General features: G+C 38.1%; 1 protein-coding gene across 2 annotated transcripts; it reads right to left on the bottom strand.

Annotated features, from left to right (window-relative positions):
• Positions 1–59,528: 59,528 nt before the first annotated feature.
• LOC127661342 (G protein-activated inward rectifier potassium channel 4-like) lies at positions 59,529–113,265 on the bottom strand. Of its 2 annotated transcripts, none has more exons than XM_052151990.1 (4): positions 113,137–113,265; positions 91,100–91,182; positions 84,919–85,795; positions 59,529–61,216 (listed from the first exon to the last, which is right to left on the bottom strand). In XM_052151990.1, the coding sequence occupies exons 2-4, from the start codon at positions 91,160–91,162 to the stop codon at positions 60,876–60,878; spliced, it is 1,281 nt and encodes a 426-aa protein (XP_052007950.1). In that variant the 5' UTR covers positions 91,163–91,182; positions 113,137–113,265; the 3' UTR covers positions 59,529–60,875. The 2 variants fall into 2 exon arrangements, with proteins under 2 accessions (XP_052007950.1, XP_052007951.1); XM_052151991.1 differs by having other exon boundaries at positions 84,919–85,792.
• Between the last annotated feature and the right edge of the window lie 26,316 nt (positions 113,266–139,581).

The following is a 139,581-nucleotide window of genomic DNA, read 5'->3' as shown; positions in this document are numbered from 1 at the left end:
CAACAGAGCAGTGCCATTCACAAATGCGCTGGCATTGATAAAATGCAAATGAGTCATATTAACTACTTTATTGGTGTTTTTATGGTTCTTTTATGTCATTTTTGGAGCTTGACAATAAGAACATGACTAACACACAGTATCGGATTTGATCGGGCTCGTCGGACCGATACCCGATCCATCTAAAACTTCAGTATCGGAGCCGCATCCTTCATTCTAATTGTGTGAAAATGAGTCAGAAATATCATCATGGCATGGGTGATAAGGAAAACCTTTTATACTTAAATTAAGCAAACAGTATTTTTATGCTTAACTGTTGTTATGTAAAATGTTTGTTTGTTTTTAGATTTTCACTTCAAGAAATATATAAAAATGGTCCATTATGGTCCAAAAGACTTTTACATTTTTATGAATTTTCTGAGGGGACACAGTTGAACCCCCATAAAGTATTTTGTATCTGTCAAAAGGCCTCCCATGCTATGTCCCATACATATTCTGAATGTAAAAATATTTAAACACAAAAACTGGACTGCTGTCATGTAGCTTCAAAAACGAACTATTGATCTTATTCTGAAGTTTTGAAGAGACAATGTTTAGGATTTATTTTAAATTTGTTTACAAAGTACAATTGCTGCCAATGTGGCAAGTTATAAAAACTATTCAAAAATATATATAAGGTGAATTCTCATGGCCAGCAAAGCCTTCTCTGCTGGTCTAACATGCCAAGTAAATAAACCATTTTCATTCTCAATCACCTTTTCCTCATCATGTAATTTGAATCGCTTTCCACTCTATTTTTATTTTCTATTATACTATAATTAATCTACAAACAAATAGAGAAAAACGAAAAGTTTATCCAGTCAGAATTTATACCTTGATGCTTACAAGCAAAGTGAGACAACTTCTTCACAAATCAAATACCCGAAGCTCCACCCCCTCAGGCCTTCAGAATTTCTTCAGAATCCCTCAACAGTGCAAATGAATGAGAAACTAATGTCAGATTGTCAGATTCATCTGCCAATCAGATTGATTTATTTGTTCTTGGTGGGTGTGATCTTTAGTATATGTCCCAGTCCAGGCCTTCTAGCTGGCTTTAAGTGATGTATGTAATTCAAGAGAGAAAAGCGTAAGATCAAACTGTTTGACGAGTCGGCTGTCATCACTGCTGTTATTGCTGTTGAGAAAGAGATCATTATGTGTTTAAAAACATTGATGCAGATGTTCTGCATCACTGTGTGATTGCTTAATTTATTAAACAGGAAAGGAGGACTGATTTTCACTTCAAGCAAATTGGTAAGTGTTTTTTGCATTGTTATAGCAACATCAGGATTTTTCTAAGATTAATAATTCGGTGCAGAATCAAGTTTTGAAAAGTAGTACTTCGTTCCGTTCAGCTTGGAAAGTCGCAACTTCCTACTAGCATCTTTAAGTCAGAATTACAACCTGTAGGCTCATGCAGAAATTCTCAACTCCAATTTCGCAGAGATGCAGGGGCATGATGTCACACAAACATGTCGATACTCAGGGAGATATACAAAGTAAGTGATAAACATTCACTTTATTAAGTAATATCGATAAATGAGTTTGTTTCCACATTACATGATATTAAAACTTGTTTAACAAACGCCTGCAGAAACAGGTGTATAAAACATTACAATCTCTCTTGTTAATCGTTCACCTGAAGCACAAATGCTAGCGCTGCAGCATTGTTTATCAGTTGGGTTGCTAGGAGACATCTCTAATGAGAGTCAAACCCTTGCTAAGCTAACGGGAGCATTGCAGTTCTGAATATCAGGGAACGGAATACATTTATGGTCAGAGATATCAAATAGGAATATCCCTCATCCAACTTGAATGGAACGCAGTACTACTGTGTACCCTGACGAAACGAAATGTATTGCAAGCTATATGTAAATTGTAAATATTATTAGATAGATTTTTCCAGGTATTATAGACCTCCTTGGTAGATTTATATGAAAAATTAAGATTTTTGAATGTCTGTTCAGGAGACGTTGCGTTACTCCTTAAAAGATGGAACTAAATTAAAATAGTAAAACATTATACTTTTTTCTCACAGCCACTTCCTCTTCTACTATGCTATGCATTCCACACAAATAAGCCATGCATTGCATACAAGAGACAATACAGGTCATGTTAGCTACTGTACAACACTCATGTCAAAACAGCATAGTAAACAAACAGATATTTAGAAAGTACGTCTTCACATAATTTTTATAATAAAGAAAAATGAATATGTGTGATTTGTTGTTCCATCGGTATGCCAGCATTTTTGAATAATGAAGAATAACCACTGTCTTACATAAAGCAGCAAAGTACAGCAATTGAACTTGCACCATATACGTCATCATGTGCTGTGCTGGTCGACAATGCCAGAGACCACTTGAGATGTTTTTCAAAAGTCAGGATAAAATTACGTTGGTAATGCCAGTCTAACATGTTCAAGGAATGTGTCTGATATTAAAATAAAATTTTTCTCTTAAGTCATCTCAGTGCATGCTTGTTTTGGTTTGATCCTCGGTGCATACATACGCCACATAGCCTACTGGTTGATCGCATAAACCTTCAAACGCCCATATTGATACAACTTGAATGGAATCGTGTTTAATGGTACCAAAATGTCATAAAAAAGGTTTGTTTCAGGAATCAAACTACTTGTTTATTATAAAACACAAATGTAGAATCTTTTTAGAAACGAAGACGTTTTCTCTGCGTTCACAAACAATGTATGTAACAATGTACATACATACAATGTAACACAAACAATGTTTTTCGCAGCCACTGATCCAGAGTCAGCTTTTCTCATTTCTCATCAAGACTAGTCTTATAATCCCTCGGAATAAACGTGTTTACTGATTTTTTTAAGGCAGTGTGTATTTACACATGAATCAATAATGTTTCTCTCAACCGAAGGTTGAATGTTAAATTCTTTAAAGCGGAGCAGTTTAGATGCAAACTGATCCTAGGTTAGTGGGATATGGCAGCTTTAAAACTAAGCAAAAACTGTCAGCAATCATTCCACGGGAAGACTTCTTGAGAGAATGCTTATGCATTTGCTATATTATACCACAAATGTGTTTACACAATTTCAAATGCAGCATACATTAATTAATCACGAAAAAACCAAGTTTCAATTACCACTTTCATGTATGAGGACCCTACTTAACTCTCGGTTTGATTGTCATGATGAAGGCAAAGTTTATGATGGCTGCTGTCGAAAGCTCCAGCGTTCCGATTTACATTCCTTTACCAGCAATATTTTGCAGTTATTAAAACATAAATCTTAGGGTGGGCTAAAAGAAGACTTGTTGTGCTCTGCCCATTGCTGATAAGTATGGCTCGTACTCTCATGAACTACAATACCATCATGCGCACACACTACAACTTCATTGTCTATGCATCTCTGTTAGGCAAGCCTCACACTCTCTAGAACTACAATGCCATCATGCACTTCATCTCATCAAAGTTTGCAAATTTGTTCTCACAATACATGGAAAGAAGTGTGCAAAAGCAATGCGTTACTTTATTTAAAACGTAACAGATATTATGGTCTAAAAAATATGTTGCGTTAATAAACTCGTTACTCAAAAAAGTAATCTGATAACGTAACACACATTACTTTTAACGCGTTATTTCATGTGACACTATGTAAGATAAATTTAATAATCCGGATCTTTGATGGAAGGAAATGTAGAGACTGGACCTCTTGGAACTTTATTTGAGTACCCTTGCCCTAGACCATATCTCAAAGAACATTTAATATTTAAATATCAGGTTGATACCTCATGACTTTTCTTATGAGAACTGATCATTATCAAACTTCATAACATGAAACAAACGTCATCCATGCATTTTTTTTATCCAAAGCGACTTACAGTGCAATTATTACAGGGACAATCCCCCTGGAGCAACCTGGAGTTAAGTGCCTTGCTCAAGGACACAATGGTGACCATCTGATTAACAGCCCTGTGCTTTAGCCACTACGCCACCACCACTCACATGCTAAGATTTTCTGATTGGAGTACCCACTGTAGCAATATACTCCAACCAATTGTCAAATTTTCTACAATGTGTTTTTGCTGGGGTCAAATTTCCCAAATGGAAATATTTCTCTAGTAACATACATGTACACATTTTGAGAAAGTGTAAAAAGTACCCTACTGTTGTTATGATGCAGGAGGAGGCAGACAAGAGGTTGGATCTAATCGCGGCTTTTATTGCTCAAAACACTGAATCAACAAAACACTGAATCAACAAAACACTGGGAACAAATTAAAACATCCACGAGGGGATAAACAAGACTGTAAACATTAGAAATACGGAACACGAACTGGGGAACCAAGGCATAAACAGGAACAGCGAAACACGGGAGAAACATCCATAACAACATTCATGAACATGAAACGACAATGATCGACAACGGAGAGAGGAAACGACAGGGTTTAAATAGACAGACACAGTGATAACAAAATAGGCGACAGGTGCGGATAATAACGCTGTGACAGCGGTGATGAGGAGTGAGGAAGAAGGGAAGTGTAGTTTTAACAGAGACAGTGAAACACAGGCGGACAACAAGGAAGACATGACAGGGAGCGTGTTCGGTGAAACAGAAAACACGGGACGGACAACAAGGAAGAGTGACATGGAACGTGACTGGCGAGGGTAAAACGGAAAACACGGGGCAGACCACAATGAAAGGTGACATAAACGTGACTAGTGAAAACAGAGAACACAGGGCAGACAACACGGGAACGTAACAACTGTAATCTCAAATTTAGCTTTTTTGAAGAAATGGAGGGACAAGTCTTAATAAATATATGTGTGGTAATCTTACTGTAACTGTACTGTAACTATGTTCAGCACACATACTACACATCAGCTCCCAGATGAGTTGCACAAATTGCAGTAATGCAGTAATTTCACATGAGAAATTAGAGTGATCACTGGATTTTTCAATCACAATCAGTAACAATCAGCTCCCTGTCCAAAAATTGTCTGTGTACTGATTTTGTCTGAAAAACAAAAGAGGAGATGAAAAAAGAAAATATGACAGAAATATTGATTGGGAAGATGTGGACATGTTGTCTGTGTTCGTTAAAAAAAAAAAAAAAAAAAAAGAGTTGGAAAGAAATCAAACATATCACAATGTCAAGTAAAGTGCTCAGTCCATTTATTTATTTGTTTTAAATTCATTCTTGATAGTTTATTACAATAAAACACAATTATGATCAAATTTGAGGCTTTCCATTTTTGTACAATGATGGACGACAAGATGTGATTGGCTGGAGCAGTTTTCCGTTGTTTCTGCATTGCTCACAAAACATCAAACATGCTTGAAAATATCACAGAATCTGTGACAATTCAAGACTGGCTCAGATCATGTCGCTTAACCACTTATACTTCACGAGGATCGGCAACTCAGCCCCAATTTGGCTACGATCCGGGGTTTTTGTCACAGACCTCGGAAATGTGTCCGAGACAGCAACATCCGACCAAAAATCGTGAGGGCATGGCTTAAGGGGGACCAAGGGTCTTCAGCAATTCCCATCTCAAAAATGGAGGCAGTGACAATATAAAAAAGTCAGAAATGTAAATACAGACAGTTCTCATAAGCATATGATCCATAACAAGTTCCTTAAGCTCTTTGTGTGTGGCCAAACAAAGTGACCAGGGTGCAATCTATTTACAGTAAATTGATTGCCTCTGCTGATGCCAGGCTCTCAGTGCACTGTGAAGTTTCACTGTCATGGCACTGCCAACAACCTGTTGCAACACTGCACTTGTGATTGAGAAAGTATTCAGCAGGTGATGGTTATCCCATAACAAAACAGATGTCCTTTATGAAAACAAATGCTGTTCAATGAGTTCAGTGAGTGTAGAATGAGGAGTTTTGTAATACTTTTTAGAGGGCTCTGAACTAAAACCATGGTTCTTTAATGGGTTATTTGGACTAAGTAGCATGGTAAAAATTATATCACGGTATTCTTTGAAGGAAACTGATGTATACACATCAGTATGGTAATCGTTCAGTACCATAGTATATATACAGCTCTGGAAAGAATTAAGAGACCACTCCAAATGTTCAGTCTCTCTGGATTTACTATTTATAGGTATGCGTTTGAGGAAAAAAAAAAAATGTTTTATTCTATAAACTACTGACAACATTTCTCCCAAATTCCAAATAAAAATATTGTCATTTAGAGCATTTATTTGCAGAAAATGACAACTGGTCAAAATAACAAAAAAGATGCCATGTTTTCAGACCTTGAATAATGCAAAGAAAGCAAGTTCATATTCTTAACTAAGGGAGATTTAAGAAAATCAATATTTGGTGGAATAACCCCAATTTCCAGTCACAGCTTTCATACGTCTTTGCATGATTTCCACCAGTCTTTCACATTGTTGTTGGGTGATAAATTCACCCAACAGACATTGGAATGGAATGGCTGCCATACATGTAGAGATGCTGATTTAAGAAACATTTGGAGTGGCCCCTTACATTTTTTCCCAGAGCTTATTATAGTTTTCAGTAGTGGACTCTACTGTAGTTCAAAATTGCTAATTTTCCACATTCTCACTTATTTTAGTTTTCAGATTACCGTAATTTCCAGACTATTGAGCGCACCTGAATATAAGCTGCACCCACTGATTTTTAAATAAAATATTATTTTGAACATAAATAAGCCGCACCTGTCTATAAGCCGCAGGTGCTTACCGGTACATTGAAACAAATGAACTTTACTCAGGCTTTAACGAAACACGGCTTGTAACAAAAATAAATAGGCTTTAACGAAACCCGGTGTGGCAGCGGGGGCGTGGTCAAGCGCCCGTCCGGGAGAGAAAAGCGGTAAGGGCACTTACACCTGAGCTAAATTATGTCTAACACCGGTGTCTAATTTCAGTAAGCATGGGGAGAGCGGCATAAAAAGGCAGCAGACACTGAGCTTAGAGAGTGACACACGTCAGTCTAGTGTTGGCGCATAGAAGAATTGAGAAACTTTATAAAATTGATTGTAAACATTGCTGTGGCCATTAAAAGCCTTACCTGGAACGTCAAGTGCCCTGCTGAAAACTACTTTTCCCAAGAAGGACACGTGAAGCAGGGCACTTGAAATGTGACACTGGTGTTAGACATAATTTAGCGCAGGTGTAAGCGCCCTTACAGCTTTTCTCTCCCGGACGGGCGCTTGACCACGCCCCCGCTGCCACACACGGCTTGTAATAAAACATTTGCAGTAAACAGTAGCCTACCAAGAAAGTCATTGGTCACTATCTTCCTCCTCTTGTGCACATGAAACCACTGAAGTCATCTCCTTCGGTGTCGGAGTTGAATAGCCTCAGCTTTATTTGTCTTTTTGCACTGAGTCAATTCATCACGCTGCTGTTTCCAACGTCTCCCGTGCAGCAGCTCTATTTCCTTTTCCAACAGCCAGATCAATCGCCTTCAACTTGAAAGCTGCATCATATGCATTTCTCCGTGTCTTGAGGGTGACAAAATGACTACCGTAATCAGAATGATGGGAAGTTTGAGCGCGCTCGATTTAATCTAAACAGTAAACAAAAAAAGCTGTTTTGACCTTAACCCATTCGGCAATTTCATTGGTCTAATGAAAGCTTCACACCGCCAAAAAACTGAGCACGTCACAGAATGTTTTTTTTTTTTTTTTTATTTGAAAGCGGGAAAAATCCATATATTAGCCGCGTCATTGTATAAGCCGCGAGGTTCAAAGCGTGGGAAAAAAGTTGCGGCTTATAGTCCGGAAATTACGGTACTATAGAACGTTATAATTTGCAGGTCACATTGTCTCAATTGGTCCAGATGATTGAGCTCTGAATGCATTTTCAAAGGACCATGCTTGACACTGGAGAATAGATTTAGATTCGGTCCTAATAAAGATAAATTATTTATTTCTGAATTAGTCCTATTATGTAAACCATGATTACTTGATACAAGCTCTTGATATTTGAGTGTTTGAGAGTGGCAGAGGTCTTTGCTTTTGATCCAGGAGTACAAAAGTCTACGACTTACATTTCTGCGTCAGAGCCTGACATTAGAATGATGAAATGAAACCAATGTGACTGATCTCAGTACCTCATAATGTACTGCCGTTAAAAACTCAGAAAGAGAAAAGGAATGAATGAGCACATGTCTCAGAGGACAGAATGTTCACTCAGTAGGACATGACATTACATTTAGTATAAAATCAAACACAATGTCTCAAATGAGTTTCAGAAGCAGAGGATGCACATACTGTGCTCTAATTTGGGATATTACAAACAGTAATGGTTTGTTTTGTTCATTAAAGTACAGCTTATTTTTATAGAATGTATTCTTTTTTTTACCAAAGTCATTTTAATATAACACTGAGTTCCCAAAAGGAATAACTCATCAAAAAAAATGTGTCATTATTTACTTATACCCTAATGTTGTTCCAAACCTGCACACAGCAATTTTTCAGTGGAACACAAAGGAAACATTATTAAAGAATCTGTACAAAGCTCTTGCCATACAATGGCAGTTCATAGTTACATGGTTGTCCAGCTCCAAAAGGGACAAAACTATCCACCAATGAATCACTATCGTAAAACCATCAATAGGTTTATGTGAGGAATATACTGAAAATTAGTAATGTGGACTGGAATGTATATTTTATAAATTTGTCCCAATTATGCCCCCTTTGTGTGCTGGTGGCTACCCCGTTAATATGGTGCCCCATGCATTGCATATATTGCATATATGTTTTTTGCATCTCTGCCAAAACCCCAACCATAAACCTTACTGTCAGTGGAAAAAAAGTCATCTTAGAGCAAACATTTAACATCAAATATCACGCTCACTATTGTTTATGTTAACATTGGACCAGAACTCGTGTCTAGGAGGTTGGTGACGCAACACGCTATCAGTAGCGAAAGAGGGAAATGTGTTACTTAAATTGTGTTACATACTTAAATTAATGCTAAGATATTTGATGAGGGATGACACTAAATGGAGTTGATTTTAGGGTATGGTACATGAACTTTCGGAAGCAAAATGTAAATTTCTCTTGTGATCATGTTGTTGGAACGATACGAGATACGAATCAATAATTACAGAATTCTCTTTTTTGGGTGAACAGTGATTTAATCATTTTCCAGTTCCTTTATTCCTCTTTTCTTCTCTCATATGACTGGATTTCCAGGCATAATTGCCCTAGAGGTTTGCTGTAGACTAAAAAGGAGAGAGTGACAGAAGCTCTTAGGACAGAAGGATGACCCTGGGGTAAAATACATTGAGGTACAGCTGCAATAACCAAGTCCCTGAGCTCCTGGTCTAATTTACACACAAATAAATCCACACACTCTCCGTCCAACTCTCACAAGCACATTATGACTCACACCGTTACGCACAAGTGCTATTTATTGTGAAAGTCTGCCCCTTAATGATAGATTCCAAGCTATTGATTCGGAACGATCCCATCCTATTGAAGTCCACTCTATTGTGACAATACATAAGATGCTGAAGGACTCATCCATTCCCCTGTCTGAATTGTAAATAATAATTGACGCTTCCAATCTGCACTAACATGGTCTGATGTTGTGTCATCCAATCACAGACAGCATCTACTATCCCATGGGATGATTATGACGTTGTTATTTTTTTATTTTTTCAGTTTACTTTCTAGGTGGCCATGAAAGGAATGTAAATAGAGGAGTGAATACTTATATCACAACTGATGTAAGCATGGAGGCAGCCCGAACAATAAACAAGAACAGTACAGACCCGTGGCCTCTGTTGACCTGAATATGTGTCAGTAGAATTTTTTATTTTCTTAAAGCTGTTCCTCCTACTGATGTCTACAGTGTGAAGTATATGGCTACAGGCTACCTGTGTACCTCTCCTACTCATTCTACAGTTGTCATTTAGGTTTGTCTTAAAAAACAGAATTTTAAATTAAAAGCATGAATCTTTTTTTGAGTTTTTTTGGGGAACTATTTACCCCCTGAAATAGATTTTTTGCCAGCACTTTGTTTTAATTTTTTATAAGCCCATAAAAAGCATGCTATCCATTTATTTAAAGTACTTTAAATGGATGCCTATACAATACAACCAACCTTAAATACAAAAGTAGCTGTAAATTATGCTCATAATAATATAAATCAGTAAATGCACTGCCAGAACACATTTTTAAGGGTCATATCAGGTATACATATTTCTTTAAGTAAACAATTGCAGGTTACCACTTTTTATTGTGTACAAACCCACATACTATTTGTACTTGATAAAACATTTTGTATTTCACTAATGATACATAAAATACCCTGCTCACTTTTAGAACACTCAGCAAAGGGAGTTATTCGGCTGGGAGAGACGGAAAAAGATTAATGTGGATCAGCAGAATATTGTAGCAATTGTATATTCCAGACTGTGGCTGGCAGAGAGGGATAGATCAAGCCTGTGTGAGCTTTATCCCCTGGCCATGGGCACAGTTCATCTTACATCCAATCACCCGCCTTCTGAGAAGTGCAATGAAAGATTCTGCTGTTTTCTGTGTGAAACAGCATTAAAGAGTGAGAGAGAATACAGACAACGCTAGTTGTCTTGGGAGTCTTTTCTGGAGAAAATAAGAAAGCAATTCTGCACTTTCAATCTTAGATTTAAGAGCTATTTCTTTTTAATACTGTGTTGCAAAGCAGCACTGTATTCGTATTCCTCAGATATTCCGGTTAGTGTTTAATCTAAACCTCTAACCCTGTCTGCAATGAATTAAACAGACTCCATTCAAACTTTGTTATGTGCAGGGTTCCCATGCAGCGACAATTTGGCCACCGGGAGCAACGGGTATTTTCCAGGTGGGCCACTGGATACCCTGTAAAGTAAATCTATTAAAATAGCTTTTATTCTGAAATAATGTGAAATTTGAAATTACTTTCACATCGGAGCATATATCATTTGAAAGCATAAACTTTATACCTTGCGTGGACCTCATTATTTGACATACAAATCACAATAATGGTGACAACCAAAAACAACATATAAAGTATAAGATGTGCTCTGAATAATTACAAAATGACAAATAACTGCAAGTTACAACAACTAAAATTACAGCAGTGTAAATAAAATTGGGAAACATTAAAGCTATGAGCAGTACATAGTCATTAAAAAGGGGGTGGTTGGAATGCATACACATCCAACACTTCTACAACAGGTGCTGGATCAAGACAAAAAGCATTAAAATTTATTAATTTATTAATTAAAAAATCACAGCAATGTTTCGATCAGAATGATCTTTGTGAAAACGATCATTCTGATCAAAACGTTGCTGTGGTTTTTAAATTAATGAAAGGGAATAATTAAATAGTGTGCAAATCCACTTCAGTTACAATATGTAGTCATTTGAATAATTTATTCATACTGTAAAGCATTACTGGGAGCTGAAGTGCGGCTTGATGAATAATGCTCACGCCTGACAAAAATGCAGAAAATAAGACATGAAAAATATTACTTTGTGGCTATTTGAGTTTTTGAGGCTTACTTTGTTTAAAGCATAGCAGAAACAGCACTTGTCAAAACATAGGGCTTTTATCTATTTCTCAAGAATAATTTTGGGAAGGAATTAAAACATTACAGATATAAAGACGGAACAAACTCACATAGGGTAAATTTATGAGTAAATAATCTGCAAAGATCTACACATTAAGAGGAATGCATATTTGTTTATATTTAAATATGTACATATTCTGGCCAACTTTGTTTTAATTTTTTTTATAAATATTTACACATTGTTATGAGGGAAATTTATATTACATCATAAGTGTCCTGCTGTGTGAAACTTTCTTCATCTAACTATTCTAAACAACATTTTATCATCTTGTATAGCTATATATTCATATATAATATATTATTATTATAGTTGTTGTTTAGTGATTAAACTGTAAAATTTTTGAAGAAATGCTGAGCTAGAAATTTTTATTTTTAGTGCTTCTCGCTAAAAAAAAAATCCACTCATGACATTTATAGTGGTTTAATATGTATAAAAGATATGATAATTTTCGAAGTGGTGGGGCCCGTAAAAAACAGATTTTTTTTTTCCCAACACAAAAATATGAAATTGTGCTGGAAAATAAAATCAATAAGCCAGTGTGTTATGGTGTGGGGTGTCTGTGGTTCAGGTGGTAGAGCGGGTAGGCCACTAATCGCAAGGTTGGCGGTTCGATTCCTGGCCCACATGTCTCCACCTGCCGAAGTGTCCTTGGGACACACCAAGTTGCTCCCAGTGGCAGGCTAGCACCTTGCATGGCAGCTCTGCCATCATTGGTGTGTGAGTGCGTGTTTGAATGGGTGAATGAGTCAAGCGCAAGCAAAGTAAAGCACTTTGAAAACCGCTAAGGTTAAAAAAGTGTATATATATATATATATATACAGTGGGTACGGAAAATATTCAGACCCCCTTACATTTTTCACTCTTTGTTATATTGCAGCCATTTGCTAAAATCATTTAAGTTCATTTTTTTTCCTCATTATTGTACACACAGCACCCCATATTGACAGAAAAACACAGAATTGTTGACATTTTTGCACATTTATTAAAAAAGAAAAACTGAAATATCACATGGTCCTAAGTATTCAGACCCTTTGCTGTGACACTCATATATTTAACTCAGGTGCTGTCCATTTCTTCTGATCATCCTTGAGATGGTTCTACACCTTCAGTTGAGTCCAGCTGTGTTTGATTATACTGATTGGACTTGATTAGGAAAGCCACACACCTGTCTATATAAGACCTTACAGCTCACAGTGCATGTCAGAGCAAATGAGAATCATGAGGTCAAAGGAACTGCCTGAAGAGCTCAGAGACAGAATTGTGGCAAGGCACAGATCTGGCCAAGGTTACAAAAAAATTTCTGCTGCCCTTAAGGTTCATAAGAGCACAGTGGCCTCCATAATCCTTAAATGGAAGACGTTTGGGACGACCAGAACCCTTCCTAGAGCTGGCCGTCCGGCCAAACTGAGCTATTGGGGGAGAAGAGCCCAAAGATCACTGTGGCTGAGCTCCAGAGATGCAGTCGGGAGATGGGAGAAAGTTGTAGAAAGTCAACCATCACTGCAGCCATCCACCAGTCGGGGCTTTATGGCAGAGTGGCCCGACGGAAGACTCTCCTCAGTGCAAGACACATGAAAGCCTGCATGGAGTTTGCTAAAAAACACCTGAAGGACTCCAAGATGGTGATAAATAAGATTCTCTGGTCTGATGAGACTAAGATAGAACTTTTTGGCCTTAATTCTAAGCGGTATGTGTGGAGAAAACCAGGCACTGCTCATCACCTGTCCAATACAGTCTCAACAGTGAAGCATGGTGGTGGCAGCATCATGCTGTGGGGGTGTTTTTCAGCTGCAGGGACAGGATGACTGGTTGCAATCGAGGGAAAGATGAATGCGGCCAAGTACAGGGTGCTCTGGACCTCAGACTGGGCCGAAGGTTCACCTTCCAACAAGACAATGACCCTAAGCACACCGCTAAAATAACGAAGGACTGGCTTCACAACAACTCCGTGACTGTTCTTGAATGGCCCAGCCAGAGCCCTGACTTAAACCCAATTGAGCATCTCTGGAGAGACCTGAAAATGGCTGTCCACCAACGTTTACCATACAACCTGACAGAACTGGAGAGGATCTGCAAGGAGGAATGGCAGAGGATACCCAAATCCAGATGTGAAAAACTTGTTGCATCTTTCCCAAAAAGACTCATGGCTGTATTAGATCAAAAGGGTGCTTCTACTAAATACTGAACAAAGGGTCTGAATACTTAGGACCATGTGATATTTCAGTTTTTCTTTTTTAATAAATGTGCAAAAATGTCAACAATTCTGTGTTTTTCTGTCAATATGGGGTGCTGTGTGTACAATAATGAGGAAAAAAAATGAACTTAAATGATTTTAGCAAATGGCTGCAATATAACAAAAAGTGAAAAATTTAAGGGGGTCTGAATACTTTCCGTACCCACTGTATATGTGTATGTGCAGACAATTTACCATTAGTGCAGTTTGAATGATTCTTAAAAATCCTAGTAAAATCACAAAAGACCAGAAATGTCATGGCAAAATCAAATAAATTAATTGAAAAAAGTATGGTAAGCTGTTTGTAATGAATTTATACCTCAGTTGATGTAGTATATTTGAGATTTTTGTGAACATTCTACAAGAAATGTTTTATTTCATATCCCATTTAAACTAACAGAATTTCCAGCATTCAAAATGCAACCAAAAGTCATTGTCATAGCAATCTTTGCCTAATGAATTTCAATTAGGTCTTATTGAACATATTCATTTGCATACTGATTTGATTGCTCATCTTTGCATGTATTTAACCATGTAAATGCTTTGATGCAGCATTTAATTTACACAAATAAGCTTACCTAAAATCATCACTATCCTTTTGTTGACATTTTAAGCAGGTGTAGACTAGGAAAAGAAATCGGCCCTGGATTTTACAGAAACATTTGTGAACACAAAGTTTTGTGGCCCTCTTCAGCCAGTTGCGGCCCATTCAGCATAACGTGGTGGCTCGTTTCATCTTACCCCACCCGTTCTGCCACGTTTCACAGCCGGCCCACTGGGAAAAGTCTTGGTTCTCCCCATGGCCAGTCCACCACTGCTTGGTTTGGATTCACATCCTTGTGTTGCAATTCAACTTTTACTACACTCACCTTGACTGCTGAGTGAAAGATTTCATGATCGAGAAGAGGTAAAGGAAATAATAAAAAAAACGTCATCTCCCTCTCTCTCAGTGTGGCATTGACACTCTAATTAGAATCCAGGCAAAATACAATACATTTATTACAAAATTTGATCTAGATGTGTGTATGAGGTCTTGATAATTTTGTGATGAGTTGTGACTACTTATGGTTATTTTGAGCACAATTATGATTTTCCAAAAGGTTCCTGACACCTGTAAAGCAAATACATAAAGAGTATGAGATAGAACATATGTTAATATTCATATGAATAGAAGAAATTGTAATGCTAAATATGGTGGCTGTAGACAACATTATCAAGTTTTGATACTGTTGTCATATTTCATTTTCAATTTGAACTGTTTTATTTAATTGTAATTTTGACCAACGATTTCAGTCAATTTCAGTCTTTCGACATTTGTGTATTTTTCAACAATAAATGGTGAATATTGAATTAGTAAAACAGTTTTTTTTTTTTATTATTATTAATATTATTATTTTGTTTACTTTATCTGAATTCTCTTTCAGCGTATGCAACTGTGACTCCTTGGGAGATTGGATCCGTAGATGCTAGAGCAAGCTAATTAATTCAGAATAAATCAGGCAATGTTCCTGTTGCAACCACACTTATGTCGTTCAAACAGGTTAAACAAGTGGAAATGAAAATAGAGGAAATCTCCTAAAATAAACAAGAAACAAAATACAACTCTTGAAATAGGTGTTAAAGGCACGCAAACCCCACTGAAGACCCCGGAAATGACACAAATTTAGTCAAAAAACATTACAACAAAACCCATAAGAAGTGGGAGATCAAGAGGGAGTAAAACCACCTTATATTTGTAATGAATCTTTTCACAGTGGCCAGCCACTGTTGTGTCCTGGCCACCTGAGAGTCAGCTCTCACACTGATCTACTACAGTACATGAGCTTTTGAGACCTTCTCTACACCAATGCAACTGCAAACAAATAGTGCTCAGGTGTTTTCAGTGGTTTGAATGGAATAGGAGACTGGGCCATTCAAGAGATCAGAGATTTATCTGGGTTGCATTACATTCCAAAGTGCTTTGATCCCTCTCTCCAGAGTAAGAGCTTTGGGGGGTTGAAGGTGTATGGCTTACAAACTTGCACCCTCACGGCCCAGTCACACCCTCCTTCTCGTCATACTCCTCCCCTGCCCGATTCAGGCCGGGGTGCCAACTGGACAGACCTACCTCCCCATCTCTGGAGGGGAGACGCTGCCCTTCTGGCCATTCTGTCTGCCGGTGGTCCACCCCACCTCCTGGAAACCTGGGGGAGAGACAAGGGAAGGTGTGGGGAGAGGGAAAGGGCGAGCGTGAGACACAGAGAGAGAGAGAGAGATGAGAGAGAAAGAGAAAAAATTGCTCGTTGGACACTCTGTCGCCCGGTCCTCAACCACTCCCCACCATCTGGTGGATGACAGCTCACTCCTCCCTTGGCAGACGGCAGTGAGCCCGCTGACCCCTAGCAGACAGAACCGCTCCTCCCCTTCTCGGCAGATGGCCACGGCTTCTCCTCTTGCGGACAACAGCGGTGAGGACTCTCTCTCCCCTTGTGGCCCGGTCATGCCCTCCTCCTTTTCACAGTGGTCTTCTGCTGTTATACCTCATCTGCCTCAAGGTTTGAAATGTTGTGCATTCTGAGATGCTATTCTGCTCACTACAATTGAACAGAGTGGTTATCCGAGTTACTGTGGCTTTCCCTCAGCTCAAACTAGTCTAGCCATTCTATGTTCACCTCTGTCATTAACAAGGCATTTCAGTTGCAAAACTGCCGCTCACTGTTTTTTTTTAACCATTCTGAAACAGGTATGCGCGAAAATCCCAGGACATCAGCAGTTACAGAAATCCTCAACTCATCCAACATCAACAGTCATGCCATGGTCGAAATCACTGAGGTAAAAATGTTCCCTATTCTGATGGTTGATGTGAAAATTAACTGAAGCTCCTGACTCCTATCTGCATGATTTTATGCATTGCGTTGCTGCCACACGATTGGCTGATTAGATAATCGCATGAATGAGAGGTGTACACCTACATGTGTTCCTAATAAAGTGCTCAGTGAGGTAAAGAATACTTACAGAAATAAATTTGGTTGCAAACAGTGTTACATGTTGACTTTAAAAATATGTGAAATGTGCGGTCTGTCTTATTTAGTTGCGCCATATCTAGCTGTTTTTGAAAGCAAACATCCTGTTTATGCCCTTCTATTAGAGTTCTGAGCGCTGTTGCTTTCCCAGACTGAATTCACCATGTACAGTGTTGATACAAAGAACTAATCAGATGGCAAGGTACCACCGAACAATTGATGGTAGGATTTAAACAAAGGACGTTATATCTGGGTTTTAATGACGGTCCCACCTGTGATTTGGGAGATGGCTGATTTCTCTTCTTTCCATAATCGCAGAATGATTATTTAATGGAGCCTCTTGTTAGATATATTTCAGCATCCGTTGTATCATCTGATTCTTCTTCTGTCTCTTTGGTTGCTCCCTGCTGACTTCTCTGTCTTTTCCACCCTCAGCTGCCTTATTGCCAGCTGCAATCTCAGCAGGTGTCTGTGTTAAGCTACATAGCTTCCCTTCCCTTGGTACAACTAGATACTGTTTTTGATGCTATGAAAATCACATAAAACAAAATCTCAGTTCTGATTTTACCTACACTGTGGATACATACAGATGTTTCTACTTGACTTAACCCTTCTGTTAATGTAACTTAATGTATTTAGGTTGACTCAGTGATGTTAAATAATATTTCTGACTTGATTACAACCTTTTAATTTAGAATACATTTGAACAGTGTATGATTAGCTCTAGTTTTTAAAAAGGTATTTAGCCTTATGAAACATGAAAACTATACAGTTATTCTACTGACAAATTGTATTGTTATTTTTGGCATGCAAAAAAAAACTTGTGCAACCCAATTTGTATTTTTGCACCCTTAGACAAAAAGTAATTATGGCACCACTTTTTTTGTTGATCACAAAGGGTACCATCCGGCACTGATCCCAATGGAAAGCACTCAAAGCAGCTTAATGTTGCTATGGTTACTTCCTAAAGCAAATTCTACTTTTGCTCACTATGATCCATCTGGCTCAGGTGAAAATACAACCTCAGAGTAACTGTTACTGAGTCTCTCTTAAAACCGCTGTCTCTCTTAAAACTGCTGTCAAAATGTCCTTTGCTATATAATGCATTCATTGCTGACAGCTTTAATTGGTGCAAACTTCCATTTCTCGCTTTAACAGGAAACTGTGGGAGTAACTATGATAAGATGCTGCTGTGTTAGTGTATAGCCCAGAGGGCCACCATACCAACCATCACATGATGATCTTTACAGAAGTCTTTTTAAAATGTTACCTAATACTTAAAGTTGCTAAACCCATATGTTGTACTAACAGCAATCCTAAAAGGTAATTTTAAAGGTGGACAATTTACTCACTTTGTTCTTGTGTCTTTTTTGTATCATTTCAGTTCAGTGCTGATAGTAGTCAAGCCAGAGAAAGCTTATGTTCTTTAATCGCTCTCTTGGATAAAGCATATGGTGTTGCATAATTCAGAAGTCATGGAGGAGATTAGATCATGCTATAAAAAGTTTGAAAAGAGAGAAACAGAGACTAAAGGGTTGGCAGCACTTCAAAACAGTATAATAATAATAAATAATCTTTCTGTTTCCTTTTTTTCTTTCATATATCAAAATATAAAAATATAAGGTGTTCATTACCATAAATAAGTAACCTCTACTTTGTTTTAAAAATAGCTGTGGTCTGTAGATCCATCTGAATAGCTGAAGGGAGGATAATGAGTGTGAAGCACAGATGTGGTTTTCACGCTCCGCTCTGACAGCAGAGATAGCCTACTCATTTACATGTAATTGCTTTCTGTCAATGGGGATAAGGATAAAAGTAATGCTGTCTTTGAGAGTGAGGTCAAAGATAGTCATAGGTGAAGATTTTTAATGGTTTAAACAGTTTAAAGGTCTAACAAGGATTCAATTAATGTTGTGTTTACATTTAGTCCATACCTGTTAACTTTGATGCTATATTTTACCAGTTCAAATTTGAAAAACAAAAACAAACCAACAACAACAACAACAATTATTTTAGGAAATGTATAGATATAAATTAACAGTCTTTTTGTTGTGGCAAAACAGACAAAAATATTGATGACTCACAGGTGTATCTATTTTTTCCCCAAAAGTTTGCTCTCTAGAATAAGAACATCCCTCCACCTAATACCTGACTAACAATTGCAAAGAGTAAAAATCATGGCTCACAGCTGTGACATAAACTTAAGCCTATTGTCTATTTAAAAATAAATAATAAAATAAATGGGTGGGGATGAGCCCTTTTGATATGCCCAGCCACAACTTCCAGTTTCAACAGGAAATACTACTCGTCAAGCCATTTCATGAGTTCTATATTGAATTCTGTCATTACGCTAATGTCACTACAAACCCATATGACTTTCTTTCTTCTGTGGGACAAAAAAGGTGAAAAAAAAAAAAAGTCTTCTCATGGGGTGTTTCTCAATTCTAAGAACGCAAAGAACAGACTTGCATTCTTGCGGAGGCCGGTCTTGTCAAGACACCAACGAACACGGGAAGGACAGGAAGACGTAGCACATGTTGATTGCAAGTTTTGAAATGTGTGATCTTCCTGTTGCGCAATTAACCGTCACAGCACATTTGAAGGCAGTGAGAAAACTTACCACACCATTGGGGGACTAGTGACACATTAAAAGAGTAAAGTCTGTAAACACTTGTTTCCTTGAAGTATTTATTACTATTTTAAAATTACGCTAAAAAGGGACCTATTATGCAAATTTCACTTTTACATGGTGTTTGAACATAAATGTGTGGTGGCAGTGTGTGTACACAACCACACTATAATGATAAAAATCCACCCAGTCCTTTTTTTTTTTTTATCCATTAATCATGAGCACTGTCTCAGAACAAGCCATTCGCAGATTCTGTACAAAGTGTTCCCATGACTGCTGATGGACACTGCTGATGGACATGTTTGTTTGTGTTGTTTCATTATAGCGCATAGTGAACGTTGTAACAGTATTTGTGTGCAAAACTTCTGAAAAAGCTCAATAATAAATAAATTGATCAAATAACCATTGGGAAACTTCCTGGTTCATTCTCAAAGTTGTTACTTCTGACGGAGTCTCTCCCTCATCAGTGTATAACTCCGGTTCAAACATTTAGGGCTGAAATCCACTGTTTTCGCTGTCAGTCATATTACTTATGATATCTAGTTATCCGAAGTAGAGTTGTCAAAACTCCGCCCTATTCGGGGAGAACCAGCTCATTTGCATTTAAACACACAAAAACAGTTTGTTTTTATTCCCACCCAAAAATTGGCATTTTCAACATAGTACAATAAATTATCTGTAGGGTATTTTGAGCTGAAACTTCACAGACACATTCTGGGGACACAAAAGATTTAAATTACATCTTGTGAAAAAGGGCATAATAGGTACCGTTTAACAAAACAGCAAATGTTGATGCAGTATAAGGACTCTCACCATGTGTTCAGACCAGAGGCCGCGAGAGCGTCAAAATTCGCTCTGGCTGCCCTGCCAACAACGCTATCGAAAATTTGTGGACGCTTTGACGTATTTTAAATAGGCGGAAACGTTCGTTGAGAATGCTTGGTTTTGTGAACTATATTTAAAGGGGCCACAAAATATCCAGACATATCGACCGGTATCTTTTTGACGACATATCACAAGTAGCGTATATCCTCATGAAATATTTGAATATATTATTATATAATATTATATAAACCATAAAATCCACTTTATCAACTCACCTGGGACACTAACAATTTCATACACCTTTGTCCACTCATCATTTTTTTATTTTATTTATATCCCTGTAAGCAAACAGGGACAGATCAAATATTACGGGAAAAGCTGCCATGGCAATAATCAGTCTTTGGAACTAATGTTTGGTGGGAACCAAAGTTTACACGATTGTGTTCTCTAGACTTCACTAGAGCGGAGCACTTCTGTATTCCAATAGGTTGCCGCCGAACCGCGTCAAAGCTCATTACCATAATGTTGGCTGCACTTGAACTTTCCTCTGACGCCCACACCGCCCAAGACTCGTCGCGCCGCGCTGCTTCTCTCCGCAGAGAGACGCTGACTGTCATAGAAAATGAATGACTTCCGGTCAATTTGACGCTCTCGATGCCTCTGGTCTGAACGCACGGTCACAAGCCGTCAGACTTTCGCGAGCTTACAGCGGGAAACTCTTCAGGTAAAACCACTGATATGTCAGTAGGTAAAACACAATGATAAATGTCTTTTGTCTGCTACCGCAGTACCTTGTTCTTGCTCACAAGTCACCATCTGATGCATCATTGATATTCTGTATAATCAAGAACACATCCAGGAAATGTTATGCATTCCCTGTACTTACATTATTGAGTAGTGGAATTGAACTTCAGCAGTAGATAATGATGTCGAACGAGTTCACGAGAATGTAAGAACACAAAAGAACGCACATTGAGAAACAGCCTTCGTTTATTTGCCATATAACAAAAGTGACTAGTGGCTATGGTTTTTCGAGTTCAAAAAGGACAAAAAATAAACACTCTAAAATCAAAGTAAAATAAATCAATTTGATTCAAAGTCTTCTGAAGTGATACAAGCAGAATAAAATTTAAGTCGTTGTTCACTTTCAAATCAAGTCATTAATATTTATGAAATCAAATATGGTGTTTATGTCAATAAAATCAAACATCATTGGTTCTCATCACTTCTTATGAGGAAATGTCATGTTGCAAGAACGCATTAGGTTTTATGTGATAGATCTTTGTTATGTAATCTGACATATTTGATTTCTGATTTAATTTGATTTGAGAGTGAATAACAACATGAATTTCATTCTGACAAGTCTGCATATATTAAAATATGGCATTTATAAAATCTGGTGCAACACATATTGACATCTTGTCTTATTTGAATATAAGCAAAAACTAATCAGAATTTTTTTTTTTTTTTTTTGGAGCTTGTCAGCCTCAGTCCTTATTCACTATTATTGCATGGAAAAGAGCAGCACAGATATTCTGCTAAACAACTGTGTGTGTGTGTGTGTGTGTGTGCGTGTGCGCGTGTGCGTGTGTGTGCATGTGCATGTGTGTTTGTGAAAGAATGGGGTAATAATAATCCTTGAATATTTTCCAGAAACATCTTTACACAGTTTGAATACAGTATGAGTAGGGCAGTTCACAGAATCATGGTACTTAATCTAGCAAACTATTATGCCATCAAGTATGATTATGAATAAAATTGTGTAGCTATGGGTAATTAAAATTGTAATTAACATTTCAAGAATCTTATTTCCTTTTCGTTTATTGTGAAATTGCATGGTTTATGAAATACTCGATAATGCAAGGATGCTTAATCGTTAGGCAATGACCATCTGTAAATATCACTCTGCTCCTCTGAGATTCAGCATTTTCAGAAATACTAATATACTATATAAGTACAGGAAATGAGGGACCACTCAATGAGAGAGGCCTTTTAAAGAGATATTTTTATTCATAAAATAAGGCTCTTAGTCCCCTTAGCCTAGCTGTACAGGTCTGCCTAACCCACTCCCACATATTCTCCAGAACAACTTTCACAATATACTCACAGTGCTGAACTATGTACAATGACGCACATACACACACAAACACCCACACACACTTATAAACAGTGTGACTCATTATCTGGACCTAAAGTGCATATGGCAGACCACAACATTTGTGTTTATAACACACACACACACACACAAACACACACAAACACACAGGCGTTTTTGTGCTTTGTAAGGACTTTGATGGCCAAACCAGTAGGGTGGAGGTTTAATGAGGTCCTATTATGCTTTTTTGGATTTTACCTTTCCTTTAGTGTGTAACATAGCTCTTTGTGCATCTAAAAGGTCTACAAAGTTACAAAGCACAAAATAAATTATAGTCTCCCACAGACAACAATGCTCAAGAACTAAAAGAAACTGCTGGTTTGTAGTCCAGCCATTTCTTCTTTAATGTATCTACGTCACTATGTATTACATTTGCATAATGCCCACCTAAGGGCTACTTTGGCCCGCCCCCAAACAAATGTAGTTATAGCAGAGGCCAAGATGGATTAGTGTTGTCACCATGTCGAGAAGATGCTGTTTTCTCCACTGAAAAAGCAAAAGCTGTTTGTTTGGACTTCCAAAGGCAGATGAATGTAAGTATCAATGGTTAAAATGTATTTTTACTACTACTACTACTCAGCAGTACAACCACAACCAATACCGGATTTTGAAGAAAGTTACTCCTGAAAGATGGTACAGTTCCCACTTTGTAGGGACAATCTGGCACTTTAGGATCACAATCTGTAAGTATGTTTGATTATTTGTGGATTTATCTGCTACTGAGAGTTCAAATGCAGAGTTTTGTGTTGTAGCTACGGTGTACACCCAGTGCAAAGATGTGTAGAGAATTGTGTTATTTTAGGAACGGTGCATATAGATTTTTGCAACTGGTGTTTTTTTACTTGCTAGGACCCCACTGAATACAAAACAACCTGTTTCCAATTTTTTTCTTCATTTTTAGTGCCAAAATTCAAGATGGCAGACAATATATGCAGAAAATAAAATATATAGTCTTTTCACTTCTGTAAAGGCTTTAAAATGGTAAACTTTTTGATGAATGTATTCCTAATAAGGCAGACAAGTGAGACACAGACTATTTTCAAAATATTTATTGGATCATTTGCCAAAAAATTGGAAAAAATGAAAAAAAAAATCTGCATTTTGTTTCATTATTGAAGAGTTCAACAAAACAGTCAGTCATTGTCACTCAAGTGTTTATCCTCATCACTGTCACTGTCACTGTCTGACTTTTCAATATTGGTGCATGTCTCCTCAGAGCCCTCACACCTGCAAAGTTGCGTGCATGGTAAGTTGTTGCTCTTGCAAGAACACCTTCTACTGCATTGGCTGGCAAGACAAGAGCACTTCACAAGCTCCACAACAGCCTCTGGTGCTGGTGGAAGTTTTGACAGGACAGGAGCCCATTGCCCATCATCAATTTGCCTCCATCCCAGTGATAGTGCGTCAAGAATCTTTGGAGCAGGCACTGTATCTTGTGCCCAAACATTTGCTTGCCAGTGTGCTCTCAGAATGTGCTCTGTAACTGCTCCTGAAGTGGGACATAGTTTTTCCACTCCCTGGTTGGGTTTTAGATTTTTAAACATGTTCCACCGAAGGGCTTTAGCTGTTTTATAACCAGGTTTGAAGAGCTGGCACATGTGAGAATTTCTCACATCCAGCTAACACGTCTGGAGATGGATGAGGACCTACACCAAGCCTACAAAGTGCATTAATAACATCATTATCTGTCTCCATGAATGACTTGAAACAAGAAACCTTTCCCACGGATATGGCCTGTGGTATCGCAACCTGTGAGTGCATGGAACCCTGGTAATGCTGCTGCACGCTCTGGGCCAAGAGCCACGTAAATAGGTTGGAGTTGTATCTTTCGTCGACGATCTCCAGTGCCCATGATAATGAGACTGTCTGTGTTGAGGTCTGGTACCCTGCGTAGGGCAAGCACCAAGACATCTGTGTCACATGTGTAGATATGTGGGGTTTTGCCAAAATGACTTACTGCTACTGCGTACATGATCAATAGAGTGTCCGCTTCTTCTTGTGAGCTCCTCATGCTCACCATGTTAACTTTTGAGGCCATAACACCTTTGTGTGTGTGAACTGTGATTGGCAGTTTACATAGTTCAACAGCTTTATGAGCAAGGTAGAGAACGAGGTTGGCTTTGGTTTCCTTAGATCCCTGAAAAGCTTTAAAGTCTTTGATTGGTGTAGAATCTTGTATTTTGTATCCCTTATCCTGTGCTTTTCCCGCTGTACGCATCTGTCTTGTTTTGTCTGTCATGGACTTTGTGATTGTATAGTTGTCAAATAATAAGTATATGTCATTGTAGCCTTGTGCCTTACTTTCAACACTTTGAATGAAGCATTCTGCCAAATCTTGGCAACAGTTTATGTCAATTTTCCTGACAACCATCTCCTGCACAACAGCCATGCCATCTATTAAGATGCTATCCAATGTCTGTGTTGATTGCACAGAGCTACTCTCTGTAGATTGTTCAGAGGATGTTGTTTCTGAAACCAGTCCCTCCTGTTCATGGATGAGGGCAGACTTGGCTGTAGTGGGCAGCAAAGAACCATCAGGCACCATTAGGCTTGCGTTATAATCAGCAAATTCATATGTTCCCACAATGTCCTGCAAGTCCAGTTCTCTTGAGGACTTTGCAATGAGGAGCAAGCGAACAAACAGGGAGTTGGTTGCTTTCATCTGAACAACCTCAGAAGACGACTTAAGCTTGATAGTTTTGCATCCATCTTTCCATGTCAAATACTTCAGCTTTGACATTTTGTCCCACATATTCTTTTCTCCTCTGACCCTTTCATTAACATAAGTTTCAAGTGCTTTTGCACCTCGTAACTCTGTGTCCAAAATATCATGCTGCACTGCTGTTGGCATTATTTGCTTGGTGACAAAGTTAACCAATTTCATTTCAGATGCATCATCATTCTCTGGTGGGCTGAAAGGGTTTGTGATGCTCAACACATGTTTCACATTTTTTACTGCTTTTTCCTGAAGTGTATTTCTGTATAAAGAATGTTGATGATGTTTGTTTCTTGTGGGACCGGTTATATTAAGCATTCGCTCTGTCTCACCAGCCAGTCTAGCCAGCACCGGGGAACTCAGGCAGTACTTCAACAGGCCCTGATTGTCAGTGGTTAATGGGACCCTCTCCTTTGTGAATCTTGTTCACATGCTCTTGAGCATGATCAGGTCCAATGGATGTGAAGGGAATAGGGTTCGTACTAACAACAAAGTCACCACTCTTGAGATCTTGCCAAATTGAAGGCTGTCTTCTTTCCAGGTGATACATATGTGCAATGTACTCAGGAATATTCTGGCCATAATCATGCCTGTTGTAGGCAAAAAAGTAAATGCACATCCTTTCCAGTGAAGCCAGGTGCAAGAGCCAGTTCTGACTGCGAATACTTCGTATGAAGTGGAGTAGGTTGCTGATCTGTCTCATGTACATACGAGCCCACTGGTACACTGGTACCAGTGGGCTCGTATGATTGTTAACAGAATTATTGTGGTGAGCGCAGAACATTATTTTAATAAAAATTATTATTAGGTTATATGAAGGAAACTTTTAATCAGTCAATGTGATTTTCCGGGTATGCCAATAAATAGCATAATGGTGGTTATACACCCATCATTGGTTGATAATCATGATAATTCATGTTACCCATGGTCATATTTATTACCTAAGTCATTCAATTAATTAGAAAATGTATGTATATAATGATATACCTAACATATACCCAGATAGCAAAAAATATCCGCACGGCTTCTTTTTGCCGCCGTCCCTAAGCTGTCGGCTATAGGTGCGTCCAACTGGCGGGGATGAAACGTTTGCCGCCGAATTTGTCACTCCCATTTCTTGCGAGATGCCGCCGGCGATCAGACTGGCGGCAAGCCGCTTTGAAATACACGGATTTCTACTCTCAAAATCGACCAGCCATGTTGGCTATTATTATTTTTTGCTCCAAAGCCATTAGGGTTTATAACAAAGTCTTGACTCTTGATTCCATGATAAGGTAAGGTTTAGGAAATGACATTTAAATTACTTTGAAACTCTGAAGCGATTATACAGTAATATATGTAAAATATATTGAATTATTTTATGCACTTGAAAATTGTTTACATTTCTATGATTGCTGCGCATTTGAGACATGCACCAATAAACCAAAAAGAATTCCTTTTGTAAAACTTACTTGGCAATAAATATCTTTATGATTCTGATTAGGTTTTAAAATAGATATTTAATTCATGGTATGAACAATTTAGCAGAATAAATTGATGAAGTTAGACTTTTCACGAATGCCTGACTATCAGTGAACAGTGAAAGACATCTGCAACATGGCCAAAATCTCGGGTATACTTTAATTTGTTTTATTAATTTGCAACCATGGTGATATCTGTCATAAACATGAAAATCCCTGTTTTGACGTGAAGGATAAACTCAATGAAAAAGCGAAATTATCCTCTGGTTTCGCAGTTGCGCAGAAATTTCGTTTATGTCTACATTTTTTCCAACCTCGATTTTTTGTTATTTTACCTTTTACAGGTTTTGCAATTATGACCTGTACAAATGTTTAAGAAAGTGTTAAAGTCCCTGTAAAGGCAATAAAAAAAAAATCTAAACGCATTATAAATGTTAAAAATGTATTGCTAAAACACATTACAAAGACTGAACTGTGAAGTTCCGCTGTCGCCATATCTGTTTCCGGTTTACTTGCGCGTCGCCCAAAATGTCTGTTTTTACTCGATGTCTCCAGAATCTTCCTAAAATACGCGTCAGCGATGTTCATTGCATTGTTGATGCCTGGTCCCCTGCTCCGACAAGCAAGAGGGACAAGCGCTTTAAACTCTACATATTGAGTTATCTGCACAACTACAAGGGTAAGTATTTTAATCTAATGTGGTGTGCCGGCAGATAGCGGCTAAGCTAGTTTGCCACGTGTTCATTTTTTATGTAAGGTTAGTATAGAAGCTTGTTTTTTCTTAGTTATAAAGCAGACTGTGTGTTAATTTTTGTGATAATTGTAATATAAATTATATTAACTTGCTCTCCTCTCAGTTTCTAATAAAGATCAGGGCACAGGTGAAGTCACTGTCAGGGCATTGTGCTACAGGTCCACGAGGAAAACAGATAAACCTCACAGTTTGAGTGTATGGTGAAGCTAGAATTGATAAGACCGCAGTTACAGGCTTGTTACTTTAATAGCCCGATGTTCCAGGGGACTCGGCTAAGGTTATTCATGTTTAATGTAACTCAAATCAAATGAAAACAGTTATTGTAGGCAGGTAAGTTTCCCTAGCTGGTCCCCTCTGTGTAAAATGTGTTCTTATTCAAGTTTTCAACTCAGTCATTCGTTTAAGATGCAATCTTGTGTTATAATTATTAGGCTATCACGATTATACAGTGAGCAAGCTATATAAATACGTATTTAATATAATAAGAGTGTAGAGCAACAACCGAGGGTGTAAGGTAAAGGCTGAATATTGTAGATTTATTACAATATGTTGCATGTTTGAATTAAAATACCTGTGGATATGCAGGAGCACACACTCTACAAAGGCCTGACTGGAGATTTGCCTGATCTATCCGTCCTTCAGGTGAGTAGGGATACGACAATAGCAAATTTCACTGTACAGTATGATATATCAACCAAAATCTGTATACCAATATTTCATTATTTTCTTTTTCCTCCCTTTTACAAACAAATATTCTGCTTCAAAGAAAAAAAATGAAATTGATGTTATCATAAGGGTTCTTCATTATGAACTTGTATGCCATGCATAACATACTGTGGATAGAAATTACAGGGAAAGTTACTGGTATGATAATTGTGGTTATATTATATTACTATTATATTTAGTGTATTGCTAATCAATATATTGTTACTTCCCAGGTGACAGCGGCTCACTTCAAGAGCAGGTGAAGCAAGTTGGGACAATGTTGAAGACATTTGCTCGCACTGGGCAATCGGGTACAACTTGCAAACAACACCTGTGGTTGTTGGTTTAATTCCCACTGGGGCCACCTGTACATGTAGTAGACCTAGATATAAATGTCATAGTTTAGTAGTTGAAGGACCAGCACTGACTACTTTATTCTTTTATTCTGGGAACCCCTGTAGGTGCAGATCAAACCCTAATGCTGCGACATCTTGGAGTTTGGTGATGTTGTGCGTAGCATGGACAACAAAATGCTATGCTGCAACATTTCAGTGCCAATGTGTCTGTTGGAGAGTTATCCCTGCCAGGGGATCTGTTACTCCCCCCTAGACACCCAGGAAGATTTGGCGTTGCTTGACAACAGTTTGAGGCAGGATAAAGAGCTCCAGCAACGATTTGTAAGTGTGCTGATTTCGTTTATAACGCCATAGGGTAATCTAAAAAGTAAAATTAAGATTGTACACTGCATATTCTACAGTCTGAATCCACAGCCTGTCACATTTTAAATTTATGAGAAGCTTCAGAGAAATGTAATTTGTAACATGTTTTTTTTGTATTTTCAGCTTCGGTTTTTGGCAATCAAATGTGGGAGGGACCTAAAGACAACCGTGTGGCGAATGCTTCAGAGTATCTTCTCTAATCACCTTTCCATCAATACAACCTGGACTGGTGTAGGGGATAAAGCATGTTTTAGAGACATGTTCCTGAAGACCATTGTTCAAAGTAAGTTGGATATTTTTTTATATTTAAGTAGATGTGTATGACCTTATGCCATTCAAATGGAATGACAGATCTTTATTTTCTACAGGAGCCATCCGGAAGAACCCGGCAACCCAGGATGCCACTGATGAGGCGATCCAGGTTAACGTTACGCGTTACCTGAAAGGAGCATCTGAACATGAAGGTGGAAAAAGGCGCCGCACAGCTGAGAGGGACCCACAGCTGACCCCTTAAACCTAGGCTGACTACTGACACCCCAGCATCACTGACAACTGGAACCCTTTCTTTATCCTGCAGTCAGTAACATCAAGACCCCTAAAAAAGCCTGCTAAAAGTGTCAGACTACACTTACCCAATCCACACTGTTCACTGTGGAAATTGCTTTTTCTTTTTTTTTTTTCTTTTCTCTCGTGACCCTGCTTTGAGGGCAGCTCCTTGGATGAATATGGGATGGTTTGTCCTTTTATATAGGTGCACGAGGAATCACTGAAGATATGCCAATTTGCACTGCCTCATTCTGGAGGTCGGGGAAAACCGGTGATTCTTAGCCCAATACGCCACGCAGTCCCCAACCTCTCCAGACATTCTGATTGGCTGTGTTCTCTACAGCCAGATTTTCTGCTGTTAATTATATTTATTCCCACTTGTTGTCATGTGTAAGTTGAATGTCAAAATGTATATTATACCTGTTATCCTGCACATTCCTTGATACCAAAGATCTCAATTATTTCATATACAATTTGCTGCTTATTTCATTGTTACAGTGCTTAACTATTCTATTTTTAAATATAGCTTGTAAATCCTAGATTATACATCTAATACTTGATATTTGCACATTATCTGGTATCAAGTATTGTACTTACCATGACTTTAGTATTGGCTTATTTCATTCCGTCAGTGATTAACGATTCTATTATAGTTTGTAAATCCTATTTCATACCTCTGATACTTGATATTGCACATTAACTAGTACCAAAAATTCTACTTTCATTCCGTCACAGTGCTTAACTGTTATTCTATTGTTAAATATAGCTTGTAAATCCTTGTGCCACAGGTCAGCATTGCAGATATAATGGTATATTCTACTCCAGAGCTTTACTCTAAATTATTACCACTTAACCTATTGTTAGAAATGACTTGTAAATATGATGTTATACCTCAATTTATTTGGTATCCTGCACTTTATTTGGTACCAAATATCCTCATTGCTTATGTTTACTGGTAATTCTTTTTATCCCAGAGCTGACCTCTTTATATTATTAACAAGTGTTACAATAGTGTTTTTTAAAAAAAAAAAAAATTTTTTTACCAAAATTGAATTGGAAACCTGCATGTTCTTTAGTGTGTGTGTGTGTGTGTATATATAATGTTTGTATTATTCTGAAATTTATATTTCAGTGATCTGACATCTTGTTTCAATGACAGTTACTGTACTTTGAAATGTGGAATTAAAACGCCAAATGGAAATTTGTCTGGTTTGATCAATCATTATTCTTGATAAACTGCATGCTATAAATATATATATATATATATATATATATATATATATATACATACAATAAGCGGCGGCAGATCACTCGGAAAAAGCGTTTGCCTCCGACGGTCCGACGGAACGGCGGATAGCCAGCGGGCCGGCCATGGAACGAAGGCGATAGGAAGGCGGCTGCCGCTTTTAAAAAGCGGCTGCCGCCGGCGGTGCGCCGTCAAACATGTTTGCGATATCGCTATTCTGCCGCTTCTACTGCCGCCGGAGCACCGCCAGCGGCCCGCCGACTTATTGCTATCTGGGTATCCATTTGAAATGTTTAAAAGGCGATTATTTGCAATTTTGGGTAATGTATCCGCCATCTTGGATTTTGGGCCTGTGCAGCCTGGGAAAAAATCGGAAACAGGTAGTTTTGCAAACTATAGGGTCTGAAGAAGTCAAAAAACATCATTTGCAAAAATCTATATGAAATGTTCCAAACACTTTATTTTGCTACATATGGCCCTGCACTAGTAGGCCTCTGCTAATCTGCCAGCTAATGTTATTGTTTTGAAAAGGTTTTGCTAATCTGCTGCAGGCCCACTTTTACCACAATTGTGTAGAATTATGCAGTTTGTTTGTCTTTCTTACTATCATGAATAGTGATCAAGTGTGGTGATGGATATATTTTTACAAATTATAATTTTACGTCTGCAATCCACAGTAATGTTATGCAATGTAATTTTATAGTTTTTGCGAGGGTTTACTATTCAGTTCTGGGCCTAAAATTGTGTAACCAAATGGTTGATCTCAAGAGTCTTATATAATTATAATTATATAATTACAAGCTGTAATGATACTGCTGCTATCTGTAGCCCACGAAGACTGGGGAGCTGAAACTCGGTTATGTTAAGGGGCATTACATTTCTGACACAAGCTCTAAGCAGTTGACCAGTCACAACAGACTAGTCTAGCTGACAAATCAGAGCAGACTGGGCTTTTCAGAAGGGGGGTTAAAGGGACATGAGTTACATTTAAGAGAGAGGATGAAGAGAGGGGAAAAGAAATGTACAGTATGAGAAAAATAATGTGTTTTTTGAACATTAAAATCTATATGTAGATGTATTCTAGATTACCCCCAAAATAAAATTATCAAACTGTAAATTACCATAATATGTGCTCTGTAGGGCACTGGGAAAGGTGGGTCCTCTTAAAGAGATGATTAAGCTATTAAAACATTTATTTTGATTTGCAGAAGAGGAATCTGGCTTAGAATTTTGTTTACACACAACATAACTGAAAATATTAAAATAGCATTATAACAATTATGGAAAGGAGGAAGCTGGGGCCGGCTTGACAAAACACGTAGACATTTATTGTTGCCCTTTTCAATCACACACAATAAGGCCTGTGAACTGGCCACATGCAAAGCAAAGGACAGTAAATCACTCCATTCCCCCATAGGAAAGACACAAAAAACATAAAAATACTTTTATTCATTAATAACATGTTCATTCTATAAATGAACATGCTTATCCCCAGGACATTGTGTATGATTATTACTGTCTCGTATAGTGTCTTTTGTACTGTATACCGTTTTATGCATGCTTTATGACAGAACCACTAGATAATGTAAAATTATTGGTAAAATGCTTCCTGTCAAATTAATCCTTTTGCGTCACCCTGCGCATTGGTGTATATCACCTCCTTATAGCATGTATTGTATGCTTGTTATATTAGTCAGAGCGTAAAGGGTCACAAACTGCCAGCTTACCCCAATCATGCAAATGAGTCAGCTTCCAAACAAAGGAACTTTTCCCGCTGGAAAATTGCTCCTTTCTCATAGGTCAAGCCGTACTCGAGAGGAGTGACCTCCCTCAGGAGTTAAAGGGCACTGTCGGAGTGACCTCCCTCTCTTCTTCCTTCTCTTCTTCCCTCTCTTCTCTTGGTTAATGTTCATGTGGGACTGGAAAAACCTGGTCCGACTGTGAGGTTGCGGGCCAGCAGGCATCAACACATGTGTAACTACCTCGACCATAACAGAGTCAATCTAACACCGCAAGTTCATCATAATTTCTTCATTCAGTCTGTAAGAAATTGATTGCAACTTCAACACCACTGACTCAAAGAACCATCAAGACTTTCTCCTGAGACTTCATCCAGGCACTCTCTCAACAGCCAAGGCATTGCAAGTATCATACAATTAACTAACTAAACAGAGGTATAGTATAAGCTGTGAACCCCTTTGATAATAAAGAGCTTTGAAGTAAGAAACTGATGGTTCTTTAAGTTGGTAAAATGACTCTTTTCATAGCTTCATTCCCCTGTTCAGTTCCAGTTTCATTCACTTTCACTTTTAAAAAGATTTCTCTTCAAAGCTGTACCTAAATATGTGTACTATTATTTTCAATAAGCCTTGAGAATAATATTACTCCAATAAGTGAACTAACACCTCATTAAAGCGAATTCCTTAAAATAGAAATTGTGAGCAGATACAACTACGTTGTATTACGATTTTAATGGAGGATAATTTTATTTAGACAAATAATCTAGTTATTTGTCATTTATATAATTTATAATGGTGGTCAAACATGACTAATTCAATTATACATTTTCATACATAAAAATAAGGACAGTTTAATTTAATTCACACAAATACTATTCCTACATATAATGGTGGGAGATTTGTGGCACTTTAATCCATACCGTGTACATCTACATCAACTGAAATTCGCTACACCGTGTACATTTATACTACCAAATTCACTACACAAAACGACTCCAACTTTCTTTATGACACATACCTAGAATGTAGTCAAGTTAGCTGGTTATACACTTTATATCTTAACAACTTTTTAATATTCAAAAGGGCTCTCATCTGGAGATAAAATAATAAACTTATCTTGTTTACAGTTCAGATAATATTTAAAAGCACAGCATTTGAACAATATAAAAGGTCCCCACCCTTTTTGACCAATGTATTTCCATTAATTTTTATAGTTGTTCAAGAATACTGCATAATAGTGATTTCAAAAGTATTGGTACTTTGGTACCAAGTCAATACTAAACTTAAAACAATTTAATGATACCAGTCTTTCGGCAGTACCGGTAGTACAGAATAAATTTGAAAACAGCATTTTCGCAGTGCAGTGTGCACATAGAAAATGAAGTTATTCGAAAACAATAACTTCATGCAGTGCTGCGCAGACTGATCAGCTTCTGACTTGAAGCAGTAAATGTCGGTCAGAAATTTTGTCTGACTTGAACAGCGCCGCATCACTGTGACGTATGCCATAAAAGTACCGTGAGTGTCGTAGGTTCAGCATACTCTTGAGCACACTACAGGAAGCAGGAAGTTAACGTTGTCATAGCCTGTGTAAGGTATGGCGGAGGATCAGTGGCTTTAACAGATTCACGAACAAACAAGAACTTACTGTTAAAAACTCCCCTAATTACTGAAATAGCGCCAACCAGTCTCCACAAGCACAATAAATGTATTGACAAAGAGACAATGAACTATTGACAGAGAACCGCATGTGACATCCGCATGCTCACCACGTGCTTATCGTGTGGACAGGAAGGGGGAAACTTTGAACGTAAAAATGTGTGTGTGTGTGTTTTTCAGTTAAACACAGAACTGCATATTGCTAATGAAATACGTGTAATCCCTGTATGTTGTGTATTTCTGAGGTATATCAAACTCGTTAGAACTGTTTCGTTGTGTGTTTTAAACTCTGAGGCCTCATATTTAATAGCCTCAGTGTATATTCCCTTTTAAGTGCACTAAACACACGTTTCTTGGTATCAAATTAAACCTGACGATTTGTCCGAGCTGAATTTGAATATAAGATCTCTGTAGAATGATATTACGCGATGTTTTACTATCTTTTGAGTCATTCAGCCCAAAATCTCTCACCGTCATAAAACCCAGCCAGAAACATGCAAATGAGCTTGAGACGGGACAAAGGCATCATTCTCCTGCCCAAAGGAAGGAGAATTTTACGACCTCCAAAGGAATGTTCAGAGAAGTGCTGACCCTCACTTCATTCTCTTACTGAGAAAGAGAAATGAACCCTGTTAATCCTATATATATATTCTATATATCCATGTGATAAATATTGACATGTATCTAATGTGCCATCTCACATTTTCCCTTAAATGTGCTTGATCTATGTTTTCTTGCAAACTAATGGGTTAATGTTTCAGACTTTGCATACTATGGTTAACCAAAATCATATGTGTGGCATATTTGGTCTCTATAACTTGGTATTCTGAAGATTGAAATGACTGTGTACATGATATGTCGATAACAACAACATATTAGTATTACAAGTATGTTTCCTATTTTCTTTCTTGCACATGCAATGGGCAATTTTACAACAAAGAGCAATAAACCAAATTCCCGCCTAGAACTCAAACCCTTCATATTGGTCGAGCCAATGAGAGGTGGGACCTGTTTCCTGAGGGTATAAAATTGCTGCGCCCACTTTCTCTCTCTCTCTCTCTCTCCTCTCTCTTGTCGCTTATCTCTTGCTTTCTGGTTCTCTGAGCCTTGTGCTCTCTCACTCTCTCGCTGAATGATGCCAAACTAGAAGGCCCCAAGGACTCCCAAGCATGTGCCAGGCTCTCTCATCAAGACAACATCATCAAAGATCAACTGGAGCCTCAACAAATTGCATCAGGACAGTTTAATTCAAATGGGACATGCAAGTATCAAACTTAGTCTCATTATTTGATACGTTAAGTATCCTTAACCCCTTTCTAAAAAGGGCGTGTCAGAACTAATATGATGGTTTGCTCAGGCTGTTGATCTGCTGAACTTCAAACAATGCTATAACTTCTTGCCTTCCTGTATTCTGCTTCAGCCCTCTTTCCCTTGGTAAACTGTATGAATGTATGTATATGTATGTTAGAGTAGTTTAAATGTTTAGTCTAGTTAATAAAGTCTTGTTCATGTCACATGTAAAGTTGTCTGTGTCTCAAGCTCATATCTAAAGTCACTAATCATAGATTTTGACTACTTGCTCTTAATACTTAGTAAGAAAGACATTTCCCTTGCCCCGAAATGTACATTTCTATTAATTAATTAATTAATAACCAAAATTGAGTGTTCACGGGATGAACCGAGTATTTGGTTGTAATGTTAATGTAGCTACATCAAGTTAACCCGATTAACTGATCCAAATATTCATAATCGATTATAACAAGTTATGATTGATTATTAATATTTCATAGAGCTGATTCGCTACCTAATGGTGGAAGAATATAGAGCTCATTCAGCTACATAATGGTGGAGAATGACGCGGGCATGATTAAACAAAGGTTATGAGCTTTAACCACTGTCAACTTAAAAGTGTGCATTGAATAATTCCGGTCAGAATAGGACATGACATGCGAAACGGCATTTGCTTCACTAGTTGCTGGCTTGTTTGGATGCGGATAAGGTGATGGCTTGAATTGACATCTCTACTGTAATTGAAAGAGTCTTAACACATTTAAGCATATTTTCAAAAGGCATCAGTGTACGAGTAATATGATTTTAGCGGAGAAACCCTAATTTCAGTATTAAAGTGTAAGTCTGTTTTGATGAAGGAATCTCAGCTCAGCGGCATGTAAACTGTACCAGAATTGATTGCTTAACCTGTTTCTGAGGAAGAATTCTCAGTACAGTGTTATATAAATGTAGATTTGGGCGATGCTCCCCTTTTCACAGTATAAAGGCCTTACAAATTATAGTTAGATTGATGTCCTTCATCTAAACCTTATGTGTGCGTCTAAAAGCTTAGCTTCCTGGTGATCAAAACTGTGTTTCACTCACTGAAACTCTGAAGTGCATTGGTTCCCATGACAACACTTGTCACAGGAAGTGCTCACTCCAGATAGCGCATGTGTTTCCTTCCGACGCCATTTTGTAAACAGACCAGCCTAGGTGGCTAAGCTAACCCAACTTAGCAGCCCCTTAGCTTAGGCTAAGCTAACTAATAGCTTCAACAGTTAGCTGCTAGCATAATTTACATGAAGCCTTTATCTACAGCTTGTGTGCATGCAGAGTGAAGTGATCTAAACCATTTTCCTTTAACCCCATTTCTGGTTTCTGAATTTTCACTTTCTCTTTCCTTAACTTTAATTCTTCTCATCTAACTTCACCTGCACCTTTCAGGTGCATTCCTTACTGAACGCTGTTCAGCTAAATTTGCAGTTACTTTGTTAATTAAATCTAAAAACTTAATTACATGTAAACTGTTTAGATAGAGAATAATTTTTATAGTTATTGGGAACTTTCAATGGCACGTTGACTAAACTTTATAGAGGGACAAACACATTGTGTGGTCTTGAACACGCAACAGCTGTGACCAACTATAGAATGATGTCCAAAGCAAATCTAATTGGTAATCATCAGTGCTATTGATTATTCCCAATACAAGGTTATTCTGCTATTTTAATCACTTCTTCAAGTCTTTTTATTATTTTTACTAATAATAGAAGTCAGCTATTCATTTTCCCATTTAACCCTCTTGGTCTAATGTAGTTTTATTTCCCCATAAAACTGCAAAAGTAACTAGACATACTTTTCTTCTCGATTTTGTGTTTATTTGCAACAAATTGCTTAAATTTTATGAGCCAGCTACACTAGTAATCTAGACGATTTCTATGGCATAATTTTGAGCACCACTAATAGACACAATCTAATAGGAAAGCTCTTTTCTTCCTCTTTCTTTCTCTTCTTCATGTGTTCAAAGATCAAGCCTGTTGTATGCTATCAGTAAGTGCTGATAAATAATTTGACCCAAAGAAACATCTTAAGTCATTTATTAAATCTAGGCTTACGCTCTTTTAGCAAAGCCACTCAGATCCACATAAATCTGAGCATCCTGCTATTTGCAGCTAAGATAGTAATAATCAGGAACACATTTCAATTGTTAACCACACCTAGCAAAACCTAGCTGTACATTATACACCTTGCTGTCTCACTTTGCCTTTAGCTCCAAATTCTGTTTGATCTTGCATTAGTCTCTTGCCCTTACTCTCACCAGAAGTGTGCCAAAATGTTGCAGATGCTCAGCCTAACTGCCCAGATGGAAGGCCAAAAGTACTGGCTAGGTGTTTTGAGGAACACCCTTTTATCCATGGCTGCTGACGACCTTCAGCAACAGAACAAAAAGCAACTGGAAAACGAGGGAAAAGAACTAATGACAGACGACTCAAACCAGAGGTATGAGCACAAATATCTGACTGAGGTTATCGTCCTGGCCCACAACCTCACAGGTTTGAAACAGGAGGTAAACAACCTCAAACGCCAGATCACTGAGTCCCAAACGGAGCTGACACATGCTAAAAACCGCATAGACCAGCTAGAGATGGAGGCTCAGGACAGACACAAGGACCCTGGCAGAAGGGAGTCACAGGAGGTAATCCACAGACTTCAAACGGCTCTGACAGCTGCTAAACAACAAGAGCAGTTGGAAAAGACAGCTAGAGAGCACCTGGAAAAGGTACTCTTTCACAAAGATTCAATGTTAAAAACAGCAAATTCTGAACTCTTGGACAAAGATGCCAGAATCATGGCCTGTGAAGGTCAACTGAATGTGTCCAGAGCTGAAGTTAAAGTGCTGACTCAGCAGCTGGACAACACCAAAGATGAACTTGACATGGTCCAACGAGAACTGAGACACTCTTACCTGCTGCAAAAGGAACCACAGCAGGAGAGACATCTCACTCCCCCACTTGCAATCAGCAGAGAAACCTCCCCAGCCAAGCACAGATTTACAAAGGGGAGACAAACCCCTATGCTTAACACATCATCGGACAGTTTCCTTAAAGCTTCTGCAGCCGCGGAAGGAAAAGGATTGATTCAGACGAATCTTGAAACGACACGTGTAGCGACACTCAAAGACCTCAACCGAATGGCCAGACATATCCCTGCATTTACACCAGAGCTTGCAGGAGACCACGACGTCCACGCTTACCTGCGAGACATTGACTTTCACCTGCAGTCTTTGATGAGTGTGAACCATCAAGATAGACTTCATCTGATCTGGATCACATCCAGCCCAGAGTTGCAACGCTTTCTGGCTCGACAGCCAGAAAACATCCAGTCTAACTACCAGCAGCTGAAACAAGCCATCATAAGGGAATTCTCAGAGTCTAAAAACGGACTGATCGCTGCCCTAGACACCAAACAGGGTCGGCATGAATCTCCCTATGTTTACTACCACAGACTCAGACGAGCTTACTTCGGAGCTCGCAACAAACCTGGGATGGAGGAGGACACCAGCTTCAAGAGCCTTTTCCTCCGAAACCTCCATCCTATGGTAAGTCACCATTTAGGCATTATGGCCTGCCCCCACACAATGCCTATCCAACAACTGCGTGACCTGACACAGAAGGCCTTTAACAAACACAAGGCCTCACCCAGCAAACACCACAGGACGTCCCACAGCAGTCTACAACAACATCCTCCTGTACACCTTTCAAACAGGTGCCAAACAGAGGCTGCACAAAGACAGCTAGAAACGCCTGTTTCTGAGTTACAAGAGCTGCTAGCATTAGCAAAAGAGCTCCTGGAACAGAACTCCCCTGAGGAGTACTGGGAAGAACAAACCTCTGACTCTTGCCCAACACCACTCAGGCAAGCTCAAGTCAGCACTGCTGCCAGAGCAGCGTAACACTGCAGACTTCAGACACCTGGTGACTAGGTGCCGAACCAAGGGCGAACGGCCACCTGCTGCCCTTTTGCTACCAGTACTAGGTCAGTCTGAAACTCTCTCCACACTACACAATGCCCATAACCACTCCCTGCAGCCACAAACAAGCACCTGCCTCAAACGAACTGACTTCATAATGACAGGTGACACACTGTCAAGGTACCTGCTGCCTCTGCACCTGCTGCAGAGACCTGGATGTGGCTACTGTCTACATCACCCACCGTGGAACAACCACCTTCTACAAAACCCTCATGATTCACCTGCCATCCGCCATTGTGATGATTGTCGTCCGATGATGTCTCCAACAGGGACACCACCTGGCGAAAAAGGGGACTGTAAGGTATGGCGGAGGATCAGTGGCTTTAACAGATTCACGAACAAACAAGAACTTACTGTTAAAAACTCCCTAATTACTGAAATAGCGCCAACCAGTCTCCACAAGCACAATAAATGTATTAACAAAGAGACAATGAACTATTGACAGAGAACCGCATGTGACATCCGCATGCTCACCACGTGCTTATCGTGTGGACAGGAAGGGGGAAACTTTGAACGTAAAAATGTGTGTGTGTGTGTTTTTCAGTTAAACACAGAACTGCATATTGCTAATGAAATACGTGTAATCCCTGTATGTTGTGTATTTCTGAGGTATATCAAACTCGTTAGAACTGTTTCGTTGTGTGTTTTAAACTCTGAGGCCTCATATTTAATAGCCTCAGTGTATATTCCCTTTTAAGTGCACTAAACACACGTTTCTTGGTATCAAATTAAACCTGACGATTTGTCCGAGCTGAATTTGAATATAAGATCTCTGTAGAATGATATTACGCGATGTTTTACTATCTTTTGAGTCATTCAGCCCAAAATCTCTCACCGTCATAAAACCCAGCCAGAAACATGCAAATGAGCTTGAGACGGGACAAAGGCATCATTCTCCTGCCCAAAGGAAGGAGAATTTTACGACCTCCAAAGGAATGTTCAGAGAAGTGCTGACCCTCACTTCATTCTCTTACTGAGAAAGAGAAATGAACCCTGTTAATCCTATATATATATTCTATATATCCATGTGATAAATATTGACATGTATCTAATGTGCCATCTCACATTTTCCCTTAAATGTGCTTGATCTATGTTTTCTTGCAAACTAATGGGTTAATGTTTCAGACTTTGCATACTATGGTTAACCAAAATCATATGTGTGGCATATTTGGTCTCTATAACTTGGTATTCTGAAGATTGAAATGACTGTGTACATGATATGTCGATAACAACAACATATTAGTATTACAAGTATGTTTCCTATTTTCTTTCTTGCACATGCAATGGGCAATTTTACAACAAAGAGCAATAAACCAAATTCCCGCCTAGAACTCAAACCCTTCTTATTGGTCGAGCCAATGAGAGGTGGGACCTGTTTCCTGAGGGTATAAAATTGCTGCGCCCACTTTCTCTCTCTCTCTCTCTCTCTCTCCTCTCTCTTGTCGCTTATCTCTTGCTTTCTGGTTCTCTGAGCCTTGTGCTGTCTCACTCTCTCGCTGAATGATGCCAAACTAGAAGGCCCCAAGGACTCCCAAGCATGTGCCAGGCTCCGGCCTTGTCTCTGACTCTCACTGGTTCTCTCTCATCAAGACAACATCATCAAAGATCAACTGGAGCCTCAACAAATTGCATCAGGACAGTTTAATTCAAATGGGACATGCAAGTATCAAACTTAGTCTCATTATTTGATACGTTAAGTATCCTTAACCCCTTTCTAAAAAGGGCGTGTCAGAACTAATATGATGGTTTGCTCAGGCTGTTGATCTGCTGAACTTCAAACAATGCTATAACTTCTTGCCTTCCTGTATTCTGCTTCAGCCCTCTTTCCCTTGGTAAACTGTATGAATGTATGTATATGTATGTTAGAGTAGTTTAAATGTTTAGTCTAGTTAATAAAGTCTTGTTCATGTCACATGTAAAGTTGTCTGTGTCTCAAGCTCATATCTAAAGTCACTAATCATAGATTTTGACTACTTGCTCTTAATACTTAGTAAGAAAGACATTTCCCTTGCCCCGGAAATGTACATTTCTATTAATTAATTAATTAATAACCAAAATTGAGTGTTCACGGGATGAACCGAGTATTTGGTTGTAATGTTAATGTAGCTACATCAAGTTAACCCGATTAACTGATCCAAATATTCATAATCGATTATAACAAGTTATGACTGATTATTAATATTTCATAGAGCTGATTCGCTACCTAATGGTGGAAGAATATAGAGCTGATTCGCTACACCTGAATTTACTGTAAACAGATGGAACAAAAATCTAACATTTGTGCATTAAGTCTTGCAGTGTGAATGCAGTTTAACAGAGCAGTTGTTCTTTATTGTGTCATTCATAATAATCAAACAGCAATATTGACAAGATTAAGATGAAATCGCTCACTGATCATGTATGGATAAGTTTAGTAACTTTATTAAACATCAACAGTTGGATACTGAAAAACTCTTGTGTTCTGTTGCTTGTAATGTGTTTCTTTGTTCTTTATTATATTACTGACTGTTAAAGCAATATTTACAAGGCTTAGTGCTATTGTTTTCATTTATTAATTATTAGAATTAATGTTAAACTTTAAATAGTAAGTAAAATTGTTAAAAGTTTAAAACAGTTAAATTGTTAAAATCATGAAATTTCACTGGTTTTGGTACAGACTACTCAAATGTTGGTATCATGACAACACTATGCATACACATATTTAAAATGATTTTATAGAGATTGCTGGAGAGGATTTCCATTTTTATGTCAGGTACCAATCTTTGGAATTAAGAGGTTTAAGCAATTATACTTCATATAATTAAAAAAAAGTTTTTTTTTTTTTTTTTTAAATCAACTCAAAGGAGGAATTGATTTACTGAGCTTACATGCACAGTATAACCATAAAAATGTACATACACTGCTAAATTTTCCATGACTTTTCCATGATTGTGGGAACATGAATATAACTGTAATTAAACGCTTCCTATAGCCATGGAAGTTTTTTAAAACAAGCTGAATTAATGCAGTTTCAGAAACTAACCAGCATCCTGAGGTCCCTCCTCTATTATCATGAGCACTTATTTTTTTCATATTCAAACAGGATACTTTTTTCTATAGCAGATTTTAAAAGGAATATGTATTTCATTTAATCTTTTATACAGTAGATTATCATGTTGCGATGCCTAAATTCCTTTGTAGCATTCTATACATACTTCTATACAAAGGATTCCTACTTTTTTAACAATGTAGTATAGAATTATAATCGGCCATTTTACTGTTATCAGCCATAACATGAAAATAATGAATGGTTTATCAGTATCAGCCAGAATTACTATATAGGTACATCCCTAATATCAGAAATATTCTGGTAGACATGTTGCACTGTCTAAGTTACACAAAACAAACAAACCAAAAAAATCAATGGTGCCAACATTTTGGGCTAGAATTGTATAAAACTATGGTGTTTTATCTATAGCAAATAATTTAATAAATACAAATATGGGTTAAAATAATAATACACAAACATGTTCATAAACTTAGACATATCAACATTACTGGAGGCACCTGCAGCTCCAGCAGTAGCACCATCCTCAGGATTGCTTTCATCAGGATCACTGGCATCAGAATCTGTCATACTGATTTCATCTTAAAATAAAAGTGAAATTTAGAATATCAGAAACATCTAAGTCTATTTGACCTGTATTCAAGTCATTGAGCTACACCATTACATATGATATGTGTCATATTAGATTACACCCTACAGTGTAACTCAGTTGAAGCATGGCACATCCCTTTATTCAGAGATGAGTTTCCTTAAACCTCCCTATGAGTATAAAAGATCCACTTTACTACTTGCACTAGCATGGACATACCTTCAATCTCAATATCATCAGCCGATTTGCCTTGAATATTAGGAAGACAGCTCTTTTCCATGGCTATAAGTAATTTTGATCTTTTAGCCAGCTGAGTTGTGGCTAATAATCGTGATGGACACAAATATCATGTCCTGAGAACATTCTTCCCCTTTTACCCCTGATCTCAACTCGACTAAAATGGCTCCAGAGTTTCTGTTCAAACCTGATAAGGCCCATTGTAACATCATCATTGAGAGAAGTGCTGTCCCTTTCTATAAAGCCTTAAAGTGGCATGTTTGAGACCTCTCCAGCATGTCTACAATTAAAAACAATGCAAGTGTTGCTTTGGCTAGTTCTGAAAGCTTTCAGGTGATGTTGTCTCTTTTAGTTTCTGACATGCCGACAGTCTTCTCATGGAACTGATGAAGACACTGTATATTCTGGGTGAAAAGTAGTATTGATGGTTTGTTCAATTTTGCCTCATTCAGTGTGATTAAAGCAGAGTGTGAGATCAGCTCAGACCACTTTGAGGAGTAGAGCTTTTTGAAGGTCTCTGTTGACGTGATCAATTCCTTGTCTTCAGACATTAGCGCTTGCCAGTGAATGATTTCACAAATCTTATTCAACAAATCCCCCAGTTTTAGTGCAAGGCTTGGGATTTGGTAGCAGTGACTTTTGTCATCATAGACAGACACCCTCTGGACCGCTTGAAAAAGTCTATGAAAATTGGCAGGTTTCACAGCTTTTTCAAGACAGACTCTCTATGCATTGTCAACAACAATCTTCCAACTTCCCTGATGTACTGAAATTGTATAGGGTCATGTCCATGCTTGTTAAAAGAAAGTATTTTTTTACAACATCGGAACTTCATTGCACCTAATACTTCCAAACTCCTTGAGACATCTGCTGACTGAATGAAGACTCTGCCATATTTGCCAGACCCAAAACCCGGGTCCTCCCTTGCTCTTCACCAGCAACCCCTGGTTTTGAGGGTCATCTTCCCAAATGATGTCATAGATCTCTCCTTACAAACATCCCTTTTCAGTACATGCAGTGCGCAAACTGTTTTGAATAACATTTATTTTTTGGCACCCATTTTATTTTAAGTACTCCCTCTCCACTGCGTGAAACATCTGTGTGGATATTATGTGGATATTTGCCCTTGAAGCTGAGTTTTTGGGAGTGACAATGCCTGTCCGACTTCAACTTGAGCCATATGAGTTTTCAAATGGCATGCTATCTTTGACTGGGGTTTCCCACAGATGTAAAAGTAGTTTTTTATTTTATTTGCCGAGCAGGAAATTTTAGATGATTGCACACATTGATCTGCTTCAGCCATGCTGGTTGCCCTCCCTTCCTCTTTCAACTTACTTCCATCTACTGGCCTTACTTCATTCAAAGTCTTCACCTTTATCTTCATTGAGGGAGCAGGGTGATGATATAACACATCTATTGACCTATGTAGTTTGGAGCAAACTATATCAGAGAAATCTTGAACGGAGCACACGATTCTACGTATGCCTAAAAATAAAATTTCGCCCCTATTCTAACTAATGGTTTTACATATCTGGCCATAAATAACAGTCTGGTATTCACCTACTTCAATAATTAAACAATCTAGTGATACAAAAATGTATTATGACATTTGTAATGTTGCAAAAAAATAACAAGACATCATACTAACATTTACAACTCAGTCCAATCCACTTAAGTGATACAACAGGTCCCACACAAGCAGCACATTTGTCTGTGCTTGATATTGCTGAAGTGACCACATCATGCTTGCAGACCATTTTAAACCTACCATGTAAAACCACATTATGAGCTAGATTATCCTTCAATCAGTATTTCATTGTTTTGTGGAAGGGAAATTGAAGTCATATCATAATCAAGAAAATGTACATCACAGAGCTTAAGTGGTACTGGTTGATATACTGTAAAACAAATCTTTATTAAGACATTATGATCTAAAATTTCAGAAAGCAACCCATTAATTAAATACATAATTTTGTTAATAGCTTTTTGAAAAGTATACAGATGTGCATAGACTGAGGTGAACCTAACAGCTCATTGTATATGGATATCTTGAAAAATAATGCACAGAAACTATTTTAGAGAGTATGAGTACAAATCCGATAACTGTTTTTAAGTAATGTTGTAATTTTCAGGTACAATACAGTGTGACTGATAATTTGAGGGTGCACTAAATACAGTTGCTCATCTCTGACTCTGTGAGCACTCAAGTAGTAGTCTGCCCGTACAATGCTGCATTGCATCGTTTTTGGTATTGGAGCCTTTTAAGGAGTACGAGTACATAAAGCACAGTATCAGACCCCATACTGATACTGTGAATCCCTATCTTGATTCATAAAAGGTTAAAACACTGTGGAAGGTCTAACAAACCTTTGTAGATACTCCAATCAAAACATTTGAATACCTCCTTGACTCCTTCATTGGGTGCACAAAAGCTCTGCTCCTCATTTAACAACCGGTCTTTGACATGTGACATCTGAAAACATTATGATAAGAAAGCAAGACTCATGTGTAGAAGAATTCTCACTATACCACAAACTGTCTACCAGTAAGCATAATCTAAAACTATGCAATACTCTTTGTATTACCTTCTCCAAACCCTTCTCAACACAATCTTGCTTCTCCAATGATAATTGGGACTTCTTAAGGACCACCTGAAATTAAGTAATAGAACAAATGATATGTTCTACTACAGATAAAGGCTTTGAAGATTAACCAAATGAAACAGCATCACTGAAATACCATTTCCAGTCCTTCAGTAAGCACACAGATATTTGACTGCATGAACATTCATTGATACATGACAACTGTCAAAAAATAAATTAGAAACAACAATAATAAATAAATCAGGTTATGAATTAAATACTTAATCAAAAAAGGCTGAAGATACCAGAAACAATTTAGGTATGATGTCACATTAAAAGTGACAGTCATCAATGGATTACAGCAGTGACCTTAATCCTTAAAACAAGGTGGCATTTATGTTAATGTTGCAATAAATGTAATGTGTAATGCATACAGTCTAAACCCTACAAATAAATATATGGGAAAACATTTTCCATAAAAATATTTGTTTCTTAGAAAAGAGAAAGTACCTTCTCTACATTTCTGACTTCTGACTGGAATAGAGTGTCATAAAACATACTGTTCCTACATAAAATGGTGGAGGTACACAGGGACTTTAATCCGTTCCATGTACATCTACATCAACCAAATATCCTACACAGCAGCCATCAGTAAAACACTTTATCCTTGAGCAATCAAGCTAAATTGCTAATTTTGTACTAGAAAATCACTTGCCATTGTATCAAACACAGCTGAAAGCTATTTGGGCCATTAAACGAAGCGTAACATTTCTTTGTGTTTGTTTTTGAGTTGCCACAGTATGCAATAGACTGGCATGTCTTAAGGTCAATAGTAGGTCAAAAATGGCAAAAAATAAACTGCTTTATCTTGAAACTCGTCAGTCAATTATTGTTTTGAGGAATGAAGGCTATACAATGCTTGACATTGCCAAAAAACTGAAGAACTCATACAAAGGTGTACACTACAGTCTTCAAAGGACAACTGGCTCTAACAAGGACAGAAAGAGGCATGGAAGGTCCAGATGTACAACTAAACAAGAGGATAAGTACACCAGAGTCTCTAGTTTGAAAAATAGATCCTTCACATGTCCTCAGCTGACAGCTTCATTGAATTCTACCCGCTCAACACCAGTTTCATGTACAACAGTTAAAAGAAGACTCAGGGGTTCAGGCATTTTGGGAAGAATTGCAAAGAAAAAGCCACTTTTTAAACAGAAAAACAAAAAGAAAAGGTTAGAGTGGGCAAAGATACACAGACATTGGACAACATTTAATTGGAAAACTGAGCTTTTGTGGGATCAGCTTAACTGTAAGGTGTGTGAGAATTGCCCAACAAGACTAGCAAGTGCTACAGGAAGTGTGGGGTGAAATGTCACCTGAGTATCTGGGCAAACTGACAGCTAGAATTTCAAGGAATGACATTGCTGCATGTTTTTTTGATGAGAACTCCTTGAAGTAGTTTAAGAAGTTCTTAACATTTACATTTTTCATGTTATTAATGTCCTGACTATTCATAGTGTCCAGATGAATGCCACTTTGGTGAATAAAAGTGGCAATTTCATTCCATAAGAGCAACATCTGTACATTAATCCAAACTTCTGGCCACCAGTGTATATGCTTTGTTAAGGCAACCTTAAGTTATGATACTCCAAAAACAGGTTTACAAGTTCTTAGGACATCCTCACAAAACTTTACAGCATCATTTGAGAGAGGGGACATTCTAGGAATGAGCTCTTGATATGCTCATGCTTCAATCCACTCAGCATGCTCACTCAGTTATCAGCTCACACAAAAGTGGCTATAATATGCACACGTGAACATTTAATTGTTAAATTAATTTGATAAATTCAATGATTTCACATCATAGACATCCTTAATCTTGATATCTCTATTCTGCTCACTGTTTGTTCAGCTGTTGTGATTCTTTGTGTGCCAACGTCTATGCAGCAAGCATTGTACACAATCTGCATGGTATAAGTACATAAGCACGCTATTAGACCAAATACTGATGCCAGTATTGGTGCATCCTTACCAGTAATGTTCTGCCCTGTGGATGCTTTTCAATGACCAGATTTGTTAATAATACAAATTCTGATTTAGATACAGAATTTGTGATAATCGATCCAGAACCACTGATCCAAATAATAAATTTTTTCTCCCACCTACATGCCCCATTAATAGTTAGTGTGCTCATAGACATAGACGTTTGTCAAACTAACAACACCGAGATTCTTCAGTCAAGTCAAACATCATGTTCTTAAGACATCCTCATAAAACAGTGTTTTCTCAAATGCATGTCAAACATCAAGAACACGTTCTTAGGTCGTCTTCATAAAGCAGGGTTCCCATAAAACAGGTCTAAGCTACACAAAACCTGACATAAACAGAAAGCATAAAAGTAACGAACATTGCCTTGGTCTACAGACTGTAGTCATGACAATGAATTATCATGATGGCTAGCCTCTTTTTGAGTGTTCAAAGGGGTATATAATTACAATTATATCAAAAACAATGGTGCCCGCAGCTGTACAGGCATATGCACTGTGCGTACCATGAGCGCTCCAACTGACCTGAGAAATATATACTCTCCGAATATTTCATCAATCATGAAATGTGTCCCGTATTTCTGTTGGCTGTTTAAAAGAACTAGCAATGCCCAATTTGCGAATGAATAATTTGGTTGGTTCTTTTTTAACCTATTTCTTTTTGGTTATTGACCAAACAGGATTGCAAAACAGTCTGAATCGATTCGTGATTCAGTACAATTCGTTCGGACAGCTCTCTCACTGAATCATTTGGAACAGTTTCTCACACAGTAATACAGTATCGGGATATTTACGAATACAGAGTACAAACAGCGCTGGACACAGTGGAAACGTACCAACAACTGAATCAAAAGTCTGTCTTTTTAAAAGGTAACTTTGAGAAAATTTGAAAAGCTAGCACTGTGTCATGTGAACAAGGGGCTGTTCAAACAGTGTTTTTACGTCCGCTCACAAAAAATATTTTTTTTATCGTTTTCCATATAAACATATTTTGACAACTGCATCACGCTTTGCTGTGTTTTTAGCATCTCTCATGTGAGCGCATTTTTAGACACTGCGTCTCGAGATACCAGTGTTCTGCTCGATTCATTGTGGTGCGTTTTGCTTTTTTAGCATGAAATCACGTCTGTCTGAACGGTACTGGATGAAATGCTTTAGCTAATAGTTACATGAATGCTACTATTTCTCAAGAAAATAAAACAAATTCTTATCTCAAAGTCACCAGAATTGAACACTTTGGTGTTGTTTTTTTGCTAAAGAAAATAAATAAAAAAATCTCCCGGGGGAGCATGCCCCCGGACCCCCTATATATAAAGTTTATTAGACAGATTTCTGTGCGTACCCTCAGATTAAATCCTGCAGGTGCCGCAGATCAAAAACAATTTCAAACTGACGAGAATCTCAGATTCTCTCCTGACAAATGATTAATACCATGGAAAACTCCCTGCAGCCCCCTGATCACTTTTATTGGTCTGCTAGTGACGTTAGCATCACACGCTAGCTGCTCTCAAATTGTTCTCTGTTAAAATTACAAAACAAAGCCAACTGACCCACAGTCTCCTAGAAAAACGATTAAACATAATTATAACTTACCTCTCAAATAATAGTGGCTTCCACAGGACCACATCACACATGTCTTATCATATAGGTGCAGAGTTTCTATCCAGTCCGAACAGGAAGTTAAAAATGACACCTTAAGCTAATGTTAGCAAGTAGGCTAACATGCTAACTGGCTGTATATGTAGTGTTTCTCTATCAAGGTCCTCTAAAATCACACAAACATGATTAATAACAGCTTACACATTATTTTCTTACTTTATTATATAATATTTAAGAAAATTAAATATTAATTGCAAGATCACTATGCATTCCTATACTTGATCTATATTCAATATTAAGTTAATTATAGATAACTAAATAATTATTATCTATAGATAATGGACTTGTTGTTAAATCAGCATGTGTAGGGTTTTTTCTTCTTCTTTTTTCTTCAATTCAAATATTTGAATCCTGTCACTATTTATTTATTCATTTTTATTATCAATGCCAAAAATGTTTAACATTACAGATTATGGCATGAATCACAGAAAAAAACAACAACAACAAATTTGAACACTGACAAAAAACAAAACAAAAAAACAAGCCAGAGAGACACAATTACATAAGATTGTATAATGTTAGTAGTTCTTGAAATTGGATTATCCTTCCAATTTGGATTATCCTTGAATAAGTATTTTTTTTGTTATTTGTGCCCAACATAAATGTAATATAAGAAAGAAAATATATATATGCATTTATGTATAAAGAATTATTAACATTCTGATTCTGAATTCTGAATGCGGTTTTGCGTTATGATAGAAAAATATAATATTAAAAGAGTTAATACATATGTTAATTAGGGCTGTCAATCGATTACAATTTTTAATCGAATTAATTACATGGTGTCCCGATTAATTAATTCATCGCATATACAAATATTTGCTAAGAAAGCCCCTCATATAATAATAACTCCATATATAAGGATTATACATATTTATATCAATATATAATTATCTTTAAATATAAATATATATATATATATATATATATATATATATATATATATATATATATATATATATATATATAATAAATAAAAAATATTCAGATAATTAAAATGCATTCTTGTGGCAGAAGAGTTACATTGATAAGGCCATACAACAAGCGGCTTTAGAATACAATGTATTGTTTACTACCATATTATTGATCATAAGTCAATCATTAGCAGTTCACAGCAATCCATTTCATAAGTGAATCTGTCAATCAGTTGGAGATTTATTATGAGGACTAATTTAAGGGCCCGTCAATTTACACCTGCGTCAGACGTCTCGGGTGCATTGTGTCATATATAAAATCTAAAATGTTTAGGTCACTGTGTCAAGTTAAATATAGCTTAATACTCAATCTTTAAACACATCTTTAGATCCCTTAGATCGCATTTGCGCTCCTTCGAGTGTTTTGAACGTAAGAACGTGACGCATGTTTGTTGTTCTGCCTACTGAAGTGTTTTCTTCACTCTATAAACTGTGCTTTGCTCATACAGCTGAAATTTCACTTACTGCCCTCTGGAGTAAACAAGTGGTACTACAAACTTGCATTTCTCAGGAATTTTCCTTATTATGGTCCATGGGCATGCGATTAATTGCGTAAATTTTTTTAACGCGTTATTTTTTTGTAAAATGAATCGCACTGAATTAAATCTACAGCCCTAATGTTACTATTTGGTTTTTTATGAGAGGCGAGTACATAACTCATTCCAAAATGTTTTAAAACAAAAACATTCACAAAATAATTTCAACAATTTCTTCTTGATCACAGAAATAAAAAAGATTTCTCTCCACAGTTTGAATATATTTTGAAAGTTTACTAATACAGGGATAACATTTGTGCAATATTTTAAATGTTACTTCATTAATCTTATTAGTTAATAAATATTTAAGAGGCCAGGCTAGAGTCCAATTTATATCAAATATTGCCATCCATTGAAAGGAAGATGCTGGAATAAACATTCTATTGAGAAGATTGCGATCAAATTGTTAAACTTGTTATCAGTAATACAAATTCCTTCTAGTAAACAGTATTGTTTAAAGACATGGATTAATCCTGTCACTACTTAACATGCTCGTGGCTATGCTGTACCTTGGTGAAACACTGCCTACAGGTGCCATCTTGTTGGCACGATTTCCTGCCCACCGACATGCTCCTACCCAATCACTGATTGGCAATCTTGTGACCAGCAAATCAGATGGCTTGAAACATACAATTGAGTGATTTATGCAAATATTTTATGATGTAGGTGTTGTTCCACGACCTAGCTACAGAGGCGTACTTTCGAGGCCAGAGAGTTGCATCCTGATCTCACAGTGAAATCGGAAAGAGTAGACCGACTTTTCTTTCATCAAAATTGAGTACACAGTGTGTAGTATGTTTTCAGGGTTTTGTGGTCTATAATTACATGGTGGGAAAAAGTGGGAGGGTTCTTCCTGCACTTGGGTAATCGCATCTACATTGCCGGAATTATAAGGACACAGTCTCTGTCCTTATAAACCCAAATGTCCCTGTAATATCGGTGCATAGTCAGGTCAAAAGTCTTTTTATACCACATAAACTAACACCCACACTTGCGAATACAATCATATTTTAAGTCTTTGCCATTGGTTCTCTTTATCCAGCCTGCATGTGAAGAAATTAGAGTCTCGCCCCTAATAACAAAAACACATAACTACCAGTCAGAAATTTTGACACACATACTCATTTTTATTCCTAATATTTTTCAAATTAGAAAATGAAAGTGAAGTCACCAAATCTATGAAGTACTATGGAATATATAACACAAATGTAAGTATGGGAATTGTGTATTGACCAAAAAACATTTCTGATTTTCCTTCACTATACAATCCAACTCATCCAGTAAAATAACAACAATGGTACATTTGAGATTTTCAAAGAAATTGATATAGGAACAATTTATATTTGTCTTAGTGGTGTGCAGCGAAGACATTATATGTAGCTGTTACTATGACAATATTATCTTTATCTGTTTTTGGATAGAACCGGATGTGGGCGTGGCTTAAACAGGAAGTGTATCTCTCTTACATTTAGGCTATAACTTCTGTATATAAAGTATGTTCGGTTTTGGGCACATCCATAATTTGTTTATAATAATTTCTGTCATTTACGTAAGCATAAGGCTTTACATTAAAAGGTTTTTACGATTATGAGAATCATAGTCATTTCAGTCAAACTTTAACTTGTAGTATAATTAGAAAACACACAAAAGTCAACAAGTCTGAAATATATTTGTGTGGAAAAATGAACAAATGAGATTTAGATTTATACTTCATATCTGCTTTTGTAGACACTAGAATTCATTGAAAGCTCTTAAGCTGAATGTTTTGAATTTTTTTGAGTTTTTTTTTTCTTTCTCCACTCACTGTATCCCCTCAGCTCGGCATAGATCCTGGGCTCTGTTTGGGCTCTGTGCTCTAATCTTTCATCCATAGCAAGTTCTCTCTCTCCCCTTCTAGTCATGTACCATCAGCTTCAGATCCTCACTGAGCTTCTTCTCTTCTCCTCCTCACACTGTTTTGGAGGAAATTCAAGAGGTCTATACCACCAAACACATTCTGAGGAGGTATATACAGAATCCAAAATGAACACTTGCTAAGCACCAAATGTGAGTAAAAGCTGGCTTTGCCAAGTAAATAAAACAGGATTTGTTGCCAGTTGCACAGTAACTTTATTAGAAACTGCAGCATGGTTTACATTTATTTGTAAAGGCCGTTTCACATGATAGTCTACGTATATCTTGCTGATTTAAGTGTTATGTGATGCAAATTGACCAAAACTGTCTACATAAGAAATAATCTCTCTTGACTTGTGTTCTTTTTCCATCTTTTCATGATTGGAAAATGAAAATCAGTTTATTCAGGATGCTTGAAGTTTTTTTTTCTTTCAGAATTCCATGTGTGCAGAACTCCAGTCCTTACATTTAGCCATTGCAATGAAAATATGAGGAACAAAATCACAATAAGTTTTATTCATATTTTGGTGGCAGGTGCATTTTCACTGAAAAATCAAGACGTGCTTATCTTGTTTTTGACACAATGACTTTTCCACCAGGTATTAAGATGGATTTCAGGTGATCCGATCAGCCTTAAATACAGGTCTAAACGGGGTCTAAAAAGTTTTGTGATCAGGTTACAAAAACCACATTCGAATGATGTCAAAAACGCATCTGACCACATCGCATTTGAGGTGTAAACGCTAATCCATCCTGTATGCATCCCGGTAGCAGTGAACCACCGCCCCTCACCTGTCAATCAACCGCTGCGCTGAAAAAAGAGTTTAATCTTTGCCATTTATAAGTGGTTTAAAAAGGAAATAACCATCTGATCGGAAAATTTGAAAAAGTGGAAACATACACAATCACAAGTTTCACAGATCTTCTTTAATGTGTCTGATATCAACACAGATGACAAGCACAAACACCTGAAGCTCCTTTAATACAGGTAATCCACTAAAATAACAGATTATTCTGCTGTTGGATTAGTGCTTAGATTAAATTGAAACCCTAACTGGTAGAAACAGCGCACCATCTTTTTGTGTGTGTGTGTGTGTGTGTTATTTCTTTGTCTTTTCTGATTTTGTTGCGCTTTATTATCATGGAGTAACACACTGACATAGTGATTGATGTATGTTGTCATGACACAGAGACCCTCCCCTTCAAATCCAATCACAAGTGGTCACAGGACATAGGTCACAGGACATTTAAATGACTAGGTGGAAACAGCGATGTGTCTCACCTATAACCACATGTGATCAGATCACCTGAGATGCATTGTAATACCAGGTGGAAATGGGGTCGATGATCTGTGCTGTTTGCGGACAAAAAACAGCCAGATCCCATTGCTGTGTGGATAAAAATATGTTTTTAATAAAAATAATGTAAAATACAGTTTCATGGCTGGCGAGTTATATTTATGGCTAGTACATTTGATCAATATGCCCTTCATGTCCTGCCCAGAATTTGTCTTTAAGGAAATATGTCAACACAGGAAAGAATACTGTGCTCGTCAAGTGATTTGGGCACATCCATAATTTGTTTATAATAATTTCTGTCATTTACGTAAGCATAAGGCTTTACATTAAAAGGTTTTTACGATTATGAGAATCATAGTCATTTCAGTCAAACTTTAACTTGTAGTATAATTAGAAAACACACAAAAGTTTCATAGGGTCTTTACCCTGCCATTGTCAGGTGTGGCAAAAAAGTTAATTTTGGACCCTGGGTATAAGATCCTGCCCCCCTCTCTAATTGCTTTGGTTACTTTTTAGTGATCATTGATTTGCTACTGATGAAGATTTTGGTTTAGCTTAGCCATACAGAATGTTTTTGTCCCAAGATTGATGAAGCTGCAAGAACAATCCTGAAAATATTCTGAAGCTTCTATGTCATGTTTTTGCAACATCTGCTTTGGCTCTCTGCACAGTGTGACTCTGGGACACAAGCATGGAAAATGTATGTAGTTCTGTGGGGCTTGCAATCCATCTATTTTGGCTTTCAAATATAAGAGCCATTTTCTTCTGCTCTAGCAGGAATGATAAAATGGTTGCTTTAAGGCTTGTTAGGCGTGATTCATGTGGAGAAGTCTAATTTTTCATGCTGTTTTTTTAAATCCCATAAATATCTAACATCTGCTGTCTGTAGGATTGCAGACTAAAAGTTTTCCTCAGAATATTTAGGGTAGGACTGTTAACCAAGAGATTTAAGCTTCGTCTTTTGGATGAGTCTTACAGTACATAACATGATTTGTGAATGTGATGATACACTGTGTTGATGCTTAGTAGTACATCGATCCAGCAATGTGATCCTATACATTGATACATAGCACTTAAAACACATAGGGCCCTATTTTAAGAGCACTAGCGTTAAGCGCAGCTCTATGCCATAAGTCATATATATATAAAGTTAAAAGTGGGCATGGCAATGAAGTTTTGGTATTTTCGTGTGAGTATGCGCTAAGTCAGGGCTCAAGTGGGCTTGCGAAATTTTGTGCACAAAGGGCTAATGGGCTGGGTCCGGGTTCCTCTCTGGCACAGTCTGCATCCTATTTTATATAGTCCATTACCTGTCAAGCACCAGCGATATTAGCAAATACAGCAGTATGCAATGAATTAGAAGAATACAAATATAGACTTACGTTCTTTAGTGCACTAACAAATATTGAATGTCAGGCATATTTCTATGACAATTGTAAATATAATAATAATTTTTGAAAAATTATTTAAAGATAAATGAATGCAAATCTCATAAAAATTTGTTTCATAAAATGGCTACAGCAGTGATCATCAAGGACATAATTTGGACATGAGCTTAATTACCACCTGCTGGGGGAATCTCCAAACTGCAAATGTAGTTTGGACATTGTGCTGAGATAAGACGTGCTTTTAAATCGTCTTAATGAAATGACCTATTTCTCAGGAAAACAGCAATCTGCACTTTGCGCCACTTCATTAAGTTAAGTAAGCATTTTTCAAGCATACACCCACAGACAGCGCAAACACTCGTACCCACGGCCACATGCACTTTGTGCTGGCATGAAAACTGCATTTAGAATTTGCACTCTCACAGTCATAGCTCATATCACTAAAAATAGTACGAACTGATTCTACAGTTTTCTTACACAGTTCATGTTGTGAATTGAAGCATGATTAATTAAAACAGAAGGATTCAAGAATTAATCTCTAGGACGGAATGGGGGGCATTAAATATTATGCATAGGATATATAAACATTGCATAGCCTCTAGGAGTATGGTGAATGCTTTATTTGTTATCATTTTTATCTGTAATTATTGGGATGACAAAATTATTTGGATCAAATTAAACTTATTTTAAAAGCCTGTTTCCCATTCGTAGCTGCACACATTTCTTAACCAATTCATTAAAGTTGAAACTTTTTTAACAATTTTAACAAGTTTAACAATCGCATGTAGCCAACTGCAATTGCCAACTTCAAAATCCACAAGCAAATACCAATACTGGTTCTTTGTTACATTACATTTCTTAATAGTATATGACTTCTTAACTGTAGTCTGTACATTTTCTTTGCATTTGACTCTTAGCAATTTAAACACAACTCCTTTCACCTGTCTGGCTCCATGCTGCATGTATTTTTAAACAATGTAGCCTACCTGAGAAGAGAGGAAACAACATGTTATCAATTGTGCGCCCTTCTTGGAAGAATTAACTTAGACATTGTTAAAAGAAAATTTTTAGAATTTACCCTAATATTTCAGTTTTATGTTTGTTATTTGGTATCTGTCTAATGAATATAATTCCTGTTATTCAAGTGCATTTTTGAATTTCCAAATATGGTATGGTATTCAGAGCTGGGAACGCCCCTATAGCTGGTCTTTAATATTTGTTTTGAAACATTGTAAAGAGAAAGAGAGACCACCATGTTTTTATGAACAGTGACGTGTCTATGTATACAAATACAAAATGATTGTATAAATATGTACATTCTGACAGCAGGGGACTTCTTGTTTTCATATAAATATATACCTCTAAAAACCAGAAGACGCAACATGTATTTACTTCCTGTATTCACTCTATGGAAGTACATATTTGGTTAGTTAATGTCACTTTCAGAGGACATGATGCAATATTTACTGTAAATGCTTCCTTTTCCCTCTCTAGGGCAGTAAATATTTGTTCAATTAATGTCACTTCCTTAATATCTGCTCTTTTTACCCTCTTCCTGTGATTAAAACTCTTCTGTTTTCCCTTTGTTATAATTGTTAGCATATTTTTCGAACACACAAGTAAAACTGTAATAAAAACTAAAAGCTTCGAAACACAGAGAGACAGTGAGAGAGAGAGAGAGTGAGAGAGAGAGAGAGAGTGTGTGTGTGCGTTTGTGTGTATTAATTCACATGAATTAATATTCTTATATGCATTTCTTATACTGCTATATATTTTTCAAATGCAATTGAGCCACACAATATCATCAATAATCTCAGTAATGCATGTTTAAGCAAGTCTGTGAAGCCACAGTTATCCTGTTTTATAAAACATATAATTTCAACTCTAAATTATGTTTGGATGAGCATTAACTGTGTTAAAATCACTGTAAAGCACAACCTTTTGTGGATTGGTTTTGATAATCAATTTTACTGGAGGCTTTTAGTGAAATTCAGGACATAAATTTCACCATACTACAAAACTGTTAATGTGCAAGAGATTGATGAGGAATAATCTCAGCGGTAATGTGATGTAACTATCAGACATCCTTTCAACTTTTTCATATTGGGTGGTATAATTGAAATATTTTATTTGTTGTTAAGCATCTTCCTTGGTGTATGATGACATGAGTAACATGCCCAAAGCATCAGTTAAACTCAGCGGCATTATAAATTGTGTTTCCAAAGCAGTCAAGACAGATGTACTAAGGTATTTTCCTCAGAGGAACATGATGTTCTATTTCTAAGACTAAAACTGGAAATTGAGGGATTCTTCAGAAAAACAAGTATGTGATGAACTTAATCAAATGCAATTAACTTTTCTTTGTTTTAAACTCTGCAAACAGTTAATTTCCTCTCATCAGTAAATAATGCATATGTACTTTGGCAAAAGGAGAAGTGGCTGATGACATATGGCTGGTACAAATCATTTTGTTTAAGAGAAATAAGAAAACGAAGCTTATCAGAGCCAAGTAGAATACTTCCGACAGTACCTGCTATTGTAACATTTGTTGTCTGTCACTTCTTGACTCATTGCCCATAAACACACACTTCGAGTTAAACTACTGGAAATGTTGCCTAGTTGTTGGTGCCCATGCTACTTATACATGTGAGAAGAGTTTGAAAATGGCTTGAAACATTTCATGTTCCCCCATCATTTAGCCACACACATTAATCTTTGCATTTGTGTGGCTCATATGTAGAGAATTGCATTAGCAACACAAAGGCAATGGGTTTGTTTCCTAAAAAAAAAAATGCATGCAAATGCAATAATGATATAACAAGCCTGATCAGGTTAGATATAACATACTGTATAGCTTTGATGTACTAGTCACTTTGGATTAAAACTTATATATATATATATATATATATATATATATATATATATATATATATATATATATATATATAATGTTTTTTATTTTTTTATTTAAATAGCCTGCATATAATACTATTCTGTGAAAATGACTTGTCATTGGTTAGTTCTGTCTAAAATGCAAATAAGCTCTCAGCTGAGGGTGAAGTAGTCTTTAAAATACTGCACCATTGTCTCTGCTCAAAATGGAGCTCTCCACTCAAGTAATTGTTTAGTTGTACAATTTTTGATGATAGCTTTTGTGTGTTTGAAGTCAGCATGCCTTAGAAAATACCCTGTATAGAAAGTGTATAGAACTTGCCTTCCATGTTCAGATTCATGCTTGCTTTGAAAAAGTTATTTAGACCTGTTATAAGTGGGACTGACAGTCTTATGTGTGGACTAAAACTTGCACACAAATCAAACATGATAAAGACAAATTACAAGTCCAGGAGTGGAGTATCAAAGCAGGACAGGGAAAGACTGCAATACATATGTATTTTGGTACACTTCACATTAATGTTCCTTTTGTTAAGGAGGTCACACTTTATATTAGGTGGCCTTAACTATGTACTAACCTTAAATACATACAAGACTATGTATTTACTGTGTAACAACATGATGTTCTGCAAAATGTTCACATTTGCAGCTACTGAGGTTGAGGTACGGGTAGGATAAGGGGTTAGTGTTAGGTTTTGGGGTAAGTGTTGGGTTAGGGGTAAAGTTAACTGTGTAACTACAAATGTAATTAAATGCAGGTACTTCAAATGTAATTACAATGCAACATTATATATGTACATATTAAGTACATTGTACCGAATGTTTAAGTACATAGTAGTTAAGGCAACCTAATATAAAGTGGGTCCGTTAAGGGTTTATAAAGAGGTTCATGAAAGTGATAATAAGCTATTTATAAATGCATTTTAAATTATTGATGAGCAGTTATAACAACATGAATAAAAAGGGAGGTTTGCATGCAACACTTGCCAAGTAGTAAGCATTTTAACATACATGTTATAAATGCTTAATAAATACATTTATTGATACTTTTTTATAAACAATATTACAAAATAAATGCCTAAATTCATGATGTGTGTCACAATGCAGCAAACGTATACTACTGTAGAGAGATTAATAAAAGGGATTATGTCATTTTGTTACAGCTCGATTTGTTTCTATATTGATTACTGTAATGTCTTGTCTCACGTGTGTTTATATGTCACATTAATATCAAAAGAATGGTACTACTCTGAGTGGTGTCCCAACTTCTAGTCACAGCTAAATAAAGTTTCTGCAAAAATACTTTTCAGGTCTTCATGCTCATTCAAATGATATATCATATAATAAATCCTGTTGACCACTAAACCATACTGAACTTTATGTACATAGGTTTCTTATGTTGGCAACTCCTTAATAAATTCTTCATGTGTCCACCTTACATTATGGTACATTTTCATAGGTTACTAATGTTGAATAAATGTTATTAATCATTTATCCAACGTAAGGTAAAATGGCTTGCTAATAGGCAAGTATTGCATGTCAGTCTCCCTTTTTATTCATGTTGTTATAAATGCACATCAGTGATGTATAATGCATTTAAATGAGTTATTGGTGAACCCCTTTATAAACCCTTAACTAAGGGAACATTAATGTAAATTGTTACCATATGTTTCATAGAGACAATAGATTTCAGACAATAGCAACATTTCTTAAACCAGATCAACCGACTTCCATTTTTCACCAGTGTTTTACTTTTGAATGCAGGTTTGCATACTGCACATCTGTCACTGCATTGGTTGTGCTTGTATCTGGTGCAATAAATATAATTTTCATCTTGGCTCTAATTTTGCAAGCCAAAACTTATGCAATATGTACCTCATAATGAAGGGGTAATTGATATCATAATTATAATACAGAGAAAATATACAATATAATTTAGCTACAAGAGCTTGAAGAAATAAAACTGTACTCCATAATTGTGGCCTTCATCACAGTTAAACACACAAGCATTGGCACAATTTTGATATTGGCTCTATATTTCAAAGAGTCTTTGCACTGAGATTTTATTAAAGCTGATTTGCAATGGTTGTACTAAGGGGTATGACCTCACAGGAAGCCCTATGGGTCATTCATTTGTTCTGGGATTGAAGGGCATATGGCTACTCTTTTGTCCTTGCAGTACAGGACGTTGATTGATAGCATGAAAATTAGTTAAAAAGCTAAAAGAGATTATAAAGTATGCATGTAATTTGTTGGCATCAATAACATATGCATTAAAAATATGGATTCTCATCTCTTTGTGCATCTAACCTCAGTCTACACATCAGCTCGGCTCTCTAGAGAAATCAAGGGTTGTATTGCATGGCTATTGCAAGGTTATCTCTCCATGCAAGGGAAAAGTAGCTTTCCAATCACTACACAGTCCTGAGTCTGTTAAGAGAAGGCTCTCCAGCTAAGTATTTTCCTCCAAACGGTTGGCAGAGCCATTGTTTGTCTCTCCCTCCTTCTCCCTCTCCTCAAGCGTAGATGGGGGGTTTTGGATGGAGAAGGGTTCTGGCGTGTGCTGTCTGAGGTCAGGGCTAAGAAGAGGGAGGTGAGGAAGAAGTGGGCTCTCTTTTAGTCTAGCAGCTAGTTCTTTGGCACTGCAGGTGGGAGTGTTGGTCTCGTATATGTCGTGAAAGTTGTTGTAGTCGACTTCGTAGAAGCCCTTTTCCAAAGAAAGCACTGGGGTGAAGCGGTAGCCCCACAGCACTTCTGAGTCCAAGTAGGAGCTGCGTGCCTGACAGGTCATGCCTATAGTAGATACATGCATGAAAATGTGGGCACATACACACAACATGCACACAAATGCAGGTACATACAAAAACATGAACATGTGCAAATATACATTCACCCAAACACAGACAAATACAGAAGGGCAGAGGGGGAGAAAAAGAAAATATTTATGAGACAGGCTCTACATTTTTACACTGGCAGTACAGGTCAGATTTGATTTACATTTGATTTACAGCAACTAGTTTCAGTGAGATATGGGCTGTAAATATAAAATAAATATAAGACGAAATGTAAGTGTAAGTGTCGTTCTAGAAGGAAGTTTCATTCAATCAGACATCTCATCCAATCACCATAAAGCCTCCGCTTTATAGGCCCGCTCAGCTGTCTCTCATTGTTGGCACACTTCCATTGGTTTCACCCCCCTCCACCCCATCAACACCAGTTTAGATCCCATCCTGGGCAGAGGGTAAGCTCTGCTCCTCTACCTTCATTGCTTCTGTCAGGATCTGATGGTTCAAGCAAGTATCCGAGCGTTGAACCGTAGTATCTCTATGTTCATATTAATCCAAAATACCCCGAGACTTTTCTGAAACAAAATGGTAAACTAAAATGGTAAAACAATTTGACCATGGATGGCTAATCAGTGAGTAGGTCAATGCAACTATGGTTTCAATCAAACAAAATAGCATTTTGTTATGAAAAAAAAAAACAGCAGCATAAACATTTAAAATCTATAATAAAACAAAGTCAACTTTTACAGTCTACTTCCCTTTTTTAATGTATAACATTTCTGTAAAATCATACCTGAAACTACAGTTGGTTTTTACTGCAGTAATGGTATGCTGGGAAAATATCATAATGTCATTCATGTGCATTTATAGAGTCACAGAGTTTTGCAATTAATAACATAATTCTGAATACATTTACACATTTCATAAATGAATGAAGATAGACAAAACAGTTATAATAATCACTTTATTTACAGATTAAAATGGATACATTCATAGAAGTATATCCACAATATTCTCAGTGAGTCCACTGTATGACACTAGGTGGGCGGAATATACGGATGACTAGCAGAAGTGCTTGCTTGTCATGCGATTAGATTCTTGATTTATTTTTTATTATTTTTTATTTTCTCCCATTTTTCTCCCAATTTGGAATGCCTAATTCCAAATCTATTCTTAAGTACTCATGGTGGCGAAGGTGTAATGATGGCTGGCAATGGATAGATGAAAAGACGATGATGATGATGTGTAGAACCCAAGTACAGATTTATTTACATAAACGTGAAATCCAAAAACCCTAACTACAAACGTGAACAAAACATAAACATGAAGTAAACTAGACTTGACATAACTTGACTTGACTTGATTTGAATTCCAAACAATGTTAAATAAACACACAATAACTGACAATGGACAATGGCAAACATGAGGCTTAAATAAATGGACAAGGGTAACAAGACAAACAAATTTACCAATGACAAGACAGAACTGATAACAAGGTAACAAGACAGAAACCAAGACAAATGAACATGGAGGGAAACATGAAATCACAAGACCAAGAAACCACATGACATGAAACACATGAACAAACACATTAAACATTATAGTAGTGACTCGCCTCAATCTGGGTGGTGGAGGACGAATCTCAGTTGCCTCCGCGTCTGAGACCGTCAACCTGCGCATCTTATCACATGGCTTGTTGAGCACATTACTGCAGAGATATAGCGTGTGTGGAGGCTTCATGACATCCAACACAGAATCCACACACAACTCACCACGCGCCCCACCGAGAGTGAACCACATTATAGCGATCACAAGGAAGATACCCTGTGTGACTCTACCCTCCCTAGCAACCGGGCCAATTGGTTGCTTAGTAGACCTGGCTGGAGTCACTCAGCACACCCTGCGATTCGATCTAACAAACTTGTAACCAGCGTCTTTGCCACTGAGCTACAAGCACCCAGATTCTTGCTTTTTAAATGTTGCAAGATGTCTTTAAAATTCCCCGGACAATGTGTGCAGTTAAAGTTTCTCCTAATAATCAAGTGAAACTAAAGTTTTATCTAAAGCACCAATGTTATGATCAGAAACCACTCGAAAAGCACAGCACTCTAGTCCCAGATGCTGCTTCTTCCATCAGCTGCCTACAGAAGTATTGAATTAGGAACTTCTGTTTGAAAAAGCTTGGAAGAATATGTTTGTGTACACGTTTCACTTTATTGGCAAGAAGTCAATAGTGGGGATTACTTAAATTATATACATATAAACGATAGCATTATTGTGCTAACAGGTGTGTGTACATGTGCTGAAATTTCATTAGACATTTTGAGTTTGTTCATTTTTTATTCAGGGTTGGCCTTTGTGAATTCACATATTTTGAAATGGCATTATTACTGAGTATAAAAAATTAATGTGTTTTTCCTGAACTGTCTCTAGTGTGGTGATGATGTTTTCATGATGTGATGCTAAATGTATAAATTCTACAGTTGAAGACCATAATTATTAGATGAGACGTACAGTAGTGAGATGTCTTTTTCACATTTGAAATGATTTTCCTCTTTCCTGCATTTTTCCTGACTGCAATTCACTTTCTTTTGAGTGTCTTTGCAGAATGTGCTTGTCATCCCTTAAGGGGAAAAAGTGATTTGGAAAATAGTGTGGACAATAATTCAGTATCAATTTACATTTACATTTATGCATTTGGCAGATGCTTTTATCCAAAGTGACTTACAGTGCACTTATTACAGGGACAATCCCCCTGGAGCAACCTGGAGTTAAGTGCCTTGATCAAGGACACAAAGGTGGTGGCTGTGGGGATCGAACCAGCGACCTTCTGATTACCAGTTATGTGCTTTAATTCTGTGATCAGTTGTTCTCAAATTTTTAATGCTGCATTTGTACATGATATAACATAATGATTGTATATGCTTAACCGGAAGTTCCGCCCACATCGCCTGCAGAGTGTCAAAGGCAGTAAGAGTTCAGAGAAAAATCGGCAGCTGGCAGCAGTCAATGGCAGCCAGGGGTACCTGCCAAAATAACTGGAAGAGGGAAGGGCTGACATTGGCAGCAGCCAATCACTCGCTTGCTTGAGGGGAAGAAGTTCATAATAAAAATGTGTGATTAGTCGTGCCCTTACGCACCTGCGTCCTCGCTCGCATAATCAGAGAGAAATCTTGCGATGCACTTCATTTGAGATAAAGCACCACTGATGAAGCACCTCATCCGTGTGTTCCTTCATGCTGCATTCACGTGCTATCAGAATTATCGTAAATACAAGTTTCCCACTTGAAAGTTGCACACGAATGACCCCTCAAGTCGTAATTACGACCTGTTAATTTGATTCCTAAGTTCTAAACTTTCAACATGGCAGAGGAGAGCACAGTTTCTGTAGTGAATACCTATAGAGATAGAGTAACTATAGAGTAATTTTTCTAAATATAGCTAATTGTTAGCGCTTGCTTGTTTGGTCAAATTTACATTTACATTTATGCATTTGGCAGACACTTTTATCCAAAGCGACTTGCAGTGCACTTTTTACAAGGACAATCCCCCCGGAGCAACCTGGAGTTAAGTGCCTTGCTCAAGGACACAATGGTGATGGCTGTGGGGATTGAACCAGCGACCTTCTGATTAACAGTTATGTGCTTTAGCCCACTACGCCACCACCACTCTATTCATAATTAATTTATGTATATCAGCAAACAATCTATGCATGTTGTAAATTTTTACACTGTGAAAATATCTTGTATTTGACCAAAATTCCATGATCGTCAGCAAGCTAACTGAGTGATATGAATAATGGTGCCAAAATAAAAGTTCGTCAAGAAACATGTATGAATGAACCTGGCTTCGTTCATGTTTCCCATTCTTACCGACAACAATGCACATGAACATGACATACTCGTAATTACCACTTCAGAAGTGGGAAGTAGGATAATTCCGATAGCACATGAAGGCAGCGTCATTTCCGTTTTCAGGTATTAATGCACAAAACACACCTCACACTATTTCAAACGAGTATAGAGATGATATTGAGGGGGGAAAGACTATATTGGGAAAGACTATATTGATGGGTTAAGAGTGTTTACATGTTGATTTTACGTTTTATAAAGAATTTAATCAGTTCAAAATCTGTAAGCACATGGTTAGCATGCATGTGCCGCGATTAGCATGCTAATACACAATAAATGGTGAAAACAAGAGTGTACATTTAGACTGAAAAGAGTTTCAAATGTCTATTAAGTGTTAAATTTAATCAAAATCTTTCAAATGGGGTGAGATTAACCCTTTTGATGCTTCTAAAATTGATTTATGTGTTAAATTGATTTATAGAGTTAAATTGAATGCTGCATACGCATTTATTAAACTTGTGTATTAAGAGCTAACGGATTAAGAGTAATATTGTTAAAGTAAACATTTTCTTTGTCAATATAGATTTGTTTCACCAGAGGATATTCTTTAAATGTCAATTTCTCTAGAGGAAAATGTTTTAATTGCTTAGGCCTATGTCTATCTAACAAGTGATATGCTTATTTCACATATGGTGAATTTTTTATTTTTTGTATTTCATACAATGTCAATGATTACACGTTAAATCAATGTAAAATTTTTGTTGTAAATTTTGTCATGTTACTGACACAAGCTGTTGTCAAATGTTTATATGTACTGTTGAAATTCATTAGAGGTAAAGCACCACTGATTTAACTCTGCAACCGTGTGTTCGTTCTATCATTATTCTCCTTTTTCAGGAGTGCTACAATGGCACACACTATATTTTTTCGTCTCTCCTCATCAGAGTCGTTTAGAATGTTGGGTCTGTCTGCCCTTACGAGATGTTTGAGATACTCCATAGTGCATAAAAGCAGAAAATTCTACGTTTATTTCAGGTTTTGTGGTCTACTGCACACTTTTAAGTGCTCTGCATGATCCAGTCAAGCCTGGTTTGTGGCACATGCTGCGTGAGGATATGCGCTAGTTGCGCTGCACAAATGGGAATATGGATAATCCATTGAACATTTTAAGGGGATCCCACACTCTAGACCATATTTTATTATCAAGTAAGAGCAGACAGTTTTCTAACCAATGCAAAGTGGCCATTCATCACAAAATCATGCAGGAAAAGGACAAGTATTCTGCTATGTACTATGTCTGTCCAGGGCCCTTAGACTCATTCCCCCACCTCCAATACACACCCTGAAACATTCCATTGACATGGACACTTAAACAGAACTTAAGAAAAAATCTATATGTTGTAAATGAATCAGCAAGTGACTGATTTTGTTACAAGTGTGACTGCTCACTGTTCTCTACTTTTTTATGCTTTGCATTTCCTTTTCTAAATGACTTTGCTTGTAATGCTGTTTCAATCCAACTATTTTTATGCAAATATTACATTTGCACTTAAGAAAACCATGCGCTTTTATGAAAACTCTAAACATTCCCTTACTTGGCAGTAGGGTTGCATGGTATACCAGTAGTACAGTAGTATCACGATACTAAAGCTTCATAAAACTGCAAGAGCCACAATATGTTTTGAATGTATATAATTGTAGTTATATTGTATGTATGTGTAGTAGTAAATATTATTTTTGCTAAAACCTTCATTTGAATCAGACCTATGTTTGCAGAAACATTAAAAATCAATACTTTTTGAGTGGTGTCCCCTTCACGCAGTGCCCTTTAAGAGCATTGTTGGGTGTAATGCATTACTAAGTAATGAATTACTGTAATTAAATTACTTTTTAATTGAAACAAATAAAGTAAGGGATTTCTCTTAATGTTTCATTAATTTAATTACAGTTACTTCTGATGTAATTGTGTTAAAAACTCTTTAGACTATAGAGCAATTCTATATAAAACAACAGTGAATTTAAAATTGTTTTTGTTTTCAGTTCATGAATAATTTATTTGATTTTATATAATTTATTTAAAAGAATTAAAAGAACAATTACATGTCCATCCTTGTATTTTGATAAGGTTTTTAGAAAGTAATTAGTTATAAGTAATGTAATAACGTTTTAGACAGATTAAATATTACAGTAATCTAATTACACTGATGTAATTAGTAGTTAGTAATTAATTGCTTTTTTAGAGTAGCTTACTCAACACTATTTAAGAGTGCAAAATGCGGTTTAGAATTTGCCCCTTATATGGTATTGTTTATTTTTCAATGTGTGGTTTTCACATGCTTCAAACACACACGTCTGAATCCCAGCGTGTTAGTTTAGAGGTTGTGTATCTTAATGGATAATATGAATTTAAATAAAACTTTGGAGAGTGAGAAGCTTTTTAAACTCATTTCACATTACAAGATTTTAAATTATTTTGGGTTTTGCCTGATGAGACTAGGAAAACCCATCTGCTGTGAATGTCTACAGAGAGATTTCAAGTCGAAGTGGGAAACACCATAAACTTTTGGACAAATCCCACTGCTTGTTCAGAATACACACTTGCCAGAAAGTCATAATTTTTGTTTTGTTCATGATCAAAAGGACTAACACCAGTATTTCCGCTGGTTGGACACTAAGTGATAATATGGGGTAATTTTATTAAGCAATTGCCTACACAATAACGCAAGGCAGCTTGATTTTAAACTTTTAACTTTTTTATTATTTATTTGAACTAAAATTTCAAATGAAACTGAAAAATAAAAATGAAGTGCAATTAAAATTTATGTTGATCAACTTTGTGAAAGATGGCTTTTCAAAAGTTGTGAAGGGCAACATCTCTTTGGCAACAAGCCTACTTCATCTGTGCATTCTCTCCATCATGGGTTACCGGTCTTATTGTGGGTTGTTGTGGGTTTAATGTTGGTGTTTTATTACCTTTCATCCCACGGCCCATTTTATCTGCTTCAGAAGGGTAAAGACTTTGAATATGGGTGAATAAATACATTTTGATCCCTCCTAGGGCTGGGCGCTATGCACAATATATATATATATATATGTGTATAATCACAATATCCAATTACATCATCAACCCCCCGGCTGAGGGATCGGTGAAGATTCTTGCTTTAGTGATTTTGCATTGAAAATTCTATTTATTTATTTAAAAAACTAAAAACGTATCAAAAATAATGAAGTGGTCAAAAAATATAACCACCTTTCCATTTACCGTCATTCAAGTATCCGTTTATGACAACAGGTGGTACTATTATTGAATTTTTTTTCCGAAGATTGAAAGAAAGAATGACTGAAAACACTTTACATAATGCATGTTCCATTAGACTGCACACCTCCGAACAAACAGCACATCAGACAAATGCGCATGGACAGCTTTTCTGTCATCTGTTCTTAAAAATATAATAAAGTGTGTTTCTTCAAGTGCATGACTGTGTGTCTAACAACATTTCTTGTTTCATTCCGAATCCGAGACGTCTTACAGTTACCCACCATGCACATTATATTCACTATCTGCAATTAAACGTCTTCTGTCAGTCCGCATACATTGCTGCCTGTGTAATTTGATACGTTGGTAAAGAACATCTGGCTTTCAATGCGTTATTTTGGTTTATTTATCATGGGCTGCAAACTCTTCATTAGGCAACTATTCTTTATTTAAGGCTGTTCTATTCGTTAGGCTATTGTATTTCTATTGGAAGTTCCATTCATAATGTTTCCCCCTTTTACCCGCTATAAAGTTTCACACTGGTGTTGTCCCATGTATTGAGTAAAACCAGTAACACCGTACACCGTGGCAACCCCACACACGGGTTAGTGCCACTTCATTTAACCTAAACGCTTTACCTCAACATTTACAGATTTACTGTTTCTCTGAAAGATTTAATGTTGCACTTTTTTCCAATTACAACTGCGGTAACTTTGCACTTTTGTTTAGATCAATTTGACGCGAGGGATTTCACGTCCCTGAGCCGTGTGATCAAACCGGTGTGTGTGTAGTCTGCATTCACTCTGCTGTGCTGTTTACCAGGAGAGAGGGGCGGAAGCGGTTGTAATAATTAAATAAAAACCGTCCTTTCAACATTACAATATCATTATTTATATGTTACCAACATTTAAATGATTACAGAAATAATGAAAAAAAAATTTCAAGCTGTTGTCATTTGAACAAGCAGTTGTTTTTTTTTGTACATCAAACTAAGAATGTATTAGGAAACAAGTTAGTCCATTTGAGCCATCTCTCTGTTAATCCATCAGTTATTTTCACCAGAGCAACAAGTGAAATGGCTAGTTTCTATGAACCACCTTTGCTATGACAAACTGCATTTAGAATTAACAATATGTGGCATTGTGATATTATTTGGTATCATGATACTTTAGCAGGGATCGTATCGTAAAATATGATTATGGTATCGTGACAGCCCTACTAGGCAGAGGTGGATTTTCTAGAGCAGATAAATTCAATTAAAATTTCAAGATCTCTACAATTCCTTCCCAGCAAAGGTCCGGGAAAATAATAACTTGCACAGTGACAGTATTCAGTATGGCTTTGAAATTATGTGGGGTTTTTTAATAGTTATTTTAATTTTTTTAGTTTTTTTTCGCAGCAATATTACTTTATACAAAATAAAAATAAAAATAAATAAACAGTCAAAATAGTCACTTCAAAGCAGAGATGAGAACACTGGCTCAGAGACAAAGCCAAAGCAGTGGGGTGTGAGCTAACTTTTCTACCAAAAGATTAGGTTAATATATTTCATAGAGTTCATAAGTTGAGGTCATTTGGATATTAATATTACAAGAAAAGATCAACATTTGTTTTCAAGCAGGGTGAGAGCAGTCCAGTTTTTGTGTTTGAATATTTTTACATTCAGATACCTATCTATGGGACATAGAAGGACTTTTGACTGAGAAAATATAAGTTGCTGTATAGGGGTTCAGGGGTATCCTCTGAGAGAAAATTTAGAAAAGGGAAAAGTCTGAATGGACCATGTTTATATTTTCCTAAATTGAGAATATAATAACAATAAACAAACAAATTACATATTAAAAATACTGTTTGCTTAAGTTAAATATAAATAGGCTGAAAATGAAATAATGGGAACATTCTCATAAGAAGTAGAGAAATCTACTAGCCAGGCTAACTAATAATTTATATTAATTATAACTATTAATCAGAGATGATGATATCTTTGATTAATTTTCACCCCCCAAAAAAATGGTTTGTCATGAAAGGCAGATAACATGCTGATTAATAAAGCTAAATTTAGATGGAAAAAGATGTTAGTCTAAAATGGCGACATGCAAACTTGTCACAAACCTGCTTTAGCTGAACCGTACGAATCATTTATCAGACAGATGATAGTTTCACTTTGCTTCATTCTCATTTTCGGCAGTGTGTTTTAGAAAAAGATGCCAGTCTCCATCTGCATTGCTAGATCCACTGCTGTTGTTAAAATAAATTTGCCTGGAACTCTATGTAGCCTAATGAGGCTTTATGCAACGCCTTGTGTATATCGTGAGGGAGAGAGGCAACACGCACAGAGCAGGAAATGAAGCGTGTTCGGCACTTGAGAAAAAGATTATATTGTGCTGATATCCCCTGAGTGCTTGTGGTGTGTATAGCTCCATTGCTTTGCTTTGACACACTGCTCACTAAAACTGTAGAAATTTTAAGATGGGACAACAGTTGTCATTATCTTGCGGTTTGTATGGAACCTAGCCGGGGTCCGAGTTAAGGTGATGGAAACAGTTTATTCGGATACCACTGTGTTTGATGATCTGTGCAAGTTATGTCTGTGTGATAGCTGAGATAGATGTGACTGGCCAACTGAAAGGTCCAATCTTGGCACACAGATCTTTGAACATAGCCTTTGACATTCAGAAGTGTTTAACTCACAGCTGGTCATTAAAAGTGGGTCCTCACAATCCGCCAGAACAGATTTGAGAATGGGCGCTCCCAGGTGTATGGAGGCTGACAGCATATGGGCATTGCATCCATTGTATCCCTAATTATATGCGATATTTCACTCACTCTGGGGCATCTCCTGGCAGCATTTCATAAAACAATGTACAACTGATTTAATACTGCAGATACAACTCTTCCCGAAGTTAGAAGGTCATTCTGCTGCTCCATCATGACAAGCCGGGTTCTCTCAAGATAATGCACATAACGTAGTGGATGGAAATGAGCAATGATTTGAAATGCATTTGAGAACCCAGTGTGGCAGGGCGGAGGGCGGGGCCAGGTCGTGATTCCGCACAACCGGCCTCTAATCAGGCTAATTAGCTCTCAAGAGGGATAAAGGCCAATCGAAGATGGCAGTGTGACGGAGAGAGAGATTTACGGACAGCTGTCCGACACCTGTGTGTGTGTTTGACATTTTGGTTCAGTTTTATATGAAACTATTATTTATATTGTCAAGCCGGTTCCTCCTCCTTTCCATTAATCTCTTTACACCCAGCTTATGAATTTTTGGAGGCCGAAAAGCATGAAAATGATCCAAAAGCATATTTCATTTTCTGTATTTTTATAAATATTTTTTATAAATTCACTTATTTTTGTAATGCAATGTGACAGTCATCAGTTTCAGTTATTTGAACATGGCTTGAACTATTGCCCCATGACTCCAAGTTTTCATGAAAACTGAATTAATGTGCTGTGTGCTGCCCTGTTTCATATCTGCCAAGTCACTTTTTTTTCTATTTAGACGACAGGATGCAAAACAGTAACCTCAAGAAGATTGTTATCTTTTCACATTACAAAATTATACATAAACTCTGAAATAGCTAGAGGATAAAAGGAATTGCCCCATGTTTGTACAGTGATTTGTTTTATGCCTAGGATCACGGAAACTTAAAACCATGCAGAAATGTTTGTGTAAACCCATTATCTTGGAACATTCCTTTTTGTTAACCATTGCATTCGTTAGCAAAACATTATGAATAATACTACATTAAAAGCTAAATACAATCATGTTTATAGGTGCAATTCTATGTAACGCAATATAATATGTTGCCGTGCAAAGGCAAAACATAGTAACTATCAGACTATAATCTGTGCTAGTGTCACGCCACTATGCTCAAATTCAGAGAAAATCGAGTGTGACAATTACAGTAACAACAAGGTAGGAGTAGGCATAGTGTCTGAGCTTAGCTTTTTTTTTCTTTTTTTCTTTATGCCTACCTCCTATATAATAATCTACATTGTAGCATTGATGGGTACTGAAACTATAATGCTCTAAAAGTCTTTGACTCCCTCTAGTTTTGCTTCAAAGGTTTTGGAGCAGCAAGAGAATGTAGCAGCAGCAAGATATAACACATTTAAAATTGTGCTTAGTGTGTTTTTGTTTTAGTTATATGCAAACAGATGTAGATGGTACATTGATCTAAATAACCTAGCAATTGCTGGTTTATACCAGTATGCTTTTCATATCTATAAATAAGGGCACAGCACCTCAAGGCCAGGGGTTCCTACGTCTATTTGCGGAGAACAACAGTGACACTGAAAGCTGCTGACACAGATGAGTACCATCATTCTAGGCTGTTCCTCCTATGATAAGAAGCACCATTAGAAGGACTGGTTTTGCTTTGGAACCCATATTTTACATTGGGCATTAAGTGGTGATACACTAGTCTTAACATGCAAAATTATTAACATAACATAGGCTGCATAGGAAAATTAACAACTTTGTAGATGCAAATACAGCAAGTATTATTTACATGTAACCTGCATTTTAAGTCTGCATGAACTGACTTGACAAGCAAAGTTTTCATTCCTGTATTGACATATTTCCTATTGAAACAGGAAGATGTGGCAGGACATTTCAAAGGACTTCGAAAAGCGTATAGCCTCTAATATATGTTGCAGGCATGAACATTTGCTAAACTCTTACAAACTCTGCAGTATATGTACATGGCAGAAGTAGTAAGAGTAGTGTTCTATTTAAAACATAGCCATTACTTTTTTTATTGGTCAGAAGTATATTAGGCGAAAGGACATTCTAGACAACATTTTTTTTTTGACATATTAATACAGTGGTGGCAGCGTAATGGGCTAAAGTACAGAAGTAGAAGGTTGCCAGTTAAATCCCCACAGCCACCACCATTGTGTCCTTGAGCAAGGCACTTAACTCTAGGTTTCTCTGGGTGGATTGCCCCTGTAATAAGTGCGCTGTAAGTCGCTTTGGATAAAAGCGTCTGCCAAATGCATAAATGTGAATATATAAATGAGTACTATTTGAGTCATCAAAATATTAAACCTTTTTCCCAAAAGAGAGACTGTAAAGTTTAAAGTGTGTCAGCAAAATGATTTTTTTCTGAGTTATGTTTAGGAGTACACTAATGTTTAGATGGCCTCAAATCTAACAGACATGGACTAGAAGTCACAAAACTCATTTTAATTTCATGGGGCAGTTCATGGTTTTTCAGGGCATGTCATATAAACTGTCCATGTTGGCAACTGCTTAATTTGGCTAGCTTTTAATTGACAGATACATTTTCACCAAAATAGTTTTGATTGAAAAGTCTTTGAAGACAACAATAAACTATGTAGGAGGAGTCTATTTAAATTTTTATCCTAACGATGCATGAATATATAATATTTGGTCTTTATAATTATTTGCATTTAGCATTGTTTATGGCATTACAGCTGAAAATGACATGACCGTGGTGACATTTTTGCTAAATTACATTATGTGGTTTATTACACATATAGTGAAATGTCTACTGTGTGGCGCTAAAAGGTTTTAAACATCTGGCCCTGAACCTTAAACATAACTGATAGTGTGATAAAAGTAAGTGTGAGATTAAAAACACAATTGCTGAAGCAACCACTTTATTTTGAGGTGCGTCTATAACACTTTCGGCTCACATGTTGTCTTGTGTGCTCATCAAAACTCGTTTCCTGGTCCTTTGCATTGCAAGATTTATTCATTGTTTTTCAGGGCATGTCTTGCCAAGCCTGCTCTATCATTTAAGCTACTGCACAATTTGATCACGCTCAAACAAGCTTGTAAATGTAGTTGGTTATGTAATGCAAATGTTAAACTGTATGACTTCACAAAATATGCATTGACTACATTCAGGCAGAGGTACTTTGAACTTGTAATCAGCTCGTTCACATGCGATTTGTCAAACCACATGGTGTAAGCTGATAGGTCATTTGATGTTAAATCGAGTAACCAATCTACTTACATACACTTCCTTTGCCTAACATTTGAAATGTGCTCAGTTTGCAAGTAAGCCGATTTCACTGCAGTATGCGGCAAATCTTTTCTATGAAAATGCTATTTGCTCAGCTAGTTGCTGGTCTTTATTGAGGTAAGCCAATAGACAAATCAGTCATCAGATGTAATAAATTCACACATAGCTAGGTTAAGCCACTCGTTAAAAAAGCTCTGGGCTTTCCAAGACCAGATAAACATTATGAGTCAGTTCACTAGCTGTTTATGCCATTCGGTCAAGCAGGCCCAGCCACGAATATAGATTTATTTCATTAGCATGCTGTTCAGTTTGTGTGGCTTCACTGCTTTGTTTGGGGATTGTATTTATAACTAATTGTACAAAAGCTTGTCATACATGCTTGATGCATCATGTCTTGTGTTTTTCTAATTGTACAGAAGCAGCAGTATGTCCACATGCTTGACTCAGTATGTCTGTGTATGTTCTAGCATTAGCAAGTTTCTGTATTTGCTCTGCAGTAGCAGCGTAGCAGATAAAGTCTGCCAAGACAAATTTCCTATCAATATGTCTTACATGCTAAATCTTACAGAGAGCTGTACTGAACTACAGTCAAACTGTTTAGATGTCATAAGATAGTACTGTGTGAGGAAAAGTGTACATATAAGCCAAATAACCTGTGATTTGTGTGACAGTAAATAAAGCCAAGCGAACACAACACAACTTGCAGTCTGTGCCCTGCGACTCACAGTCTTGTTTTTCATTTTGTTGGTGCGCACACTACAGGACTGTAGTGTATCAACCATGACCAGTCATGCCTGACTGAAGCCATGTGTACACTGGTATTAAGATGTGTTTTTGGGTGATCCAATTACAAATGTATACACAATATATCACCGTTACACCTGATCGTCTCTTTTGACCACTTGTGTTTGGATTTCAAGAAGAAAGTCTCTGATTTCATGAGGACATACAACAATCATTATGTCTGTTTTTTACTGAATGATAATAAAGTGTAAAATACTAAAAGACCGACATGGTTTCTTTTGTGCTCATATCTGTGTTCCTATGTGCATGTTCATGCATCCGCTTTTTAAATTTTCCAATCGTATGCTTATTTCCCTTTAAATCCGCAAAAAAAATCTGCAAAAACGATTGGCCAAAACAACATTCTTTAACAAACTTGAGCAGTTTATTCTTTATAGCATGTCAACAAACATGAAGGAACAGCTCTTGCCTGTTTTGGACTTATTTGCATCATTTTTTGTTTTGTTAATAAAAGCATCTGAAAATATTAAAAACAGTCAGTAGGGAGATGTGGTTAATGTTTTATTTTATTTTCTAATTATTTTTGTCTCCTGCTACTCAACTGGCTGAGAATGGCTTGTGCCCCATATACAGTATGCGTATTTGTGTTTTGCTATTTACAAAAGGAAAAAGTAGGAAAAACAGCTCAACATAATAAAGACAGTGAGTAGGGAGATGTGGGGAAAGTTTTATTTTATTTTCTAATAATTTTTTGTCTTCTGCTTCCTAACATCTTACCCTCCTCTAGTGCTCTCTCTATATTTCATTGACTGTGGCGAATTGTTGGTCTCTCGCTCGTCGGGATGGTGCTCACACCTGAAGACAACGTCTTGGTCGTAGCATCTGGGACTTGTCACGGCATGTCACAGGAGTGCGCTCAAAACAAGACGTCGTGAGACTTCTCGTCGCAGACCTGTCGCCAACTCAAAACATCAAAGGAGATGAGCTTGAGTCTTGAAGTGTACACTAGGCTTAACGTAATTGCTGATGTAGCACCTTTAATGTCCATTTCACTGGGCAACTGCTGCAATATGTACTGCAATAGGTATAGTAACTTCATTATATGAGACCAGGTTAGTTAAAATCTCTATATTATGCATTATATGAGAGGTATGAGCTCAGAGTTCTTTGTTCTGTGCTCATGGTTTACAACACTTTAAGCATCGACTTGTTTTATTATAAATAAATGTGATACGCCTGTGTAATCAAGCAAATCTATAAAACATTTATTCCAGTATTTATATGGTAAGTGAACAGCCACTTATATAATGGTTCATGAGTGGCATGAAGTGGAAATCACTGCCTTCAGAGAACACCAGAATGCTCCACAGGTTTATCTGAGTGTTAAATTAAAATCCAGCGCTATTAGTCAGTGTTAAAGTTTAAACTGCCCAGCACACATCAATAACTTTCAAACTGCCTTTCTTTTTAATCAAAACACCCATACATAAAATCTGCTTTAAAAAAAAATCTATATTTGTGATAGATTGTGAAGTTCTTATCTATGGATTTGAGAGACTAATTAAAAGGAAAATTAATGGCACTACTTAAAAAAAAACCTTATCTTAATGCCACTGGACATACTGTTGGTTATGAGTGCTCAATGGGCTGTTGTGCTGTTTGTAACATTCATCAAATTGATTAGAAGACTGGTATTCAGATTTTGACAGGTTGTTTTATCTATTGAAGTAGAGGAGAACACTTCGACACCCAATTCATTTGAAATTCATATCGTTAGACATATTGTTAGACATCTATGCTTTCACATATTCTTCTAGTTCAGACAGCATGATCCCCTTTACAAAGCCAGCTTGGAAGTAATACCAAGACAAAAGGTCTTGTGACAAAATTATATGCAACCTTTTGCTGAAGATTGAAAGATAAGCTCTGTTTTAAAAGCTGCCTTGCTGTCTCTTGCCTATGTAGTTTTCCAAAATGAAAATGAGATGCATGAGTGAGCAATTTGAAATACCTAACACTACATAGACAGCAACTTCATATATTATACAAATAGTACTCATCATGTGACATGCACCGGAGACTCAACTCACAATTGATTTTAATAGGGTTTGGTGAGTTTGGTGAGCATATCTGAGTTAGCATGTTGCTAAACTAATGCTGTGATATTCTAACAAGCATTTAATTTACAGAAATATTAGTCTATATTTAAGTAGACAAAACTTTTTATCAAGACTTTCTGGTAATTAATTGAATTATTCTGTATTTGATTGAATTATAAAATTTTGTCTTGCTTCATCCTCCATGTTTTTTTAAAACTTTTTAATCTATATTAATCTGCATGCATTTTTTATATATTGTTGATGCTGTTTTCTTATGTAAATGTTTGAGAATGTGGGATACCAACACAAATTTTGTTGTTTTGCACAGCAGTACAATGACAATAAAGTCTTTAACTCTTAACTCATCTTAAATGCATGTTTTTCACTAAGCTACAGGGAAAAGTGTTTTGTGAGCATTTTTTTTAAGATTTCTTAAATGAAAATGGCTTATGTTGCAACAGTTATGAGATGCTTGATACTTCGGAAAGGTTATGTTCGTGTCTGGGGGACTGAGGATGTCAGAAGAATTATAATGCAACCTTTATATATTAGTTACATAACCCTGTGTATTGATGCCTGAATCGTGGGCTGTTAGTAAATATACAGCCACATTTCATTAGAATCATTATATAACAACCACTGCAGTCTCATCACGTTCATTCAAGTTGCTAGCAGTACTCTAGAGACCCACCATGGAACTTCTGACCCTCAGTACTTGAAAATTAAAAGACTAGACCAAACGGGCTATCCATCATCCATGACGCATGTCAGAGATAAATTAAAGCTTTTCTATATTGGATAAATCAGACACCAGGTTCTGTGTGATCTTATTGCACTCAACAGGTCGTTAGCCAGGTCGTTAGCTCTCTATTTCACATCAAAAGTAAGCCATCATCCCTCATTAGCAAGTGGGAGTAGGCTTCGATTTGAAGGCTTGCATGTCAGCAAACTAATTTGTAGCTTTATTCTGGCCAACAGCAACTTGATCTATACCTGTTCATCTGCCAAAGGCAGGGATGCACGTCATTTACAATAATTTACCAACTTCATTAGATCAATGGCATTGTAGCCGATATTGACGAATGCTGATATTCATATTATGGCTCTGTACCAAAACCTATTGGGCTTCCTACAGAGGAGGCATTTTAAAGGAACAGTTCAACCAAACATTACCAAAATTACTTTTCACCTTTTCCTTTTTGTGCCCTCATTGGTATTCACTGTAAAACAAGAAAAAATTATGCCTTCACAGAGCAGCATGTATGATGAATTAGATTTAGATTAGCACAGTGTAAGCTATATTTGGATAAAGGCCCCATAAACAGTTTGAATTGTAAACCATGGGAAATGTTTTAACCAGGGAATAATTCTGCAATTAGTGTAGATATGATAGACAATAAAGAATTCCAAAGAATGAGACCTACTCAGGGGCAGACTGGCCGTCGGAAACACCAGGCATTTTCACCGTCGGCCACTGGGTTATTTGGGTCTGCCCGTTGTCCTACAGGTGATATAGGCGGCCACCCTAGGGTCCAACATGCCAGCGTTTACCCCATTAAAGTGTGAATATTTAAAAAACTCTGTTAGGTAAATCCAACTCAATAACTTTTATTTTAAAAATTACTTTGTAGCGCATTTCCATATGTCACATTCATTGTGTACCTCGCGTGGACCTCATTATTTTACATAAAAATCACAATAACGGTGACAACTAAATACAAAATATTAAGTATAAGATGAGCTCTGAATAATCACAAAATGACAAATAACTTAAAGTTACAACAAATAAAATAACAGCAGCATAAATAAAATCAGCTACCAGTTGAATTTCGGCTTGCTGAATAATGCTTACACCTGGGGTAGCTCAGAGAGTATTGATGCTGACTATTACCCCTGGAGTCGTGAGTTCGAATCCAGGGCTTGCTGAGTGTCTCCAGCCAGGTCTCCAAAGCAACCAAATTGGCCTGGTTGCTAGGGAGGGTAGAGTCACATGGGGTAACCTCCTTATGATCACAATAATGTGTGGTTCTTGCTCTCGGTGGGGTGCGTGGTGAGATGTGCTTGAATGCTGCGGAGAATACCGTGGGCCTCCACATGCGCTACTTCTCCACAGTAATGCGTTCAACAAGCCACGTGATAAGATGCGCGGATTGATGGTTTCAGACGCATAGGCAACTGAGATTCGTCCTCTGCAACCCGGATTGAGGCGAGTCACTACACCACCATGAGGACTTAGAGCGCATTGGGAATTGGACATTCCAGAAGGGGAGAAAAAAAAATTATATATAAAAATAATTCTCATGCCTGATAAAAATGCTGAAAAAAGACTTTGTGGATATTTGAGTCTTCAAGGCTTACTTTTTTAAAGGATAGCATAAAAAGTGCTTGTCAAAGCATAGGGCTTTTCACTTTTTCTCAAGAATAATCTGGTGAATTAAATAAAATACTGCAGATATAAAGATGCAACAAATTCACATAGAGTGAAAATATGAGCAGTTAATCTGCAAAATATCTTCAAAGTTCTACACTTTAAGATGTATGTTTATTATGTTTTACATACATTTATATTTGTTTTTTAAACATTTACACATAGTTATGTGGGTGATTGACATGAAATATTAAGCATTATCATCAGTGTCCTGCTGTCTAATTATTTAAAACAACATTTTATGGTTTTGAATAGCTATATATACATATATAATATATTATAATTATACTTGTTTCCACAACATCATATTAATGAAGACATTAGTTTATTTTCACATCTAGAAAAGGTGATTAAGATCTTAAAAACTTTGAAGAATTGCTACCTTGTCACAGCACCTAAAATACACACTTTCCCTTGTACATTCATGTACATTTTAACATATTATCTGTATGTTCGAAAAAAGTGTGCTAATTTTAGTGCTTTCTCTAAAATCCACTCATCACATTTACAATGGTTTTATATGTTTAAAAGTGATGACATTTTTGCACTGTGGGACCCGTTGTCATGACTAGCAGTCAATAGAAATGTCTTTTTTTTTTGTTATGATGTGGTGTGTTGCGGTCTGGTTTGGTGGGCCGCTCTGGCCAGAAAGTCCAGGGTCACTTTTTAGTCCCAGTCAGCCCATGGACCTACTCAAATCAATATTCCTCATATGCAGTGTTAACAAAGCACTAGCTGAGAATGTCATCTCAAATAAAATAGATCCACTTTCATACATATATTTAGCCTGCTTTGTGTCGGTCACCAACTAACATAAGTTCCAAACCCAAATAAACTGCCTACGGAAGCAGCCTTTTTTAGGCATCATAGGCCTTCATCCCAACATGAAGGCTGTTCCAAATGGTAGGTAAATTAATTATGCTACGATACCTCGTTCATCAAACCAAATTAACACAATGAACCTGTTCCAAAACATAGTCAGCTGCCTTACTGCATACATGCACTAAGGGTGTCCAGCAAAGCCTTTATATGTATTTGTTCATATGGCAAAACGATCTGTATCTGTCCCTGTATTCAGATAGAACCAGGTGTGGGTGGAGCTTAAAACAGAAGTGTTTCCAAACTAAGTGATATGCCCATTTTTTATGTTATACTTACATTTACAGTTTCTATTAATAAAATATGTCTTTTAATAATAATAGCCAAATAATAATAACAAAAATAATTATTATTATAATACCACTATTATTTAAAAAATATTATTTTATTCTTTTTTTTCTTACCAGATGAAGCTGAATTTGTAGGCTACATTAACTGTGGAATATGTTGTTAACTGCTTTCTACTGATATTTCTGATATTAATATTTGCATGAAACAGAATTTTCATTTGTCTGTGCATGTATAACATTATTCTGGAGGCAGGAGGTGTCAAGCAAAATGTGAGATGTCAAGCACACATTTTGCAGTGAATAATAAATACAAATTCAAACATCAAAATAAATGAAAATAAAATCAATATAGCCAAATAGGTGAAAGTCCCATAAATCTATCAGGATTTTTTTTTACAATAAGACACCATTATTTAGTTAAATAATAATAATAATAATGTTAAATTAATATTGAGTCATACCAGGAGTACAGTTTACTAGAGAGTACAGTTTAAAGAAGAAGAAAAAAAAATGGATCATGTATTAGTTTCTTCGATTTAAATATTGAGGAACATTCCTAAAAGATGAATACTCTGTGGATGTCATGACACACACAGACACAGTTAACAGGTTTGAACCCAATAGCGGGAGCTTTATTGAAGAAGGTACTTTGCAGGTAAGTCAACGGTTATAAGAGGGATTGGTAACTTAGCTTGACAGAGTTCGTGTTTCCAGGGAGAATATGGAAGGATCGCCACTCCAGAAAGTCGAAAGAAGAAGATGAAACCTTGGAATATCGAGGACGAAGGATTCGAGGGCACTAATGTAGCTTCACAAAGAATTCAAGGCAAGAGTTCCATACGAAGACTAGACAGACAAGGATGGAGTGGTGGGGTGAGTACTTATATAGGTGAGGTGATTACATGCTGATTAGGATCTGGTTTAAGTGATTTGTAGTCCAGGGAGAGAGAACAGAATGTGGAGTGAGAAAGGGAGTCCAGTGTAGATGGGGAGTCCAGTGTAGATGTGACAGACCACCCCCACCCCAAGGGTGACTCCTGGTGCCAAAAGATGGATGAGGAGGGCAGGAAGAAACAGATGATGGGGAGGGATCCAGGAGGCGATTATGAGGCCAAGGACCAATGATCAAGTGGCCAGGGATTGAATCAGGAGGCATGGAAGGCAGCCGCAGGGCAGGGACTGGGTCAGGAGGCCTGGGAGGCAGTCACAAGGCCGGTACAGGGTCAGGAGGCCTAGGAGGTGGCCATAGAGCAGGGACAGGGTCAGGAGGCTTGGGAGATGATTTGGTCACAGTAGATGGAGACTCAGGAGGCGGCGCCATAGGCAGATCCAGAAGCAGAGCAACAGGAGGAGGGATTGGAGGTTTAGGAGCTGGAGACCATGGTGGAGTGGGCTGAGCCTAGGAGGTGAAGTTTCTGGGGTTGAGGGTGGAGCTATGGAAGGCTTGACTAATGCAGGTGGAGCCAAGGGAGGCTCGATGAAGTCAGGCGAAGCCAGGAGAGGCTCGACGAAGGCAGGCAGGGCCATGGAAGGCTCGAGGGGTGGATTCAATGAAGGTGAAGCCATGAAAGGCAGAGCCGTTAGAGGCTTGAGGGGCGAAGCCAATGAAGGCAGAGCCATGTAAGGCTCGAGGGGTGGAGCCATGGAAGGTGGAGCAATGGGAGGCTTGATGATGGAAGGGTCACCGAGGTTGGGGAGGAATTGGTCTCTGTTGATGGGTGTTCAGAGACCACTGGGACCAAATTAGCCCCCCCCCCCCTGAAATTTTCTCTAGGGCTGGAGCTGGCTCTGGGATTGGCATGGACAGAGTTTGCATTTCCAGTAAGAATGCGGAAAGATCGCTACTCCAGGAAGTTGAAGGAAGAAGATGAAACCTATATTCAAGGGCACTAATGTTGCTTCACAAAGAAGTCTGAGAGTTCCTTGCGGAGACTAGACAAGGATGAAGTGGTGGGGTGAGTATTTAAAGAGGTGAGGTGATTACGTGCTGGATTGGGATCAAGTGTATGTGATTAGTAGTCCGGGGAGAGAGAACAGAGTGTGGAGTGAGAGAGATGGGAAGTCAGTATAGATGTGACAATGGACCATTTAAACTTTAATGGAGCATTTGAACTTTTTTTTCAGAATAAATTCTTAACCAGATTATATCCTTAATCGCTTATGTGAATTTACAGTGAATGTGGTCAACTTGAAAAGACAAATAGATGAGCTCCGATGTGAAATCCTCACTTCAGGTCAGGAATTTAACATTGCTCTCAGGTTTCGGCACAGATTCATAAATAAACTAATGTATTTCTGTACTAGAAGATTATGTTCAGAGGCCAAATTGTGTGTGTGTGAGCACATCTGGGCAATAACAATGTGTTACCAGATGGTATCAGATGGTTATACCATGGTACTTTGAGATACAATTACATTATTTATTTAGCATTCTGTATTTACATGGTGCTTCAAAGTACTTCAAAGAATACCATGGTACTACCATTGTAATTTGATACACAGTATGATTACCTTATTCATATACAATTGAATTTACATGGTGCTTCAAAGTAATTCAAAGAATACCAAGGTACTACTATGGTTGTACTACATGTACAACTAATCACTACATGATTAACTTAATCATATACCATTGTCTTAACATGGTGCCCCCAGGTAATGCTACATGTCCAAAAACAACATGGGAATGCCATGGTACTTTTTTTTGATGTGTTTTCGTGTAGGATTCTGAATGTTTTGATACTCTTTGGTGGCAAAATGTCTTTACCTGATTCAAAACTGGCAATAGTAAACACCAGGTGCATGCATGATGTAGCTATGCCACTACCTAATCAAAAATATAGCTTTGCTACTGAAAAGCTACCACCTCGCTACTCAGAAATGTATTTAAGCTAATAGCTTCGCTAGTTGTAGGGAAGTTACTGGACATCACTGCATTTCGTTTGTGCTCAAAGCACAGATATCATGCTAGTATTGGTTAATTTAGGAACAGACTGTGGTGTAGTATTTACATAAATTCCTTTACATTGATTGTGATAGAAGTTAATGGACTATTGATGGACCATTTCAATCAGTTTGCCCATGTCTGCATTGTCATTGACCGCATTATTAAAAAAAATATTTTAATGCCACTGATTTGACAAGACTCAGGAGCACTATGTTGTGTTATGTCTTGTTAATATATTACATATTTTGTCAGATGTCTTAAGATATCTTGCTAAAACAAAAGTTTTGGGAAGTTAAGTGGTTTAATTGATATGACAACAACAAAACAAAAAAAAACACATTCAAAAGACATTTTAAATGCAAAAGACATGACAATCAATTTAGTTTCCTGTAAACTAAACTGTTAAAACAACGTAAATTAAAATGAAGTGTGGGAAAATTTAAATAAATTATTTGCTCCAATAAGCTTTTCAATGGATCACCTATGGCAGAATGGAACATAACCAGAGTGCTTCCATCACCTTTTACTTCTTCCCACAACTCCAGCCTGGACAGTTTTGCAAGGACATGGCTAGCCAGAAAATGACAGTCTCTTAGATCCACCCACTCTCATGTGAGAATGAAATATAGCCTCAGCATCAATTATGAAACATTTATCTTGTCAGTTCTTGAATGTTATTTTGTGTAGTCAGCATACTTAGAGAAAGTGTGATTCAGCAAAATCAGCAGTGACATATGAATAATGCCAGTGTGGTTTTGTATATTTAAATGACTGACCTCTAAAATCTCTCATTTACCACAAAGCATTATGGAAAATTCATTGAGGTCAACTAGTCTACAGAGCTTGGCAGTTAATGCACAACTTGCTCCTTGAAGCCATTCTGACAGACCAGTATTTTCTGAAGTTAAAGCATTTAAAGCACCTACATTTTTTTTCCTATTGGATAATATGACATTTTCAGGTTAAGGGTTTTATTATTTGATGCCCCTGCTGAGAAATCCTGCTTAAACCAACTTAAGCTGGTTTGCTGGTCTTACGTAGCTGGGCTCTTAGCCCGACCAGGCTGGTTGGTTAAGCTGGTTTTAGATGGGTTTATAGCACATCTAAACCAGCTAAACACAGCTTTAGCCAGGCTGGGAAACATTCTAAATGTTTTTAAAACAGCTAAGACCAGCAAATTAACTTAGGTGAGAACATTTACAAATTGTTGAGATAATACCTGTAGCTTCGACCATGCCCTCCAAGATGACTACTATCTCAAACTCCTCCTTCTCAATTTGTGCCCGGGACATCTCCCAGAAAGGACTCTTCTCATTGATCTCATGTGAAATAATGAGGGGTGATACCAAGAAGAGGCGATCATCTCCTGTGTCAAAGCCAATGTTGATGTCCGTCTGGTTGAGTGGAATGAACTCGCCCTCCTTGGTCTGCTGTGAACGAATGAGTTTGGCTCGGATTGATGCTTCCACAATATGTGAATTCCGCAGGTCACCCACTCTGAACATCAGGCACATCTTGTTGTCCCTCACCGAAATCACAGCCTTGTGGGAGAACATAAGTGTCTCTGCCCGGTTCTTGGGCTGTGAGATCTTTACAAACATGCAACCCACCATCATGGCATTTACAATGGATCCTAAGATGGCCTGCACCAGTAGGAGAATGATCCCTTCTGGACACTTCTCAGTGATGACCCGGTAGCCATATCCAATGGTGGTTTCGGTTTCAATGGAGAAGAGGAAAGCTGAAACAAAGCTGTTGAGGTTTTCCACACAAGGGGTCCAGCCCTCCTCATCTGTGTGTAGAAGATCTCCTCGTATGAGCGCGATAAGCCACCATAAGAAGCCAAAGAAGAGCCAGTTGACTACGTAGACCAGTGTGAAAATGAAGAAACTTAAGCGCCAACGCAAGTCAACCAGTGTTGTGAAGAGGTCGCTGAGATAACGGTATGTCTCTTGAACGTTGCCATGATGAACGTTGCATTTGCCGTCTTTCTGTACATAGCGCTGGCGGGGTTTCTTAACGGGGTCTGAGATGAGGTGAGTGCGATCTGTAGAAATTTGTGATTCCCTCAGGTGTTTGGGGAGTTTCTTCACCTGCTGTAAAGAGATAGAAGGGAGAGATAGATAGTAAAAACAAAAATCACTGTATGGTAAAATAATATTTAGACAGAATGTGATTTTATATACACAGTATATATATATATAAAATAAGCATAGTAAAATTATTATGATTAAATATACAAGAATTAGGCATGGGGTGGTACGACCAAAGTCATGGCATGATTAATTTTATATAACAGTTTTGTAATTTACAGAATAACAATATATCTATTTTTAATTGAAATTCAGTCCCAAAATATTTTATATATTACACAACCATGTATTAATGTTTTTTCTTCTTTTGTCTTTTAAATAATCTAGTGACATACATGAAAGCTAATTCATCAAATTTTATTTTTTTTTTAATTGATGGACACAAACAAAAAGGTAAGATTATAAATCTGGCATCAGTACCGCTTCAAATTAAAAATGTAAAAACTGCTGAATTCAACTGAATTCTATCAAGGTCCCTTTCAAAGAAAATCAGTAATCTTGTGGCCATCTTGGGCACACTCCAGGGAAGCTGTTTTCTAAGGATACAAGCAGCATAAATGTATAGCTCCTATCTACTTTGTGGGGAAAGACTGAATTCTCCAAAAGTTTGGTCAAGATTACAATAATATCAATAAAATACTAACTACACTAGCCATATTGGGCATTTTCGATTTTTCCATTTGTTTTAATTCAAGCAGTCCCTCTCAGCTAAACTGTCTCTGATTAAGTGTGCCAAGTTGCATGGTTGCTCAGCAGCCATAAACAACCTACAGGCGTGATGTGACGCATCAAAACGATGCAGACAGCTTTGTTGATCAAAGTTGAGTGATCAACAAAGCTGTCTGCACTACACTACTACAAGGCATGTAGACAATAGTATTCAACTTGGGGTCTGTTTTTTTAAATCTCATCATGGTTGTACTAGTATAAACGGCATAGCAGTATCCCTACTGGTTGACACATTTCTACCATCACATGGTACATACCTTAATCCTGCCCAGCCTCTTGCTACAATATTAGCAAGTCTGAACTTGTAGACCTATTTTAAGCATCAGAGTTTGACAAAAGTGTGTCTGTTAGGGAGACTGCTAAATGGCCTGTTGGCAGAGGCATTATACATGTGGGATGTCATATTTCCTTCAGGTCTTGTAGTGTTGCAGTCTAATCACATCAGAATCACTGAGCATATTTTCCATATCAGGTCAACAATCGCTTCCATCCACCTCTATCTCTATCTCTACTGAGTAGCTGTAAGCCAGGCAATGACAGCTGGGGATTTCAGAGTTGCCAGCATCAAGCAGAGGTACAATCATGCTGTTCCTTCCAAGCCACAAAAGTGCTCTGATAGTTGCATAACAGTAATGACATTGTCATGGTGCTTCTCTGCACGTATAGCACATGCAGATCACTAGAACATAAGTGTACTGGAGGCTTGCTGCAGTCCCCCCCCCCAACTCTATCTTTCTGTTGATTCTGTCTCACTTTCCCTCTCTATCCTGTGCTCTCCCTTTCTCTACTGGCAGCAATACAATTCTGAATCCTTGTTCCAAATGTTCTCCATGGGACACATCCCCTATCACCTTCCTCTTACCCATGGGACACTGGCAAGCCCAGATAAGAATATTTGCCCCCCTCCCAAGTCTAGAACACAGTGCCCTCTACATGAGACAAGGACACATTGGCACACTGTCTCTCCATTTGTGGAAGACTGTGCTTGGTTGTTCATTGAAATGTGGGATCACATTAAGGTGATGGCAGTCAATTATAGTCAAGCTTTAAAGTGCTTATAAGAAATCAGAGGACATAGGGACCACCTGCTGTATACATACCCCCCTATTTTCTGTGCGTTAAAGCCAAAATAAACAGACACAACTCCGTAAACAACCAATGTCTATAAGAAAGACCAATTTCCAGTGTTTGGTGCATCTCCAACTCCACTTCAAGTTAAGTCTAAACTAAATGTTAAGGGATAGTTTGCCCAAAAGGAAAATCCTGTCATTTGATCAACCTAGTATTTCTAAACCAGCATGTATAACTTTCATTTGAAGAACACAAAAGGACATGCTAGAAAGTATGTTAAACTCACGGACCATTCACAGTCGTTGATAGTAAATGATAACTGAGTCTGTCATTCTGCACAGTGGTGTCTCAGGCTCATCATTTATGGTTGGGCACAAACAATCTCTTAATCCAGGGGTAGCGTTAACCAAAAATGTATTTGTAATTTACAAAATTATAATTTGTAATAAAAGTAATTTACCTATCTTTGAAACATAGACGATAGTTTCAAATGCGGTCTGCCATTTTGACAGATACAAAGAAACAAGAATATCCTTTTAACCCAGTGCACGAGTTTTGACTTCACTCTCTCTCTCTCTCTCACACACACACACACACACACACACACACACACACACACACACACACACACACACACACACACACACACACACACACACAACTGAGCATCAGAGATGTGTGTGCTTCTCACCTATGACACTTTTTGTTGATATCAGGCACACTGAAATAATTCAGTGAACTTGTGCATGTATTTATGTGCTTAAAAAAACAAAACAAAAAAAAAAATCTTAGCACAGCGGTTGATTGACAGTTAGAATTTTCAAGCTAGAACTTTCACCAGGTTGGTTTCACCATGCAGGATCATGAATGGACAGTCAAAAAAATCTATTATATGCCTATCCACTGTAAAGTATATGCCATTATACATGCCATTATAAAGGATGCTAAACCCCTGAATGCAGCCCTAGTTCTTATAAAATGAAAACATCTGTATGACAGATACAAACCGATTATGATGGAAATTTTACAACTCTGTCCATCAGAGTGATGGATAAAGTTTTTTTTTTTTCTAGTGCAACCTCTGAACATGATGCCACACACAAACATCCCATATAATTTTATCACAGCACAAAACACCAATAAAATGTGCACATCCATGTTAAAAACTCAAGTGACCATGAAATTTAACCAGATACAGTATAGGCAAATCATCAAAATCTGTGCATATTATCTCTCTAACTCACTTGAACAGCATAACACAACTAATCAAAACTGAATACTCTCAATATTTTGCATCTAATGTAGTCTAATACAAACCAATGAATCAGCAACATCTCAAGACATGGCATACAATTCTTTGAAATGATGAGTGGTTTGCTTTAACCAATCCAACCAGCAACACATTCAAATAAAATTAGCTTTTAACACTTACTGTGCCAGTGAAGTTCTACACAGTTCTGATCAAAATTCAACATAGTAACTTTGGAGGACCATGTCATCTTGACATACATGATTAAAGCTTTTGATTGGCTAAGAGGCAAAGGCAAACGGCAAAGGCAAATGTGCCCTCAAGCTATCATTGAACGCTCATTGCACATGCACATTACATCCTGCAGATCTCCCTTTACAACACTGAGGCTAGCCCCACACATAACAACTTAGAACAACTGAATGGCTTTTATGCAACAGACCTTAATAATTATAGAATTTTTCAAAATAATATTGAATGTTCTTATGTCAAGTCATTTTTATTTGTATAACGCTTTTCACAACACACATCGTTTCTAAGCAGCTTTACAGAAAATCATGCACTAAGAGAAAATGAAACTGTAATATCTATAAAGTCTTATTCATTATTGTGTAGTTTGATTAAAAATGACTGTAAATTGTGTATAAAAATAAATCTTTAAATAATAATTGTATTTAGAACCCCAGTGAGCAAGCCGATGGTGACTGTGGCAAGGGAAAAATAAACTCTATAAGATGTTGGTTGATAGAGAAAAATAACCTTGGGAGAAACCAGACTCACTGTGAGGACCAGTTCCCCTCTGGCTAACCAGCATGAACATAATACCAATATTAGTTATTTATGTGCAGTGCAGGTCATGGTTTAAAATGAGTAAACTAAGTAAGGGTTAAGGGCCAGTGTTTACACAAAAATTTAGTATGAACTGTAAGAATAATGACTAATGTATGTAGTATGGATATACAGTACATTAAGTATTAGTATGTATAATGGACATAAAACATATTATTTCTTAATAAATGTATGATTATACCACATATTTTCACAACAGCGCAACATCTGGTGGGGCAGAGCGCAGCCCCCACTAGCCCCTAATATAGAGATGCCACACTTTCTATCTAACTTCTCCTATGTGTTTCACAGAATTGAAAGTGAGTAAATGATGACAAACTTTTCATTTGGCTGAACTATCCCTTAGTTGAACATTCCATAATTAGCATTTACTGTCCTGGCAAAAACAGACTATGCATATCGAATGGCACCCTATAATTTAACAGGTAGCTAAAGATAGAAATAAATATAAAAATATCCATAAGAACACAATGAAGAACAGTGCAAAAAGAACAGTAAAAAATACAAAAAACAATAAAACAGTTAAGGGAACAGCTCATAATTGATTCTATATTATGATTTTCTGAAGTGTGCATATTATTTACATATCATATATATTATATTACAGAGATACACATTTTAAAAATAAACAGATATATATATATATATATATATATATATATATATATATATATATATATATATATTAGGGCTGTCGATTTAACACGTTAAATCAGTGAATTTACAAACAGACATTCGTTACATTCTTGCATTAAAAAATTTTATGGAGCGGATCTCAAGATGTGTTTTAGGTATTAAACTATATTTAACTTGACACGGTGACCTAAACATTGTATGTTTATAACGCAACGCACCCAAGATGCTACACAAGCATGTCTGACGCTTGTTGAAATTGACGGGTCCTTAAACAAGCCCTCTTAATAAATCTCCAACTGATTGACAAATTTACTTGTGAAATGGATTGCTGTGAACTGTATGCCAGTGACTGACTTATGATCAATAATATGGTAGTAAACAATACATTGTATTCTAAAGCCGTTTTTGTATTGTCTTATCAATGATTAATATTTAAAGATAACTATGTATAATTATTTAATAATTATATATTGAATTATTGTTATATGAGGGGCTTTCTCAGCAAATATTTGTATATGCGTTTAAATGTGAATAATTGCGTTTAATTAATCGGGACATCATGTAATTAACTCGATTAAAAATTGTAATTGATTGACCACCCTTATATATGTGTGTATATATATATATATATATATATATATATATATATATATATATATATATATATAAAAGGCTTGTTGGTTCACTCTGTGGTAAGATGTTCTTTGAACATATATATTGTGATATACAGGTGATATTGTGGGAGGGGCTCTAAGAGGTTATCGACAGCTGACCTCTCTTGGTGTCACTCCTATCTCCATGTCGTGGTCCATGTGGACACGAGAATCTCCTGCCATTCTCAGCTTCGACTCCAAACCTGAAACAGTGTAAACATAATAGAACTTGTTTAATAAAAAATTTAAATTGCACTTGCTAATTGTGCAGCATATGATCATGTACATACGTTATGCTACATCAACCCAAAATGCACTTGGAAATCTAAAACTTGTTTGAATGCCTTAGCTGTTCATTACTTCTTGCAATATTACACTGAAAGTAGCATCTCATTTTACCTTACAGATGATTTTTAAAAATGTTTTTAGCAACCTATTAACACTAGTCAATGAACCTTGGAATTTACTAATCTGAGGAAAGTTGAATGAAATCATCAGCTAAACCTTGATATAATGACATTATCCACTTTGGATGGATAATAAATGTCACTGCATGGCTTTATTGTGTCCTATAGGAATATTTAATGGTTTGTACAGGATTACTACATTCACAGATGAGCAAACAAGGTGCATTCAAAATCAGGGTTAATCTGAGCAGCTAATGTCTCACTGACTGCCTGAACCTCTCTCAATCAGGTGAGTAAACCTATTTATCATGTCAAACACCACAGGAAAAGCTGTTCAACCATGGCTGTCTGGCTCACTAATGGGCAAATAAACAATCTAAACCTGACTGTTTAGTCTTTTTAAATGTGACATGACTAGGGAAGTGCAAAACTGCACCTTTTCAAAATCGACAGCATAAAAGACTAGTTGACAAATCAGCTTCAAGGGAGCCCTGTATAATAAGGCTGGTCTGAGGTTCACCAGCCTCCAATCAAACACTTAGTGGGTGTTTGCTTTAAGATGCTTAAGATGTTGCATTAAAACAGCAAGTCTTGAGACAGTTATAAAAGTCATGAAAATGTGTGGTGGGAGATGCAAAACAACACCCAAAAACGTCCATCTGAATGTTTATGATCTAAATCTAGATAAACTAGTTGGCCTCAGTAATCAACTAGTTGACCATTGACACATCCATATTCATGACTTTACTGTGAGATGGAACAAGGCACACACACACACATCTTTGTGAGAAAATCTTAGATGGTTACTTGAAGGATTAAACTGAAGGCTCACAAGGGAGATGTGCTTTCTGTCTGAGTGTGCAGATTGAGTTTGTTCATTTGTGCCAAAAAAACAGGCAGGCAGTCTCAGCTGTTCCCTGCTCCCCGAAGACTATCTGCATCAGCACCGTCACACAATGAAAGCTGCTGCTGTCTTCATCATTCAGTGAAACTCTTCCTCGTATATATAGAGAGATATGCCAACCTGGACGAGCATCTCTGCATTCTCCTCACTGACTTTGGCAGCTCACTGTCTCCATTTTGACAGATATAGTGTTCACCTGTCAAATCTATTGAGAGGAGCTCTAAGCAGACAGGGCTTGAACAGGCAGAAATGTCTTAAAGTTAGTGGAAAAGGACAAAAAGATGAACATATAGCCTCTGTTCCACAACCTTGTAAACTTTCTACATAGGTGTAGACAGCTGTCTTATAAAGGGGTGATCACAGAAGGTGTATTGTTGCGTTAAATATAAGGCTGTCGATTTAATAGAGTTGGGGTACTTGAGTTTGGACTCAGACTCAAGTGCGAGTCACAAGTCCAATTTTAATGAACTTGGACTTGTCATGGTCTCGGATGCATTTTCACTCTGACTTGAATGGGATTTTTTTCCAGTCCAGCCGAGTCCATGACATTTGTACGGAAGAGGATTAGGGCCAAGCAATAATAAAAAAATAAAACCATCTCGAGATTAAAGTCATTATAATGCGAGATTAATCTCGTTAAATTTAGAGAAAAAAGTCGAAATACAATCTTGAGAATAAACTAATTAAATATCGAGATTAAAGTCATTATAATGCGAGATTAATCTCGTTAAATTTAGAGAAAAAAGTCGAAATACAATCTTGAGAATAAACTCATTAAATATCGAGAATAAAGTCATTATAATGTGAGATTAAACTTAACGAGTTTTTTCTCGAAACACAACGACTTTATTCTCGATATTTAATGAGTTTATTCTCAAGATTGTATTTCGACTTTTTTCTCAAAATTGAACGAGTTTAATCTCGCATCAGTCAACCAATACACTTGAATGTTATTACAAAAACTACTGTATAACATCGACTACCGAGGTGGCTGGCACGAAAAAACATAAAGACGGGTATGTATCCAATGTAAGAGATACTAAACAAGGCAGTTTCACATGACACAGGACCTGACAACTGGTAAAATTGCACGTGCCGTTTGTGCAGCCAAGACGGTGCTCGCATTGCGGTTTCATCGTGATTCACTTAATTTAGTCAAGTCACCAACATCATGTCTCTCACAGTTTACTAAAAAAAGCATATCGAAATAAAAATACATACAAATAGTATTAATATAGGACATTAAGCCTTTTTAGGCATAATGTATCTAAACATGTAGGCTTCTGTAGTCTCTTGTGGTCCACGCAGTGATGTCAACTTGAACTGGTCCATAATAGATTGATGAATTAACAAATTTTAAACAGTCTGGGAGAAAAAAAAAACATTATTGCTAAAACAGACAGCAACTTGAAATGGATATACAGCACCTATTTATTATTGATTAACTATATTCAAAGCATTAAGGAGCTGCTTAAAATACAATATTTTACAGCATTTGTCCACCATTCACAACATTCAACCATGCACATTAAGGTATTAGGATATTTTGGGCAGTGAAATGTTTTGTTTATAAATTATAGACTATAAAATAAATAAATTATGCAATGACAGATTTTGTGTATGCAGCTAAACTGTTACGATGTAACGTTCGGGCAAGGCAGGACAGGCTGAAGACAGGAATGGATGAGGACGAAGTTAGAACCTAAGTGCAGTTTTATTTTAGAAAGTGCAATAAACCCAAAAACGTGAATCCAAAACAAACAAACTTCTTGACTTGACATTACTTGACAACATTACATCAACGATACTGGAACCAGGACTAGAAAACATGAGGGCTATAAATACACAGAATAGGTCAACAGGTTAACAAGACAATCAATGAAAATACAAACTAATAACAAGACAATGAAACATGAACCAATAACAAGACTAAACTAATGAAAAGATAACAAGACTATAAAACAATGAGAACAAGGCACATGAACAAGAGAAAAAAACAGGACTTCAAAATAAAAGACCTGAAAACATGAACAAAAACACATTTAAACATGACATACGAGTTGGTTATGATGTTTTTATTTTATTATATTTTTATTGTAAACCACCGGGTAACTTATGCACGTCTTTTTTTAGCCACCATCTTTGACACTTTTGAAGGACAACTCTGTTAAATTTATGACTCAAAATTATTATTCTCCATGTTTTGCGGTTAAAGAAGGGCTCAATAAAATTTTCTTTGGTTGGTATTTAAAGATTTCAGACTGATTGCAGACCAACGTGGTTCAAGCAAATATCAACTATTATTTTTTTTAATCTTCTGTGGCAGCTGCTGCAAGACTCACACGGACGCATCAGGGATTTAGGTACACGCAGAACTGCCCTATATTGTGCGGTTTCCCGCAAATTAACTAGAAAATCATGTCCGTGATGACATGGCCCTAATATTATCAGTGGGCTATTCCAGTGTTTTTGGATGTAGCATTTGCAATCAGCAAGTGCTAATTACTATGTGTTGACTCATATATGTATGTACTGTACATTCCCATATCAGTCGACAGATAGAGAAAAAAGATTTAGAAAGAAATCTCATTATAGACTATTATAAAACGAAATTAAATTGAACTGACAAATTGAAAATGAAGCAGAAATAAAAACTAAATTAAAATTCAAAACATAATAACCTTGGTTCTAATGACTAATGCAGCTTTCACTTTCATGAGTCTATGTTTGAGTGGAGGAGAAAAAGCAACAAATAATTGAAATGTCAAAAGAGCGCAATAAGAATTGTGTTGAAGGATAGTTTTGTCTTCGTACACCTAAAGCATATGTGTTCATTCTGAAACCACTTTGAAGTTTGTTCAGCAGGATATTAATCATAAAATATATATGAAAGGCAACAGAGGTGTTTTTTTTACATTTATATTGACATACTTTTTTTCTTAGTTGTAAAGTTTAAAATAAGCTTAAAATATTGAAGTTGAGTTTACAGTTGCAATTTGAATTCAGATTCATGAACAGATTCATTCGGACTCGGCATGTTATGGACTCGGTCTTGAGTCCGACTCGGCCACTTTTGGACTTGGACTCAACTCAGACTCAATTGGATTTGACTCGGACTTGACTAAGGTGGACTCGAACCCAACACTATGATTTAACGCATTAATTCAGTGATTAATTCAGTTTTTTTCTCATGTCCCCTGACTGTAAAAAGGAACATCCCTACCTTCAGAGCAATTCAAGCTTGAAGTACCACCTGTTTTCTCTAGGGGCCAGTAAGCAAAACTCCAGCTATATAGGGAACACACAGCTTATACAGTACAGAGAGGAAACCACACTCACCTGCAGCAGACAGCACAACATGAGGATGCATTCTTGGGTTCAAACACATTATGGAGTACAAATCTGAATGCAGGGATCTCAAGATGTGTTTTTATATATTGCAAACTAAGTTTAACTTGACACAATGACCTAAAAACAGTATGCTTATGATGCAAAGTCACACAACCAAAGTGAGGCACTCCAAGAGCCTCCGTCTGATCCAGGTGTGCATTGACATGTCCTTTGGAAAGTCTTTTAATAAATTTCAGACTGATTGAAAAATCAAATTGCAAAATGGATTGCTGTGAACTGTAGGGCAATGCTTGGCTTACACTGTATGTTCACTAGTCTAGACACAATATATTGGATTCTAAAGCCACTTTTTGTACTGTCTTATCAATGCTTTACTCACCTGCCACAATAATGTAATGTTTGTATTGATAGATAGATAGATAGATAGATAGATAGATAGATAGATAGATAGATAGATAGATAGATAGATAGATAGATAGATAGATAGATAGATAGATATATTGATCGATCCACACATAAGCCACAACATTAAAACCACCCACCTAATATTGTGTAGGTTCCCCTCGTGCCGCCAAAACAGCACCAACCCGCATCTCAGAATAGCATTCTGGGATACTAATCTTCTCACCACAGTTGTACAGAGTGGTTATCTGAGTTACCATAGACTTTCAGTTCAAACCAGTCTGGCCATCCTCTGTTGACCTCTCTCATCAACAAAGCATTTCCATCCACAGAACTGCCGCTCACTGGATGTTTTTTTGTTTTTGGCACCATTCGGTAAATTCTAGAGACTGTTGTGCATGAAAATCCCAAAAGATCAACAGTTACAGAAATAATCAAAAATGCCATGGTTTAAAAAATTGAGATCAAATATTTTCCCCATTCTGATGGTTGATGTGAACATGAACAAAAGTTCCTGACCGAATCTGAATGATTTTATGCACTGATCCCACAAGATTGGCTGATTAGATAATCGCATGGATGAGTGTAGGTGCCAGGCGGACTGGTTTCTGTTACTGCTGATCTCCTGGGAATTTCACACACAACAGTCTCTAGAATTTACTCAGAATGGTGGCAAAAACAAAAAACTTCCAATGATCCTCCAGGAACCAAATGAAGGGGGCTTGAGGAATTATATTATTAAAATTATTTTAACTTGACAAGATATCTTAAAAATGCAATGCAAGACACTAAAAAAACAACAAAACACTGCAATACACAATGGCAAAAAAAAAACAACTAAAAAACATGGCTTTGTGAATCTGAATGTTGGCTAGATGCAAGCTTCGGTGAAAGTGAAGATTATACGTGTTAATTGCACAGGAATGCCTCTCTGGAATACTTTATTTCAATTAATTGCTGCCTTTTCTATTGGAAGTGTGCCTATGATGCCTTAAAATACTGCCTATGAAAGCAGCTTACTAATTTTAGAACAGAGCTATAGGCTACATCTTCGTGTACATATGTTTTGTTCACGAGTCTTTGTTACGGACCTCTGTATTTTGGTCAGTTAAACTTTCAGATGTTATGACATGGTTCATTAAGCAATGATTCAGCTCCAGATTTCAGTAACTTCCACAATGCACCTGTGCTCCTGTTGGTAATGTCACACAGCTTAGCCTATGCTAATCGGTTACATAAGGCTTCTAATGATAGAAAAAAATTCCCATGTTCTCCAGCAGCCCAGCTGCCATTTTGCTCTATTGACAAAGTGTTCTAAAACCAGTTAAATAAATCTCAAACGATTAATGGTGTGCTTTCTTGTGCAATACGGAGCATGAAAATACAATGTATTTTTACTCGAAAAGAGCTCGAGTAATAACCTTAAAGTAGGTACAGATCATCTAGGAGAATAAATCAATATTGATTATTCAGGTGAACCAATGAATCCCATGAGAAAATTACAACAAAAGCTGGTGCATACATATTTTCCATGTCTGTTAATGGCCACACACAAATGCAAAGAAAATAGCTCTCAAGGACAGAGAGAATGAGATAAAAAGTATTGTATAGAGCTAAACACACAAACACCTGGTTTTGTGTTGGGCAACAGCTGATTTCTGACTTATTAATGCACCCTATATAGAATTGTTCTCTTTTAAAAGCTGCATCTACAGTTGAGATGGACGTTTGTACTTGAAAACACTTTGACCCCAGCTCTTATTTGTCTAATTTCACTCTTCTGCATTGACATCACTCATCACTGTTTGCATGGCCCTATTTGTGCGCAGATGGCACGTCAGAGTAGCCATCCACCCAGGAATACCGTGTTGACTGACAGGTCTGCAGTGAAAGGGCACACTGACGTGACCCGCATCCGCGATGCACATGGAGAATACATCACAGACAGATGGCAGGCCTCCGTAACGTACCCTCCTCTGCCATTTCCAGATTTTATGACAAAACGTTCTCATAGCCCCCCTGTGCATATTCATGTGACTTTGATGGTTGCACGCCGGCAATGTGCTCCAGAGCCTGTTCCCTCCATCTTATCTTGCTGTTCAAAGGAGGTAACAAGGTCCTTATCAAGCTTTTAGAGTAACATGATTTTTGTGGGTTTGGAATTAGATTTCAAGCCAGATGGGGAAAGCAACAGCAAGAGAGAGAAAGAGAGAGAGAGAGAGAAAGTCACAAGCATATTCCACATGGCAACAAAATAAAAGGACACACAATTTGTAGTTGCACCATAAAAATAGTCCATCTGACCTTTGTGTTATATTTCAAGTCTTATGAAGCCATATGAAGCCGGAATTTAAATCATTATCTATTAATCAACTTGACATCCCCAATGTCTAGCCTGCTTCACATCTGGTACTAAAAAATTCTGAACTAGTTTTACAACACACGTGAGTACCAATTATATGTTTGGTTTCAATAACTATGTTTCCATCCTAGCTGCTAATATAAATAATGCAAAATATTGCAAAAACAATTTGCAAATAAAGGCGCATTCTCATCCCGTTTATTTAAGAGAACAAAATTGTCACTTCTAGAGAAACTGGCGCAACATGAAAATGGAAAATGAACCCACAGTAGCTCTTTTATTAAATGTAATAAATCACTTGCATTTTAGAGTGGGCAAACAATGCGTTCTGAATAACTTAATGTTTGCTTGTGTTCAGTGGCTGATGCCTTATGTCTGGGAGTGAGAGCATGTCAGACAGTTCTGGGAGATCATACACTGCCTGTCCAAAAAAAAAAAAAAAAGTTGCCGTTTGGATTTAAATAATGGTTATAATCTGGGGTTACTTCTATTGACAGGTTTAGACTCAGCAATTTTATGCGGAAATAAAATGAAGTCAACTGAGTACCTAAAAGTACTGAATGACCAGGTTATCCCATCAATGGATTTTTTTCTTCCCTGACAGAACGTGCATATTCTAGGATGGCAATTCCAAGATTAATCTGGCTCAAATTTTGAAAGAGTGGTTTAGGGAGCATGCAGAATAATTTTAACATATGAATTGGTCACCACAGAGTCCTGACCTTAATGCCATTGAAACTGACTTTATGGAGTGGTTCGACTCTCCCGTCATCAATACCGCCTTTAGCTTTGATTACGGTACACATTTGTCGTGGCATTGCTTCGACAACCTTATGCAACATGACGTCACAACATTTATTTCTATCCAGAGTTGCATTCATTTTTAGTTGAGATCTTGCATTAATGACAGTAGAGTCGTACCACTTTGTAAAGTTTTCTCCAGCACATCCCAAAAACCTTCAACGTTTTAAAGTCAGGACAATGTGGTGGACAATTCATATTTGAAAATTATTCCTCATGCTCCCTGAACCACTCTTTTTTATGCTTTTATTCTGGATGTTAGTCATATAATCTTTCATAAAATTGAATGAGGTTCTTTGTACTTTTGGAGCTTTTGGGCACCAGAAAGCAGCTTATTGTGAGAAAGCAGCATTCTGGTTTACATTCCCTGTATAAGCAGCGCACTCTTTACTCCCTTGCACTTTTTCCACAGCAACTTAATTTCTGCGCAAGTGTAAAGAACAAACATTGGATCTGAGGAAAACTTTGCTATTTAACTTTCCATTGCTTTGCTTTATTTCCAGATATTCCACAGTTGTTTCTGTTTTTGTTTTATTTGATGGCACTGGAAAAAATATTATTGCATAATTTGTTGATATTAGCTTTTTTCCCACTCTGTGATAGGTGATCTCTTTCCTGTGAGAAAGACACTCCAGCCGTGCACTTGTATCAATACTAATTAGTATTTCAATGACAAATTTAGGAGGGTGGATTCAACAGCTCTCAAAGTTCCTCAGCTTGCTGCTTTTGTGCCCCTACATCAGCACCTCACAGAGCAAATCAGCACGGTGCGCACGGAAACACTTCATTTGCAAGACCTGCAGTTTTCTCATCAGACTGCAGGGTGGTTTAAATGGCTTTGAGCAAATAGAACCAGCTGGTATCTCACAAAGAAAGACATTTCCTGCAGTGTCTGGGGAATAACCCACATGTTTTATCAACACAATGCAGTTCCAAAGTAATGTCCAACAGCCAGCTTTACTCAAACACACAGGAGAGTAATGTCTGAGCTCACACTGCAGCAATGCAGTTTACTACTCCGAAATGAGTCCATTCATCCATGCCTTGCACACGTGTCGTGGTTTTCTCCCTCTCTCATCTTCTTCCTTTTCTCTCACAATTTTTAATAGAAGAAAGAATTCTGAAGAGTCATCAAAAACAGAACACGAAAGAGAGAATAGAGAAGTGTTGACATGGTAAACACACTTGTTCAACTCTGTGGTAAATGATCGGTTCCAAAAGCTATTGAGCTGATTTACTGTCCAATGAGCTGCCTTCTAAGGTAGCATCCAGGAAGCAAACAGATGAGGTTTTTAAGGTTAATGCTCTTTATCAAGTTTTAAATAAACAAAATGTACTTCCCTAGTCTAAACTTTAATCCAAAACCTAACCGATAGTGTCATTTTACATGAAAAACACAATTGCTACAGCAACCACGTCATTTTGCGGTTCTTCTGAGAATTTCAACTCATGTGACGACTCATTTGCTCTTCACATGCTTTTTGCATTGCAAGTGCAATGGTTTATTAGTTGAGCTACCACACAATTTGATTAAACTTGAACAAGCTTGTATATATATATAGTTGGTTATGTAAAGCAAACATTAAAATGTATTAGCCTACAAGTCATGGATTAAAAAAAAGCTATTTGGCTGAAATTGATTGACACGTGGACAGTGGTTTCACGTGTTTGAAATTAGTTTTCTTAACTTAAAATTAATATGCTATCTCAACAGAAACACATTGTGTAGTAAGGACCTAGTTGAATTGGGTAAATCCAACAAAATTACACTGCAACTCAAATAAATCTTGTGTACTTTCTAGTGAAAGTGAATGTTAGCATGATAAATACATAAGTGTAATTTAGTAACTATGCTATGGTTAGTACAGCAATTGCTCAACAAATCGATTCAATATTGTAGTGCTTTTATGGAAAAAGAAAGAGAGATAGACACAGAGGTATAATGTACACCGTTGTATTATCTCTTAAACTATTTTTCTCAGTCTGACGCTGATACAACACACAGCGCATGTGCAATGAATATACCGTAATACATGTAACACAGATGCACCAATATACCACAAATATAATCAATATAATATGTGCAACATCTACCTGTCTTCATCGTTAGCACAAACTCCAACGTAACAGAAACTCTTCTAAATCTCAACGTAGCAAAACATTAAACACTAACAACGATCCCCCTTTATATTCATCTTGCATGAAACATTTAAAATAGCGTCTTGGTTACTGATGTAACCTCATTTCCTTGATGGAGGGAACGAGATGTGTCGATGTAGTGAAACTAGGGGTCCGTTCTTGAGAGTCCCAATCACCTTTGCTTTATTTAGAAAAGGCCAATGAAAATTGCATTCTGCTCTCTGCCCCGGGCATACGGATATAAAAGGAGATGGGACACAATGTCTCGTTCCCTGTCTGTCACTCACTCAACGTTGTTTCGATGTAGTGACACTAGGGGTTCCTATACATAACACTGGAGGCACTGAGCCTTATCACGAGGGATGGAGGAGCTGACATGGGAAAGCTGCTGCCTGCCTCGCAGCGAGCACTCGACCACGTCGTGACCTTCCAGCAAGTTAGGTAAGGTGTCTCCCTGGTTCCGTTAAGGGTGGGAAGAAGGCACTTACCAGAGGAGGCTACTGGTGGTGGCCTCTCCGGATTTTTTTATTAAGCAGTTTTCCGTGGAGCACATCCAAAATAGGACTGGGGAAGTTCTCTTCCCTCTCCAGGAGGGAGAGCACTATGAAAACCACATCCAACCTGAGGGATGTTAACATGTGGAGAATACCTCACATGGACTTACTGACGGGGAAGTTCACATAAAGAATGATACCACTGGGAGGACCCTATCTACAGAGTGTATACAGCAACAGTGGCTGAGGCAGAGCGAAGCTCTGTCGTGGGGAAACACAGGGTTCACCTGAGGGGAAACCGAACAGTGGAAATCATACAGGATTACCGAGGGGGGAATAACCACGTATGGATCACTGAACCCAAGTACGCAGGTTCACCTGGAAAGGAGCATACCACGAGTACTGGGCCTGGCAGCATTACTCCTCCTCTGAGTTCGTCACCGAACAGTGCTTAAGAAAGTAAAGAGGTGTCCAGTGTTCACCAGTTGCGGGGAACTTTTGTGGACAAGATAGCGGATGCGAATGCCCTTCTCCCTCAGCTTGGCCGGGGCAGCCTCTGCGACTTTGGTAAAATTGCGAGGAGACAGGGACAGACCGAAAAGGAGGACCTTGTACTGGTATTCTCGTCCCTCGAAGGCAAGCCGAAGAAAGGGTCTGTGTCAAGGAAGGATCGATACATGAAAGTACGCGTCTTTCAGGTCGATGTCCGCGAACCAATCCTGATGTGGTACTAACACCAGGATGTGCTTCTGCGTCAACATCTTGAACAGAAGCCTGTGTAAAGCCTTGTTCAAGACATGCAGATCCAGAATTGTCACAAACCCACTCTTGGGCATGATAAAATAGGGGCTGTAAAAGCCCTTGTGCGACTCTATCGCTCCCTTCGCCAGAAGGGTGGCGACCTCCACCCGAAGGACCAGACACCACTGAACCTGGGCAGCTGTCTGGTGAACTGGATCGCATATCCGAGATGAATCATCACAATGAGCCATCGCGACAGGCTGGAAAGCTTTAACCAGGCTTCCATGCTCTGTGCTAATGGCAACAGGGTGACATTTGTGTTTATCAGGCCTGGGGTGGGTGGTTCACAGCGAGGCAGTTCAGACGCCACACCAGGAAGATCGTACGGGGGAGGCATGCTGCCCAACGAGCCCACAACGGTGGCGACTGGGGTGGGCGAGTGGCCCACAGGACTGGTGCACTTACATGTTTGCAGGCTTGCTGGAGACTTTCGTGAGACTTTCAGCGCCTGGCCATCACGTGTACGAGGGCCGGAAATGCTGAATATTAGAGAATGACCCAAGGAATGAGGAAACTGCTCTTTCATTGACAAATTGGGTGCCAGGGCCCAGAAGGCACCCGGCGATGTTGCGAGGCTACTCACCTCGTGCTGGCCCAGGGGCAGATGTAGGAGCCCGTGAGCTCACCTGGGTTAGGCCAGTTAGTCGCCTCATCCCTGGGTCACCTGTCTCAGGGCCGCTTCAAAGCCTGTCCGGGGTTCTTGCCTGATGGCTGATGGGCAGGTGCCGCCTTCCTGCTGGAGGATCTTCTTCTCAGAGGCCGGCGTGTAGGCTACAGTTGTGGGGGAGCCAGGGCCGATGCCGCAGGAGGACGGCAATGGCGAGAGGCAGACCCTTAGAGCGAGGTCGGAAGCGGTACACAGTTCCTGTATAAGCCCTGGGTCAGTCCTACCCTCGTGCAGATCTTTAAGCACCTTGGCTTGGTGGAAAGGCAGGATAGCCATGGCCTGCAGGGCAGAGGCGGCCTGCCCCTTGGCATTGTAAGCCTTCGCCACTAATGACGAAGAAAACGTACACGCCTTGGAAGGGAGCCTTAGTCAGTTCCTCCAGGTGGCTGCACCCTGCAGGCATAAATTCACCACCATAGTGTGCTCTACCTGGGGAAGCTTGACATATCCCTTAGCTGCTCCACAATTGAGATTAGTTAGGGTGGATGAGCCCACGATGTGTGTACGGGCTGAGAAAGTGCCTTCCACAACTTCATGAGCTTGTGTGGAAGAAGGGCACCGGGCTGCGCTCTGAGCCCAGAAACTAATCATCCAGCCGTGAACACTCAGGGCAGGGCGGAGGGTTCCACTCAAGCCCGATGTTCACTGCAGCCTAGGCAAGCACGGCTGCAACTACCGCCCGAGATCAGGAGCTCAGATGATTCGTCCACTTCCGAAAGCTGAAGTCCACACTACGATGCTGTGACCGAAAAATCATCCTTCTCGCGAGCCCCAAAAGAGACATTAAATCCACACTGAGGCGGATCGCCTGCATAGTTCGTGCACTCTACTGGGCAGAACGTGCGTACTGGAGGGTGGGAGGACTGCTGCGACTGAGCTGGCGGAAATGCTTCCATCCAGATCACCCGAAGTGCTCGTCGACCCAGCCGCCTGAGTTTCAACCCAGGATGGACCGGGTCGGGAAGAGAGAAGAGAGCTGCGACTGCAACATTCTCATGGGCATGTTCTCACAGTGAGAGCACGACCCCTCCACAAAAGCTGCCTCATCATGCTGGCGACCCAAGCACTCGAGACAGATTTTGAGGCCATCTGGTGCGGAGAGATAATGGCCACACCGAGTAGCACAAAGGCGAAAAGACATCTTTAAAAATACGCCAATCGTTTGTGCAAGCTCTTTTACAGAAAATATACTCTTTTAGGGTATACTCTTTTACACCGATGGACTGGGGGAAGCACAACACTTGACCATGCGAGGGTGACAGCTGATATGCGGCGAATGCCAGCAGCACACAGCAAGGAGACGGGACAACACACATGCAATCAGCTCTGAAGAACAAGTCTAAATGAGTGGTACGCGCCATCATCCTTTTATACTATGTACGGGGTGGAGAACGGCATGCAAATTCCACTTTCCAATTTTAATATACCTTTTCTGAATAAAGCAAAGGTGATTGGGGCTCTCAAGAGTGAACCCCTAGTGTCACTACTTCGACACATCGTCGAGTGAGTGACAGACAGGGAACACTTAATTTGAACATTTACTCTTCCTATCGAGTCCAATGGCAAAGCATGATGAGAAATGAAAATCCCCTGTCCAGTTTCATCAATGCTACACTAACACCACGAAAAGTATTCATTTAGTCAGAACACAAGTGGATTAAGTAAATTTCCATTTTACAAATTTAAATGGATAGAACAGAATGTAATGAAGTCGTGACAATATTCTACAATTGTGTGGCTTTCGTTCATCTTATTAAGTAAATTGAACGAGCAACAAAAACCCTTGCGGGTAAGCATTGTGTGAGAAATAGGTTTAAATGTATTTGTATATGAATTGACAATCTGCCCTTTTTCTAGTGATCTGTGTGAAAGGGAATACAAGTTTTTTCAACTCTAGTGTTTATTTCACCAGGGAAACTGCCACATGCATTCAACAAACCATGTTAATTATTTTAATTAGTAGAACACTCAAATATATATATATATATATATATATATATATATATATATATATATATATATATATATAAATAGACATTTCCCTGGCTTCAGTGGACATTTTTTCACTGGGATTGTTCAATCTGGGATGGCCCCATCTATGAATTTAAATCTACTGAACTCAAAGAAGGTATCTTAGGAGGCTGCATAATGATAAGATGCCTACTTTGTGGAAGAGCGCTTATGTCTGCGGTTTTATGGCTTTAGAACATGTCTTTGAGCTTTAAGGCAACTTATATGCTAGTGCAATACTGAACATTGGCAAATTCCCTTTTAGCAGATGCTCACATTTAAAATTTAAATTCTCTCCTGGAAAAACATAACAAAAACATTGACTCATGCTGCAGTAAATAGACTTTTGTCCAGTCAGAGTGTCCCTCCCTCTAATTCCATCCACCACAAACACAAACACAATTAGCTAATCATGGCACATGGCTGTGATGATCCTAAAGTTAAAGGCAGATTATATTTTCTAGATTTATATTTAAGTTAGTAGCATCGCTACTTTTAATTAAGAACTCCCAAACAATCCCAGTTATCAAGTTGTATCATACTGTAATACAAATTGTATCAACCCAGGACATAAAACAGTGCTGGTAAAATGATTTCATGTGGTCTTAAAAATGCTGCATATCTTTCTTCTTGCAGTCTCTGTCATATCAAGGTACCTGTCATCATTTCTGTGTTTGAGACTCTTCGTTAATTTCATCATTGTCTCTGCAGGATTGTCTTTGGCATGAGTGTGAATGTGTGTGTGTGTACAGCAGAGAGAGTAGGATGATAGCTTGGCAGCCTATATCTGAAACTGTTATGACACTTTGAGGTTAGTTGGGACAAGTGACTTAAAAAGCCCCTGGAATGAACAGCGTCCAGCGCAGATCACTGCCAGCAGCCCTCTCACTCGCCTTTGTGTGTTTGTGAGTTCGGGCGTATAAGAGAGCGTCCCTATCTTTCTGAATGACACAGAGTCTTCAAGCAGGCATCCTGTCCACACTAAGGACAATTAGCCTAATGAAAGGAGTGCATCTAGAAGAGAGTTTCCTATCAGTGACAGGAATAGCAGTGGCTGAAACTAAGCTGCCCTGCCTTTGGAGCAATGGCGCCATGACAACGACCCTCCTCACAGTCCAACACCAACAACTGATTCTTCAGGATGTTCACATAAGCGGCCCAATCACACCCACTCAAAAAATGCTTCACGGGGTGTTTGTGACTGCATACAGTACATGCCTGGTCCAATGACACATACTCAAGAGGGCTAACACGTCCATGCACTTTAGGTGGTCCTTACAGAATGTGTGCGTGAACATGCATTTATGTTGTGTGTGTGTGTGTGGGGGCTGATTGTGTTAAGTAGAGAACAGGCTCTTCAACACTCTCTCCTGTGTTTATCAGATGGCTTGTCAGCTCCCTGAAGTGATTTACAGCATAGAGCTCCAAAGCACCAATCGGCCAATGTGAGTGCGATTTATAACTGCTCTAATTAGCATTCCAGAGTGACCTGAATCACTGCCTTAACATGAGCACTTAAAACACCTTAAGCCCAAGCCTGTCGATAAAGCACAGCATAAACAGAAAATTATAAATCCACTTTCTGTTGGGAACACTTTTAATCCAGTAATAATGGATTCTGGGAATCTGAAAGCCTCACATTAATTCTTACAATACGTTAGAAATAAGAATTGATGTTTGAATTTAGAGTCGTTAGTCATGCCACATCTATTTTCTTTATTAATATTAGATGATCTCTTATTAGATGACACGGATAGGTTATCTACATTTTAAATATGACAATTGTCATCTATAATATAATATATAGTGCTGTCAGTCGAATACAATTTTTAATCGCAATTAACTGCAATAATATTTTTTAGTTAATCGCGATTAATCTCATATTTTTAAAGTGCAGAAACTATATATTCTTATTTTCTTGTCAAAATGTATTTATTTCCATCTTAGGAAGGAAACAAAACAATACGTAGCAATATAATGTTTTATTAACATTTTCCAAACAAAGTGGGAATTTGAATAATTGAAGATCTAGTCTCCACATAGGTTGCATATTCATTGCTCTCCTCATCCACACTATTAATATGCCGGTAGATGTGTTTATCCGCTTTCCTAAAGCAATCGTAAATGCTAGCATTGAGTGCCTCTTTAAACTGACCATGCGCCTTACATAGGCTAAAAAATACTTCATTTCTGTCACAAGTGCCATCTTGGCTTGTACATTGTACATTGAGTAGCGCTCAGAGCTCCTTTGTCAATCATTTTATCACTGACAGGGAAGCTCTGTCACAAAATATTTTATTTACTGGGATAATAACCTCCACTTCTCTATCATAGGAGAGCACGTAACGGTCCATTTTATCATGTTAAGACAGTTCCGCCCAAGGTGAAGTGGTATCGCCAATCCCTAATAGTTGGCTATACTTTAATGGTTGTGAATGGGGGACAATAGCAAATGTTATTTTTGCTTACCCGTTTGCTCCAACGGCAAAAGAAAAAGCAATGATTACGCTTTCACAGCTTTGCAAAAGAAGATAAAAATATACAGCGCTGGATAACAGTAGTAAGAAGAGAAGCCACATTGCAGCTATGGTATCTGATTTTTAAAAACTTATTCCAGGGTAATTTAATACAAAGTAAAAGGTTATATATTTACTCAAAATATGAGGCCTAAAATTGGAAATTAGGGCTTTCAATCGATTACATTTTTAATTAAATTAATGACACGGTGTTAATCGCATTTAATCGCATATACAAATATTTTCTGAGAAAGCCCCTCATATAACAATAATTCAATATATAATGATTAAATTACACATAGTTATCTTTAAATATTTAAAAATGAATATATATAAATAAAAAATATTCAGATAATTAAAATGTATTACATTCTTGTGGCAGAAGAGTTAATCATTGATAAGACAATACAAAAAGCGGCTTTATAATACAATGTATTGTTTACTACCATATTATTGACCATAAGTCAATCATTGGCATACAGTTCACAGCAATCCATTTTGCAAGTGAATTTGTCAATCAGTTCGATAATTTACACCTGCGTCAGACATACTTGTGTAGCATCTCGGGTGCTTTGCATCATAAGCATAAAATTTTTAGGTCAGTGTGTCAAGTTAAATATAGTTTAATACTTAGAACTTAGAACCAGTGTTCACGCACACTAACTTGTCATGTTGGACCGTCATGATTCCTCTTCCTCCAGATGAACAGAACGATTAAGACTGTTCTTGTAATAAGCATATGTGTACATTTTCCTGCATCTCAGTGCAAAATGAATGTAACTACAACTACAAATCTGCTACTCCTCTCTTCCTCCTCCTTTCCTTTTCATTATCTGTTATATCAGCTTTTATTGCCACTGATACTTTCAGACTGTCACATGTACACACATCCTGGAAAACCTGCTGTGTTTTTAAGGCTGATGGTGAAGGTATGATTCTCTATTACAGCGCGATTCGGATCGTTTGTTTTAAGAATGCTAATTTAAAAGATGTGGAAGTATTTCTCCTTGCTGTATTGCTGGTGTCAGCTCCATATGTCACAGAAGTGAGTGCTGAAATGGATCCACATTGGGTGAAAGGCTAGAGAGTAAAAAGAAGATCCACATTACATTCAGATGTAATGCTGCATTCACATCATGTTGAAATGACAGCAATTAGAATATTGAAAACTCAGCAATTTTACACTGTTCATGTCCTCAAACTATATAATTCTATGGCCACAATTTGTTCATGCCAAATTGGCTTAATATACAGCTTTGTTGTTGATGACAGCAAAATAGGTAATTACTCTACCTCTTTATTCTCTTGCAAAAGATTGAAGAACAAACAAAGCTTACCACGTAACATCTGCTATGGTATTACTTTTAATAAAACTAAAACCACCTGCCTCTGACAAGCAATAGAACATATCTAATCATGATTCACTGAGTGTAAACTAAAGGCTATTGGCTATTTTATTTAAAGGATCCTGCACCTATGTCCTGTTTTGACAGGAAATATTCTACAGGGGAAAAAACTGCACTTGTCAAGGCAATCCATGGGATCTTTAACTTCACGAACTGCTGCCATTTTGGATGATTTTATATGGTGTCACAACAGTCAAGTGGGACAAACTGGAGATTTCATAAAATTCTTCGACCAAGTTTGACAAAGATGTGAGCAGTTTTTTCTACTTGGAAACTTTCTGACAAGACGTTAATGCAGCATAAAATCCAATCACCGAGACCTGTCCTTTAAACCACAGCTACATTATAGTTTTAAAGCATATAGATCAGTGCAGTGGGAAATTGGATTCTTCTCAAACCACAGCTGACATGATACAACCTTGAATTTATTAGGCCTATGGTTTATCTAATTATGGACTGGCAGATTGATTGTGCTCGAGGACTTTTCTTTTTGGATCTTACCTAACACATTACAAACTGAACGTATGCTTATGGCAGCAAATAAGGTACAACTTATTTCTATATAAAGCACGTCCATGATCACGGAAACACAACCATGTTTTTCAAGGTAATTCAAAATCAAGTGATGTGAAGACCACACATGTGAAGTCTAACATCATTGTGACTTTTCCCGAACAATTTCCCTACAAAAGGATTTTCTTCTTTCTTCAATATACCTGTTAATAGGTAGGCCTGAAGAGTAGTTCTTTGCTGGAAACAAGCTTGGCTTAATATGGCCAGTGTAATTCACACAGATATAATTTAAGTAGTGGTGGTTTCTAAGTGAAGGAACACTATAATACTGCCCATACTTAAAGGAATAGTTTACCCAAAAATGATAATTCTCCCATCATTTTCTCACCCTTATGTACTATGAAACTCATATGATTTTCTTTCTTCCAATTTGTTTTTGGGTTAAAACAGACAAAAAGGTTATCTTGTAATTGCAGTCTCTAGGCATGATCATGAGTTCAAACCTGTTTACACTTAATCATGCTTGACACATGTGCAGATCGCTAGATGGCGCTAGGAAGTATAATCAAGATTGAAATTTTGATCGCTCAGTAGACTGCTATTCAGTGTTGCCAGATTGGTTGGGTTCCCGCTCAGTTAGGCTAATTTTTATTTAATCGTATGGGGGACAACATTTTGAGCTGGTTTGAAATGATTAAGGTGGGTGTTAAAATTATAAAATTACAAAATTCCATTGCTCAAACAACTGAAATAAAAAAAAAATTATCCACACACAATCATTCATTTAATCAAACAGCCTAAACACTGATTGACATAAAACGTGTTCAATTCTGTTCAGAGGAGCTATGATTTTCCACACTCACTAGTATTTTCTAAACGAGCGCAATCTGCAGGTGTCCCTCTTGGATTTTAGCAATAGAATTTAGGCAATCTAAACAATGACAAAGTCATGAAAATGAAAGAAAACATGCTGGAAATGGGGAAATTACCTTAATGCCAGGACTTATCTGTGGATTGTTTTCTCATGCACATTTGACGCTCTTGCAACAAAATAATTGCACCTGAGTCTTTCTCCCCAAGGCCAGGCCATTGATGCCTTTTGGCTAGCAGTTTATTGATGCTGGATGAGACCATTGCAGTATATTTAGAGATTTTAGCACTCATGGTGTTCATATTGCTCACTCCTCCCATATCTAATAATTATGTGGAGAGAGTGTTTTCACGAGTGAGACCACTAAAAAGTCACTCTTGAATTTGCCACTCTTTTAGTCTCATGGATATGTGCCCAGGCCTGAACAAGAAATGGATGAACATAAGCTTTATTCAGTACTCCCTGACAGCTTTAACTTTGACTGTTCTGTCTATTAGCCAGTTCAATTGACTGTGCAAAGATTTACAGTTATGCAGCTTAAAAAATACAAAAAACAGAACTTCTGTCAGATTCATAGCATGATGTAATACTTTCATAATTTGTTTCATAATATTCCAGGCAGCATATTTGTTCCTTTTCGATTTGTACTTGTCTATGTGATGAGGTGATCTCAAAGCTTAAGACGATTCCTGTGCGGGCCTTCGTTATGGACCACACGCTAAATCAGTTTAACATAATTTGCTCCAGGACTATATTAACCAGTGAACTCTAACTCTAACAATAGGAATGGTGCATTGAAAGGACATAGATGAAATATTTAAAGGTTAATGCTAAGTCATGCAGCAATAGTTGAGCTCAACTTTTGCTGCAATGCCCTCTGACTTAGAAATCCATAGACAAATATGAAATTTGTAGAGGCGGGTTCTGTTGTGCTTTCTAAAATTAAATTATCTGTATTCACGACTGATTTCATACTAATCCACCCCTTCAAAATAGTGTTGACACATTCTTCTCATATCAGACACTCCATTTGAAATTATGTGCCCTTAGTGTTAGTCTATACTATTTTTAATACCTTTATATAAAAACAGTAGAAGTCTATGGTATGTTTACATAGCCAAATGACCTCATATGGCTCATTTATATAGCCAAGTAAACATATGTGTGTCTGTGTTTGAATGTATGTGTATACTTAGGTTCTATTATTGCACACAGACTTAAACACTTAATGACTGTAGGTACTGTAAGACGAAACCTTGCAGCACATTTTGCGCATTTGCTAATATTTATGCATAAAAATTTCACAATCTTGCGCACATTGCAGCCACGGTTGAGTCCCAGTTTATTATCTTCCTCATTATCGAGACCTCGCTGCTTTGTTCCCTGCTTCCCAGTACTGCTGTGTGAGAGTGTGCGCTGAGTTATCTAGAGAGTTTAAGTGTGACAGAACCAGAGAAGCAAGACAGAGGCAAATCTCTTTATGTGAGCAGTTTATAGCTGCAGCCCCAGGCGAGAGGACTAATATCCCTGTAACGAAGAATCAGAGAGAATCGATACAACTCCCACGGACTGCTCTACACCATTACAAGATATTTAGAACAAGACTTCCTCTTGGTTTTGCTCTCTGAAAGTGTATACCCATATGCCACTACAATTTGTTCAACCTTAGGGGACATTCACAACCAGTTAAATGCAGTGCATAGAATGGAACAGAAAGAGCTAATTGCACAAGGCACTGAAATAAGCATCGAGACACCTCACAAAGGTCAAAAGTGTCTGTATAGTTCATGTTTACATAGAACAACTTTTAAAAGACAGTTGTCTTTTAGACCTGTGTGAACACCCCCTTAGGCACACTGCAATGAACACATATGTGAACATCCACAATCACCTACATGGGTACATGCACACACATATGCACACAAACATATGTTCTCTACACTCAATCTTGCACAAAAACTTGCATTTTTTATACATGCACAATGCTGCTCTACTGTGAGTTTTCCTGTAACAGTGATCGCATGCTAGTAAAACTCCTGCAATGCTACAAGAACTACATGTGCTTCTCATATGCTCACATGTTCTATCCCTTTAAAACACACAGTTCCTCCTTCAGTATAATGCTGCAATAACACTGGCAAATGTGCCACAATCAATCGCTACACCTGTTGAATCCTTCACACAAACATGCATTTTAGATGCATTTCAGATCAATCAGCAGGGTGGCACTATGGATTAGGAGCAGGCATTTGGAGTAATCCATGCTCTCTCTCTCTCTCTCTCTCTCTCTCTCTCTCTCTCTCTCTGTCACTCTCAGCATGCAGCATGGCTCCTCTCTCATTCAGTCCTGGTCCTTCTCAAGGGGGACTGCTGACATTAAGACCACATTTAATTGTAATCGCATGACAGACCACTTACAATTGCTCAACTCAGCCACCGCAGCCGGGTTCAACCAGCAACTAATAGTTATGCAATTCTGTTTTGCCTCTATTCTGATGTCTCTATAGTCTTACCTTCATTTGAGCGCAGAGGTAGCTGTGCTGTGTCAGGGAAGGCATGTTAGGGCAGCTGCGCTCTGTTCTGACTACAGCTCTGATGTGCTCATATCCACTGCCTCACTGCCTCTGTTCACACAGTCCTCCACCACCTCCTTACCTCACTCTCCTGGAGGATGAGAGAGAGAGAGAAAATGAAAGAGAGAGAGAGAGAGAGAGAGAGAGAAAGAGAGAGAGAGAAAGAGAGGGGGGGGGGTATGTGTGCATATATTGAAGACTGAGAGAGAATCAGTGAGGGAGGGATGTGGAAGTGTGCATTAGAGGATGTTTCCTCCCCACAGCCCCCTGCTCCTCTCTCTCTCCTCAAAAGATATATCCTTTGTGTACTTGTGTGTGTGTATGAGAGAGCCAGGTTTTGCATATATTCTGGGTACCAAATGTCCTCACAAGGATCGTAAAACCTGAAATAACATCATATCTACATTGTGAACCAGTCAACAGTCCCAATGAGAAAAAAATGCTGAATTATGTCTTATGTAATGAAAATCAAAAAAAGATAAAAAAGTAAAAAAATCTGTGATCGGTAGGACCAGGCTGCTCCTTGAAGAGAAACATCGGTGCCTCAGCCTGGAGTTGTGCCTGTATTGTGGACGTCATGGTCATCGGTTAGCCACCTGTCCAGTAAAAGCCAGTGAAAAAACTCAGTTGAGCAAATCTCCTGAAAATCACTTTCTTCTCCTGACCAGACGGCAGTGGGGCAGCGAACATTGGGACTGCTCCACGCAGCTGGATTCAGGAGATAAGAGGAATTTCCTGGATGTCGAACTTGCCATACGCTGGAAGGTACCAGTTGTGAGCCTCGAAGACCCCATCACTGCCAGCACCTTCAGTTGCACCACGCTGGCTGAGGCCACCCACACCACAGCTCCTCTCACTCTCTCAGTCTCTGGCAACCATGTTGAGCACCTGACCTTCTTCCTCATCAGGTTGCCATCCTCACCATTAGTGTTGGGACACCATGGCTATTAATGCACAATCCTCTTGTTGATTGGGTGGGAATCTCTGTGCTTACCTAGAGTACTTTCTGTTTGTCCAATTGTATCTGCTCTGCTGTCTCTCCAGTATTGTCTTGTTCTGTCATGCAGGATGTACTGGTGGACTTGGCAGGGGTTCCGGCAGTTTACCATGACCTGAAGGTGGCATTCAGATGGTCTTTGGCCATGACCCTTCCTCCTCACCATCCACACGACTGCACTATTGAACTCTTACCTGGCACTTCTCAATCTTGGGGACAACTTTATTCACACTTGGTTCCAGAGAGGGAGGCCATGAACAAGTACATCAACGAGTCTCTCGCAGCCAGTCTCATCCAACCGCCCTCATCTCCAGCAGAGGTGGGGTTTTTCTTTGTGGAGAAAGATGGGTGGCCCTGTGTAGACTATTGGAGCTTGAACGACATCATGGTAAAGAATCATTATCCTTTTTTCCGTTGATGTCCTCGGCCTTCGATCTCTTGCAGGGAGCAACCGTCTTTACAAAGTTGGACCTACGTAATGTTTTTCACCTTGTCTGGATACAGAAGAGGATGAGTGGAAAACAGCCTTTAACACCCCTAGAGGGTATTTTGATTACTTGGTGATGCCTTTCGGTTTGGCCAACGCCTCGGCTGTTTTCCAAGCACTTGTTAATGATGTGCTCACAGATATGATCAATCAGTTTGTCTTTGTTTATTTAGATGACGTTCTGAACTTCTCCTGGAATGTTCAGGATCATGTCCAGCACGTCAGACAAGTGCTACAGCAGCTTCTGGAAAACCATTCGTTCGTCAAGGCTGAGAAGTGTGCGTTCCATCTCGTCTGATGGGATTCGTATTGATCCAAGCAATACGAATTCTCTGAATGGCCAACTCCAGACTCCCGCAAGGCCCTGCAGAGGTTTCTGGGGTTCACCAATTTCTATCGCTGCTTTGTTTACGATTCCGATAACCAAAAGATGTTGTTGGTCAGGTTTGCCCTGTGCGAGTGGCGCCACTGGCTAGAGGGGTCAGAGGTGCCCTTTGTGGTCTGAACCGTCCACAAGAACCTACAGTATATACGCCAAGCTAGACAGTTGAATGCTAGACAGGCTTGCTGGGCACTTTTTTTCAGATGTTTCGATTTTGTCCTGTCATACCAGCCGGGCTCCAAAAACATCAAGCCCGATGCCTTATCCAGATGCTTTGAAGCCAATAATCCTCCCCTGACGGGTGGTGGCCATGGTTTCCTGGGATGTCGAATCCATGGTCCATTCTACTTCCCGCTCTACCACCACAGCTGCAGGGTGCCCAGAGAATCTATTATTCATTCCTCGGTTGGTCCATCCACACATTCTCCAGTGTGGCCACTCTTACAATGTCGCCTGCCACCTGCATTCCCAGGGGTATCTTTAGCTCTTATTTTACAGATTTTCTGATGGTCTTCGCTAGCACAGAATGTCCGTAGATACGATTCAGCCTGCTCTTTTTGTGCTAGTAGCAAGACCTCCGGTTGCCCTTCAGCGGGGCTCCTTCAGCCACTGTCAGTCCCTTTGAGACCTTGGTCCCATGTTGCCATGGTCTTTGTCACTGGACTATCTCCCTCCCTTGGCAATACTGTAATCTTTCAAGGATATCCCACTCTCTCTCGTGAATTGGGACCTAGGTTTATTGGGCCATTTTCCATCTCCAAGGTTCTTAGTTCGGTGGCAGTTAATCTCAAATCCCCCCTCCCCCCATTTGAAAAGAATCCACCTGGTCTTTCATGTAATCAGAATTAAACCTGTCATTTCCTCCAAACCCTAACCCCCTTGTCTGTTCCTCCACCCCTGCATCTTATGGTGGGCTCTCTGGCTTACACTGTATTTTGGATGCCAGGTGATGGGGCAGAGCACTGGGAGGGCTATGGACCTGAGGAGAGGTGTTTGGTCCTGAGCCGGACCATATTGGGCTGCATGCTTATTGATGATTTTCATCAGCCTCATGGTAACCCACGAGAGCAGCAGGACGTCGGGGGTGGCCGTCAAGGATCCGGTGAGTTTGTCCAGTTTGTTCTGTATTCTTCATGTGTGTGAGTTCAGGTGATCAGCGTTTCTATGGAGATGCTGATCGTGCGGCTCTTTGATTATCAGCGCACCTGTCCATCATTTTCTGTCCCTACTTATACCCTCTCGTTTCTGTTGGTTGTTGCCAGTTTGTTGTGTGTGCCTGTGAGTTACACTCACCTTATAAATGCTTGCCTCGGTCGGTGTGTTTGTGTGTTTGCTGTCCGTGTGTTTCTCGTCTCCAGTTGGTTTTGCTGTGTTTGGAAGTGCTCCAGTGTCCTGCTCCTCCATGTCTCTGCCTAGGTGTACCTTGGCTGGATTGTGCTCATCCTCTCCCCACTGCAGTTTGAGCTGTGCCATTCTCTGTTCTCCACATTTTTGGAAATTGACTCTCAGTTACAATTAATAAACTGTTATTTCTGTTATCTCCGCACTTGGGTCTCCTGTGCTATTTCCTGACAAATTAGAGGTAGGGTTAGAGCAAGGATACTCGGAAAGCCACAGGACAGAAAGCAGGATCCCCTTAGCCTCGAGGTCCACACTCATTTTTTATTATTTATAGATAAATTATATATTTATTATATACAGTATATTTATTATGTATAGATATGTATAGATAGATAGCAAAATTCTTGTAAAAGTGTGGTTCTTTAAAAATGTTTAACTGTAATATACTATTATTCTAATGATCATATATAGGCCACATTTTTACAAGTATGCAATAGAATGCACCACTCTAAGAAATGACAATGTACAATTAAAATGTACATTTTTATCTGTTCTGTTGTCAAAGATTGCCGTGACACACTGGCCACCTAGTGAACACGCGTGCACACGCACACGCACACACACACACACACACACACACACACACACACACACACACACACACACACACACACACACACACACACACACACACTCAGTTGTGTTTCCATGTTTTATGGGGACTTTCCATAGACATAATGGTTTTTATACTGTACAAACTTTATATTCTATCCCCTAAACCTAACCCTACCCCTAAACCTAACCCTCACAGAAAACTTTCTGCATTTTTACATTTTCAAAAAACATAATTTAGTATGATTTATAAGCTGTTTTCCTCATGGGGACCAAAAATGTCCCACAAGGTCAAAATGTCGGTTTACTATCCTATGGGGACATTTGGTCCCACAAAGTGATAAATACAGCACACACACACACACACACACACACACACACACACACACACACATGTTGTGTTTCCATGTTTTATGGGACTTTCCATAGACATAATGGTTTTATACTGTACAAACTTTATATTCTATCCCTAAACCTAACCCTACCCTAAACCTAACCCTCACAGAAACCTTCTGCATTTTGCATTTTCAAGAAACATAATTTAGTATGATTTATAAGCTGTTTTCCTCATGGGACCGACAAAATATCCCCACAAGGTCAAACATTTCGGTTTACTATCCTTATGGGACATTTGGTCCCCACAAAGTGATACACACACACACACACACACACACACACACACACACACACACACACACACACACACACACACACACACACACACACAAGAGATACAGTGCTCTCAAAACAAGACACTTTATATCCAATACTAGCTCCAAAAGCACTTCAATTAGACACCATTATATTACTCACTTTTCAGGATTATTTTAGATAAGTAATGCAAATCACAAAAAAATAAGCTTTTGGGAGAAGATGTCTCAACTGTTATTGCAGGATTACCCTTTTTTCTGTGGTATTACTGTTTGTGACAAGCATATATCTCTGGGCTCGTAAGTCACCTGACACTCGGTTGATTCAGGCAGTAACAAGCAGGTGTGGAAGAGAGACTTAGCACGTGCATGCTTGAAGAGACCGAGAGCGCACACAAACTGTTATCAACATGCTTGCAGATGGACGCCACACTCTTCTTATATAAAGTGGCTCATAATCAGATTTATATTAGAGGATTTGTAATTCATTAAGTTTAATTCATTATTTTTATCTGTTTGCCATTTCTTTTCCTCTATAACTGTTCAGCAGTTTATCAATAATGAAATGACCGTAAATGCTCTAGAAAATGGACACCTGAAAATTCACAAACATTCAATAATTTTATGTGATCACAACATCATGCCAGCCACAAAAAGATGGTTTGTGGGCCAAATGCTGCCCACGGGCCACTTGTTGAGTACCATGGGGTTAGGGGATATAAACTATTTTTAGTTAATAAAAAGACCCCATCATGATAGAAAAACAAATGCGTGATGCAGGTTTTGTCTACATTGTGGGGAACAGCCAACAGGATCCACAAGCAAATGGTTTAATAGACAAACTAAATAATATCTTAATGCAAATTTTAAAATGCAAAAAATTGTATGAGGTTTAGGGATAAGGGATATAATCATCATTAGCTCAGAATAAAATAAACAGAAATAAAAGGAAAGTCCACACCAAATAGAAAAACACGTGTGTGTCAGGTTTTGCCAGCTAAACTACTTAATAAACGTAAAAATGTTTAACATAATGATAAAAAAAAATACACAAAGAGGTTAGGTTTAGAGGTAGGGTTAAGGGATAGAAAATACCATCTGCTCAATATACAAATAATTAAAGTCAATGGAAGCTCCCAGGTTTGGGAAGTAATGGAATACATGTGACGGAATTACATGTTTAAAATATTCCATTACAGTTACATTTGAAATTGTTGATAATCAGAATAGTAACATTCAAAAGTATTTTGAATACTGAAGAGATTACTTTGCATTTCATTGTCATATGTTCCATTTAATATATAGTCAATTCAGTTGAAAAACATGAATCCATATAAATTATGCGATCCAAAGAACATTTGGACAGTGGTGAAACACTGTCTTAAGGTGTGTTACATACATATGAGCAGACAGCTTAAGTAAGTTTGAAGTAAGTTTGGAGCAGAATAAATAGTAATAAACCTTATTTAAATTGTAATCAAGTGATCATTTAGCATTATGCTAAGCTAAAATGCTATTGCTATTTTACATGCACCTGTTACCAGGCACAATCATATTTTTTTTTCTTCTCTTTAGTAAGACCTTTCATATTAGGGCAAAAAGCGTATTATTGATGATAATTATGTTTGTTGTTTTTCTGTAAAACTATAAAAAAAATCCCTAAAACAAGATCAGTTATAATCTTGTTTTAGAAGTAACGCTGCATAAGCTATTTAGAGAATTCATTTTTAACATGTGTATTTTGTCGTACTGTACTGACAGATTTGTCATAGTCAAAACAAGTGAAAAAATATGACAGTGCTGAGGAAGTCATCTTAAGTAGATTATGTTTCTGAATCTTCACAAAATAGGTTACAAATTACATTTTACAGCATGAATTCTGTAATCTGTAGTGGAACACATTTGAAAAGTAACCCTCCCAACCCTGAAAGCTACCCACTATGATAGAAAACAAACATAAAGTATAGATGAATACACATCTTACTAAACATGAGTTTGATTCTTCAGCCTGAGGTTTACAGAACTGTGAATCTAGGTACATTAGTATGTAAACAAGAGAAGAGAGAGAGAGAAGTAGATATATACTGGGCTACCAATTTCTCTAATTGAGCTTAAAATGGTGTGAGGGTGAGAGACACTGTAGCACAGTGCAAAAACTATAGATTTAAATATTCAAAAATATTTGAATACTGTATATAATATACAGGAGAGGAGATAAACTAGAGACAGTGTAGGAGGTTTGACTGAGAGAGAGAGAGTGAGAGAGAGAGAGAGAGAGAGAGAGAGAGAGAGAGAGTGAATGTGTAATAGAGAGAAAGAAGTTGGGCATTAGAAGGTCATAAGAATGGCGAGCAGCTGTTTCGTGATGGCAGAGAACGCTACGGCAAGGTTAAACATGAGGCCACATCCTTACACACATCGTACATGGGAAAGGACTCTGATTTATGACTCTGCAGTCTCCACGCACTCCCACACACTCACATTCACACACATTGTAATACTCATCATATCCTGTCTCCGCCCAGCAGCAGTACATTTTGCAGCTTTAGAATGTGTTTGCCTTTGAGAATGTATAACCGATGAGTCCAGTAATCATGGTGGTCCTTAGTTAGGATCCAGTGTTTAAGCAGGCATTTAATCAATGCTTTTATTATTAAAGCTGACTTCATCATTTAGACAATTCTCAACACCGAAATGATTTCTGTTCTCTATTTGTTTCCATACTAAACAAAACCCTTTATGTTTCCCACACAGATATACATAGGAAAAAGATCACCTACATTATTATTAACATTTATGCATTTGTGATATACATAGGAAAAAGATCACCTACATTATTATTAACATTTATGCATTTGGCAGACACTTTTATCCAAAGCAAATTACAGTGCACTCATTACAGTGACAATCCCTCTGTAGCAACATGCCTTGCTCAAGGACACAATGGTGGTGGCTGCGGGTATCGAATCAGCAACCTTACTATTAAGTACTATATGATAATAACTAATTCCACCATTGTTTTTTGAAGGTTACTTTAAGATCTTTCTTTCTTTCTTTCTTTCTTTTTTAGTTAGTTAGTTAGTGTCTTACAGTAGCTACAGTCATAAATAATACAGCAGTTTCCAGACTAGCCAACCTCACCTAAAAGGCTTCAATCAAATTTGAGTGTTCTTTAATGTTTATTTTGTTAAATATGATTACAATATATAAATAATATTACAATACAAATATAAATTTATACTAAAAATCTAAATATTATCATAAAATATGTATTTCTATTTTTTTTGTTTTACATAGCTAGAATGTGTAAGATGTCCAATTCATTATATTATCTGAAGTAATACCTATTTTGTAATAAAAATTATTAAGCTCATGGGCCAAGCTCGGAGAAACCATTTAAAACCAATTGGCTAATGAAGAAACATTAGTGTATCAATTCCCTAACTGCAAAATGTATAAACATTTTCAATGGTTTATTCATCATATGAGTGTAATTAAGGGCTTAGGCCTTCAATTCACTAGAGAGTTAAGAGGATGGTTATAAGCTCAAGCTCTCATGTAAAACCAGTGATCTGCAGAAAGAAAGAGACGATCTCTTAAATCTTTCATTTTTTGTAAAAACCCAAATGGTTTTATATATATATATATAAAGGATGTATGCATTTTAGACTTAATTTTGTGTGTCAAGGGATGACTTTAGCAAAGGGGAGGGGGGGGACAAAATCTTGGTATATGGCTCCCCAAGGGTTCAATTAGCTCTGAGCAAGACGATAATTAAACCAGGAGAGCATAAATTACTTAAGATCTCCTATGGGGCATATATGAAGTTGATAGGTTGGTCTTTCCTAATAGTGCAGATTTCATTTTCTTTGGGGTTGGCATGCATGCATGTGTGTGTGTGTGTGTGTGTGTGTGTGTGTGTGTGTGTGTGTGTGTGTGTGTGTGTGTGTGCACCCCCAGAAAATGGATCAATGCAGAGAGAATGAGAAGCCTGTAAAGTGATTTGCTGGTGCCAGGACTGCTCCATGTAGGCTGCTTGCAGAGTGGGTAAGATATTGTGCACAATGCTGATGATATGAAGCACAAAACTTAGACAAAATAAGACCTTTGGCCAATTGGGGTCAGTAAACTCGTTGGGTGGAACTGTGTAAGTGAATACCTGCCTCGGTTAAATGTCCAATTTTCTTTGAGCTCTGGTGCTTTAGCGGATCTAAGGGGCAGGAACGCAATGGAATATCAATGTGGTGGACGTTAAATGTGCAGAGTAATAGTTTCCACTTAGTTTTACTCCTAAATAAATCAATAGGACTTTTGACAAATATTAAAAATTACAGATACTCACATGAGATGAGACTTCAGGCATATCATAGGCTAAAAAAATCTATTTTACTCTAGTTTTGTTCTTTAGCTCAACTGGTAGAGCATGGTGCTAACAATACCAAAGTCTTGATTTCAATTTCCAAGGAACACACATACTGATACAATGTATACATTAAATGCACTTGCTGGTTAAGATTGGTTAGGTACTAGTTTAGCTGGTGGACCAGCATAGCAGTGCTTGTAACCAACAAAAAAGCAGGATAAAAGCCTAAATTTGTGGGGTCAAGGAGCATTACATTAGACTCTGCGAGCTCAACGTCAGATTGGAAACAAGAAATCTATATGGATATTATTCAGGAAGTAAAGGGACAGCTTTCAGCAATGTCAAAAATCATCTAGAATGAAATATGCCACACCTTGCACCCCTTGTGGGCACAGCAGCCCTGCCCCTCATAGTTGCACGTAACAGGAAATAATAAGGCACCAATTACTTATTTAAAATAAGTCAGGATGGCATCAACAAAATCTTAGTTTTGAACAACACAACAACTGCAGGAATACCGTTTGAATGTATAATACTCTGGAGAAAAAATTCAGAGAGTCTGAGTGTAACCTAGGCCACAAACACCTGGAAGTACTAACCTTGATAGAATATTTCTTCTTGTATGTATAAAGTTTCCTGGGCACCAGGATGTGCTTAGTGGTGAAATATATTAATTGACAATGTGGTAAAGGTGGACGCTTACATAGAAATACTGTGTGGAGCGGAGGGGGGCGGGGCCAGGTCGGAATATCGCGCGCCCGGTCCCCAATCGGCCTGATGAGGCGCGCGAGGGATAAAGGCGGCCAGTGACGATTGTTCAAGAGAGAGAGAATTACGGGCATGTCCGCATGTGTGTTTGTTTATGCTGTGTTTTAAGTTTCTTATTAAATTATTATTTATGTTGACAAGCCGGTTCTCGCCTCCTCCTTGCCCATCCTTTAACTGTTTTACATACTGCTAATTACTTTTTAATTCAAGAAATGACCTTGATATCAAAAGACTGGTCGTGATATAATTGTATTGTGACAGGGCGCAGGTCATGATGTTACACACCCGGTCCCTTATCAGGCTAATAAAGCCTCCGAGAGGGATAAAGTCATACTGCGGATGGTGGTGCGGGAGAGAGAATGTTTACGGGCAGCTGACCATCGTGTGTTAATGTTTGTATCTTTTGTTTAAGTTTTTAATTAAAATATAATTTATATTGTCAAGCCGGTTCTCGCATCCTCCTTTCCATTGAACTCCTTTACATGTATATATTGTGTGGGTTGGGCTTTTTTTGGTACATTTGTGAACCTTTTATTTTGTAAATACACTGGGGAGATCTTGTTATTCACTCCCACACATAAAAGTGGTAAACAAATTCACTTCATTTGTGTAGCTAACAAGGCCAAACAATACAGGATGAATAGGATATATACATGCATGAAATAGTTACAAATTAAATGTATGACAGATACAACTGAGACAAGTATTAATGGAGAACATGATCCCACTGGAAGTCATTATTCCGAAATTTCCAGTACTCTAGGATTGGCCACATTATGCCGATTCACTGACAAGAGGCATCTTCCATTAGACATTTTTATATCAGCTCAAGTGTGTTTACCATCCCATTTTTACTCCACTGATGGTTAGGTTTAGGTTCAGGGTTTAGTTACAGTTTATAAACTATGCATTCCTCTTCACTGTACTAGGGATGGTAAGATTCACCGATTCGCATCGGCATAAGGAATTTAAAAAGTGTGCATTGAGTTCGACCTCTTGTTCGGTGCCCGTGAATGTGATGAATTTTCAAGTGCAGCAACGGAGAGCGAGATCGATTTCCCTGGCAGCCGCAAGCGTCGGGCTAGAGTGGAACTCATTGCTCTCCCCTGAACCCTCGCGGCTCAACGATTGGTATCTGGGCTAGCGGCGCCGCTCACAGCCGCGCCCCACCTCAGCTCCTTTGTTACCGGAAGTGCATGAGGAGCTGACTAGATTGAGGATGGCACATTTTTCACCATCTTTCAGCTCCCCTTGCCCTCACTAGCCTCGATGGTGGGGCGGCCAAGGGCTACTCGGTGATGCTCCCAGTGGATTAGGCACTCACCGTGCACCTATGCCTGCAGAGCGCCACCACCTGGCATGGGTGCCCGAAGCACCATCTAGCGCCTGTAGGTTTACGTCGTCCCAAAGCCTTCAGTGCCTCTGGACAAGCCGCCTCCGCCCTGCACGCCATGCCTCTCCTGCAAGTCCACCATGCCACACCACCGAAAGAGCTGTACAAGGGTAGTCCCGCCCCGGGATTGATGCAGAAACTGCGCCCGGTGACTGCCCTTGCCCTCTGGGTGACGAAGGTCACAGCACGGTCTCTCGGGCGGGCGATGTCCACCTTGTGGTCCAGGAGCACCACCTTTGGCTCAACCTGGTCGAGATGAGAGAGGCTGACAAGACGTGGTTCATTAACGCCCCATTTCCCAGGCTGGCCTATTCAGCAACACCATTGAGGAATTTTCCCAGCAGTTCTCGGCAGTGAAGTAGCAGACAGAGACCATCCTGCCCAGAAAGCAGCGTGGCTCAAAAGCCCACACTTCATCTGCTCGTCGCAAAGGTTGTCTCACTGCAGCAGCCCGCCTCTCCGGCCCCGCCTCGAGCCTCCCGCAGGAAGCAGAGGCCAACAGTCTCATGGCCAAGAAGAAGGCTTCGAAGCGCCCCGGAGACGGGCAACCCAGGGACCAGGAGACCCGCTATTCCGGAACAGACAACTCCATCCCCCGGTGGAGGGCCGGTAGGGAATCTTTTGTTCCTTTCTCATTTAATTTTGCCGCACACTCAAGTAGCTGTGGTACCCAAGGAAAAGTTTTCTCATTCCCTGGGTCACATAACCGGTCACATAACCGGTGTTTTGGCCGTCACTCCCAGCATCCACTTCACCACGGTGAAGGGCGAGAACACCACCACCTTGTGTGCGGAAATCACCACCCTTCTGCGGAACACTGCGACAGAGCCTATCCCTCCAGCCGAGATGAAGAAGGGGTTTTACAGCCCCTACATCATTGTACCGAAGAAAGGCGGTGGGTTGCGGCCAATCTTGGACTTACGAGTTCTGAACCTGGCTTTATCCAGACTCCCGTCCAAGATGCTGATGCTAAGGCACATTCTAGCAAGCGTCCGGCTCTCGAAGATTGGTTCATGGCGGTAGACATGAAGGACGCATACTTCCATGTCTCAATTCTATCATGACACAGACCCTTCCTGCGGTTTGCATTCTAGGGTCAGGCGGATCAGTACAAAGTCCTCCCTTTTGGTCTGTCCTTATCTCCTTGTGCCTTCATGAAGGTCGCAGAGGCTGTCCTTGCCCCGTTAAGGGAAGTGGGCATTCACATTCTCAACTACCTCGACGACTGGCTAATCTTAGCTCACTCTTTGGACATGTTGTGTGCACACAGGGACCTGGTTCACACGCACCTCAGCCAGCTAGGGCTTAGGGTCAACTGAGAAAAGAGCAAGCTCCTTCCGGTTCAGAGCATCTCTTTTCTCGGTTTGGAGTTGTACTCGGTCTCAATGATGGCGCGCCTCACGAACAAGCGCAGCCAGTCTGTGCTGACCTGTTTGAAGGCATTCAGACAGAATACAGCGGTCCCACTGAAACTATTTCAGAGGCTCCTGGGGCATATGGTCACCACACCACTCGGGTTGATGCATATGAGACTGCCTCAGCAGTCCTGAGATGGGCATGGTGCTGCGGGACACATAGTGTGGTCATCACGCCGATCTGTCGCAGCCTTTTCAGCCCTTGGAAAGACCTCGTATTTCTACGGGCAGGGGTTCCCCTAGAACAGGTCTCCAGGAGCGTTGTGGGACAGGTACTCCGCATGTGCTGCTTCCCCAGTAGGCAACCCATTGCAATGCAAATTCCGCAGAAATATGTTTTCCTGTTGGCAAACTGCATCTTCCTTGGGCAGAGGCCCCTCTGCCCCAGTCACCATACTCGTAGAGCATCCTCCCCCATTGGGCAACCACCCCTCCCTATCTTTTTTATGGGGAGAAATAGAAAGAAAAGGAAAGAAAAGATGCATGACTAGGGCAAGCCTGTCCCTATCCTTTGGGTAGTCGACTCATCCTCAAGGGCTGTTCAACACTCATACTAACGTCAGGGGAGGTTGCGTTCTTTTCCGGTGCACTGTCTATGCGGCACACAGCAGTCTGTCCATCTCGCACCGCCAATCCATGTAACACAGTTCAGCTAGTTGTGGCATTTTTGTAGGGGACCCCTAGAGTCACTACATCGACACAACGTCTAGTGAGTGACAGATAGGGAACGTCCTGGTTACTTCTGAACCTCCATGCCCTGATGGAGGGAACGAGACTTTGTGTCCCTCCTGCCATAACACTGAACTACCCGCTGAAATGGCCAGGAACTTATTCTCGGCTCTTCAGCACAAAACACGAATGAGCAGTATGCACGCCTGCTCCTTTATACCTGTATGTCCAGGGGAGAGGTATGCAAATACCACTCGCCAATTCACATTGGCCTTTTATCAAAGATCAGAGGTGACTCGGGCTCCCAAGTGTGACCGCTAGTGTCACTGCATCGACACAAAGTCTTGTTCCCTCGGTCAGGGAATGGAGGTTACGGAATTAACCAGGACATTTCCTTCAGTGTTATTTTTCTGATTTAACCAACATCTTATGGAGTTTTGTGTTCCCTGCCACAGTCACCTTAAGCTTGCTCACTGGGGGTTAAAATATAAATATTGTTATTTTCTATTATTTATTTGATTGCAAAATTTACAATCATGTCTTTTTTTTAAACCCACAATATTATGACTCGAAGACATTACTATATAGCTTTTTTTGTTGAAGCATAATTTCTATAAAGTTGCTTTGAAATGATGTGTGTTGTGAAAGTGCTATACAAATGTATACTTTACATAAATTACATTATTGCAGGTATGTATGTTTTATGTGTTCTTAGTAATATAATTGCAATTATGTATGAATTTTTTCACACAGCAAAATTCTATGGAAAAGGGTAAAAAGTAGAAGACAACATTTGGGCAAGCAAAAGATTTGAACTATGACTATTGATAGTTTCTTAGCCAAAAAAGTTAATTAAACACAAATATAGATATTTGTTGATTAAATATTCTCTCTCTCTCTCTCTCTCTGTCTCTCCCTCTCTATATATAAGTTGTGTAAATATAAAAACAGAATTCAAATTAACACTACGCAATATCACTACACAGAAGTCAGAGTGGGTGTATTTTTATGACACTGCAAGTATTATTCTCAGCTGAGTGGAATGAGATCATGTAAGATAAAACATTTTCTTACACTTTTCGCTTTTTATTCGCAATAGGGCAATGTGGATCACAGTTGATATTACAACATAACCTTGTTAGTTGTGTGATTTAAACATTTGTTTCTCCTTTTTCTCCTCCTCAACTGGAAAATGTGCATCAGTTGATGTCATAACATGCCCTTGAAACCCTATTGTTTAGTGTTGTTGGTAGCATTCAACTCGTTTTTAATGTATATATGCCATATTTACTGTTTTACTTCTGAATTGCTTTTATATTTGTTTGCTGTGCAAAAAATTAAAGAACAGTGTTGTCGACAGTGGTCCTTTTGTGTTTCTAACATGCTCCCCAAGGTCGTTATTAGTATTGAGCGTAAGGTCATGTTGAGTAACTGAGCCTTCCATAATGCCTTTGGAAGAGTGACATATTAATGACGTATACATTAAAATGGGGGGTGGTGGGGGGGGGTGGGGGGTTGTTGATGTTGTATATTCAGTGGTTGAGTGAGCAGTAACTAGTTTGAACATTTTTGTACAGTATTGTGAATTAATACCCATGTTAAGAATATTGGGCAAATCTATTTTACCTTCTCTGTTTTTCATCTCATTTATTTCACACACACTACGCCTACAGGTTGTATGCTTCAAAAAAGATCAGATTGAAAACGGGAGCTCTGTCGGAAATCCCGGACAAAAACATACAGTTATAATAAAATGACTAGATAAATGTGAGAGAGCAATGCTTGAATGTGACCATACTATTGATGGAATAAGAAACAATGAATTGTGTAACATTAATTTCAAATGATTAAGATGTGTTCATATAGTGCCAGTTACTTTAACAACACATGTTTTGACGAGAGCTGTATTTAAATTTACAGTACTTTGCACACTCCTAATCTTATTGTGACTGTTGCATGCTATTCCAATGACAGTTTGTATTCATAATATTTTATCAAAACGTAAAAAAATAAATAAAAAAAAAACTGCTCTGTCTCTGAATTTTTTCTTGTCAGATGAATCCCTCTTATTTTTCAACCCCTCCCCTTCAACCCCCTGGCTCCATTCTAGTTAATGCTCACTTTACATATTACAATCAATTCCTATTTAATAAAATCAAGTCCTGACCTACATTTTTTCTCATTGATAAAGTAATGCAAACAACATTTTACATTGAAGACTACTTTATTACTAGGATGCATACTTGAACTGCTAAATGTCAACAGATAACAAAGTATGACAGCATGTTGTGAGGAAGGTTTGCACTGTAATTGTACATTGGCATGCATAGGTATGCTATTCACCTCTTTCCAAATTAATTAGTTGTGAAGGACTCTATATACAGGTGGAGGTAGAATATAAATGCAGTAAGTTTAATAAACACAGCAGACAAATGCAAAACACAAGACAGAGATGTAGTCGATGAAGCAGACAAAGTAGCAGTGACAAGTAATCAGTCCAACCAGGCAAACAAAGCAAAACAGTAATCCAATAATCAGTAACCCAAGAAGACACAATGGACATAACAAGAAGGCAATGAAACAGGCAATGAAAAAAATATTTTTAAGGCGGTGAAATAACTGGCAATACTTCACAAAGTAACTATGGAAAGGCATGGCTATTTATACAGTGCAAAAAGGAAGCAAACGTAGAAGAAATAGTTCATGGCTAGTATTCGGGAGAGGGCTCTCTCTAGCAGTAGGCTGAATGGATACCATTTGTTCCATTATTTAATTACAATTATTTTAATTGCCATTTTTTACTATCTAATTTAAAAAAATGCATACACTTTGATGATGCAGAAGATTTATCACGGAATTATTTTTATGAAAATGTAGATATTTGTTGGTTGCATAAGTGTTCACCAGACATAACATCAGCTGAACGTTTTCTTGTGTGCACAGAACCATCTGTTTCTCGAAGACCCTCTAAAGTTTGCTTGATAACATACGACGTGAATCAAGGTAGTAGCATCATGTTGTGAGGATGCTTTTCATTGACAGTATCTGGGAAACTGGTCAGGGCTGAGGGGAAGATGAATTCAGCCAAATGCAGTGCAGTGTTTGAGGAAACCTTTTTCTGTCTGCGTGAAACTTGAAACTGGTGTGGACGTTCCCTTTACAAAAAACTTCACTATGATGCTGCACTTTGCTAAGCGCTTTTGGGAACAATCCTGCATTGTGACCAGCTGTGAATATGTGTGTAACACCTCAATGAACATTGACCGGAATTTACAGCCTCGGCTGGTGAGATCATTAGATGCATCTGTGTCCAGGCTATAAATAGACGCGTGTCGTCAGATCCGTTTTCTTCAGAGAAAACTGTGCTGTGTGTCTCACAAGTCTGTCAGAAACTTTCTTTCCTCTGCTAGGATTTAGAATTTGTTAGGCAGTGCGCAGTGAACCTTTTCTCCTTTCCCTCTTTCTATATATATATATATATATATATATATATATATATATATATATATATATATAAAATAAAAAATAAAAGATGGAAAAATGTCGGCGAAGCAAAGCAAAAGATGCGTGTTTCCCTGTCAACGTTCTATGACTGTCAGGGACTCCACGACTCCAGCCAAATTTGGCTATACCAAGTATTTTCTCATGGGATGACTTGGGGATAAATTATGCAATCAATCTTTTATTATTATTATTATTATTATTATTATTATTCAGTCAATACAACACAATACTAATTCTAATTATTTGCACTTTCAAACTGTTATGTAAAGCATATTGTAAAAATACAAATCAAACCAATACTACAAAATGTGGAAGGTGGTGAATTATTATGCAATGAACTATAAGCATTACTGTCACCTGAGTGGATTGAACGCTGATAGGGTGGATCATGTGATATTCTTTTTCTTTTTATATTCCACTCAATAGGAAAAAAAAACGTGTCATAGTTGATGTTACAACATAACCTTTATCAAATGTTTTCCTCAATAGGAAAATGTGCATCAAAGTTGATGCAATAACATACCTTTTAAACCCTATTGTTTAGTGATTTTCCTAACAGTCTTTTGCAGTGTTTAACTAGTTTTTCATGGTTTTTTTTCTTAAAAAAATGGTATTGGTCTTGGCATAATATATCTGCTATGTTGCTACTGCTGCTGTTGCAGAGCAAATACAGAGACTTGCTACAGCTAAACCATACACATACATATTAGTTATGGACATGCTGCTGCAGCACAATTAGAAAAACACAAGACATGCTGTATCAAGTATGTATGACATGCTGCTGCAGAATTATACATAAATACAATCACCATGTAGCAGATTTAGACAAGTGGAGCTGGGGAAATAAGGGGTTTTAGAGAAAACTCACACAGCACGCTGCAATAAAACTGGCTTATTGCAAGCTGAGAAAATTTTAATGTTAGGCTAAGAGAGCGTATGCAAGTTGATTGGCTACTTGCTTACGAGATCTGCTTACATCATGTGAGTTGATTTGCTTGGCATATCACATGCGAGCGAGCTGATTAGCTCGAAGATAACGAGTTCAATGGCTTTCATTGTTGGTTTATTTTCTTTCAATAAACTTAAAGGTGTTCTTTCATTCAAGTAACACTTTCTACAAAAATATATTCCATCTGTATTTTGCTTTGTTAAGAGACAATTACTTATAAATTATTGTAAGTATTTAAAAATATTTACCGGTAAGGACATATTTTTTGCTCTGATTGCAACTGGAATTAAGATCCGTCTCAGGTGATCTAATCACAAGTGGTCAGATGAGATACATTGCCGATAACACCTGCAAGTTATATATGTCTCTTGTGACCACTTGTGTTGGGATTTCAAGTGGTGGGTCTCTAATGTCATGATTGCATACATCACTCACTAATGGCACTTTTCCACTGCCCGTTATGGTTCGACTCGACTCGCCTCAACTCTACTCGCTTTACTTTTCTGAGCTTGCATTTCCACTGCAGTTTAGTGCCACTTCAACGTGGGTGGGATTATAGGCTGATCGTCATAGTTGCACCACCTCTACTGCCGTGACATCATCTTAAACACGACACAAACTGACCAAATCTATAACATAACCCTAGCTGTTAGTTACTAGCTTATTGTGCTGCATAAAGCAGTTGTTGCATGCTGATTTTACACAAGTGTAACAGTTAAATTGGCCTGGTTATTTTAGAAGCAAGCTTGAAATAGCTGGTCAACTAAATAAAGTGAAGCTTTCAAGCAGAGTATAGAGTTAACAAAACAAAACATACCATCCTCCATCGTGGATCAATGGCAGTCCAGGGCACACTCCCTCCCATTGCTCGCCGGTTGTCAGTATGTAATTTTACTATGGCTCCAATGTAATTAGTCACATGGTATTTACGGCTGATCTGATTGGCTCAAAATAAAACCCTGGATGTGGAACTGAGTTTAAATCGCTTGCTCCCACACTGTTCTGCACTAGCCAAGCAACTGCCATTGAGATGAATGGGAATGCAAATGGATAGCTTTCTCCAGGTACTATAGAAGTCTTTGTAGGGGAGCACAATTTGTGCGTATGTAGAAAAAGGACTGCTTGCTTAGTACTGACACCCTTCAGAAAGTAATGGAAATGTAATGGTTCCACTAACAGGTTCTGTAAATATTAAAGGTCTTTGTCCTAAGAAGTTAGGTTTGATTATACAAGACATGGAGCAGCAAATCAGTCTTATTCAACCTTCAATCCTTCATGACATGAACAATGAGTTGTTGGCTAATACACAGCCACTGTTTGCCAGAAGTCTTTGGCCTTATCTGTACTGACAGCTTTCTGCTGGCTGGAGATCAGCTCTGACTGCCATAGTTTATCAAGACAACAAGGATTTCAGCACTTTTATTAGGTACTATGTGTCTATTTTGTGAACTCATTGTACCCTCAGATACTGTGACTGAATAAAAAAAGAGCGCTGAACTGCAGATTCAGCTCAGTCTAGATGAAGAAGGAAACATCAAAGGACACTGCATTAACCTACTGATTTAGGTAAAGTTTTCCTGCACTCGAGTAGGGTGAGTCACATTGTTTATCTCAAATGTCATTGTCTGCAGTTGAGAATGGGATGTCAGCATTGGTAAAACTAAATTACTCTGTGAATGAATGTGTTACTCAGAGCAAGAGCTATGTACATTCAGGCCGCATATTGGTTTGGAATTTGGAAGCTGTCTTGTGGTTCTGCACCCTGCTTAGTCGTTACTTGCTGATCTGATGCCTTTATAAAACTATTCAAACACTTCCATAGATTTACATAAGAGTAGCGCAAAAACTTTTCCACATAATATGGTTGGCTTTACTGATCTGAGTTGCTACTCATTTGCTTTGGCATATTCAAACAAGTTAATGTGCCCGTGATAGACAAAATCAAATTAGAGCACTGGGGTCACTAGCAAATAGAGTAAAATGTCAAAATGAATTAAGGAAGTATCATTCATTCAATGATGAACAGGCATGACTTGTTTACTTGGATCTCCATACGTCAATTCATGGTTGGTTTATGGAATTACCATAATTTCCGGACTATAAGCCGCAACTATTTTCCCACGCTTTGAACCTCACGGCTTATACAATGACGCGGCTAATATATGGATTTTTCCCGCTTTCAAATTTTATATATAAAAAAAAAAAACATTCTGTGACGTGCTCAGTTTTTTGGCGTGAAGCTTTCATTAGACCAATTGAAATTGCCGAGCGGGTTAAGGTCAAAACAACTTTTTTGTTTACTGTTTAGATTAAATCGAGCGCTCAAACTTCCCATCATTCTGATTACGGTAGTAATTTTGTCACCCTCACCATGGCAAAGACATGGAGAAACGCATATGATGCTGCTTTCAAGTTGAAGGCGATTGATCTGGCTGTTGGAATAGGAAATAGAGCTGCTGCACGGGAGCTTGGTCTTAATGAGTCGATGATAAGACGTTGGAAACAGCAGCGTGAGGAATTGACTCATTTTTTGTTCAACTTCGACACCGAAGGAGATGACTTCAGTGGTTTCAGTGCACAGGACGAGGAAGATAGTGACCAATGACTTTCTTGGTAGGCTACTGTTTACTGCAAATGTTTTATTACAAGCCGTGTGTGGTAGCGGGGGCGTGGTCAAGCGCCCGTCCGGGAGAGAAAAGCTGTAAGGGCGCTTATACCTGCGCTAAATTATGTCTAACACCAGTGTCTAATTTCAAGTGCCCTGCTTCACGTGTCCTTCTTGGGAAAACTGTCACACGGGCACCAGTGTGACAGTTTTCAGCAGGGCACTTGACGTTCCAGGTAAGCCTTAAGGCCACAGCAATGTTTACAATCAATTTTATAAAGTTTCTCAATTCTTCTATGCGCCAACACTAGACTGACGTGTGTCATTCTCTCAGCTCTGTAGCTGCTGCCTTTTTATGCCGCTCTCCCCATGCTTACTGAAATTAGACACCGGTGTTATACATAATTTAGCTCAGGTGTAAGCGCCCTTACCGCTTTTCTCTCCTGGACGGGCGCTTGACCACGCCCCCGCTACCACACCGTGTTTCGTTAAAGCCCATTTATTTTTGTTACAAGACGTGTTTCGTTAAAGCCTGAGTAAAGTTCATTTGTTTCAGTGTACCGGTAGGCACCTGCAGCTTACAGACAGGTGCGGCTTATTTATGTTCAAAATAATATTTTATTTAAAAATCAGTGGGTGCGGCTTATATTCAGGTGCGCTCAATAGTCCGGAAATTACGGTATTCAGGTTTTTGCTGGTATTTAAATACAGAGAGTGGTACATTGACCATGAATGACAATGACTTACAGGACTTGGAGTAAATAATACACAAACATTTGAAACCTTTTAATAAAATACATACCAGCTTGGTAAATTTGGTCCAAAAACGAATTCAGTTTTTGCTCTCAATTGTCTGATACATACAACATATCAAAAGATACACTATTGGAATTCGAAGTCAAAAAGTAGGCAAGGAGAGCTGAAAATACTTTCGGGAGTGGCGCCTGGAGCATTCTACTCATTCAAGTTGTTCAGTGGAACTAAGTTGGCCATTATCATTCACATTTCAGTAATGAAATACCCCTCAGACACCTGAAATAGGTGATTACGGTATATTTTTATGATCACAGAAGGGTGAAGAGAAACTACAATTTGCCACATGGACTAAATGGGCAGTGTTGAATGAGGCAAAAGTTCAAAATGTCAAGCATTTTGCAAGTATAGAGTTTGTCCTTTTAATGTTAATTGGTAAAATTCAATAATTTTTTTAAACAAATTTTCTGTGGTCAGAAGTGAGAACAAAAACATGTCCCTCTTTGTCCTGGTGTCTGAATTTCATGCATGGAAAGAATGGAATTATGAAAAAAAAAACTTCTTTCTGGGATCATTGCTCTTTAATGGTAGCCTAAGGCAGGTTTTTGTGGTTTGTTATTATTGAAAAGCTTATAGTGGGTTTTCCATTGAAAGCTTCACTCTGGGGCATTTGGTCTTTGGCACACAAAGGTATTGAACTGTAGGAAAATTATAGTCAAATGAATAACAGGAGAACCAGGGTACCACATCCAGTCCATGCAACACATCTAAAAGGTCAATTTTTTTTTTTTTTTTTACAATGTATTCCAAAGTTTAATAGTAATAATTTTTAATGTTTAATACTGTGCAATGAAGACTCTTTTAAAAAACTGACTGTGACACTTTGTAATTTTGTCACATTAAGAAAAAAAAATCCCAATTCTTCCAAAAGTAATGATTGTAACTGCTGTATATTTCTAGATTCTAGAATTCTAATGCAAAACAGCCAAAATTATTATAATACTTCATAAACATTTCCTTGTTTATGCTTTAGGTTTTTTGAATTCCAAAACACTATTGCTTTGAATTGATTCAGTCACACAATAACACAGGGCCAATTTGTAATTCATGCAGGTAGGTAAACTACTGAGATAGAAACTCACATTAAATGATAATAAACAACATTTTGTGTTGCCTTGAATATCTAAGGTCTTAATATACTATAGAACACAAACTCAGAGACCTTTGAATATTAAACCAGATTTGTTTTTGTTACATCAACAAATGCTGCACAAGGCTTTCTGTCCATACAGATGTCAGCTTAGTTGGGTTTTCATCCACCTATTTTATTGCAAATTTTGGGATATTATAAAAAATTCCACACTAAAATACCAGGTGTTGGTTAGTGTGTCTCTGCTAAGGTGCAAATAAAATCTGCCTTTTTTAATTAGTAAGAAAACATAGGCATTAAACTACATTGGAAACACATTTACATAATACATTTCTAGATGTGCATCAAAAAATTGAATGCATTATGGTTATAGAAGTATGGGTTATAAATACACAAGGACATAAGGGTTTAACGAGACTAAAGAGCAAGACACACTTTGAGAACAATTTACAACAAGAACAGACAATAAACAGGAAACACAAGACACCAGCAACTACAAAATCAGAGAGATGAATAAAGACTTCAAACTTCAAAGACAACAAATTACAAATTCCATAAATTCCAAGTTAAAAACCATAAACATGAGTCAAAGACCTCAAAACCTGTTACATGTTTTTAATGGTTCATATAGTTCTAGTTAGCATTAAGGTAAACAGATTTGGTGTGCTGTCCATAATGGAGGGGCTCAAGCTCTCAGATCCCCCCTTAACGATCTGACTAAAGCAAGAAATATATCAGCTAGATTGTAAGGTGTGTGAGAAGTACCCGACGATATCTATGGCTAGTGCTACAGGAAGTGTGGGTATCTGGACAAACTGACAGCTGGAATGCAAAGGATCTGCAAAGCTCTTATTGCTGGACATGGAGGATTTTTTGATGATAACACTTTGAAGCAGTTTACGAAGTAAGAGCAAAATCTGTATATTATTCCAAACTTTTGGCCACCTGTGCATATAGATAAAGAATGTAAACTTAATAAATTATAAAGGTGTTAAGAAATAAGGTGTAGATGGGAAGGTGGACGGATGCCGTAAGAGTTGTACAACATGATAACCTATTCTTCAAGCACCATCCTATCAAACATTTTTGCATGCCACAACCTCTGAGTAATCGTCCCATGGAAATCAGAAGGCAAACGTCTGAAAAATGGAAAGGTTTGAGTTCTCAAGGATAAGACCACTGTCATTTTACTCACTGTCTTATAGAACAAAAGATCACAAGGAGAGCGAGAGGAGAGATTTCTTTGGAAAAACCTGTCTGAAACTCCAGCCAGTCCATGAGCATTCAGAATCCATGGGCGTCTTCATCTTTATCACTCATTCAAAGCTGTGAGAGTTCTTCTGTAGAGCTTGCCCTTTTTACAGTGTTATCTTTTTTACAGTCCTACAGGGACTACATTCTGATTCACACTTATTCTCTTTTTCTAAGAATCACATTTTAATTGGTTGGGAATATGATTCTGAATAACAGAAAAAATGGTAACACTCTGTAATATGTTGTATACAAGATTGTATTATATACAGTGAGGAAAATAAGTATTTGAACACCCTGCTATTTTGCAAGTTCTCCCACTTGGAAATCATGGAGGGGTCTGAAATTGTCATCGTAGGTGCATGTCCACTGTGAGAGACATAATCTAAAAAAAAAAATCCAGAAATCACAATATATGATTTTTTAACTATTTATTTGTATGATACAGCTGCAAATAAGTATTTGAACACCTGTCAATCAGCTAGAATTCTGACCCTCAAAGACCTGTTAGTCTGCCTTTAAAATGTCCACCTCCACTCCATTTATTATCCTAAATTATATGCACTTGTTTGAGGTCATTAGCTGCATAAAGACACCTGTCCACCCCATACAATCAGTAAGAATCCAACTACTAACATGGCCAAGACCAAAGAGCTGTCCAAAGACACTATAGACAAAATTGTACACCTCCACAAGGCTGGAAAGGGCTACGGGAAATTGCCAAGCAGCTTGGTGAAAAAAGGTCCACTGTTGGAGCAATCATTAGAAAATGGAAGAAGCTAAACATGACTGTCAATCTCCCTCGGACTGGGGCTCCATGCAAGATCTCACCTCGTGGGGTCTCAATGATCCTAAGAAAGGTGAGAAATCAGCCCGGAACTACACGGGAGGAGCTGGTCAATGACCTGAAAAGAGCTGGGATCACCGTTTCCAAGGTTACTGTTGGTAATACACTAAGACGTCATGGTTTGAAATCATGCATGGCACAGAAGGTTCCCCTGCTTAAACCAGCACATGTCAAGGCCCGTCTTAAGTTTGCCAATGACCATTTGGATGATCCAGAGGAGTCATGGGAGAAAGTCATGTGGTCAGATGAGACCAAAATATAACTTTTTGGTCATAATTCCACTAACCGTGTTTGGAGGAAGAAGAATGATGAGTACCATCCCAAGAACACCATCCCTACTGTGAAGCATGGGGGTGGTAGCATCATGCTTTGGGGGTGTTTTTCTGCACATGGGACAGGGCTGACTGCACTGTATTAAGGAGAGGATGACCGGGGCCATGTATTGCGAGATTTTGGGGAACAACCTCCTTCCCTCAGTTAGAGCATTGAAGATGGGTCGAGGCTGGGTCTTCCAACATGACAATGACCCGAAGCACACAGCCAGGATAACCAAGGAGTGGCTCTGTAAGAAGCATATCAAGGTTCTGGCGTGGCCTAGCCAGTCTCCAGACCTAAACCCAATAGAGAATCTTTGGAGGGAGCTCAAACTCCGTGTTTCTCAGCGACAGCCCAGAAACCTGACTGATCTAGAGAAGATCTGTGTGGAGGAGTGGGCCAAAATCCCTCCTGCAGTGTGTGCAAACCTGGTGAAAAACTACAGGAAACGTTTGACCTCTGTAATTGCAAACAAAGGCTACTGTACCAAATATTAACATTGATTTTCTCAGGTGTTCAAATACTTATTTGCAGCTGTATCATACAAATAAATAGTTAAAAAATCATACATTGTGATTTCTGGATTTTTTTTTTAGATTATGTCTCTCACAGTGGACATGCACCTACGATGACAATTTCAGACCCCTCCATGATTTCTAAGTGGGAGAACTTGCAAAATAGCAGGGTGTTCAAATACTTATTTTCCTCACTGTATATAGTTAACATGAACTAACAATGAACTTACAATTAGGTTGTATTCTTTTGCATTAGTCAACTGTATTAATTAACATGCACTAACTCGCAACCTTCAGTGCGATTCATGTCATTAAGAAAACACAGTTTCACAATGAATAAGACACTGTATAATGTATATCATAGATTACATGGCAGTCAACTAATAATACCAATTGACATTTTAAAAACATGTCCACGCATGAAAGCCAGAACCAAGGAGGTCTAATACCAAGGAAAATCTCAAGGTACATGGTTACTTTTCAAAATTTGATCCGACACTGAATGCTCAAGCAGCCTAATTTACACTTAGAAAACTCCTGATGTTGCAATGACAATGCAGAAAGCACATACCAAGTTACTTGAAGTGAAAATCAGTCCTCCTTTTCTGTTTAATTAATCAATCGGAAGATCATGCAGAACATCTCAGGTTTTTAAATCCATAAGGATCTCTTTCTCAATGGTGATGACCGCCAACTTGTCAGCAAGATCTTGCGCTCTTCGCTTTCAAATTACATACATTGCTTAAAGCGTGACTGCATCACTCAAGGCCAGCTAGAAGGCCTGGACTGGGACATATCCTAAAGACCACACCCACCAAGAACAAATAAATCAATCTGATTGGCTGATGAATCTGACAATCTGACTTTAGATGCCCATTAATTTGCACTGTTGATGGATTCTGTGGAAATTCTGAAGGCCTGGCAGAGTGGAGCTCAGACTCATGCGATGCATCGGCTAAGGAACATGGCTTTGGGCATGCGATTTTAGAAACAATTGTCACACTTTGCTTGTAAGCATTGAGGAATACATTCTGATTGGATAAACTTTTTGTGTTTTGCTTTTCGTGTGTAGATGAATTAAAAGTGGAAAGCGATTGAAAATACGTAGGAAAAAGTTCAATGAGAATGAAAGGATGAAAAATTATTTATTTATTAGGCATGCTACGTCAGCAGAAAAGGCTTTGCTGGCCCTGAGAAATCGCTACTGTATTAACGTATTCAATAGTAGTGTGCAACCAAAAAACCTGATTCAGCTTGAATGAAAAGCTAAGTTTACTATTTAGTCTAGGCTTTGACATACCAGATACACAACGGGAATTTTTTGGGGATCCTGATTCTAGTTATTTGAAAGGTTTGTCTTTAGATCCCTCCAAATAAATGCTCTTTAGTTGCATCAAAGCATGGTCTGTTACCTTGATT

Source organism: Xyrauchen texanus, chromosome 21, assembly GCF_025860055.1.
Source record: "Xyrauchen texanus isolate HMW12.3.18 chromosome 21, RBS_HiC_50CHRs, whole genome shotgun sequence".
NCBI classification, from domain to species: Eukaryota; Metazoa; Chordata; class Actinopteri; order Cypriniformes; family Catostomidae; genus Xyrauchen; species Xyrauchen texanus.
This window is presented reverse-complemented; position numbering and strand designations above follow the sequence as displayed.

What these genes read in the sequence shown, in the direction of transcription:
- LOC127661342 (XM_052151990.1), bottom strand. Translation starts at nt 91,162, where the DNA reads ATGGCAGGAGATTCTCGTGTCCACATGGACCACGACATGGAGATAGGA. An exon ending in TAGGAGTGACACCAAGAGAG is followed by an intron (nt 85,796 to 91,099) that starts GTCAGCTGTCGA and finishes ATCTCTTTACAG; the next exon opens with CAGGTGAAGAAACTCCCCAA. An exon ending in GGGCATGGTCGAAGCTACAG is followed by an intron (nt 61,217 to 84,918) that starts GTATTATCTCAA and finishes TATCTACTATAG; the next exon opens with GCATGACCTGTCAGGCACGC.